Source organism: Diabrotica virgifera, chromosome 4 (genome assembly GCF_917563875.1).
Source record: "Diabrotica virgifera virgifera chromosome 4, PGI_DIABVI_V3a".
In the NCBI taxonomy this organism is placed as follows: Eukaryota; Metazoa; Arthropoda; class Insecta; order Coleoptera; family Chrysomelidae; genus Diabrotica; species Diabrotica virgifera.
The window spans coordinates 236,441,759-236,585,937 of NC_065446.1; the positions used below are offsets into that span (position 1 = coordinate 236,441,759).

At 32.9% G+C, this 144,179-nt stretch overlaps 2 protein-coding genes across 2 annotated transcripts; both read right to left on the reverse strand.

The window, feature by feature from the left end:
• Positions 1 to 8,401: 8,401 nt before the first annotated feature.
• On the reverse strand, positions 8,402 to 62,185 carry LOC114328902 (uncharacterized). The gene is made up of 3 exons (XM_050649501.1): positions 62,051 to 62,185; positions 16,803 to 16,974; positions 8,402 to 8,781 (listed from the first exon to the last, which is right to left on the reverse strand). The coding sequence occupies exons 1-3, from the start codon at positions 62,183 to 62,185 to the stop codon at positions 8,402 to 8,404; spliced, it is 687 nt and encodes a 228-aa protein (XP_050505458.1).
• Positions 62,186 to 62,883: 698 nt separating this feature from the next.
• Positions 62,884 to 103,767, reverse strand: LOC126883828 (odorant receptor 83a-like). Its single transcript, XM_050649502.1, has 7 exons — positions 103,711 to 103,767; positions 88,321 to 88,489; positions 80,552 to 80,927; positions 78,093 to 78,195; positions 77,265 to 77,372; positions 72,201 to 72,359; positions 62,884 to 62,934 (listed from the first exon to the last, which is right to left on the reverse strand). The coding sequence occupies exons 1-7, from the start codon at positions 103,765 to 103,767 to the stop codon at positions 62,884 to 62,886; spliced, it is 1,023 nt and encodes a 340-aa protein (XP_050505459.1).
• Positions 103,768 to 144,179: the final 40,412 nt, after the last annotated feature.

A 144,179-nucleotide genomic window follows, 5' to 3' on the forward strand; every position in this document is an offset into this window, starting at 1 on the left:
TTCCATAAAGTGTGGGACTCTCCATTTTTTAATTTAATTTTCCATTTCCACCATTCGTTTTTTCCGATTATAGGAAATATAGGCTATATCTATCCAAAATTGGAAAATATTTTGCGAATAAAAGTTGCTTATTTTATGTCTAGGATCCAAATCTGCAATAAAAATTGGGGGCTCCTATTTAAGATTTTAAAGTAACCCCCACCCCACCTCTGTGGGGGGTCGTGTTTGGTGCCATTCGGTAGATTTTTAAAAAATATTGAATAGGTGTATTTTGCAGTTTTACGATCTGATGTTCATTTCGCGAAATATCGCAGGGTTCGTATTTAAAATTTTTAATTTACCCCCCACCCCTCTCCGTGGGGTGTCACGAGCCCCCACGGAGGTGGGGTGGGGGATTTAATTTAAAATCTTAAATAGGAGCCCCCAATTTTTATTTCAGATTTGGATTCTTTACGTCAAAATAAGCAACTTTTATTCGACACATTTCTTCGGATTATGGATAGATAGCGCTATAATCGGAGAAAAATGATTGTTTCAAATGGAAAATAATTTAAAAAATGAAAAGTCTCTCACATTATGGAAAACTTAACCGTTTTCTGATTTTAGCACATACTCTTCACAATCCAATAGGTCCCCATGACGCTCGACTAACTGCAAATTTAGTATACTTTCCTCCCCTACTATGAGAATTTATTGATGAAAAACAGGGATAGTTGTTAACGCACATAACTTTTTTATTATCTTACATAAGTAAATGAATCAAAAAGGAAAATGTTAAGAAAGCCTAAGTCTACAATCAGGTATTAATTTTAATATTTTACATATGCTAGAATATTCCACAGGCTGTTCCAAACTTTAAGAAAAAAACACAGTATGCTTGGTACACCCGGTATAAAATGATATTCACCTGTCTAGCAACAATATTATTACAATGATATTCTTAAATAATAAGGCTATAACATAATAAAAGAATCACTCAAATCGGACCAGTGGTTTAGGAAATTCAAGACATCAAACATGTCCCATTTTTAAGGTGTTCGGCTAATTTTGCCGGTGTGTGTATTTAAGATCTTGTATTTTTAATTCCAAGTTAGTTCAATTAAATTAAACTTACCCTTACAATCCCCAGAATAACCTAATCGCTTTGTTTTGAAAAACCCTCATGAGTAATAGTACTTATGCGTTTTAAACCCTTTAGAAGTAACAATTTCTAAATATTTATAAATTTCATTTTGACACTAAATAAACTGATTGTAAAACTATAAAAGAATATAAATACTTCCTGGTAATTTCCAATTAAATACGATTAAAATGTAATATACAATTTCCGTAAAATTCTAGTCGCGTTGTTTTCGACTCCTAGCCCGGTTGACCGTGGTCCGTGACGTCAGACCAATAGAAGGACGTTCAAGCGCCTCCTGAGAAATGTGAATTTCATAGCATTTTCAAAGCCTCGTAATAACCGTATGGGTTTAAACATTGGTTTTTTTTTCAAGCAAGCGTTTTAAGATCATGTTACCTTATGTATTTTAATATTATTTTAATATTTAAAAATGTATGCAAGTTCCCTATTGTTTAAATTATCGCTCCAACTTTTTCTTGGTCTGCCAATACTTCTTCGTCCATTTGGTGACTTATCTCATGCTATTCGTACTATCCTATCCTCTGCCATTCTACTAATGTGTTCGTTCCACTCCTGTTTCCGTTTTGTCACCCATTCATTTATTTCTTCTACATTGCATGATCTTCTTATATTTTCGCTTCTCTCCCCATCCAACAGACTTTTCCCTGATATTCGTCGAAATATTATCATATCTGTTGTTTCTAGCAGTCGTCTCGTTTTATATGTGCCAGGTAGGGCTTACAATACCGGGATTCCGGGATCCCGAATACCGGAATCCCGGACGATTTTTGTCCGGTATTCGATACCGGTATTTATAATAAAAATACCGGTATTTCGGTATTAGCTTAATTTATAAAAAGTGAATTGATGCACAATAAACTTTCTTTCTAAAATATTTTTTGCTATTACAAGAAATTATTTTTGAAGATAAACAACCAATATCATTGTAAAAAATATTTATTAAACAAGTTTATTACACATACAAGTCGTTAATTTAAGTCGAAGGGTTAAATCAGTTTCTACAACCAAATTATTAAATCTCGTCTATAAAAATATGTACATAAAATGAGTTATATAAAAATTCTCAAATTTTTAAAAAGCCGTAAGATTTATCAATCAGAATTATTTTTACATTTTTAGATCTATTTTTCATTTTTTTTGTGTATTGTGGTGTATGAATTAGGCCCACTTATTTTCTGAATTATTTATAATAATTGAAAATATTACTTACTGACATATTCCTCTTCACTCCATGCAGAGCATAGGCGTCAACTGTCTGCCTCCATTCTGTCCTATCCTTTGCACTGATCTTTATTTCTGCCCAGGTTTTTCCAATAGCATTAATTTCTTTTACGACACTTCTTTTCCACGTTTCTACGGGTCTACCTGGTCTTCTCTTTCCATGTGGTGTATATTCCAGGGCCTGCCTCACTATGTCTGTGTCAGGTCTCCTTAGTGTGTGCCCCATCCAACTCCATTGCCTTTTGCATATTGTCTTAGATATAGGTTCCTGGTTAGTTCTTGTCCATAGCTCTTGGTTTGATATAAAGTTTGGCCAATAAATGTTAAGAATCTTCCTTAGGCATTTATTTATGAATACCTGCATCTGTCCGATATATTTTCTTGAAACTTTCCAAGTTTCTGATCCATACTCCATATAGTAACACAGTTGTCTGCACGTTGCTGTTGAATAGCCTTATCTTGGTTTTAATTGTCATCTGACGTGAAGACCACATTTTCCTTAGCATATTGAATGTGTTGTGAGCTATTCCTATTCTCCGTTTTACGTCCTCCTCCGTCCCTCCTTTGTTGTTCAAAATATTGCCCAAATAGTTAAATTTCTCTACCGTTTCTAGTTCTGTGCCTCCCAGTGATATTCCCATTTCTCTTGGTGTATTTATTTTTATTATTTTAGTTTTTCTGACGTTTATGTTAAGTCCGACCTTCTTCCCTGCCTTTGCTATTTTTTCAGTTTTGCGTTGCATGTGTTGTCTTTTTTCTGTTAAAAGGCATATATCATCTGCAAATTCCAAGTCCTCAAGTTGGTTAAAAACATTGTTTTTGTTCTAATGTTTTTTTTAATTGAAAATATATAGCAGTCTAAATATACAGTAAATACTCTATATTAAATATATATGTCACAGTAAGTTAATCTTTTATCAATATATTTCAAAGTTAAATTAATTTACAAATAGCAAATTGCATAAGTAAAAGTGCTATCGTATTATATGCAAAATTTATCCTAGAATCAAATATATAGTTTTTCTATTTGCACATTTTTTGTATCTATGTATTCCTACTTTCTATCTAATATTATAAAAAACATGTACTCATTTAAAAACAAAATTTAATAGGTTTCATATATTATTTAATGACAAGTCGATATAACAACTGAGGATAGTATAAATATAACGTGTATATTTTTTATTCATAATACCGGTTTTAATACCGGCATCCCGGTATTTGAAATTTTAAATACCAAATACCGGTATTGAGATTTTGGCTCGGTATTGTAAGCCCTAGTGCCAGGTTTTGTCTCCGCCGTGTATGTCAGTGTAGGTCTAATTGCTACTTTATAGATTATTGCGTTCGTGTATTGTCTAAGGTGTTTGTTCTTCCAGATTGTTTCATTAAGAGACTCCGCCGCTTTAAGCTTTGTTGTCGTACTTTCCCTTCAACATATTCGTAACTGGTTATATCTATTCCCAAATATCTAAACTTTGCTTCCTGCTTTATTATTTTCCCATCAATTTCGATTTTTCATTGTACTGGGTATTTGAATGTTGTCATACATTTGGTTTTTTCTGCTGATATTATCATATTGTATTTCTTGGCTGTTGTATTGAAGATGTGTGTTAATCTTTAGAGATCGTCTTCTGTCTCGGCGATTAATGCGGCGTCGTCTGCATAATATAATATTTGGAATTCTTTGTTTCCCATTCTGTAACCATGACCTTTGCGTACTGCTTCTACTATTCGCTTTGTACTGGTATAAACTGTGTTAGTTTTCCATTTGTCTTTGCCTGCATTCGATTATGGAAGTAGATGCTTTCGATTCAGGGCCCCCGTGACCGGGCGTGCAACGCGTGCGGCGCACGCGGGCGTAACCCCGAAGGGGCGCCAAACCGAAGGTTTGGTAAATAAGAAATACTTATTTTAAATGAAATAATCATTTTTTATATACAATTTTAATTATTTCATGAACAGCTAGAGACATCTCAAAAATCAAATATTGTGTTATTACTGAAAAAATAATTATTCTTGTTGAACTTACTCCGTCAAAAATATATTACATTTTGTTGTTCCTTCCTAATTTTTTTCTTTGAAGTATATTGAATTATGCTTGGCATACCATCCAATCGATTTTATGTGGTAAACTAAGGCGACACTCAAAATAATCAAACAAACATCACATCACACTCCTTGACGAGTAGAAACATAAATAATTAACACCCATAAAACGCAAGTTTTACCCCAAAATAAAATACAACTTGCTGGATGAAGCAGTTTTACTGGTATAAAGTGAATCTTTTACTCGAATTTATGATAATTACCCTTAAGTAAACAAATACTCTGAATTATGATTATGTATTTGACTTGAGTATCTTTTCCCTTCTTGTCTATGCGTTTATTAGGCGCAAACATTATTTACTGTTACTGGTGAACGGGTGGTTTCCTGCAGTGAAAGGTTTAAAATTTTATTTTATATTGGTGTTAATAATTGCCTACGACTATTATTACAATATCCGTTGAGTTTGTTCTGCCCTGATTTTAAACTTTTGTTTCCATGTAAAAAATATTGGACAATCTTTTTTATTTGTTGTTATTTTAAGTGGCGTGGAAATTAAATACTAATTGTGAAAAAGGCGAGTATCATAATCATTGCATAGAATAATAATAATTCATATTAAATAGTTATAAAATCGGGTTTCCTCTAATAAAATCCACAATTTACAATTTATTTTGAAAAAAAAAGAAAATAATTAAGACATTGTGTCTGCGTAACTTGGAACCATATGGAAAACTTTTTCATTATTAATTTTACGGAAAAAAATTATTCTTCATGAAATGCTTTGCATAGTCTAAAAACTAAAATTTAACCAAATATAACATTGTGTCAATCTTATGATTATCAAAAATATTAATTTCGATCAAGAGTAGGCCTACCTTATAGACCTACCTTAGATTTTACAATATCGAAAATTGTTATTACGAAAAGTTGTTTGGAATTAATTAAAAACTATGTTTTAATATGCAATTACATTGGTTTAATTGAAATTTTTTTCTCAAATTACAGATACCCAAGGCCCTTTTCATTTGTTACGAATAATGCGATAACTGTTTTATTGTTATTGATTAATTAATTAATAATAATAAAAGAGTTATCTCATTATTTGTAATAACTGAAAAGGGCTAATTATTAATAATAAAAGATCACATTATTTCTAATAAATGAAAAGGGCGTTGTTGAAAAGTACAATTAATGTACGATAAAAAGTTCTTTCTAAAAAGCTTTGCATGGTGTAAAATCTAAGATGCAACCATCAAATCCTATCAAAATTTTTCAATTTTATATGAGATATAATATGTAAAAAATATGAATTTCGATCAAAAGTAAAGTGCCTTTCTAGATCACAATATATTTCAATTAGAAGGATGTAATTGCATATAGAAACATAGTTTTTAATGCTGAACAATTTTCATAATAACTTTTCAATATTGTGAAAACTAAACGTAAGTATGTACTTTGCTCTTGACCGAAATTCATATTTTTTGACATACCTCGTATAAGATTCATAAAATTTGATATTTGATGGTTGCATTCTGAGTTCTAGACCATGCAGAATTTTTTATGAAGAATAACTTTTTCTCGTAAAATTAATAATAAAACAGTTTCCCATGGTTTCTAGTTATGTAGACAACCTGTATAAAATTCGTTTGAAAACTTTGAAATGACAAAATATTATTGTTTATTTACTTAAATGTATATTTTTAATTTAATATGCAGGGTGCTTCATTAATGTTGCAAAAAATTTAAGGCGAAATGCGCAATATGTCGCCTGTCAAAATTTTCAATGTGTTTTAAATGTATTCATTTTTTTCGAATCCTGAGAAAACTAATAAGTATTTTTTAAAAATTTAAACGCAGAATGAAAGGTAACGTTTTTGCTGAAGGCCGACAGTCCCTTAAAATAAATAAAAAGTTTCTTTTGAATTAAATATTTGCAATTATTAAAAATCACACTAAATTTTCTCTTTTATTTTCACCCCTGTAACTCATTAAAATAAACATTATAAGTTTTCAGGGACTTTCGGCCTCAGTAATAATGTAGTCTTTTATCATGAGTTTAAATTTTTCAAAAATATTTATTAGTTTTATACAGGGTGAGTGGGGAGGAATGCACCAAACTTTAAGACTGTATAAAGGCGGGTTGACATTACTAGTGAATAACGAACGTGGCTCACGCTTACCTATTTTGCCCGTGCTATTGTTAGATATTTTATTATCTATTTTCAAACTCGAGCAATACATTTGTATTTATGCAATGCATAGATACAAATGTGCTGCTCGAGTTTGAAAATAGATAATAAAATATCTAACAATAGCACGGGCAAAATACGTAAGCGTGAGCCACGTTCGTTATTCACTAGTAATGTCAACCCGCCTTTATATACGTAAAAATAATCAAAAATAACTCATATGCAGTTATTCGATTTTAATTTGTTTCCGAGATACGGGGTGTTAAAATTTTTCTTACAAACTGACGATTTATTTATTGCTCTAAAACCGGTTGAGGTGTGCAAATGAAATTTGGTGGGCTTTAAGAAATAGTTATTGCGCATGTTTCAACATACAATTAAGAATTTTATATTAACCATTGGCGCGCGTACGGCTAATAGTCTGAAATTTTTTAAAGATAAACATGGTACGCTACTGAAATATTTCAAATTAAAAATCTTTCTTGACTTCTTTGTTTAATTTGTGACAAATAATCTATTTACCCTATTTTTTTTTCATGGCGACGCTTCGTTTTTATGCAAAAAATAAAACATCTTAACGCTTACACAAAGTTTCTATATGAATGTGTATAAATTTATTTCGAATACTTTGTAAGCGTTAAGATATTTTATTTTTTGCATGAAAACGAAGCATCGTATGAACAAACATGAAGATAGATTGTTTGTCCAAAATTGAACAGGGAATTCAAAAATAATTTTTAATTTGAAATATCTCAGTGGCGTACTATTTTTTTGTTTTAAAATTTTTAGACTATTACCCGTACGCGCGCCAATGGTGAATATAAAATTCTTAGGGCCAATTTCTCATATCGAGTTCAACTCCAGTTTAACCTGAACTTCTAGTAAACGTCAGTTTAAAGTCAAAATCGTCTTTCTCAATTCCCGTTCAACCGATGGCAGTTTAAACTTGAACGATGCTTGAACGGTGAAATTCGGCCGTTCAAAGATTTCAGAACTCAGTTCAGATGATTTCATGGACTACGCATGCGTTGTATTAACACGAAACGCTGTCATAATATAAATATATCCTATTTTATTATATTAAGCCTAAAGATAAACGATAACATTATTTGTGTTTTTATAATATTTATTTATAATTATTAAAATGACTATTTGATTATAAATACTTAAATTTAACTTTATTAAAAAACAGCGTAAAAAAGGTAGTTCAAAATGGCGACAGGTTTTTACCTTTTGCCATCTATTGGCATTTCTCGAAAGCTGTAGAACGAGCACTGACATGAACGCGCAATGAGAAATGCATTCCAAACAGAACCGGAGATCACCCGTGAACCCGGTTCAACTGAACCATAGATTAACGCAGGTATGAGAAATCGACCCTTAGTTGTGTGCACCAACTATGTCTTAAAACCCACCAAATTTCATTTGCACACCTCAACCGGTTTTAGAGCAATAAATAAATCGTCAGTTTGTAAGAAAAATTTTAACACCCCGTATCTCGGAAACAAATGAAAATCGAATAACAACATATGAGTTATTTTTAATTATTTTTACGTATATTATACAGTCTTAAAGTTTGGTGCGTTCGTCCCCATTCACCCTGTATAGTAGATTTAATAAGCGCTAAAATATTTCCCGCACGCGGGCGCCAATCACCCTTGCGGGGGCCCTGGGTTTGTATAATATTGATTGGTATATTTCTTCTATCCAGTAAGTGTATATCATATATTATTTATAAACGAAAACAAAATTTTCGTTGAAAAGATTTATTTTATACAATAAAGTTATTTTATACAATTACCTTAAAATTAGCTGATGATGTCTAACAAACCTAACAAAATATTCTCTTCTTTCATCCGTATATTTATTTTCTAAACCATCATTCATAATTTCCCTTAGTCGTTTGTTAGTGGCATACATCTCAGGGGTATTAAATATTTCGATGTATTCTTGTAGGATACAGTACTGACTGCTAATATTTAACAATATGCCAAGAGCCATATAGTCTGCTGCAGGTGCAATAAATGATACAGTGATTAGATGAGAAAATGCCTGTGTAAAGTATACAATGTGATACCATGGAGTAGCTGTCCAGTCGAAGGGGTATGCAACGGGGTATGGAAGTCGATTTGTGATAAACAGTGGGGGAATAAGAAACACTGCAGCATAAAAACAAGCTGAAAAAGTAAACGGAGTCTGTTATTATTTTCGTTATCACGAAAGTTAAAGAAAATTTAAAAAAATATTAAACAAAAGATTGTTATTAAATTACGAGCAGAAGACAATTGAATTTTATTAATCTGTATTTTTTTATTGTATCGTCTTCTAAAGTCTCCAGCGAGTATTTATCATTTAGAAGTATGCACAATAGGAATTTGCCGCTTTTTGCCGCTAATTTTTTGTGGAAAAATCAATTTTGCCGCTTTTTAATTTTTTTTTATATTCTATGTTCCGCTAACTTCATATGAACTTAGCGAATCACAACAGCGAATAATGTCTCAAATTCAAATCGAGTTGGTGCAGAATTTGCCGCATTTTGGCCACTATGTAGTTGTGGAAAAATTCATTTTGTTGCTTTTTATTTTTTTTTTATATTGGAAATTTTGCTAATAGTCCACAGAAATAAGGTTTTTGTCGGGACACTTGAGCAGCCAGGTTGCAAATGGATTTTTGGGTACTATATACCTAATACATTATAAATACAAAAATGCCCGTCACAGTTCGGACGAGAAACTTAGTTATTAACAAATAAGTGTCAAAAGTGGCAGTTTTTTGGTTTAAATCGCTACAGGTAAAAATAGGGAAATTAAATATCTTATTTATAATATTGTTTTTTTGTAGATGAGCCAAGGTTTAAAATGACACTTTTTGAATTTTGGTCCGGTCCTTTTTTGTTTCGGAAAGTGCAAAATAAGACTAAAATTTCAAAAATAAAAAATGTGCTATAACTTTGGCGAAAATGGCCTTAAGACTTTCATGTAGCATCAAAAGTTGAGTCAAACATTTCATATAATGCATAAAATTTTTTAAGAGGATTCGTCAATTACTTTAAATTTTATTCAATTTGTTTATCGCAAAGAGCTTTTTTTCGCAATGTTATTGTTCAGAAAATAATAATGACATAGCAATTCTGTGGAAACCACGTGCAAGAATAATAGTTATATTTTTAAAGGATTGAAAAAATCGTTAAAAAGTCGTTTTTGTCACTCCGAAAAAAGTTTAGTAAAATAGAGTCATTTTTGACTTCTAACCAATTTGAATAACTTTGTTAATATTGACTATAGAGTAAATCTACTTTAGGATTTCAAAATCTGGTATTTTTATACAAATTTTCAGAAAAAAAACTGTTTGTCTAGGTTAATTAGGTTCAAAGTTAGCCACATTTATTATTTAATTCCCAGTTACTTCTATATACATCAAATTCTCCTGTAACAGTGTTAGTTACCATACTACTCCGAAACGGCTTGGCCGATTTTTATAAAATTTTACACGTTTATCCTGTAGGACGTTAAAGAGGTTTTAATCTATTTTTTATAACCATAAGTTATAAGGGGGGTTGCCCCCTGACATTTTTTTTTATTTTTTTGGACAAAATTATCTACCTTAATTTTATATGATGTAGAAATAAAAAACACATACAACCCTTAATTTTCACTCTTCTATCACCAACCCCTATTTGTTAATAGCCATCTATATATTTACATCTATAAAATTCTCCTGTCACATTTTTAGTTTCCATACTCCTGCGAGACCGCTTTACCGATTTTTATGAAATTATATATGTATATTTGGTAGTTCTTAGAATCGGTAGTAATCTATTTTTCATATTCCTGAGTGATAAGGGGAGTTCCTCCTAACATTTTGTAATGTTAGGTGGGGTTGTGTGTACCTAACCTACTCTATAAGACTACGAGTACATACAAATTAAAAAAATTATGATCAAAATCCATCAGCAAGTTCCAGCGATATTAATCGCAGCATATGTTTGTAGAATCAGTTTCATTTTTTGAGTGCACGTATTTTAGTAAATCCCCTCCACCGACCACGAATTCCGTTCGGACGCCATTTTTAAAGCTTTATTAACCACTCTGTTGAGGTTCAAAGTTTACTCAAACTTTTACAAATAACCTATATATCTTCAACTTCAAAATGGCTCTAGTTAGGTTGCTTAATTGGTATAAACAAAGTAGCCGTCAATTCAATAAAAAAGGTGGCTAACTTTGACCGTAATTAACCTAGGCAAAAAGTTTTTCTTTGAAAATTCGTATAAAAATACCAGTTTTTCAAATTCCATTGTAGTTTTAGACTACAGTCAATATTAACAAAGTTATTCAAATTGTTTATAAGCCAAAAATGACTCTATTTTAGTAAAATGTTTTCTGAGTGATAAAAATGACTTTTTAATGATTTTTTTAAATGGGTTGAAAACATGACTATTCTTCTTTCATGTTGTTTGTGTCTTCTTTCATGGTATATTTTTGCCTTATTTCCCTGGTGTATAACTTCATATCAACATAGCGAATCACAACAGCGAATAATGTTTCAAATTCAAATCGAGTTGGTGCTGAATTTGCAGCATTTTTGCCACTAATTAGTTGTGAAAAAATTAATTTTGTCACTTTATTATTTTTCTTAATATCAAGGGTTTCGCTAACTTCATACAGGGTGGGGAATTATTGCAAGAAAGTCCAATTACTCGTGTATCGTAAGACATACGAAAAAAAGTTATTTAGGTAAACGTTGCTGCACAGATAGGACCATAATTTAAAAGTATTTTCAAATATACAGGGCTACCCGTATTGACTGGTTGACACAAACTTATGTTTTTTTAATGGAACACCCTGTATATTATTACATTTTTGGATTCTCCTCTATGTCTTTTTTCCTAAAATATAGGGTTTTGTAATATGTAATAATACAAAGAAATTTAAAAGTTAATTACTTTTTTTGTTAATTTCGTTAGCAACATTCACACCGTGTAGAATTGTAGTAATTTGAAATAAAAATTTCTATTTATGTTCAAACAATTTTTAATGTAGTCTACTATTGTTAAACATTATTAATATAGAGAAACGTTTAGTTTTAGTATACGTTGGTCAAAACACGGAATAAGTACATATTTTCTTAAATGAAACACCCTGTATTTTACTATTGTAGTGAAATCATATTTTATAGTACTTTTTGCTTCTTAAGCATTCCCTAGAGTTAAGTACGTTAATTTGTGAGTTATTCGTGATTCTTTAAACCAAACATTATTTATTGCACCAAAAAATACGTGAAATTTTATTAGGTGGCCGTGAAAATATTCAATCAAAATAATTTTGCAAAAAAAAATATAATAATCTAGACTGATGATTAATTTATTATAATTGAAAGACATAATATCAAAATACTTAATATTGTTGATGCGTAAAATATTAACAAAAACAATAATATTGTACCTAGTTGGCCATGACATTAAATTTGCTTGAACATTTGACATGATACTAATTTTGTAGTTCCAGTTGCTTTGTAATACGAATTTTCCTAGTGAGGAACTGATTAATATAGGTCTGGATCCCGCGTATGAAAAAAAAGTTGATTAATAGCAAGCTGAAAATTTGTTAATAGCTTAAGGGTGTCTAGTCGAATAAACTTTGATATGTGTGAACACTGGAACAGGGGTAGTTTTAATTGTGGAACAGGTTAAAAATTTGGAACGGCCACAGCACGAAAACGGCACATTTATTTTGTCCGACAGAACAGACTTAAACTCTTCGAACAGAGATTAAACTCTCATGCAAAAATCAGACTGCTATTTATCACCAAATGGGCGTTTTAATGAGTGGAACATGTAGAATATGTCAAATGACAGGAATTGTGACAGGTAATAAATAGCAGTCTGATTTTTTCATGAGAGTTTAATCTCTGTTCAGAGAGTTTAAGTCTGTTCTGTCGGACAAAATAAATGTGCCGTTTTCGTGCTGTAACCGTTCCAAATTTTTAACCTGTTCCACAATTAAAACTACCCCTGTTTCAGTGTTCCCATATATCAAAGTTTATTCAACTAGACACCCTTAAGCTATTAACAAATTTTCAGCTTGCTATTAATCAACTTTTTTTTCATACGCGGGATCCAGACCTAATATGTTTTTTGTGCCAGAACTGTATACCTATAAAATGCGCTACTATAGTCCGTCCCACCTTGACTTTACAGTATAAGGAACATAGAAAATGCAGTCCTAATGCCGATTTTATCAAAAATAATTATTTGTAATTGAACATTAGAGAAATTAAATTAAAACTGTTTCAGAACGGCAATCTACAATTTTAGGATTCATATGCGTTTAGGTTTATTTGATATACTATAGTTATTACGCATATGAATCCTAAAATTGTAAATTTCCTTTCTAAATAGTATATTAAGTATGGAGAACGGTAAGGGTTTTATACCGATCAAAGACAATTGTTTCGCGCCGCTCCTCCTCCAATTATTGTCTGAGATCGGTTACCCTTAACGTTCGACATGCTTATAACGTTTTTTGCACGATTGATACCATTATAAATTATAAAATTAAACATTTTCGTCATATTGACTAGTTTCATTCATTTTATCAAGATAGATACTTTGGTTGTTAGGTAGTAACTAGGGTGCATAACAACAATGGAGAATTGAGTTTTTATTTAGTTGTTAATAATTTTAAGTACAATTTTGATTATTATAAATTAAAATATGAGCGAAAGTGAATTTGAAGGAATTGAACGGGCTTGGGAAGAAGGGTGTTCCGCAATTATTCCCGAAAAATCCAAAATCCTTTATCAAAATACCTACCAAAATTTTAAAAAATGGTGCGAAGGCAAGAATTTAAGAATCGAAGAAAAGACTCTATTGGCATATTTCGTTCAAAGACATATGCAGTTGAAAGCTCCTGGAAGCCTCTGGGCAGAATATTCAATGATTAAATCCACCGTTTTTCTTTATGATAGCATTAATATTTCCAAGTTTTCAACTTTGATCGCGTATTTGAAGAGAAAAAATTGACTATAGGCCTCAGAAAGCGAGCATTTTTGCACGGGAGCAATTTGAAAAATTTCTGATGGAAGCACCGGATGAAGAATTTCTAGTACACAAGGTAATATAAGCTAGTTTAGGTAAAAGAAATATTCTAATGAAGATTTTTTCATAATTTGTAGGTCGCAATGATATTGGGAATATCTGGTGCTTGTAGAAGAGAAGAATTATATAATATTACTATGAATGACATCCAACAAACCGATGGTTTAATGATTGTAAAAGTACCCAATACAAAAACGAATATCCAGCGTACTTTTACAGTCGTTAATAAACCAGACGATAAAATTCCATATTTAGAAATTCTGCAAAAGAATATAAAACTTCGTCCATTACAAGTAAAATCAAATCATTTGTTCTTAAGATACGCCAAAGGAAAATGTTGTGCTCAAGTAATAGGGAAAGGGACAATCGGGGGCTGGCCTTCTCAAATTGCCAAATTCTTAAATTTGCCTAATCCCGAGAACTATACTGGCCCTTCGTTCAGGAGGACATCAGCAACGCTTTTGGCTAATAAAGATGTTGATGTCCTCGGATTAAAGCGTCATGGAGGTTGGCGTTCATCGACAGTGGCAGAAAGCTATGTAGAAGATTCTCTTCAAAATAAAATAGATTTTGCCGAAAAAATATTGTGAAAATACTAGTAATACTACTAATGTATGCGATTCTGCAGGAGTTTCTGTTAGAAGTGAAACCACAGCCCAAACAAGTGGGATTTCATTAAATAATTTAACAAATTTGACCATAAGTTTCAATATTAATAAATAATTCGTTAGTTTTCTTTATTCTTTCAAAAAATAAATTAAAATTCAGAGATTGTTTAACTCGACGGTAAGTGAATTACTTACCTCGAGTTGGAGTACTTACCGTCGAGTTGGATTACTTACCGTCGAGTTGCTATTAAATGTCACCTACTGACGTAAAATCTGTCACGGTAAACAATCAAAAATGATAAATCGTGCAAAAACAGTTATAATTTAATCTCTCTAATGTTCGATTACAAATTATTTTTGATAAAATCGGGATCACCGCGCTAAAAACTCTCACTGGACTGCATTATCTATGTTCCTTAACTGTAAAGTCAAGGTGGGACGGACTATAGCAATAAAAATTGATTATCAGCAAGTCTCTGGTAAATGAAAAAAAATCAGAGCAAAGTTTACTAGAACGGTTTCAAAGGACTGGACACTTGGACATCTGATCGAACACAAACTCTTGTAAATGAATAAAATAAATTTAATGTATCTAATCCTTAGTGTCATTGAGGATCTGCGTAGTAATACGACCGTTCTTATAATCTAAGTGTTTAGTTTGTCGAAACCGTTTTAGTATACTTTCAAAAGTTTCTCTTCTTGGTTGTCCTCTATCAGAGAGTTTCTGATGATAAATTCTCATTGCTAGTAGCACATTCTTGTTATACCCTTCTAGTACAAAAACAATATTATTCAGTTCTTCATTAGAAAACTTCATATTAGTAATGGTAACAAAGCAACTGGAGTAATGTTAAATGTTTAAGCAAATTTTTCGTATCTCTTACGATAAACGAGTAATTGGACTTTCCCACCCTGAATGAAGTTAGCGAAACTTCGAATATTAAAAAAAAATAATAAAGCGGCAAAATTAATTTTTCCGTAACTAATTAGTGGCAAAAAAGCAGCAAATTCCTATTGTGCTTGCCGTATTGTTTGAGAGCTTGAGTGATTCGCTAAGGGTACAGAGTACACATGTATGTGACCCCGAATCCTTTAAAAAAAACGATTTTGTACAAAATGTCGCTTGGAACTCTATGGTTCTCAAGCCTCGATATATAGGGTGAGCCAGATAAAGGGCCTATTAGAAATATCTCGAGAACTAAAGGCAACAGACTCATCAAAATTGGCATGAAGGGGTTTTGAAGAGTGATCTATTTAATGAAAATATTTTCATCTATTTGCTACTTCCGGTTATACCGGAAGTTGCTTATAACTTCATTTTTTTAAATGGGACACCCTGTATATTTTTACATTTTTGGATTCTACTCGAAGTCTTCTTTCTTAAACTATCAGGTTTTGTATTGTTATACAGGGTAGTTTAAAAGATAATTACGTTTTTTATTGATTTCGTAGCAACTTTCACACCCTGTAGAATTATAGTACTTTGGCATCAAAAACTCTATCTACGTTCAAGTGATTTTTAATGCAGTCTACGATTGTTAAACATTATTAATATAGCTATATATTGAATTTTAGTATACAGGGTTGGTCAAGACACGGAATGAATATTTTCTGAGATATTTTATGGTACTTTTTTATTTTATAAGCATTCCCTATACCTAACTTAATTTGTGAGTTATTGGTGATTCAGGCCAAACATTAATTGCAACAAAAAATACGTGAAATTTTATTAGGTTGGCCTTGAAAATATTCAGTTACAAATAATTTTTCGGAAATAAATACATATTAATCTAGACTGATCGTTAAAATTCCCAATAATGGTTAAGCTATCAAAATACTTACGTAGTTAAGATTGTTGGTGCGATTAACAATTAGACACAAATTAAAGCAGTTAGGTATAGGGAATGCTTAATAAATAAAAAAGTACCATAAATATCATTTCATTACAATACTAAAATACAGGGTGTTCCATTTAAGAAAACTCATAAAATACTCATTCCGAGTTACGGCCAACCCTGTATACTAAAATTCAACAATTAGCTATACTAATAATTTCTGACAATATTAGACTATATTAAAAATCATTTAAACATAAATAAAGCTTTTGATGTCAAACTACTCCAATTCTACAGGGTGTGAAAGTTGCTACGAAATTAATAAAAAAACGTAATTATCTTTTAAACTACCCTGTATAACAATACAAAACCTGATATTTTAAGAAAGAAGACTTCGAGTAGAATCCAAAAATGTAAAAATATACAGGGTGTCCCATTTAAAAAATGAAGTTATAAGCAACTTCCGGTATAACCGGAAGTAGGAAATAGATGAAAATATTTTCATTAAATAGATCACTCTTCAAAACCCATTCATACCAATTTTGATGAGTCTGTTGCCTTTAGTTCTCGAGATACTTCTAATAGGCCCTTTATCTGCCTCACCCTGTATATTATCTACTTAACATTTGCCAATAACAAACTCTTTCTAAAATGCTTACTTCCCCCAATGAAAGCCCATTTTATAGTGTTCATCAAGTTGTACATCTCCTTAGTTTGTTTATTGCTTTCTCCATTCATTAAATCGTACGGCCAAAACTCTGTCAATATTATATTGAATACATCCTTAAGTTCATCTGACTTATACCATACAACAATAAGTTTATACGTGCTCTAAAAATGTTTTTTCATTAATACTTTATGGATTTAAAAAGTAAAAACTAAGTCAAAAATTACCAATTCACAAGGAAAAAATTTTTTCTGTAGCTGGCTGTACATATACCAGCCAGCGACCAGTATACCAGCCAAAAGGTATATTATTTATTAAAATTCACTTAAAGTAATGTTTGTTGCTGTTGTTTTAACTTCATAAAGTCTCATATTGTTGGCTCTTTTCACTTTGGTGGTTTAGCATGTGAACATCCTGTAAGTATAACCTAAGCTTGTTTTTTCAACTTTTAAAACATTTTGCTTTAACTTCATACGTTATATTTATTTTAGGTTCAGCACTGATGATGATCTGTATTAAGATCGAAAACGTTCTGCATATGTAAGGTAGCCCTTTAAGAGGAAACAGTGGCGATCAACAGGAAGCGAAAACGCGTTCCAAGATTGCGGCTGTAATTTTGAATATTTTTTCTAGATATTTGGCACACTTATTTGTAATATAATAAAGAATGGCGGTACAGAGCCCAATTTGAAAAATATATTAATATGTGGAAATTACTCTGTAATTAAATACAATATTAAAAAAACGAGCCTGTACCGCCATTAAGAAGAACAAAAAAATACACTTTTTTCAAATAAACTTTTTTATCCGATGCCTAGATTTTGTGTCATTTTGGAACTACTAAAATTTTTTATTTCATTAGTAGTTCCAAAATGACACAAAATCTAGGCATCGGATAAAAAAGTTTATTTGAAGAAAGTGTATTTTTTTTGTTCTTCTTAATGGCGGTACAGGCTCGTTTTTTTAATATTGTATTTAATTGCAGAGTAATTTCCACATATTAATATATTTTTCAAATTGGGCTCTGTACCGCCATTCTTTATTTTATTACAAATACGTGTGCCAAATATCTCGAAAAATTATTCAAAATTACAGCCGCAATCTTGGAACGCGTTTTCGCTACCTGTTGATCGGTACTGTTTCCTCTTAAGGGAATTTTAATAAATTATATACCCTTTATAATAGTATATTATGCAACGAGCATTTAATGATGATCAGGTACAAGGGAACAAATCCTGAACCTGAGACAACTTATTGAAAAGTCTAGAGAATTTCAAGTACCTATGATTATATTCTTCGTTGACTACCAAAAGGCATTTGATTGTGTAAGCTGGATAAATCTGTGGTCAATTTTAATAGAAATGGGCGCACCAATGCACCTGGTGACACTTATTAAAAATCTGTACCAGTCTAATATAGCGACAGTACGACTAGATCAGAAGTTCTCAAACCAATTCAAGACCGAGAGAGGTGTTAGACAAGGATGCGTGTTGTCACCTGACTTATTTAACATTTATGGTGAACATATCATGAGGATGGTTTTAGAAGGATGGGCCGGTGGAGTAACAGTAGCCGGTAGGAAAATCTCCAATTTGAGATTTGCTGATGACACTACACTTATAGCAGCAAATGAGCAAGAAATGTTTGATCTTCTGCGAAGAGTTGAGCACGAAAGCAATAAAGTTGGTCTGAAAATCAATAAAGCTAAGACAAAAATAATGGTGGTCGACAGATTCGACACTATTCAACTGACTAACATGTTACAGGAATACCAGATAGTAAACACCTTTCTCTATCTCGGGTCTAGTATAACTAACGATGGCAACTGTGAAGCAGAAGTTCGGAGACGTATTGGTATGGCAAAAAATGCGATGAGTCGCTTAACTAAAGTTTGGAAAGACAGATCTATCTCTCAAGATATCAAGATGAGACTGGTGAATGCCCTTGTATTCTCAATATTTCTATACGGAGCAGAGACTTGGACTCTTCGCGCATGCGAGCGCCAAAAAATTGATGCCTTTGAGATGTGGTGCTGGAGAAGAATGCTGCGCATACCATGGACAGCTCATAGGACAAACGTTTCCATTCTAAACCAACTCAATATTTAAAAAAGGCTGTCCACAATATGTCTGCAACGAATTCTGCAATTCTTTGGTCACGTGGTTTGCAGAGGTGACGACAGTTTGGAGAGATTAATTGTTTCTGGAAACGTTCCGGGGAGAAGATCAAGAGGACGATCACCAACTAGATGGTCTGACCAAATAAATCATTCAGCTGGAAACTCATTCTGCGAAGCTCTTAGAGCAGCTGAAGATAGAGACCAATGGGAGAAACATTGTTAGGAATATTGGAAGAAATCACGATCCTCAGTAATGGGGAAACGACAAGAGAGAGAGAGAGAGATTATGAAGCGAGTCTGAGGGTTACGAAACGAGCCGTATGCGGCGAGTTTCGTATAGAGTACGAGCTTCATAATGATAATTAAATGCAAGTTGTATACACTATTTTTTCTATGATCATTCACAACAAAAATATATTCAATTATATTAATTTTGTAACACAAATAAATTCAGTAGTTTGTCAGTTTGACGGTTTGCTTACATATTGAGAACTGTTAAAGCGTATGTATTTGACTCGCCATTGGTCACTGCGCGTGTACCACCTTTATCGCGAATGCCATATCGCGATTCTATTGGTTAAAAATCTGTAGCTTAATGAAAATCTGTACCATAATGAAGTTCATTATGATACAGGTAGTGACATCATAATTGATATATTATAGTATGAGAATAGAAAAAGGATTTTAATTAATTTTTTCAAATATTACCGATGAATACTTTTGGAGGCTAGGTAGACACCAATAAAATATAAATAAATACGCAGCCAGCTTATTATCATCATCATCATCATTACGTAGCGCTACAACCCTGGATGGGTCCTGGCTGACTGTACAACTTTCTTCCAATTTGTTCGGTCTTCCATCAACCTAGGGTCAAATGGGATGTTCATTTTTCGGAGATCTAATTGGATGTTATCCAATTATTAGATATGTACCATGACAGTGTCTTAAGACCAAGTCTTTACAATGCTATGAATGAGTTGGGAATTCCAAAAAAACTCATATCTATGATAAAAGTGACAATGGCGAAGATGCTATCAGCAGTAAAAATTCAAAACGACTCGTCAACCCCATTCGAAATACATAAGGGGTTAAGGCAGGGAGATGCGCTGGCGTGTCAGCTTTTTAATGTAGCCTTAGAAAAAGTTGTACGAGACGCTAATTTAGATAGCAGAATAACAATATTTAACAGATCAGTCCAAATTCTTGCATATGCAGATGACGTGGACATTATAACAAGAATCAGGGCGAGAACTGCGGAAATCCTAACCGATCTAGTAGCAGCAGCAGAACTAATGGGGTTATACATAAATCAAAATAAAACAAAATTCATGGCGACCAACACAAACACAAGAGCTGGAAATGTTGATGCAGATCTAATCATCAATGACCAAAACTTCGAAGCGGTCAAAGAATTCATATATCTAGGGACATCGGTTAACCCCAATAATGACACATCTGAGGAAATAAAAAGGCGAATAATAATTGCAAACAGGTGTTATCATGGTCTATCAAAGTACTTATCTAACAAACGTCTGTCTCAAAAAACTCGTATAAGGCTGTATAGAACATTGATAGTCCCCGTTCTCACATATGGTTCAGAGGCATGGACGCTAACTAAAACAGATGAATCCGCTCTATTAATTTTTGAAAGAAAGGTACTACGCAAGATATTCGGAGCGGTTTGTGAGAACGGAATATGGAGGCGTAGATATAACTTTGAACTGCAGAATATCTACAAGCAAACGTTTGGTGGTAAAGATATTATCACTATAATTAAGCGAAATCGCCTGCAGTGGGCAGGAAATATAGCCCGAGCCCCTGAATCTAACATGATAAAAAGGATTCTAACAGCTCAACCCGTGGGAATGAGAAGACGGGGTAGACCAAAGTTGAGGTGGATGGACGGGGTAACACAAGATGCCGAGAAGATCGGAGTCGGCAACTGGAAAGTGCAGGCAAGGGACAGAACAGAATGGCGTAGAACGCTTGAGAAGGTCGAGGCCCTCTAAGGGCTGTTGCATCATGATGATGATGAATTGGATGTTATCTCTCCATCGCATTCTGAGACGTCCGAGTGGTCTTTTGCCTGTAGGAATCTCCTCCCATACCAGTCTTACAAGTGTCTCGTTATGAAGTCTGTGCACGTGGCCTGCCCATCTTAGTTGCTGTGATTTAATTTCTTGGACAATATCGGTGTCATTGTAGAATTCTTTTAATTCGATGTTGGTTCTGATCCTATACTGATTTGTGTTAATGTCGTGGTGATGTCCGAAAATTTTTCTAAGTATTTTTCGTTCAAAACGTCTGAGCTTCTCTTCGTTTGATTTGGTCATGGTCCACGTTTCGCATCCATATGTTAGTACAGGTTTGACGATAGATTTATAGATTTTGATCTTGGAACTTCTTGTACGATTTTTTGATTTTATAAGCTTATCCAGTGCGAATAGACAGCGATTTGCTGATTGGATTCTGTCTTTTATTTTTTCAGTAACATCGTTGTCACCTGTGATTATGGCCCCCAGATACTTAAAACGTTGTACTCTTTCGAAATTGAAGGTGTTGACTATCACAAATTGTCCTGTCCTGTCTCTTCGTGTCGTTCTATTTATACACATATATTTCGTCCTCTCTTCATTAATCCTCAGCCCTACTTCGCTTGTTGCTCCTTCCACCTTGTTGAAAATGGCTTTTGTGGATAGGATGGAGTCTCCAACAAGATCAATGTCATCTGCGTAAGCTAGTAATAACTTGGGACCTTGAACCGATATCAGTTCCGTTTTTATTTCGGCCGACCTCATGGCTCTCTTTAATACAAGGTTAAAAAGTAGTGGAGATAACGCATCACCCTGTTTGAGTCCACTGTTGATTTCAAAGCTGTCAGACAGTTTATTATTTACACGTACTTTTGATATTCCACCCTCCATACAGACTTTAGTCATGCGAATGAGTTTCTTTGGTATTGAGAACTCCGCCATGACATTCCATACTTGGCTTCTTTCTACGCTATCATATGCCTGTCGAAAGTCTATAAAGAGATTGTGTATGGGTCTGTTATAATCCCGTCCATTTTCTAAAAACTGTCTCAGCGTGAATTGTTGATCTATTGTGGATCTGTTTGCCCTAAAAAAGTCAGCTTATCGATGAACCGGAAAAGCTTACATAAAATATGGTGCAAATGAAGGGAACAAATTCGTTATTTCATAAGCCTGCGATGTTAAGTGCGGACGCGCAAAATTTCGGACCTATGCTTTTTAAATGCATTCATTTTTGAAGTTATACTTCTTTGGGCGCGATTGGAACAAATGTTAAGAATGAATTTTTTAAAAATGACAGTATGAAGTGCTCGCACACCAACATCATGAAGTTAGTTGCTCATTTTTTTTTTAGAATAAGAGTTTAACCAAAATAACAATTTTTTAATTTTTGAAATTGTTATAATAATTTTTTGTGGAAAGTATTAAGACAAGTATTAAATTAGTTCAATATTTAAATAAAATACAAATAAACTCTTTAAATTATATTTATTTCGTTGAAATCAAATAATAGAAGTATAACTTCAAACGTGCGTAAAAAGTACACTCAGATTCATTTTTTTTTTCGAATTCTGAGAAAACACATAACTATTTTAAAAATTGAAACGCATAATAAAAGATTCCATTGTTACTGAGGGCATAAAGTTCCTGGAAACCTCTAAATTTTTATTTTAATAAGTTACTGGGGAGAAAAAAACAAAGAAAATTGAGTGTAATTTTTAATTTTAGATACTTCAATCAAAAGAAACTTTTTGTTTATTCTAAGGGACTTTACCGAGGACAACAATGTAATCTCTCAATCTACGTTTAAATTTTTCAAAAAGATTTGGTAGTTTTTTTTTCAGGATTTCACCTACACTCATATGAAACACGCCGATTTTATTTTTAAATTATGATTTTTTTTACATAATATATTATATCATACTAGTGACGTTATCAATCTCGGTATGATGACGTAATCGATGATTTTTTAATGAAAATACGGGTCATGTGCTATTTCATTTGAAAGGCTACTCAATTCTCTATTAAAAGGTGGCCAAAAAAAGTTTTTTGAAATAAATTATTAATTTATAAATGAAATAAATAATTGCTCCTCCAATTATATAGTTGCCAATCTACCTCCCAGGAAATTAAACAAAAGCAGCTTCAGAATTAAACAGATCGAAAGATCTCCAAGAAGTTAAAGAAGAAGAAGAAGAAATAATTGACTACTCTCAGAAAGTGCGTACTGTAGATTTTGTCAGGATGATGACAAAAATATTTTTCAAAATGTCCTCGAAAATATTGAAGAAGGAATAAAAATCAACGGAGAATACTTAAACATTTTAAGATACGCAGACGACACCGTTATTCTTGCGGACAGTGCTGAGGGTTTACAACGACTTTTGAATGTCATAACCAGAGAGGGAGATGGGAGCTTGGGGCTGAATATAAACAAAAATAAAACAAAAGTAATGGCAGTTACACTTGCACCAAATGCCGACATTAATATTCATATCTATAACAAACAGATTGATCCCGTACAAAGATTCCAATATCTTGGTTGCTGTATAACAAACGATCTTGACCACAAGATCGAAATACGTGCTCCTATAGAGTCCACGTGTGCAATGTGGGCGGCGCACACAGGCGCCAGCAATTAAGGGGCAGCACTAGAGCTGTTACAAAAATTTTATGCAGGTCAAAACAACACTTACCCATTTACCTATCTTGCCACCCTGTATATCTCAATTTCGGTACGAATTGATTTGTACAATCTGCATAAACAAGAAAAATCATGTAAAGACATGCAGCCACCAGTCCAGCAGAATCTATGCTTTAAAACCATTTTACAAAAAATTGATAGAAATTTATGGTTCTTTATGTGACATAACACATTCGGAAACATTTGATATTTATTTAAAATATCAAGCTAGATGTTTAGGAGATATAATATTAAAATTTACATTAATATGCTCAGTCCTCATAATATATTTACCTATGGTATGAGGTTCTCATGAAAGTTAACTTCGTTAACAAAAGTTTAAAATAAAAAACAATGAATGTTATAGGCAATTTTATGCGCAAAATTTCGTAGGCGCAAAATTTCGTGTGCGCAAAATTTCGTATGCGCAAAATTTCGCGCCAATGTGTTTTAAATTCATTAATTTCTTTCAAGTCCTGAGAAAACTAATAGGTATTTTTGAAAATTTTGAACCCAGAATGAAAGATTACATTATTACCGAGGGCCGAAAGTCCCTGAAAACTTCAATAATCTTTATTTTAATAAGTTACATTGGTGAAAAAAAAAAGAGAAAATTTAGTGTGCTTTTTAATTTTAAAATATCTCATTCAAATAAAATTTTTTGGTTATTCCAAGGAACTTTCGGCCCTCGGTAATAATGTAATCTTTCATTCTGCGATTAAATTTTTCAAAAATACTTCTTAGTTTTCTCAGGATTCCAAAAAAATGGCTGCATTTAAAAGACATTGGAGCAAAATTTTGCTCCTACGCCCTTAAAACAATTCTTGCTCTAGTTTCGGATAGATAGCAAATTTAATGGTGTTTTTACTACAACAAATGAAATTGCACAGAAACTGGATGTGGAGCAGAGGCGTAGCTACCGCCGTATCAGCCATATCAATTATACGGGGCGTGGCCCCGTGGCCACGTGGCAGCGTGGCATGTCGATATAAAATTCCATTTAAAAAATTCAACAATTATTACACTATTAACACAGTGTATATTGTTTGGTTATCGACATTTTCGTGTAATGGATTCTTTATTCATCTATAAATTATATTTATTTATTTTATGTTCTCTGCCGCTCGCCGTTATTCCATAACAACACAGCTTTTTTTGTTTTCAAGCTACCTTTCATTGCTCATTCACCTTTGGCTGTGTGTGAGACATCGTATAATGTAAAATGCCAAATTGCAATTTTTGTAATCGCTTTACATTTGAATATTTGTAATAGTGTGTATTGTTTGGGTATAGTTTCGTGTAATCTGTTCTTTATCTATAAATTGTGTTTAGGTATATATCTACTTGCCGTCCACTCGCCGTTATACCATAAGAACAGAGCTTCTGTATTTAAACTCATTTTCAATGTCCATTCATCCTTGGTTTGAAAAACTTGGACAATGAGTCTCAACAATTCAAATCTATTTTTCGTAGAGTTTATTAGGTTTATTATTATTATCTATATTTGGATGTTATATGCAGAACTTATTACATAGTTCCTAAGGTTATATTATGTATTTTGCAATTTTTTTAAATTTTGCAAATATATTGTTTTGTTTTATTTCATTATCTTTTATTTTGTAATAATATTGACGATTTGTGTAATTTCAGTAAACTGTATTTGTTATTGTTTTTTCCGACTCTTTGTAAACTTTGTCCATAAAATTGTAAAATTTTCTGTGACAATAAAGCATATTCCCATTCTATTCTATACAAGCGTTTTTGCTTCTTTTGTTGAACATTTTTTAGCACCATTCCATATCAGTCATGGAAAAGCGTCCCGCGACAAACTTTGATATGGGGCCCCTGTGGGCTAGCTACGCCACTGATGTGGAGCCCAGTTTTCAACCAGCCACACAGTTACGGCGTCGGAATAAGAGCAGACAGTTCGATTACGAACATAAAAACGAACCGATTTTGCATCCTAAAATGTCATACAAAGTTCATTTATTTTATTGTGTTCTCGACCACTCATTAATTTCAGTGAAAGATTTTCCATATTAAATCATATTGATTCTTTCAAATTTTTATATAATTTGAACGACAGTGCAGAAAACTCACAATTAAAACTGATGTGTAGAAATTTGTAAAAAAATGAGATTTTAGAAATTATACAGATTCTGCCTTTGTTAAAAGAATTAAATAATGATGTTTGTAGAATTTCAAAATTTATATTTTTAAACGAATTTGCTGCAGTTTATCCAAATTTAACAGTAACTCTTCGCATTCTGCTCGCTCTGCCCTTATCTGACGCCACTGCTGAACGTTTTTTTTTTTTCTAAACTGAAACTTACAAAAAATTATTTAAGATCGACCATTAGTCAAGAGCGGTTGACAATAATTATCTACCATCTTTATAGAGTCGTCAGTACTAAATCAAATTGATATTCACCATACCTCTTATAAAAAGATTGTTCGAACTGAAGGCGCGAAAATTAATTTTTTATAAAATTAATATTTCATGTTTATCTACCTGTTTTTAGTTTTTTATGTTTTTTAATGGTGTTACGCCAAAGATGTGTTAGATGAAGCAACGAAGCACTAAAAAGCCCAAAATCTAGGAATTTGTGCAGTAAGATGAATCGTCATGGAACTTTTTGCATTCGATTAGAGAGAGTGTCAGGCAACTTTGTGAACTAAATTCATCTAGGGCAAAAATTTTTGTGCATAAGAAAATGCATTTTAAAACTGCATCTCGAAGAGGTGAAAATGAAAAATTTAGAACTTGGGAAATATTGACGGAAATGAGTTGAATTTTTATACTCGGGGGTTTTGGGGATCGCTGAGCACGAATTTCATATCGGCGATGGTCTCCAAGGTACCTGGTGCCCACGGTGGAACTCGTCGCCTAGAGTTTTATGTTATAATCATTAAAAATCTGTCAATATCCATTAGTCGGGGGGTTTTTGCGGTCGCCGGCCACGAATTTAATGTTGGCGATGGCATCCAAGATACCTGGTACCCAGGGTGGAACTCGTCGCCTAAAGTTTTTAGTTATAATTATCCAAAATCAGCCAAAAACTATAACCCTGGGGGTTTTGGGGGTCGCTGAGTACGAATTTTATGTCGGCGATGGTCTCCAAAGTACCTGGCGCCCAGTGTGGAATTCGTCGCCAGTAGTTTTTAGTTACTTATAATTATTCAAAATTAGTCAAAAATTATTACCCTGGTGGTTTTGAGGGTCCCTGAGTACGAATTTCATGTCGGCGATGGTGCCCAAGGTACCTGGTGCCAAGGGTTGGAACTCGTTGCCTAGCGTTTTATGTTATAACCATTCAAAATCAGTCAATAACCATTACTCGGGGGGTTTTTGGAGTCACTAAACACAATTTAATGTTGGCGGTGGTCTCCAAGGTACCTGGTTCCCAGGGTGCAACTCGTTGCCTGGAGTTTTATGTCATAATTATTCAAAATCAGTGAAAAACCATTAATCTGGGGGTTTTGGGGGTCGCTTAGTACGAATTTCATGTCGGCAATGGTTTCTAAGTTACCTGGTGCCCAGGGTGAAACTCGTCGCCTGGAGTTTTATGTTGTAACCATTCAAAACCAGTCAATAACCATTACTCGGAGGTTTTTGGAGTCTTTGAGTACGAATTTCATGTCGGCGATGGTCTCCAAAGTACCTAGTGCCTAGGGTGGAACTCGTCGCCTGCAGTTTTATGTTATATTCATTTAAAATCAGTCAATATCCATTATATCACTATTTTGGCGGTCGCTAAATATATTTTTCATTAATAATTTTTCTTAAAACACTTTTATATTATATCGTAAAAAATTACCTATTTAAAAATTATTTTAAAATTTTGTCGCTTTTAAAGCAGTTGTCGTTAAATTTTGACACTAATGACATTTATGAAATTTTGAAATAATTGGCATTTCAAGGGTAATTAAGTTATATCAGCGATTTTTTGTGTTTTCTGCGGTATTATTTTAATTTTTAGATTTCTAGTCTGCTTTTATAATAAAAAAAAAACAGTGGTTTTTGGAACTCTTTAGCGACGTATTAGTATAATATAATGTTAATGGATTATCGTCGAAGGCCAATATGATCAACCAAAAAAGAAGATATATATGGTGATGTTCCTATTGACTCTCTTGGGTGTGAATCTGTCTTTTTTATTTTACTGCTCCTGGTTTAAAAACACAAGCATAGTATATATGTGAATACCTCCAAGCTACACTTTTATGTAGTTCTGTTCTTTTAAAAAATTTTTAATTAATTATAAAAAACATCTAAAATGTGATACTGTATTTAAAGCAAAGTAAGTTTTTAATGTTAATGTTTTGAAAAAGTCATATATTTTATGCTTATTAGTTTTGTTAATTACAGAAAAAATAATAGAATAAATAATATTATAATATCAAGCCGTTTCAGATTGGTTTTAAAGGAATTTTCATTATCTACGCTGTTTTATAACTTTGGTTTTCGAAATTGCGGAAGAGGTAACTTCAAGTAAGTAAATATATTTTTTTATTTTATTTTACTTTTTTATTAATTTTTTCATTATATTATACAAATAAATTGATTATGAATACGTGCACTAACATTTAATTTAACACGTATTTTTTAGATTATTGTATACCTACTTTGAAGACCATCGCCAACATGAAATTGGTGCCCAGCGACCCCTAAAACTTTCATAGTAATGGTTATTGACTGATTTTGTGTGATTATACCATAAAACTCCAGGCGATGAGTTCCACCCTGGGCACCAGGTACCTAGGAGACCATCACCGTGATGAAATTCATGTTGAGCGACCCCAAAACTTCCTGAGTAATGGTATTAAATGATTTGTAATAATTACAACATAAAACTCCGGACGACGAGTTCCACTTTGGGCACCAGGTACCTTGGAGAGCATCAAACACATGAAATTATTGTTTAGCGACCCTCAAAATCCTCAGAGTAATGGTTATTGACTGATTTTGAATGATTATAACATAAAACTCCAGGCGACGAGTTCCACACTGGGCACCAGGTACACAGGAGACCATCGCCGTCATGAAATTCGTGCTCAACGACACCCAAAAGCCCCCCCCCCGTAATGGTTTTAAATGATTTGGAATAATTATAAGATAATACTCCAGACGATGAGCTCCCCACCCTGGGCACCAGGTATCTTGGAGACCATCGACCACATGAAACTCTTGTTCAGCGACCCCCAAAACCCTCAGAGTAATAGATATTGACTGATTTTGAATGATTCTAACATAAAACTCCAGGCGACGAGTTCCATCTTGGGCACCAGGTATCTTGGAGACTATCGCCAACACTAAATTCGTGGCCGGCGACCCCAAAAACCCCCCCGACTAATGGATATTGACAGATTTTTATGATTATAACATAAAACTCTAGGCGACGAGTTCCACCGTGGGCACCAGGTACCTTGGAGACCATCGCGATATGAAATTCGTGCTCAGCGATCCCCAAAACCCCCGAGTATAAAAATTCAACTCATTTCCGTCAATATTTCCCAAGTTCTAAATTTTTCATTTTCACCTCTTCGAGATGCACTTTTAAAATGCATTTTCTTATGCACAAAAATTTTTGCCCTAGATGAATTTAGTTCACAAAGTTGCCTGACACTCTCTCTAATCAAATGCAAAAAGTTGCATGACGATTGATCTTACTGCACAAAATTCCTAGGTTTAATGCTTCGTTGCTTCCTCTATATCTTTATTTAATTATTTTGACTCAATTTATTTTCATGTTGCATGTGTAACAATGTTTTAGTTTTTTTTGTCACAATAAATAATTGTTCATTTTGGGCGCCACTAAATGTTTTGCACACAGGCACTACCACGTGCTGGCGCGGCAATGAGAGTATAGTGTATGCTAGGTCCGCTTTTCAAATAATGAGAAAATTTCTAATAAACTCTGCCTTATCCTTGGATATCCGATACTAATTTGTAAAAACATTCATTTATTCCATATTGCTATAATACGGAGTGGAAGCATGGAATCTCGGAATTACGAGTATGATCCGTATAGAAGAATTTGAGATGTGGGTTTTTCTAAGGATGTTGAAGATCTCTGGACAGAGCATTTGACTAAAAACCAGAGCCCATTTTACTTCAAATAAGGCCCGAGGCACTACACAATTTTCGGGCCCCTAAATATAATTTAATAATAATAACTTTTTTGTTTATTAATTATTTAATAAAAATAAAGTTGCACTTAGTAGAGTTGTTTATGAATAGGGAGCGGATTTTATGCTAAATGCATATTGCATGCATATTTCGCATATTTGAGAACTTTACTAAATTTTGCATATTTTTAAAAAAGCATGCATATTTTGTGCCTATTAAAAAACATTTAAGTCCAGAAAATATTTTAAATTTTTTAATTTGACACAAAATATTTCCCCGCACAGGCTGTCGTATCTATTAATTCGAGAACTACCTGAAGAGGACGGCTCATTCACTGCCTTCATTTTTTCTTAGAAAATACCCGATCTTTACACAAAGTATGTACTTATAGTGCTTATAGTAACCCGTTATAAAATGATTGTAGGATGTTAAAGTGATGAAGGATGGTACCCCCGGAAATCCGAATTTTATTTACTTTTATTATATTTAGTGGGTACCTATAATTCTGGTGATTCTTTTAAATCCTCTATTGTTAAGATAATTTACACCTTTAACCACAGTTTTACGATTTTCTAACGGAAATTAACAAGTTATTTTAAATACCGCCCCAATTACTTCTATTGATGTTGAAAGTAGTTTTTCAAGTGATAAAAATATTTTTTCTAATCAAAGAATATGTTTCCTCGTAAAGAATTTAGGAAAACTCATTGTAGTGAATTATAATCGAAGATAATAATATGTTTTTTCTACAACCGTGTTAAAAATGCTACTTTAAGGCACTAGTGCTTTAAAAAAATTTTAAGGCACTGCAGTTCATATTGACCGTATATGCAATTTTGATGTAATGTCAAAAAAATATAAAATTGGAATGTCAGTCAAGTTCAAGTAAAAGTTTTCGTAGATATTGTCCTGTAATTACGTTTGTAGAAAAATATTGTATGATATGCGTGTTAAAAAGTACATTTTTAAGGCACTCATGTGAATTGCAGAACTCGCTATCGCTCATTCTGCAAACTTTCACATGCGTGCCTTAAACGTGTACTTTTAACACTTATATCATAAATATCTATATAGTGATATTGTTGTTTTATTTTAAATAGGTAACTATTGGTAGCAGTTTTTGTAAAAACTGTGAATAAATTGCATATATTATAAAAAAAATGATTTTATTTGAAAGATAACAAATATTGCGATTGCCGCCCCCCCCTATAAAAGACCCTCTAAGAATAGAATAGAACAGGAAATTTGTGGTATCTCGAAATGCGCATTTTTTGAATTTTTGTGCATATCTTGCGCATATTTCTTAATTTTTTACCACATATATATGCGCATATTTCATCAAAATTGATCGCATATAAATCCGCTCCCTATTTATGAATATAAATCTTATTAATATAATTTATCATTTCCTGTTCGTAAAATGAAAGAATTTTGAAAATTTATTTTGTTATTACAATAAAATATTTTTTTTTTATCTTTCCGGGAATCCGGACCCCCTTAAATGGCGGGCCCAAAGCAGGTGCCTCAGGGGCCTAGTGGTAAAATAGGCCCTGCCAACAACGAGGTGCTGGGAAGAATTGGGACTGAGAGAGAACTCCTAAATGTTGTAAAAAACAAAAAAAGAATTTATCTAGAACATATTTGCAGAGGAGAAAGATTTAACTTTTTACGACTCATAATGGAAGGGAAAGTGGAAGGAAGAATAAGTCCAGGAAGAAGAAAATGCTCCTGGCTGAAGAACTTAAGATATTGGACAGGTATGGAAACACATTCAATACTAAGAACCGCTAATGGAGAAGGCATCTTAAGAAGATGATGACAAAAGGGCGGAACGTGTTCTGTTGTATTATAATATGAACCCTCTCTATAAATCATAATTTAAATAAGATTGTTAACCTTTAGGGTATTGAACAGATATAAAAACAATAGTTTATAGTTTTGTATCACATGTTTATTATGCGTGAACTTGAACTATATTTTGTTATGATTTAGATCGGTATAAAAACATGCTGAGCAATCAGTATGAGGAGATAGACAGATAATTATTAACGTAGTATGTAGAGGTCGAGGCGCTATGAATCATTAGTGTTATTATTTACATATTGGTCGTACCAGTGAATAAAATATAATGTATCGAAGATGTATTTATTCTTTTTAATTAATTAGAACCAAAAGGCATTAACATCACACTATTTATGACATGGCGCTCCTGAAAATTAATTAGGAGAATCTTCTGAAAATGGGCAATAAAAATTGGAAATACCGACGGCAAAAATGGAAGATGGACCAGGATCCAGGAACCGGACAGGAAACAAAGTGGAAAAAGACACAAGTGTTAAAATGTAAGTAAGAAATTTAGTCTATCTTTATTGAAAATGCTTCCCTCGTTTTTATATATTATTATTGAACATTGAATATTTATCTTGGCTGATTTTTGAATAATTTATGAAGTATCGATTTTTTTTTTAAGAATATATATGAATTTTGAAACACGAAGTGATTTTGAATTTAATATTTTTATCGAAGTTTATTATATATGCTATTATTGAATTTTTATTGAATTTATTTGAAAAATCTCTATCCGATTTCGATTTTTAGTACGGTTATTTTTGAATATTTTATGGAATATCGAATTTTTTTCAAAAATTTGTATCGAATTTTGAGATATGAACTGATTTTGAATATTTTTATCTAACTTTTGCATACGCTATTTTTGAATTTTGAATTGAATTTGTGTCGAATATGTATACTATTATTGAATTTTTATTAGCCATTTGTTTTATTATTGATATTTATTGAGTATATTTAGTACATTTTCATCGATTTTGTGTTAAATATTTTGTATGATATGAACCAGAATTAATAATTTTTTTTGTGTGATAAATGATATTTTTAATGAATAATGATAAGTGATGACATACGTTGATATAAGGGCTTAAGATAAACATTGCTATAAGCAAGAGATATATTTTTAACGAACCGACCTGATGAGTCGAGATAAGGAATTTGGAGAAGAACTATATAGATAAGAAGAAGAACTAACAAGGTTATAAGGTGAATATTATGAGGAAATTTGAGACAATAAAAAACCCACTGCTCTTGTCAAATTAGGAAGGTACTAAGTGATTTAGAGAAGCTTGAAAGCTTATTAGAGACCCACTCTGTGTTTTGAAGGGTACCTATTTTATTCATGATTATTCGTGAATAAACAACGGCCTCAAAGCAAGAGATTGAGGTTATGAAATATGTAGAAGAATTTGATCTATGCAACGGAAGTATATCCGCTTTTATTTAGGTAAAAACGCAGAGGTTTCGTGGCTAGTATATGGAATGATTATTATGATGATTATGAGAGAAATATGTAGAAGAATTGGAACTGTCCTCTCGAGTAAAGCCACTTTGACTAGTCGAACGTAGGCATTGAGGGATAGATAAAGGAAGTGATTATTATGATGTTATAGTATGAAATGATATATTGATGATTAAATGACAAATGATTGTTATATGAAAATGAACTATGTACACTGTAGAAGTGTTATTATATGAAGAAAAATGAAGAAATATATAGTTGTAGTACCAGACAAGAAGAAAAAGAGAAAAAAAGATAATTTTTTATTAAAATATGTGGGAAAAATGAAAGAAGAGACATAAAATTTGTCAGAAATGTCAAAATAAACAAGCAGAATTAAGAATAATATACTAATCAAATAAGTAGCTAATCATTGAATTATGTCTAAGAATTAAAGTTGTAAATTTTTTTTCTCTAAATTAACGTAAATTATAAATAACTTATTTTTAAATGTAGATAATGAATTCAGGTTAAATTTTCGCGGAAAATGGAAGTGTTTGAATTAAGGATAGACAATATCTTACAATAGTGTTAGTAGATAGTAAGCAAAGGGACACAAAAAGTGAAGTTTTTAGAGAGATTAAATCTTTATTATAGGTACAAGAGAGTTATTAGAAGTTTTTTAGAAACATATTAGAAGTTTTTAGAGAGATTACATTTTTATTATAGGTACATTATTTTAAAGTTAGTAAGGCGTATATAAATAAATCAAAAGAAGACTGAAATAGGAATTATTAATAAAGTAAAGGTTACATTTTTATTAACTGATTTGAGTAATATTAGCTTAGCTTGGGACTTATTAGTTAGATACGAGATTTTTATAATTATTTAGGTAGATTAGATTATTTCCCTCCTTATGAGATGCTTATAGGCACTAAAAGACTATGATAAAAATCCGGATAGGTTTAGTCACTGTTTTTATGTGGACACTGTTTTTTTTGTGAATGGAGAAAAGACTAAAAGGCAAGACGGAACAGGAATTAGTGATAATAATAAACAATTTTTTAGTATAAGAAAAAACCGGTTTAGAATAGGAAAAAGAATATACAGGTTTAGGGTATTAGGGTATTAGGATAGTTAGGAAATTTAATTTTTTAAAATAGTATTCGATAACCATAAACAATTTGTAAAAGGGAAAGAGGAATATATTGTCAAATATTCTTCTTGTCTTCTTAGGACTTTCTTTTTTTTTTAACGGCAGAGATGTATTATAATATGAACCCTCTGTATCAATCATAATTTAAAAAAGATTATTAACCTTTAGGGTATTGAACAGATATAAAAACAATAGTTTATAGTTTTGTATCACATGTTTATTATGCGTGAACTTGAACTATATTTTGTTATGATTTAGATCGGTATAAAAACATGCTGAGCAATCAGTATGGGGAGATAGAGAGATAATTATTAACGTAGTATGTAGAGGTCGAGGCGCTATGAATCATTAGTGTTATTATTTACATATTGGTCGTACCAGTGAATAAAATATAATGTATCGAAGATGTATTTATTCGTTTTAATTAATTAGAACCAAAAGGCATTAACATCACACTATTTATGACACTGTGCAACTGTCCAAGTTTGAACAGTTATTGCTCAATACATTTGTTACTTGTTATAACTTAAAGGCTGAACCTAAGGAAAAACTTTAACCTACGGATGAGCCACAATAGACCTCTTTGGTTTAGTAGAAGAGTGGTACTACTCATATTAAACCTAACCAAACCTAACCTTACCTAGTGCCAAAAGTTTCATGGCAGAGGACAACAATATAGTTACAAAATGGTTATTGTTGGTAATATAAAGGTATCTACTTACCATAATATAGATCATCATCATACACATAACATTAGCTGCCTCACCAAAACCAAAATTATTAGTATTATCATTCAAATGGAGAATAAGTCCAATACTCACAAAAGTTAAAATCGAGGCCTGTATAATTGTGGATATTGTCTTTACAGCAAAACTTATTGGAGGCCATAGAAGAATAACCATGAGGTATAACTTAATACCCCAAATAAAAAGTTTGGAATAGTCATTGGTTTGCATAACCGTTGTTGCTATAGCTACAATAAAAAAAAGAATTATGATATTATTATAAGTGTTAAAAGTACACGTTTAAGGCACGGATGTGAAAGTTTGCAGAATGAGCGAAAGCGAGCTCTGCAATTCACATGAGTGCCTTAAAAATGTACCTACTTATCGCGCATATCATACAATATTTTTTCTACAAACGTAATTACAGGACAATATCTACAAAAACTTTTACTTGAAATTGACTGACATTCCATTTTTATATTTTTTTGACATTACATCAGAATTGCCTATACGGTCAATACGAACTGCAGTGCCTTAAAAATTTTAAAGCACTAGTGCCTTGAAGTAGCATTTTTAACGCTCGTATGGACTGCTTAAAATTGCATTTTTAACACGGTTGTATAAAAACATATTTAATAGCTTAGGCACAAAAATTTTTATTATCCCTACTTTTTCTTTCTTGACACGGCAAATTACGTGCAGTAAAATTCTCACTGGTATGGAGATTAGTTAACAATGACATTGTCATCATTAATTTAGATATAGTTATTGGATAAGGTTCTTGGATAACCGTTACTTGTAATCGCTTATATTATTAATTCAGTTAATTAGTATGATTATTTTTCCACTAACTCTTTATTCAGTAATTACAATAATTTATATACTATACAACAAAAACTGATACTCGAGAAAAGAGAAAATTTACGATGGAATGCGTAAATAAAGTTTGAGAACATATTTAACAACACTATACTTGGTTCACAGAATATATCCTGGTGTATTATCTGCTTGAATCTTTCACAAATAATAAAAAAGAAATAACTTTTTAGGAATTGCATGACTTAAATCAATTATTTATCAAATACACTATCAATATTATTGTAGAATTGTAAATATTTTATCTTAATTTGTAAGACTCCTGTATATATTTTTCTTTAATTATTATTACAAAACACGAAACCAGTATCCGTCTACGCTCTTAGGGACATATGTGTGGGCTTATCTAATCGACGGGTAGTTTAGTGAGAAGATTGTGTTTATTTTCAATCGTCCTTAAGACATAAAGATAAACAAGTAGCCGGCTTGACTAATCTTTATAGTTTTCGTTTATTGGAAAAGGTCGGTACATACTTTGAACCAATTTTAATGGGTTGGTTCTCAGGAGAAACAGAAAAGGGAGATTAGCAGTAAGATAATTTTATTTAGCGAGGGGGTTGTATAGGCAGTCGATTTTAACATCAGGATCTAGATGGACGTGTTCTTTGGGAGAATAGAAAAAGACGCTTTAAGACGTAAAGAGATGCTTTAAGACGAATATTATGACAAGCTAGTTATAATATTGATTAGACGCAATTATTTCCCAATACATTTCCCTTTAGTGCAGTAACTGAAGGTTTTCACCTCCTATTTCGTTTAACCTTTATCGATTTTCATGAAACTTGATGAGTAGTTAGAGGACACCTCAAGGAACAAAGGTGACATAATGATAACTTGCGGTTTTACCCTGGGGGTGGATGCCGCCCCTTCCCGGAGGTGAAAATATTTTGTTAAAAATAATACCACCAAGCGATAGAGGGACAAGTTAAAAGTAAAATTTGTTATATAAAGTTATTAATATAAATCAATACTTTTTGAGGTATTGAAGATAAGAGATTTCATTTTTTTTCTTAAAAAATGCATATTTTAAAGCGGTTTTTCACGTATAACTCAAAAACTATAAGCTTTTACAAAAAAGTTATTATTGCCAAAATAGAAGATGGTAAAAATTTAATACACTCCTCACTTGAAGAACTAAGCTAATGTTAATTCAAAGTGAGTTATGGGTAATTTAATGTATATTTTTTCGACTAGTACTCAAATCTAAGTATTCAATCTTAAATAACGGGAAAACTATGCATTTTAGAAAATATACCTACTAAACACTTGTCAAAGTACTTCGGAATATCTTTGAAATCAGCTCCAGAAAAAGTTAGTAGCATTAAAATTACGCAAGTTATGATGAAAATAAGAGAACCCTTTTGATTTTATTAGAAAAAAGTGAAAAACACAATGATTTGAACAATTTTTACTGGTTTAGAATGCATATTTAAAAAAAGGTACAATTTAAAAAAAATCAGAATTTTTAAAATGATCAGAATTTTCATGTTATTTTGATAATACTTTTAAGTTCAAAAATACTCTATATACGTAAAAAATTATATACAATCAAATTTTAATTTTTTCTATAATGAATGTTTACCAGTTTTACTATTTCTGTAGGGTAAAACATAACAGAGATAGAAACGTTTAAAGTTTAAATTTAGAACCATGCGAAAACCATGTAACCGGGGCCCATTTAACCTTTTATTTTTAAGAAGTAAATGGTTTTAAAGATTAAATTCAACGCAGTTTAATAGCCTTTTGAATTAACTTTCAAATGGTTTTCAAGTGAACCTGATATCGTAAAAATTAACAGAGTTATTTAAAAAAACACAATTTCCAAACATTTTTTGGAAAACTTTTTAAAAGATAAATTTTGAACAATTTTTGGAGCATAAATTTTAATGCAATCAACTTGTTTGGGGGCTCAGTTGAGAGACATTTCTACAGTGGCGGCTCGTGGCTTTAGGGACAGGGTCAGCAAGGTTTTGTCTCCTCAGATAGGTATGCCATCTAATTAAAAGGCTTTAATTTCATAGAAGATTTTTGGTTTTTGTTTTTTTTGTTTTTTATTTTTTTTTTTTGTTTTTTTTTATTTTTCCTATAAATTTAGAACCTAAACCTGTTTATAAATTAACTCTAGTCTATGTTGTTTCGAAGTAGCAAAATGGATTATAATGTCATTGTAAAATTTATTATTGTTTTGGAGAGGTTTAAAAGTTTTTTTCTATTGACATTTGAGCCAAGTTTGAAATTCTCTCTTGTTTCATGGTGTTTCGACAATACGTTTTGACTCTTTTGAGACAAGAGAAATCCCGTTCATTTGAGGGAGAATTTGCCCACAAATTTATTAATTTCGGGAAAAATTTGTTGGGCCTGTTGTTCGAAAGCTCATCAAAAATGATCATTATCAAATATTTAATTACTGTCACCAACTGTCAATGTCAACTTTGTTTGGGTTGCTGAAAACATAATTATGGATTACAATTATGAAATTAGTTAATCAATTATGTTAATAATTGTTATGTAAATTGATTAACTAATCTCATAATTATAATCAGTTATGTTTTCAGCAACCCAATCAAAGTTGATATTGACAGTTGGTGACAATAATTAAATATTTGATAGTGATCATTGTTGATTAGCGTTCGAACAACCGGCCCCTAATGAATTGCAGTATATAAAATTAAACATATTTGTAACTTATTCCACCTTCCGAAAATATTTAGATCAGCATATAAAACTGTTAATCCATTTTCTTATTTTATTTGATTAAAGAATGATGGATAATTTTTAATGAACTTGTCTAATACATATTTTGAAAATTCTTTGGAAATAATAATTGAGTTATCCTTCTACTCAAAAAGGTCCGGAACATTATTTAAATAATCAAAATGTCAAAAAATGAAGAAAAACTTCGATTCTTTTCTTGGTTTTTTGATTTTAACTTTCAAAGTATTCACTTCTGAGAAAAGTTACACTGACATAAAAGTTGCGTAATTAAATTTCCTACAATACAGGATTGGTTAGAAATTTTAAGAAGTGTCATCCTTGTTGCAAAACAGCAATAATTGCGAAAAAAACATAAAAAATAAGTATTCGCATTTTACGTTTTTCAACCATTTATGTTACACTTATGACCTTCATATTTTAACCAGAAAACCTTTATGGTATAATAAAACAACAATGTGAATTTTATTAAGATCTATTCAATACATTTTGCAAAATAAATTTTGAAATCCAGCTTTTGCAAAAAAAGATTAATTTTTTCAAAATGTTGCAGTACTGACAATAAAGCAAGTTGAATTTTTTTTACATATAGAAGAAAGGTATAGTATGCTTCTATACGTAATAATAAATTCAACTTGCTGTCTGCTTTATTTTCAGTTCTGCAACATTTTGAAAAAATGATTTTTTTGCGAAAGCTGGATTGCAAAATTTATCTTGCAAAATGTTTTGAACCGATCTTAATGAAATTCACAGTATTGTTTTATTATATAATATAGTTTTTCTTGGTAAAATTATAAAGGTCCTAAGTGTAGCATAAACAGTTGAAAAACGCAAAATGCGAATACTCGCTTTTTATGATTTTTTCGCAATTATGGCTATTTTGCAACAAGGGTGACAATTTTTAAAACTTTTAACTAATCCTATATTGTAGAAAATTTAATTACGGAACTTTTATGTCAGTTCAACTTTTCTCTAAAATGAATACTTTTAAAGTTATAATCAAAAAATGAAGAAAAAAATCGAATTTTTCCTTAATTTTTTGACATTTTGATTATTTAAACAATGTTCCGGACCTTTTTGAGAGGGAGGATAGCTCAAATATTATTATATGAGTTATTTTCAAGCAGTTTCTGCAAAAAAATATTAGTCACCTCTCAACGTCCAAATTAATGTTACTAATATTTTTACAGATGCGCCCTGGTCTATAGGTACGTGTCTTGTTGCCGTTTGCAGATCACCGCTCGGCAGATTGTTTATCTGCCGTACTTGCCATTCAAATAAATAAGGGGTATGTATAATTGGTTGCCTTTCGGCTAATATTTCATAGCTTGTTATTACAACCAAATGGTCCATGTGTCCACAAATATGTGGGTCGGCATTGCCGACCCTGCCGACCCTGACAAGCCGCCACAGCATTTCTAAGTACTTTGACAAATTTATAATAAGTTTATGTTATAAAATGCATCATTTCCCGTTAATTAAGCTTAAATACTTAGATTTAGGTACTCGCCGAAAAAATATACTAGGCCAATCAAGTTAGGTTTTTACTTGACATAACGGAAAAGACGAGGTGTGACAGTTGAAATGTGTAGTACGAGATATTACAAAAAGTCTATCATATTGGGATCCATCAATTTTTTAGTGGAACAGTTTTTAAATAAACAATCAAAACGTCAAACTTAGTTTTTTGCTCATAACTTAAAAAATTGTTTATTTAGAGATTTGACGTCCACAGGTAACTTTTTCAGAAAAAAAGATACATCGAATGAGATACGCTAAATGAAAATCGGGTAATAAACAAAAAAGTTATTGCAAAACGGACGACAAAATCGCTGTTTTTGAATATTGTTAATAACAATTTTATTGTTTATTAAAATGTGTTTAAATATACCTAAACTTGAGGGAATTATGGTGTGTGAACGGTGTGCAAAAAGTGGTCCAGATCTCTTTAATAGTTTTTGCAAAATTGAATTTGTTTATAAAATTTTTTGAAAAACGAGCTAATTTCTGAGGCTGGTCCAGTTAATTTGGCTGAATGTATCTCAATAATCCTAATTCTTACTCATTTCCTTCGTTAAGATGTTAACTAACAGCCTTTGAAAAAAAAGTAAAAAAAAATTACATGTACGTTCACAAAATTATTTGTTAATAAATAGCTGTTTTTAAGCTTATAAACAATTACAATAATTTCGTAGAAATTAGATCAAATTAAATGGCAATAAAAAATACGGAAAGCTGGTTAAAATACACAGCTTCTAAAAAAAATTTTTAGCTCCTACGACCCTTGGGATCTGAGATGGTCACCTTTTTTGAAAAAATCACTGTTACGTTAATTAACAACACTAAGAGCTGAAATTAACCAATCTTTTATGAGAAAAGTCAGTGTTTTTAACAAAGTTTTTATGAAGAAAAAATGATAAAAATTGTTTAAACAGGAGTGTTATAAACAAAGAGTATTTTGCGTTCCGACTGACTGAATCGTGGGCACGGCTGGCGAGCGCCAACAACCCCTAAAATTACGTTATACTGACCAAAAAAATCAACTTTAAGTTGAATGACAAATTTTGGTCATTATTGGCGCTGTATTTTTGGTCGCTGTCAATATTTCCTTTTGAAAATTTTACTCTGTCATCTTTGAAGCATTTAGATAACAATGAGATTGGTCCAAAATGATTAAACACATTAAAAGAGAATTTGTTAATTTTTAAACATTTTGTCGTCGGATTTCGTTAGTTTCATGTTTACTTAAAAAATTTGAGTGACAAACTTTTTAGTTTATAACATTAACCAACACAGCAATAAAAGATGATTCATTAAGAAGTTTTCCAAAAAAAAATTAATTCAAAATATCCAATAGGAAAAATGTTATGTGACTTTATAGACGAGCGACACACTCCAAAAAAAGCTTATTTCTCGAGATACTGATCACGGTGTGGTGAATGGCTAATTTTGTTCATACTTTATATTTTTGATGGTGCTGAAAACGAAAATTAAGGTTGTTTTGAATTTTCGTGGGGGAACATTGTCAAAATCACAATTTTACCCTAAAAATAAAGTAAAAATCACGTTTTTTTACGTTTAACTCGCTACAACTCAGTTCCATTTTATTATTTTTTTCTGAAATTTTTATAATATAATATATTTCTCATCTTTCTGAAGACAATGAAACCTGCTTCAATCTTTCTGTCTTACTATAAAAAAGTTATAAAATGTTAGAAGTAAAAGGTGTAGATTCTTGAATTGCAAAGTTTAATCGCAAAAGTTAAGTGACAAAATTTGAAATTTAGGTTTTTAAAGTTTATGTTAAAATCTAGAATACAAGGAACAAAATATTTTATAGAAAAAAAAATGGTGTAACTTTTAATTTTAAGAAAAACGTGATTTATTTATTTTTTTATTTTTAGTGTAAAATTGCAATTTTGACCATGTTTCCCCATCTAAAGTTCAAAATAATTCCATTTTTGTTTTCAGCACCATCAAAAACATAAAATAAGACCAAAATTAGCCATTCACCATACCGTAGTTAGTATCTCGAGAAATGAGCGTTTTTTTGGGGGAGTGCCACTCGTCTATAACGTCGCGTAACTTTTTTCCTGTTGCATATTTTGTCTTGAAATTTTCCAGAAAACTTCTTCATGGCCCAATATAATGCTGCGTTGATTAAAATTATAAACTAAACAGTTTGTTACCCAAATTTTATAAGTAAACATGAAACTGATGAAATCTGACAAAAATTGTTTAAACAATTTTTCGACCGCGGTACTTCTTGGTACCCCTGGATTTGTTATAAGGAACTTTTTTTTAGTAAGTAGGTGCAAAAAATACGAATCGGAATAATTACCCTAACGGGGTCGACGATACAGCCTGGACTACAAACGGATTCAAAATAGAGCGCCCGGAAAAATGGCCTATACCTATCGGGTTCTACTGTACCAAGTTTACTAATTTTTTTTATCTATGGTACCACATTAAAATAATAACATTTATCTTAGTTTCATTGCAAAATTATCCAAATCAAAGCAGCTAGTGGGATGTATAAAACTTTTTTGAAGTGGCCTTTTTTTGTTATTTTTTAAATTCTTTTATTTAAAATATAATTCTACTAAATAAATGTGCAACAGAATAATATTCATAAAATTCAAGTTTCTACCAAAATGTATACATATACCTATTATTAAGCTTCAAATCCGGTATACTGTCAATGTTAAAAATGAGCTGCAACGGTCTAGCGAATGGTAGTGTGCGAATTTTTTCTCATTCGGCTACGCCCACTATTTTTTTTTACTTTAGTCGGAACGCAAAATACTCTTTGTTTATAACACTCCTGTTTAACATTTTTTCTTGCTAAAAACTTTGTTAAAAACATTAACTTTCCCTATAAAAGATTGGTTAATTTCAGCTCTTAGTGTTGTTAATTAACGTAACAGTGATTTTTTCAAAAAGGGGACCTTCTCAGACCCCAAGGGTCGTAGGACCTAAAAATTTTTTTTAGAAGTTTTGTATTTTAACCAGTTTTCCGTATTTTTATTGCCATTTAATTTGATCTAATTTCTACGAAATTATTGTAATTGTTTATAAGCTTAAAAACTGCTATTTATTTACAAATAATTTTTTGTACGTTCATGTAATTTTTTTTACTTTTTTTTTCATAGGCTGTTAGTATACATCTTAGCGAAGGAAATGAGTCCCGGATTATTGAGATACATTCAGCCGAATTAACTTGACCAGCCTCAGAATATAGCTCGTTTTTCAAAAAATGTTATAAACAAATTCAATTTTGCAAAAACTATCAAACAGATCTGGACCATTTTTTGCACACCATTCACACACCATAATTCCCTCAAGTTTAGGTATATTTAAACATATTTTAATAAACATATTAACAATATTCAAAAACAGCGATTTTGTCGTCCGTTTTGCAATAACTTTTTTGTTTATGAACCGATTTTCATGTAGCATATCTCATTCGATGTATCTTTTTTTCTGAAAAAGTTACATGTGGACGTCAAATCTCTAAATAAACAAGTTTTTAAGTTATGAGCACAAAACTAAGTTTGACGTTTTTATTGTTTATTTAAAAATTGTTCTACTAAAAAATTGATGAATCCCAAGATGGTAGTCTTTTTGTAGTATCTCATACTACACATTTCAACTGTCAAACCTCGTCTTTTCCCTTATGTCGAAAAACGGCTTATTTTTTACTTACTTGATTGATCTATACATTCAATTATCTAAAAATCACTTTTAGTTAACACTAAAAAGTTTTTCTACTAAGAATTTTTTTAAGAATAACTTTTTTGTTAAAACTTGTTATTTTTGAGTTATTTATCAAAAATCGATTAAAACATTCATTTTTCTCACGAAAAATTAAAATCTTTGATCTTTAATAACTCAAAAAGTTTTGAATTATTTGAATAACTTTATATAAAGAATGTTGCTTAGAATTTGTCCTTCTATCGAAGTATGGGTTTATTTTTAAGAAAATAATTTTCACCCCTGAGAAGGGATGGCATCTACCCTCAGGGTAAAAGCCCAAGTTGGCACCATGTCACCTTTGTTCCTTGAGGCATCCTCTAACCAGTCACCAATTTTCATGCAAATCGATGGAGGTTCAACGAAACCGGAGGTAATAGCTCATATCCACTTTCAGTGACTGCGCTACATAGAATAAACAAAAAGTTTCTTTTGAATGAGATATTTGAAATTAAAATTACAATCAATTTTCTTTCCTTTTTAAACCTGTAACTTATTAAAATAAACATTAGAGAAATTTTCAGGGTCTTTCTGCCCTCGGTAATAATGTAATCTTTCATTCTGAGTTTGAATTTTTCAAAAATACTTATTAGTTTTCTCAGGATTCGAAAAAAATGAATGCATTTAAAAAGCACTGGAGCCTAAATGTTGCACCTGTGCCCTTAAGGACAAAAGGCAGAGTAAAAGTAATAAAAAATATATAATTAAAGTAATTCAACTTACAGTGTAAGATCATTTTCGAGCCAACTAATTAAGCACTGAAACATGATCTAGGTTGCTGTGATTTATATAAATCTAGAAGGGTAGCAACACAGTCTAATACAAAAAACATAAAATTTAATATTTTATAAACATCATCTTGTACCTATACACGTGCCGTATCCATTAATTAAAAATGGATTTTAATCGGTATCTAAGTTTCCGTATGACGGGTATATAGTAGTCGAAATGTATATGTCACAGTTCAAGTTGATTCTCAGTTAGAGTTGACTCCAACTAGTTGGAGTCAACTCCAACTGAAACGAGCAGTAAAAGTTGATTTTAAAAATTTAAATCAACTGTTACTAGTTGGAGTTGACTCTTCCTGGATCGATTCAGTAAATGTTGATTATCCGAGAATCTCAAGTGCATTTTTGATGAGTGTGCGTTTCTTTGTTTTGACCGTTTCAACTACTTATTAGTATAGTCTGTAACGTCGCCTCCGTTAGGTAAATTATTCAGATTCGATTTTTTGCACAAACTTACTCAAAGAAATACATCCGTATAACAACGTGGAATGAAGTAAACACTTCTGTTGTATGTAGGCATATATGAATTTATTAAAGAATCCTTAAAATTTATCCACGAAGGAGTGGAAGTACAAAACGTTTTCGGTTAAACTGACCATCATCAGTGTAAACCTGGAAATAAGTAAACCACTAAGATTAAAAAGCAAAAGGCTGAAATTTTGACAGTTGAAAATGTTTTTAAGAAAATGTGGTTACTTACGTCCAGTGTACAAGTAATTGAAACTAGCCACCTCAATAGGTATAAAAACCTTAAAAATACATTATTGTTACATTCTATAATGAAAAGTGGTCGACATTAAGTCGGTGTCTTAAGATTTAAAGATCACCTGTGAATGTATTTCATCCTTGCTCGAAAATTGCACAAGGTACGTACCTGTGTTCAGGTGAGAGGTTACGAACCAACTGATTAGACAGTTTGGTGCCAGAAATGAATGACAAGATGTCAAAGGAAGTTAAGTGGATTTTTCATCTGTCAACCGAAAAAAATTTTTAACAAAGAGATTAATATTTAGTTTTAATTGGTATAATGAAAAATGCAGATATTAAAAATTTAATGTGAGTTCTAATTTAAAATTGAGGTAATACATTCCTTAGTACTAACTAAATTAAGAAAAAAAACAAAAATCTGCTCCGTATAACAATCCTTATAACAAATACACAGGATGTCACGCGGTACCATCTCTTTAGCACTCACCATTGACGGCCGCCTAATACGCACTTAGCGCTCATTGTTAATAATTAAAGATAAAGCTTAGTAATAAAATAGTGACAAAAATTTCTGCTGGATCTTGTAGAGGGAGCTATAAACTTTGATTTGGTCACTTTCTGACTTTGATAATAATGGATTTTAACGGAGTTATTAAGCCTTGAAAATAGCTATTTACGCATTTTTCAAATTTTAAATCGCGTATAACTCGACAACAATCAATTTTAGAGAAAAATCACAAAACACTTTTTTGTTCAGAATATCCCAAATGATCTAAAAAAAATTGTTCGAAGTGAAAAAATTATTTTTGTGAATTTGTCTAAAAAAATTCTTTAAACAATTTATCGATCAAGTTACTTTCTGGCACCCAGTAGATTTGTTATAAGGACCTCTTTTTGAGTAAGTTTGTGCAAAAAATTCGAATCGGAGTAATTTACCTAACGGGGGCGACGATACAGCCTAGACTAATTTGAACATATTCAGTAACATTTAATTTCTAGAATCGGCTGTTTGTGTGAATCAGAATCAACTTTTCTAAATGGCATTGGGAAGAGTATACTTTTCCTAGCTGGAGTCTACTTTTACTAGTAAATGTTGAATATAAATCTTCATTTTATATTTATAATCAACTTTTACTGAAACCAGCCGTTAGAGTTGACTCCAACTAGTTGGAGTCAACTCCAACTAGATAATCAACTTGAACTGTAACATATACAATATTAAACCCGTTTTATAGCGTTATACGCCAATGCGTTCCCAATCGCCACTCCTTTCTATTGTGGCAGTCTTCCTCTCTTAGATTTCTTTCCGACATCGCCTAGGAGATGCCCTTTATCCATGTAGTTGCTGGTCGTCCTCGCTTTCGTTTTTCTGTGTTAAATTTTTTTTAATTACACTATCTTTCTTCTTCTTTACGTGCCATCTCCGCAACGAAGGTTGGCAATCATCATTGCTATTCTCACTTTTGATACTACAACCTGAAGGAGTTCAGTTGAGCTGCATCCAAACCATTCTCTGAGATTTCTCAGTCAGGACATTTCGCCTACCTATGCTGCGCCTTCCTTGAATCTTTCCCTGCATAATTAATTTTAGGAGTTCATATCTGTCACCACGTGTTGTATGACCCAAGTATTGAAGTTTTCTTATTTTGATGGAATCCAGTAACTCCCTGCTGTTTTGTATTCTCTTTAGTACTTCCTCATTGATTATGCTGTTTGTCCAGGAGATTCTCAGCCTTCTTCGATACGTCCACATCTCAAATGCTTCCAATCTATTGAGGCATTGTTTATTAAGAGTCCATGTCTCCACACCATACAAAGGAACAGAAAATACATAACATTATAGTACTCGCTTTCTAAGATTTAGGCTCAGGTCTCTACTACATAATATTATTTGTTTCATATTAGTGAATGCACTTCTAGCCTTTTCTATTCTAATTCGGATTTCTTTGGTATAATCGTTTGTTTCACTAATGTTTGTCCCTAAATAGTTATAATTTTGAACTCGTTCTATCGTCTTATTATTTACGTGTAGATTGTCTCTAATATTTTTCTTTGATAAAACCATGAATTTCGTTTTCTTTATGTTTAATGACAGACCAAATTCTTCACTCGTTGCAACAACCTTACCTAAAATTCTTTGTAGATCTGTAATAGTTTCTGCTATTAGTATTGTGTCATCGGCTTATCTAATTTCACATATGGGTAGGCCATTTATTTTTATGCCCGCTACTTCATCTTCTAATGTTTTTTTGAATATTTCTTCTGAGTATGCATTAAACAGTGATGGCGACAAGACACAGCCCTGTCTAACGCCTCTTTTGATTTTTATTTTATTGGTGTTTAAATTATTTATTCTTATGACAGCTTCTTGTTCGTAATACAGATTATTTATTATTCATATATCCCGTGTGTCGATGTTCTTTGTTCTCAGTAGTTTTATTAACGGATTATGTTTCACCGTATCGAATGCCTTATGCCTTGTTATAATCTAGGAAGCAGACATAGATGTCCTGGTGTACATCTAAACATCTCTGTATTAGCACATTTACTGCAAATAATGCTTCTCTGGTTCCTTGAGCATTTCTAAATCCGAACTGAGTTTGTCCAATGTCTTGTTCTAACTTTTTGTATATTCTACGATGAATAATCTTTAGAAATACTTTGAGTATGTGGCACATTAGACTGATGGTACGGTGTTCGCAACATTGTCTGGCGTTTCTCTTTCTCGGTATAGTCAAGAATGTTGATAGAAGCCATTCTTTACGTAATATACCTGTTCTGTATATGATATTAAATAATTCGACAATTACATGTATATTGCAGTCGGCTATAAGTTGCAATATTTCTGTCGGTATTTCGTCCGGTCCTACAGCTTTCCCAGTTTTCAGTTCTTTAATGGTCTGTTTTACTTCATTTTCTGATATTTTTGGTCCAGTCTCTTCAACGAAATATTCGTCATCTATTGTGTCTCGGTTGTCGGTAAACAGCTGTTCTATATAGTTTTTCCATACCATCAATTTGTTTTCTATATCCATTACTATGTCTTCCTTTTCATCAACTAGTATATTTTGTTTGTATTCTGGTTTTCTAGTTAATTCTTTTAGTCTTTAATTCTAAAATTAACTGCCTTTCGTTAAATATTAAACTATCTTTAATAAATTTATACTAAATGCATTGTACTAAATTTATGTAGTATTTGTACAATAATTGCTCGTTGACTTCACGCTATCCTGGTATATAATCTCAACTTACTTTTGTGGTGGTCGGGGTGGTATGAAAAGTTCGTAGGCTGGCACATGGATGGCACTACTTGTATTAAATCCATATGATTTTGTCAGCCTTATCCTTCAAAAGATACTTGTATAAATTTGAGAGCTGTCGAAGTATTAGTTTATGAGATATAGCATTTTGAGTGAAGCAGCTTGTATTAGTTTAAAAAAAATGGACCAAAAGGAATTTCGTATTTTAATAAAGCACTGCTTTTTGGCCACAAAAAAAACTGTTAAAGCCAAAGTTTGGCTTGATAAGCATTACTGGAACTCTGTTCCAGGAAAATCAACCGTTGAGAAGTGGTTTGCTAAGTTTAAACGAGGCGAATTGAGCACCGAGGACGATGCACGCAGTGGACGCCCCAAAGAGGCTGTTACCGACGAAAACATAAAAAAATGTATGTATATATCGATTTTAGAACGTCTTTCGAAGTTATCTGATGCCTAACTTCCACGTCCTTCTAGCATCCCATTGGCCATCTCTAAGATCCCTTGTACTCATTGCTTTGGTTACCCCTTCTTTCCATGTTTTTTTGGGTCTTCCTTGTTTTTTGAGGTTTGGTGGTACCCACTGCATAATCTTTTTGGGAAATATTGTGTCTTCCATTCTTTGAACATGACCATACCAAATCAACTCTTTCCTCTCAATTTCTGTTATTAAGTAACCATCTATTCCAATTAGTCGTCTTACTTCCTCATTTCGAATTCTTTCCCTACGGGATATACCTAACGATCTTTTAAACACATCCATTTAGCTTCTAATGTTTTCCTGTTGTTCTCGGTTATTCTCTAAGTTTCTGCTCCGTAAAGTAGGCTGCTTTTAATAAGTGGTTCATAGATATTGTATTTTCGCTGTATTCCTATTTCGGAGCTCCAAAGTATTCCATTTAGGCAGCCAATTGTTCTTCTAGCTTGTGCTTTTCTTTATTTCCTCATCGTCTTTTCCCGTTCTATCGAAGATTACTCCCAGGTACGTGTATTCACTACAGGATGTGATTTCTTCATTATCCTCTATTTCGATATTGATTAACTCAGCTCCTATGGGTAGGTAATTAGTTTTTTTCCACATTAATTTTCAAGCCCCACTGTTCATATTCCTCCTTTAGTTTTCTTGCCATATACTGTAGATCGCCTTTATCATTAGCTCTGATGACTTGGTCATCAGCAAATTGTAAGGTATATATGTAAACAAACCTCTCCGAAGTCTATACCCCTACCGTGGCATTTACGTTTCCGCTGGTTTAGTGCTTTTGCAACATATATCTTGAACAAAGTTGGTGAAATACAGCAGCCCTAGCGCAGACCCTTGTTACCGATGAACTTTTTAGATAGTGTGTTTCCAATTTTTACTTGTGATGTAGAATTTTCATATAGATTTTTTAAGGCTTAGATTTCCACAATTCAGTCATAAAAAATCCACAAAATAATTTTGAAGGGCCTAAAGTGGAGTTGTCCGAGATAGTTGAGACCCTAAAGATATCAAAGGAACGTGTTGGATATATTGTGTATGAATATTTGGGTGTGCGAAAGCTCTGTGCAAAGTGAAAGAAGCGAGAGCTCCCAACAACAACGAATTGATGATTCTGAGAAGTATTTGAAGCTCTTCAATCGTAATAAATAAGACGTCTTGCGTCGATATATTACAATGGATGAAACATGACTCCGTCATTTCACACCGGAGTCCAATCGACTTCCAAAGCGTGGAAAGACGCAACAGTCGGCTGGCAAGGTTATGGCATCAGTATTTTGGGATGCGCATGCTACAATATTCATCGACTATCTTGAAAAGGGAAAATCTATTAACAGAGACTATTACATTATACAGGGTGAGTCATGAGGAACTGTACATACTCCTACCTCGTATGGAGGCCAGTATGGGGAATAACAAATGACCATTAAAAAGTGTCTGCTCCCATTGTTTAATAATAAGCTCGTAAGCTGTTTTTTAAAGCCGGACCTGATTTTTTTCTAGCATGAATAAATCAGTTGATTGGGCGGTAACTTATAAATTAAATATTTGTTCAAAAAAATTAATTTTTGTAAAAAAAAATATTTTTTTTTAAATCTATGGTTCTTTTCACCAAACTTTTAATTCATAGTCAAATTTGATTTTTTTATAAAAAATTAAGTAATTGTGTGCGGCAAAAAATAGATATGTCGTTTTAATTGCGTATTTGTCTAATTTGTAAAATTCTTATTAGAGTTTTCAAAAATCGTATAAAGGGTGAAATTTTTTTCTAATACCAAAACGAACTAATTTTTTAAAGCCGGACCTGATTTTTTCTAGTTTGAATAAATCAGTTTATTGGGTGGTAATAGTGTAACGATTGACCAAATTAAGAGGCATATCGATCTCACTGTTCAAAAATTATGACGAATATAATTTTCTGTAAAAATTAACAACTCGTCCTGTATATTATTAAACAATGGGAAAAGACATTGTATATATATAGCGACTGTTTTACAGCATCATAGGCCGTCTATCGCAATTCGAACGCCATTGTTTTCTGTTTTTCCATGAATCTATTTCTATATTTCTTCTGTTCATGGCAATATTGATTCCTTTTTCCCAAGACTATTTTGGTCTTCCTTTTTTCCTTCTTCTTTTTGGGATCCACCTCCAGGATTTAATCGGTAATCTCTCATCATTCATTCTTCTCATGTGTCCGTACCAGGATGGTTGTTTTCTCTCTATCGTATCCGTTAATGTTGTTTCCTCCTTCATCATTTCTTTTATTCTATCTGTTCTTACATGATCGTGTAATGTTAATCTACCTACAGCATCTTCGCCAAAAATTGTCCTCTACCGCGTTTGCTCGGTTCTACATTTCCTTATTTATTGTCCAGATTTCTGAGCCATATGTAACTGTACTTTCAATAAATGTTTAATATAGTTGTTTTTTTTTTGTACTTTCTCGTATATCTTTACTCCATAGTAATGAGTTTATCTGACTTGTGATGGCTCTTCCTCTACCTAATTTTTGTTGTATGTCTGTTTCGTCGTTTCCATCTTCTGTCAATGTAACTCCCAGGTATCTATATTCTTTGGTGTTTTTTATTATTTTTCCTTCTAAGTCTAGGTCGTCGCCTGTGCAGCCAATTGTCATATATTCTGTTTTGTTTGTATTTATTTCCAGACCCCAATATTCATACTCCTCTATCAGTTTTCGAACCATATAAGCAGCGCTGCGTCCATTGTTTCCTCCGCTAGAACCACCTGATCGTCAGCAAATAACAAAGTAGTCAGATTACCCTCTTCTATTTTTACTCTTATTTTCTTACATTTTCTCAACCGTTTATTCACAGCAGTGTTTATATAAATTTTGAAGATGGTAGGGGACAGGCAGGATCCCTGTCTTAGACCCTTGTTAACCGGAAAGTATTCTGAGTGTCTATCTCTCGTTTCTATATAACTATTGTTTCCTTGGTAAAAACTTTTCACCGCATTAATGTACTGTGGGAGTACATTGTTCTCTATTAGAGATTCCCAAAGCCTATTTACTAGACACTTTTTAATGGTCATTTGTTATTCGCCATAGAGGCCTGCATACGAGGTAGGAGTATGTACAGTTCCTCATGACACCCTGTATTATTGGAGCGTTTAAAGGACGAAATCGCGAAAAAACGGCCCCACTTAAAGAAAAAGAAAATGTTATTTCATCAAGATAACACAATTAATGAAGACGATAGCAAAGCTTCATGAATTGGGCTTCGAATTGCTTCCGTAGCCACCGTATTCACCAGATATGGCTCCCAGCAACTACCGCCTGTTCTCTGACCTCAAGAGAATGCTCGCTGGAAATAAATTTAGCACTAATGAAAAGGTATTCGCCGACATTGAGGCTTATTCTAAGGCTAAAGACAAATTGTATTATAAAAATGCTATTGAAAAGTTGTATGACCGCTACAATCGTCGTATTGGTATCGAAGGTACTTATATAGCATAATAAAATCTATTTTATAAAAAAAATCTTTCTATGTTACCCTACGAACTTTTCAGCCCAACTATTACTGTAGCTATGGTATTGGACACTCAAGATATAAATCTCTAATGAGATGTTTGTTAGCCTTCGTTCAAATTTTACGAGCTGATGTTGGATATAAAAAAAATATTTTATTATGCGTCAGAAAACGACTAAACTATTACTTAATGATCTGAAGGGGTAAAATGAAGAATAAACATGAAAAAACCGTTGTTTTTTTATTCGACATTCTAAAATTACTTAAACTAAAAGACACAGATAACTGCCCACAATTTTAAAACCAAAGATATTTAGGACAATATTTTTTACTTTAAATGCCGAAAAAATCGTTAACATGACTGGGAACTATATACTTGGAATTTCTTTGAAAAGAATTGCAATGTCCTTAAGAACAAAAAGTGTATTATTTTAAAATATGATTTATTTTAAATAATTACTTTCAAATAACATTTCAAATATTTTAAAGTCTTTTATTAGACTTTGATAAAACAAATGCTTTAGTTTACTAAAATCCCGGTATCTGGTATAATATTCACTGCCACTTCTTCTGGGCGTGTCAAGGAAAAAAGACTGTGAATTTGGATGTTAAAAAATGTACAGGAATTATTTATGAAACTACAAAACCCTTTAAATATAATATAATAATGACCTGAAATCAAAGAAAATAATTAAAAATAATAGATTTTTGATTTGAGTTTTTAAGATTGACATTATAAAGATAGTTAAAGAAAATTAATAAGGTAGCAACAATAAGAACTGAGCAAATATTTAACCAGGGACAACAGTAAAAATATTATGTAGAATTAACACTTACCTATAGTCCAGGCCGCATTTGTTTTGAGATAGACGTTGAGAGGTGACTCATATTTTTTTGCAGAAATTGCTTGGAATTAACTCATATAGTAATAATTGAGTTATCCTCCCACTCAGAAAGGTCCAGGTCATTGTTTAAATAATCAAAATATCAAAAAATGAAGGAAAAATTCGATTTTTTCTTCGTTTTTTGATTATAACGTTAAAACTATTCATTTTCGAGAAAAAATGTACTAACATAAAAGTTGCGTAATTAAATTTCCTATAACATGGAAATGGTTAAAAATTAAAAAAATAGTCAACCTTGTTGCAAAATAGCAATAAAGTATATATAATAAAGTATTCACTTTCGAGAAAACTAGCACTGATATAAAAGTTGCGTAATTAAATTTCCTACAATAAAGGATAAGTTAAAAATTTTAAAAATTGTCACCCTTTTTGCAAAATAGCAATAATTGCGAAAAAAAACATAAAAGAAACAAGTAGTCGCATTTTACTTTTTTCACCCATTTATGCTACACTTAGAACCTTCATATTTTACGCAAAAGAAGTTTATGATATAGTCAAATAATACTGTAAATTTGATTAAGATCGGTTCAAAATAATTTGCAAAATAAATTTTGCAATCCAGCTTTCGCAAAAAATATTCATTTTTTCAAAATGTTGCTGGACTGAAATAAGGATTACAAATGTACATAATCTTTAAACACGTTGACGGACAGTGCGTCAAATGTATAGCACGTTTTGTGACACTATATGTATTTTACAAAGTAGAATAGGGAAAATCTTCGAGAGAATGGAAAAAGCTTTAAAATGGCGTATTACAAAGTTTAATGCACTCATTTGTTGTTAATATAATGCGAAAAAAGTTCGAAATTTCAAAAAAATTAATTTCGCAATAACTATTCTAAAAATAAGTATAGAGCTTCAAAATTTTTGTCAAATGAGGATTCTTTGGTGCTTAATATTTGACAAAAATTTCAAAGAAATTCATTCAATTGCTTAAATTTTATTTAAATTGTTTATCCCAGAGAGCTTTATTTGCAATAACATAAGTCAGTAAAAAATAATTTGAGAACCATTCTATAGGTGTCAAATGGAAGAACATGAGCAAAACTTTCATATTGGTTTAAAAAAGTGAATAAAAAATGTATTTATTAGTAATAAATAATTACGCAAAAGTATGTTCAATTTTTCATTATAATGTTTTAATTTTTTTATATAATAAATTATATAGAGTGCTAGTCAAAAATCCGTACCCCCCTCGTATCTTTTGAACGGTTATACCTATAATAGTGAAATTTGGAGGGTGGAAATAAACGGACGTAAGCTTTTTAACTAGTCATGACAGGTGACGTAATTATGACAGATGACTTTACAACGCCACTGTGACAGATAATTTTAAATGGGACCTTATGGCAAGTGATACCCTGTTTGAAAGGTATTGAAAATACCTATTCAGTCATACTAATTTTGTTTGAGTTTAAGCTAATTTTGATGAATAAATGAAATAAATATAAAATTGTAGTTTCGCATTTAATTAATAAAAATTCAAAATTCCGCATATGATTACTTGTCAAAAAGGTTGACGTTGACGTAAAAACTACTAGAGAATTGAAAAACGTCAACTTTTTTGCCAAAAAACCATAGACAGACATTTGAATTTTTATTAATTAAATGCGAAACTACAATATTATATTTACCTATTTAAAGCAAAAAACAAAATACATAAAAAACAAAATCAGCGAAAACCCAAAAATATTAGTATGACTGAATAGGTATTTTGAAAACCTTTCAAACGAGGTGTCATTTGTCATAAGGTCCCATTTAAAATTATCGGTCACAGTGGCTCTGTAACGTCATCTGTCACTATTACGTCATCTGTCATGACTAGTTAAGAAGCTTACGTCCGTTTATTTCCTCCCTCCACATTTCACTATTATGAGTATAACCGTTCAAAAGATACGAGGGGGGTACGAACTTTTGACTAGCACTGTATATTTATTAAAAATTGTTATCAATTATCATACATATATAGTATTTTTACTACAAAAGCGATATTACGTAGGTCAAAATTTTTGACGTAAGAGAACTGTCAAAACATTAGAATGTTTTGAAAAACAATAGGCAATTTAGAAAGGCAATAATGAAAAGTCACATTCTAATGTTTTGACAGTTCTCTTACGTCAAAAATTTTGACCTATGTAATATCGCTTTTGTAGTAAAAATACTATAAATAACATTACTTGGTAGTTATGCACCTAAAAAACGGTAAAAAATAGATTTTTTGAAAAAACTTATTCAAAAGTGTAAAGGATTCAAAATAGAAAAATTGAGGATACTTTTGCGTAATTATTTATTACTAATAAGTGCATTTTTATTCACTTTTTTTAAACCAATTTGAAAGTTTAGTTCATGCTCTTTCATTTGACACATGTAGAATGGCTCTAACGTTATTTTTCCTGACTTATGATATTTAAAAAAAAGATCTCCGGGATTTGAATAAAATTTAAACAATTGAATGAATCGCTTTTAGTCCAGAGCGCATCTGTTTTGAGATGGACGCTGAGAGGTGACCCAAATTTTTTTGCAGAAATTGCTTGAAAATAAATTAAATAATAATATTTGAGTTATCCTCCCTCTCAAAAAGGTCCGGAACATTGTTTAAATAATCAAAATGTCCAAAAATGGAGGAAAAATTCGATTTTTTTCTTAGTTTTTTGATTATAACTTTAAAAGTATTCATTTTCGAGAAAAGTTGTACTGATATAAAAGTTGCGTAATTAAAATTCCTGCAATATAGAATTGGTTAAAATTTTAAAAAATAGTCACCCTAGTTGCAAAATAGCAATTAAATGCAAAAAAACATACAAAAACAAGTATTCGCATTTTACGTTTTTCAACCATTTATGCTACACTTAGGACCTTCATATTTCACCGAGAAGAACTTTATGATACATTAAAACAATACTGCAAATTTAATTAGGATCGGTTCAACAGATTTTCCAAAATAAATTTTGCAATCCAGCTTTCGCAAATAAAAATTCATTTTTTCAAAATGTTACAGGACTGAAAATAAAGCAGGTAGCAAGTTGAAATTTTTTTGCTTATAGAAGTGTACTGTACCTTTCATTTGCAATTTGCAAAATTAAAATCGATTAATTACCACGGCGTCAGGAATTTTTTTAAATAAACATTAATTTTTGGTGCTACGCGCAGGACAGCGGTGTTGGATTCACACAAGTTGATTTCCACCAAAATTTCTTCCAATCTTTATTTACTATATTATTTTCTTACTCTATATTTTGTTGTATTTTAATATTTTAATTCCACAAAAATCAAACTAATTTTATTATTGTTTATGAAATATTGACAATTGCATATGTTTAAAAATAATAAACTTTTATGCTCTAAGTTAAAATATATGAACAAAGAAAGTTTTTGCTAATAAAAGTGTTATTTTAAAGAATACAGTATGTGTTTTTATTTTGCAATAAACAAATGTATTTATTTATATCGAAAAAAAATTAAAACGTATCAATCATTATCAAAGGTCATTGGAATGCCCAATCAGAGCAAACTATCCGCTGTCCTGCGCGTAGCACCAATAATTAATATTTATTTAAAAAAATTCCTGACGCGGTGTTGTTAATCGATTTTAATTTTGCAAAATTGCAAATGAAAGGTACAAGGTACAATACAGTTCTATATGCAAAAAAAAATCTACTTGTTTTCTGCTTTATTTTCAGTCCTGTAACATTTTGAAAAAATGAATATTTTTTGCGAAAGCTGGATTGCAAAATTTATTTTGCAAAATCTATTAAACCGATCTTAATGAAATTTACAGTATTGTTTTACTGTATCATAAAGTTTTTCTGGATGAAAATATGAAGGTCCTAAGTTTAGCATAAATGGTTGAAAAACGTAAAATGCGAATACTTGTTTTTGTATGGGTTTTTCGCAATTATTGCTATTTTGCAACAAGGGTGACTATTTTTTTAATTTTTAACCATTTCTATGTTATAGGAAATTTAATTACGCAACTTTTATGTTAGCACAACTTTTCTCGAAAATGAATACTTTTAAAGTTATAATCAAAAAACGAAGAAAAAAATCAAATTTTTCCTTAATTTTTTGACATTTTGATTATTTAAACAATGTTCCGGACCTTTTTGAGAGGGAGGATAACTCAAATATTATTATTTGATTTATTTTCAAGCAATTTCTGCAAAAAAATTTGAGTCACCCCTCAACGTCCAAATGTACTAATATTTTTACAGATGGGCCCTGGTCTATTTGAAATTCTTGTCACATATTAAGCACCAAAGAACCCTCATTTGACAAAAATTTAAAAGATCTATACTTATTTTTACAATAGTCATTGCGAAATTAATATTTTTTGAAATTTCGATCTTTTTTCGCAATAATTATATTAACAATAAATGAGTGCATTAAACTTTGTAATACTCCATTTTAAAGCGTTTTCCATTCTCTCGAAGATGTATGTACAGTGGAACCTCGATAACTCGGATTAATCGGGACCGCGGCCGATCCGGGTTATCCAAAATCCGAGATAGCCGGAGAATATGGTAAAAATTAATAGAATATGGTATACTTACAGATAAACTCCGTTAGAATTGAAATAATATGAAATATATTTATAAATATGCACAGTACCTACTCATCAAAATTACTAAAAAAAACACGAAACACAAACGTAAGCAAACGGAAGCGAACAATACAAGACACACAATACAGTCACAACGATGTAATGTTATTTAAGAACAGTGAAAACTAAAGACCATTGTTTATAAAAGAATTTTTTAAATAGTATTTCCTAAACAATGCTAAGACAGTTTGAAATAAAAAGGAATAGGTACTACAGACAGGTGCCTGTTGTTTCTGCGGCGTGTGCTATGAGTCATTTTTAATATCGTATAGTTCAAATTACACACATACACATTATCTCTCAAATATTATATTACATACATTTTTATTGTTAAAAGGTTTGTCTGATAATTAACTACTTTGATGGGAAATAAGCCACAATTAAATTGAAAAATAATTTTATTAACGTTTCGCGACACCCAAATCGGGTCGTATTAGGAAATACGTATATATACGGAAGTAGGTATATAGGAAATAGTTAAAATTTGTTCTTATAGGTATTACCTGTCGAAAAAACTCTTCAGTACGCTGGCTGTTAAAGTGTCACGAACAGGGTATATATTTGTCTTATTACCCTGGCCTATAAGTATTACAAATGTAATGGCAAGGATATTATGGGCAAGGATATTATAAGAATTACAAATGTACATAATCCTTAACACGTTGACGGACAGTGCGTCAAATGTATAAGCACGTGTTGTAACACTATATGTATTTTGCAAAGTAGAATAGGGAAAATGCAACGTCTATGGACGTTCTGTCACATTACATCAATCGAAATTAGACGTCTATAGACATTCTGTCTGTCAACGTGTTAAGTATAAGGGACCGTAAGATGAAGATAATAAGTTGTTCTGAAGCTATTTTCTTGTGGCATTTTTACAATTTTAACTATTTAGAATGGGAAATAAGCCACAATATTATTTAAAAATGATTTTTTATTAACGTTTGGACGCCCAAATCGGGTGCCGTTGTCAAAATACAAAATACTATTAATATAAACAAAAATGTTGTTGCTTAGTAAAAAAATTCTTCTAATAATTTATTTAATTTGACTCATTTATATCGGCAATTCAGATACATAATATGATACATTTTAAAGTAGAAGACTTTAAAATGATATTGCCAATATTTATGAGTTGCGTTCCTGGGACGACTTTACTGAAAGATAGTTCATTCGATTACATGAAATCAACCCCAACTCAAGAATATCCGTCACAAAAAAAAAATCATAGCATGTGATCTGTCTTTAAAAAGACAACCACATGCAACGGTGACATTAAAATTCTTGCGTTAGAGATCTCATAGTAAATCACGAGGGAAAACCAGGAAAAACCTCGTGATACTATCCCGACATCGTAAGTATTTGGTCTTACATTTAATTTACTCTCAAAATTAATACCAAATTCTGACTTTACTATAATTTTGTTTAAATTATAAATAATATCAATAATACATGGGTATATAAGTAATACTAAAATATAAAATATGTACTAACTCGACTATTGACTTACTAATTGTGGTATTTTCTTTCTATTGACTTCCTCTTTCAGTATGGGTATCCACATCCTACTGCATTCCACCGAGGAATTTGCGACACAATTGGTTTCGTTTAGCATAATTAGAGCCGCTTCTTTGATTTTTCTCTTTTTACTATCTGTTTCTTTCAGGACTATACTTGAATCTCTCCACTGAACTCTATGTTCATTATCCCATGCGTGTTGACATATTTGAGATCTATCAAATTCTCTATTTTTAATATAAGATTGATGTTCACTTATTCTAACGTTTAATGGTCTTGATGTTTCACCTATATAAAACTGTTCGCATTCACAAGGTATTTTATAAATACAATTCTTTGTCCTTTCTTGTTCATTGTTAGGTTTAGTTTTAGATAGAATAGATCTCAATGTGTTGGTTGTTTTGAATGTTGTTGAAATGTTGAATTTATTTCCTATTGTTTTAAGTTTCTCGGATAGTCCTTTTATGTATGGTATTGATATTTTCCTCGTATTATTTCTTGTGAATGTTATAGGATCCCGTTCTATGTTGTTCTGTTCCATTCGATCCAATCTTGACAATTCCTTATTTATAAACGATAAAGGATAATCATTTTTTAATAAAACAGATGTTAAGAATTGTTTTTCTTCTAAAAAGGAATTTTCGTTAGAACAAGTAATTTTGGCTCTATCATATAAGGATTTTATGATTCCCTTTTTAACGTTGATGTTGTGATTTGATTTGTAATTGAGATATCTGTTGGTATGTGTTGGTTTTCTATACACTTGAGTCTCATATCCAGTATCCTACTTTAAGACTAAAACATCGAGGAAAGGCAGGGTGTTATTATATTCCTTTTCCATTGTAAATTTTATTGTCTCTTCTTGATCGTTTATAATATTCAGGAATGTATCCAACAATTCTGATCTATGAGGCCATATTGAAAACACATCATCTACATATCTCCACCATACAGTGGGTTTTAAATTTTGTTTAGAAATGATATTAGTTTCGAAATCCTCCATAAATATATTAGCCAATAATGGAGATAAAGAGGAGCCCATTGCTAGACCAAAATTTTGTTTATAAAATTCATTATTTAGTTGAAAATAAGTATTATTAGTACATAATGTCAATAACTCCATTATAGCTGATACAAAATACCTTGTGAATGCGAACAGTTTTATATAGGTGAAACATCAAGACCATTAAACGTTAGAATAAGTGAACATCAATCTTATATTAAAAATAGAGAATTTGATAGATCTCAAATATGTCAACACGCATGGGATAATGAACATAGAGTTCAGTGGAGAGATTCAAGTATAGTCCTGAAAGAAACAGATAGTAAAAAGAGAAAAATCAAAGAAGCGGCTCTAATTATGCTAAACGAAACCAATTGTGTCGCAAATTCCTCGGTGGAATGCAGTAGGATGTGGATACCCATACTGAAAGAGGAAGTCAATAGAAAGAAAATACCACAATTAGTAAGTCAATAGTCGAGTTAGAACATATTTTATATTTTAGTATTACTTATATACCCATGTATTATTGATATTATTTATAATTTAAACAAAATTATAGTAAAGTCAGAATTTGGTATTAATTTTGAGAGTAAATTAAATGTAAGACCAAATACTTACGATGTCGGGATAGTATCACGAGGTTTTTCCTGGTTTTACCTCGTGATTTACTATGAGATCTCTAACGCGAGAATTTTAATGTCACCGTTGCATGTGGTTGTCTTTTTAAAGACAGATCACATGCTATGATTTTTTTTTTTTTTTTTTGTGACGGATATTCTTGAGTTGGGGTTGATTTCATGTAATCGAATGAACTATCTTTCAGTAAAGTCGTCCCAGGAACGCAACTCATAAATATTGGCAATATCATTTTAAAGTCTTCTACTTTAAAATGTATCATATGTATCTGAATTGCCGATATAAATGAGTCAAATTAAATAAATTATTAGAAGAATTTTTTTACTAAGCAACAACATTTTTGTTTGTATTAATAGTATTTTGTATTTTGACAACGGCACCCGATTTGGGCGTCGAAACGTTAATAAAAATCATTTTTTAATAATATTGTGGCTTATTTCCCATTCTAAATAGTTAAAAAGAAGATAATAAGAATAATTGTTTATTATTTTCTAATAAAATAAAATTTATGGAGAGATATGCCAACGAAGATTTTGTAGTTATGAATAGGAATGTACATATTATAATATAATCTAGTAAAATAGCAACTCTTCTTCTTCTTCTCGTACCATATCAAAATTATCCGATGTTGGAAATCACCCTTGCGAAGGCTTCTCGATATTTTGCAATATGGAATAAGTATTTAACCAAGAAACTTGTTTTCTTCCTACACCTCTACGGCCCTCTATTTTGCCTTTAAGGATCAGTTGTAATATTTTATATCGACTTCCCCTCACTATATGTCCCATATAGGACATTTTCCGGTATTTATAGCAGTTCTCTATCTATGTTGATCCTCCTTAGTAGGTACTTCTGCATTAGTTTTTCTTACTGTCCAAGATATATTCAGCACTCGTCTATAAATCCACATTATTTCCAATTCTTCACTCCTGTTCATGATCGATACTTTTAGCGTCCACACTTCTGCATCATACAACAGTACCGGCCAAATATAGCACTTAACCATTCTTTGTCTTAGTTCTAAACTGAGATGATTATTACAAAGGAATGTCTTTATTTTTGTAAAAGTAATTTTACTCCCTCATTTGACAAAAATTTTAAAGTTCTATACTTGTTTTTACAAAAGTTATTGCGAAATTATTTTTTTGAAATTTCGACCTTATTTCGCAATTATATTAACAACAAATGAGTGTATTAAACTTTGTAATACGCCATTTTAAAGCTTTTTTCATTCTCTCGAAGATGTCTGTACTAAGAAAGTCATAAGTCTTACTGTTTTCCATTAATTTGCAAAAAAAAGGAAAAAAGACCGTTTTTTGACACTAAATTGTTTATAAATAAACATGGCCGCCAGATCCTACGCAGGAAATAGTTACAATTTGTTCTTATAGGTATTACCTGTCGAAAAATCGCTTCAGTACCCTGGCTGTTGAAGTGTCACGAACAGGGTATATTTTTGCCTTATAAAAGCTAAAGCTCAATCATAAGATATCAAATTTTATCAATTTTATGCGAGTTATGTCAAAAATGTGAATTTCGTTCAAGAGGAAAGTACTTTTATATTTCAGAATATTAAAAATTGTTATTTTCTTGCCTTTTTAATGAAATAAAACATAAGAGCATTGAAAAATATTTATTAACCACCAATTATAAATGCAACTAAAGAACCTTAAAGTGCTCATTCATTTCATATCCGGTCTTTTCTTATTTTAGCGTAGATAACATCGTATAAAATGAGAATGCCACTTTTATTACCTAAAAGTTAAAATTAGTTTGTCAACAAACTCATGAAAATATGTAAATTTAAGAAATGTTTCTAGATTGCAACTTGTTAAGAATGGGAAAATGTCGTTCGTGCATAAATACACGATGTACAAATGTAACAATTTGTATTTGTGCAATATTAGCTTTGCTTTTATAACTTTCATTCAATTTATATATGAGAGCATAATGAGAAGTAAATAAACATTATCCAGATTTAGCCATACGGCTCACACTCCCTCTAAGGGGAAAATTGACTCATCCCAGATACCTACGGTATCAAAAGGATTGAGCTCTGGTGGGACTCTTTCGGTGTTATCGAGCCCTAGGTGACTTGGTATGCAGGTGTATCTCCCAAAAACTTTCGTACACATCTGGCCGTTGCGAGTAGTACAGCTTTCTGCATGGTCTTGTAAAGATGTTCATTTAGACCCAGCCTTTTTATGCTTTCGAGGAGGTTCTTCGGAATTACTCCAGTAGTAGACATAACAATAGGTATCGTCTGGGTACTTTGCATTCTCCAATGCCTTCGTATTTGAATTTCTAGATCTCTGTACTTGGCGATCTTTTCAGTAAATTTACTACGTAGATTATTGTTGTTAGGTATCGCTACATCAATTAGTGTTGTTTGTCTTGTTAATTTATTAACTAGTACGAGATCTGGTCTATTATGTGCCACTGTTTGGTCTGTGAGCACAGTGCGGTCCCAGTATAGCTTGTAGTTGCCATCCTCAAGCATACTCTCAGGGACGTATTGATAGTACGGGAGATGGTCCGTTTGGAGAAGTCCCAGCTTGATAGCTATCTCTTGATGAAGGATTTTTCCCACTGCGTCATGTCGTTCCTTGTATTCAGTTGCAGCGAATGCCTGGCAGCCCCCTGTAAGATGTTGGATGGTTTCTTGGGCTTGACATCCATATCGGCATCTGTCGTTTTGAACCTGAGGGTCTTTGATGATATATTTCAGGTAGTTTCTGGTTGCTATAACCTGATCCTGAATGGCCAGTAATGAACCCTCCGTTTCAGGGAACATCTTTCCTGATGTCAACCAGTAGTTCGACGCTATATTGTCGACATAATCTTGGCTGACCTCATTGGGATGTCGCCCATGCAAAGGTTTACCCATCCAGGCGCGCACTTTTTCGTCCTTAGTAAGGTGGTTTATGCGCAGTTCTGCTTCCCTCAGTTTGATCGGTGTTGTGTCATCTACTTCGCAGATAGCGCGATGTAGAGTAGATGTCTCAGCCTGCATCTGAAAATAAGTTCTTAAATTAGCAATTTGTTTATCTAATTGCTCACCTATATCCATAAGTCCTCTTCCTCCTAAATACCGGGGTAATGTCGTTCGTTCTACTGCACTTTTAGGGTGGTGTTTTTGTGCCTTTGTGAGGTGTGTTCGTACTTTTCGCTGAAGATTTTCTATATCCGTTTTTGTCCACTTAACAATACCAAATGAATAGCTAAGCGCGGAACAAGCGTAGGTGTTTAGTGCCTTAAACAAATTTTTACTGTTAAGCTGTGAACGAAGCAGCTGTTTTACCCTTCTTATAAACTCAGTAGTTATCTCAGTTTTCATTTGCTTATGGTCAATTTTCCGCGCCTGCTTTACTCCAAGATATTTGTACATATCGTTGTCGCCCATGGCCACGATGTTCTGGCCATTTTGCATATCGAATCCACCGGGCTGTACCTTTCCTCTGACTATATTCAAAACACGGCACTTGTCTAGACCGAACTGCATACTAATATCATTAGAAAATGTTTCTACAGTTTTTAGCATCTCTTCTAGGTGTTCTCGAGTGGAAGCCATTAATTTCAAATCATCCATATACAACAGATGATTGAGCTTCGCTACCACAGTATTATTGCTTTTAATGCTAAAACCTGAGTCAGTGGAGTTTAATAGCTGAGAAAGGGGGTTCAAAGCTAAACAGAACCACAATGGACTCAACGAGTCTCCTTGAAATAATCCCCGGTTGATTGCGATATTTTCGGTTTCGATATTGTTTTCACCAGGTATTTGGAGGTGAATTTTAGTCTTCCAATCTCTCATTATATGCCTTAAAAAGGTCACTATGTTATCATCTACTTTGTATATTTTCAATACATCTATTAGCCATTCATGCGGTACTGAATCAAAGGCCTTTTTATAGTCAATAAAAGCAGTAAAAAGGTTCCTTTTTTTAGTGAATACCTGGTTAGAAATGACTGAGTCGATGATAAGCTGTTCTTTGCAACCCATGGAACCCTTAGCGCATCCTTTCTGTTGAGGCTCTATGATATTGTTTAGAGCACAGTGTTGGTAGATACGCCGGGTTACACAGGATGTGACCAATTTATACAAAGTTGGAAGACAAGTAATTGGGCGGTACTTGGATGGATCTTGGGTGTTATTTTGATCCTTGGGTATTAAATAAGTAGTTCCCTGAGTTAGAAATGATGGTAATTCCTGCGGATTAGAAATAACATGATTGATTAATGTTGATAAGCACTCATGAATACTCCAAAACTTTTTAAGCCAGAAGTTCTGAACTCCGTCTGGTCCAGGAGATTTCCAGTTATGAAGCTCTTTGATGACATTTGAGACTTCTTCAGTCGTGAATGGTTCGTAGTTAGCAGTGACGTAGTGGTGACAGTTGTGCGTCGTATCTTCTATCCAGCCAGCATTGTTGTTAAAAGCAGCTGGTGTGGAAAGTTGATTTCCCCAAAACTCATGAATTTCTTCTTGGCTTGGGTAAGACTTGTCGACACTTTCTACGGTGGAATTGAGTTTTCGGTAGAACGCCTTCTCAGAGTTCTCAAAAAGTGCATTGTCACATTTTCGGTTGTTACTAACTTTAAACCTTCTTAATCGTCCTGAATAGACGGAGAGTTATTATCCGTCCTGAATAGACGGAGATTTAGACGGAGATTTATATATGAGAGCATAATGAGAAGTAAATAAACATTATTATTATTATTATTATTATTATTCACCTATATAAATAGGTGAGGACAGATTTGTCCAATAACGTTGGTTTGGAAGAACACTGTCACAAGTCGAAAAGTTCTAATTTTCAGGAGCGACGTTTTAAAATTTTAATGTGCTAGTTTTCATTATCATTTTGTTGAGATAAAAATAAGAGGTAAAATCTTTTACAATATTAAAGAGCCCATTATTATCATTTAAATATAAACATAAAGACCTTTTTTGTTCTCACCTTTCTACCTGTAATTAGCATTTGGAACAGTTTTCCCAAAATGTGTTCGAAATGTTACTGTATTGCTTATAATAATTCTATATAAACGCACATATCGTATAAGGAATACGACGACTAAGATGAAATGTAACTGTCTTGCATTAAATATTAAACACAAAATTCAAAATACGTTCCTTTTTTAAATTGTAACACTGTTCTCCAAAAAACACGTGGTAACTTCCACAACAACTGAAACACAACTATATTGCGCCGCTCTTCCATAAAATGTAGTGCATGGGTTTGACAACGTCAAACTGTCATAAGTCGCCATCTAGCGGAAATTATATGAATGCAACTTCTGACAATTTTTCCCATAATAAAGTTTAACATTTAGAGTTGATTAGAGGGTAAACCTCAAAAATGGCAATTTTTGAGTTGTGACATTCTTCTTCCAAACCAACGATAACATATTTTTAAGCAGGATGATCGGAAATGGCTCATAAGTGGAAACAGAGTTTTAATATCAATTGCTAATATAATAATTATAGTTGCTGATTCTTCTTCTTTAGGTGCTGTGTCCATATGCCGTCATCATGTTTACCAGTTCCTGAAACCTCTCTCTACTCTCTCTACCTCTTTTATTGTGGAACCAGAGCCACACTATTGTGTAATATTACGCAATCGCAACCATGATAGCTTCTTTCGACCGATTCTCTCTTTCCATCCACTTTTCCTTGTATTATAGGCAAAGTAGATCGTATTTAGGGTCTCTAACTATATGGCCGAAGTATTATGTTTTCCTCATCTGTATGATGTTTATACGCAGCCGTTCTGAATTCGTGATTTGGAGAATATCTTCATTGGAAGTGTGCGAAGCCCACGATATCTTTAGCATTCGTCGATAGCACCACAATTCGAATGCTTCTAATTTGTTCAGGATTGGGTTTTTTAACGTCCATGTCTCACAACCGTACAATAAGATAGACCACATATATCATTTCAGGACCTTCTTGCAAATATTCATCGACAGGATTCTGTTACATAAATTTGGTTTCCAGTTCAAAAAGCCCTTACGTGATATTTCGATCCCGGTTATTATCTCTTCACTCGCCAGAATCGCAATTTACATTTAACCAACTGCTAAGGTATTTAAAATGGATTACCCGTTCTATCTCCTCCCCATCAAGAGAAATCACACCTTAAGCTACATTAATCTTTCCAACTGCGATCCATAAAAAACTTCAATATGGCGTTCGCTGAATATGTCTATCCTTATTTGTTGCTTAGAAAATTGCAAAATAAATCATAAATTTTGAGTTTTTATAAATATTCATAACTTATGTAAAAATTAAAATAGAACCTTCTTATTACCCGGAATGCTGAAACTTTTGATGCTTAAATCATACTCTAAATTTCAAAGCAATTGGTCAAATAGTTTAAAAGTTATTTAATTTGTTTATGCCAAATTAACTTTTTTGCAACACTGTATGTCAGAAAATGATGAAGTTACAGTAATACTTTGGATAGTTTATGAAAGAAGAAGATTTACACTAATAATTTAATTAAAAAAAATGACAAAAAATAATTCTAGATCTGGCAAAATTATTTTGCAAAAACATGTGAATTAAAAAAACGGGGGGGCTAACTTCGTCCCTAATTGTCCTAGGACAATTGTTTTTCTTTGTAAACGTGTATAAAAATTCACTCTTTCTAAATATTAAAAAATAATTTTTCTACGGGTAACGGTTAAAAAGTTATTCTAATTGTTTATAAGTAAGCAAAAAATCGACATGTTTTTGCAAAATAATTTTACACTGTTTAAAATTACTTTTTGTCATTTTTTTAAATTAAGTTAAGAGTATGAATGTTCTTCATTCATTAACTGTCCGAAGTATTACTGTAACCTCATAATTTTCTGACTTATAGGGTTGCAAAAAAAAATGAATTTGGGATAAACAAATTATATAACTTTTAAATTATTTGACCGATTCCTTTAAAATTTAATATATGATTTAAGCACAAGAAGTCTCAGCATTTCATGTAATAAGAAGGTTCTAACTTAATTTTTACATAAGTTATGAATATTTATAAAAACTCAAAATTTATTATTAGCCCAGTCGGGATACCATTTGACCTTGCATTAGGAGCTGCCCCAAATTTTATGAAGTTCTTTATATGAGTTATGAGTTTCTTATTTTCATATTTGTTTAAAATGCCTAATTTTTTGGTAATAAACCAAAAAAGGAAAATTTACCGTTTTTTGATCTTCATTTGTTTATAACTATGTATATCATCAAAATCGGCTGCACTTAACATATAGGTTACTATTATAGATGTCCATATTACTCAAAAAATTTGGTTTCGGCCTGGAGGGGGTTGTGTCACTAACAGGATATTTTTTTTTCCTTATTTCTCTGAACTAACGCTGCAGCGCTACGCTGTGGATCCACAAAGTAGTCCCCGAAGATTAGCCGTAAATTCCCATGCCAATCAAACGTACCATCCCAGACGAACGACACTGGCCAGCCACACTCCGCATAAGAACCCACGGCCAACCTTACGAAATCATTGTGGCTACAAAATCGCCTGGTCCAGCCACTTTGTGTATCCACAGAGTAGCGCAGCAGAGTGGTTCGTCTGTTTTGAACCTTACGAAATCATTGTGGCTACAAAATCGCCTGGTCCAGCCACTTTGTGTATCCACAGAGTAGCGCAGCAGAGTGGTTCGTCTGTTTTAAACCTTAGACCTCTCCAATAACTTGCTTCACTATTTAGATTTACTAATGTGTAGAGATCTTGCAAATTTTCTAAATTTTCTGCAAGAATGAGTGTATCGTCAGCGTATCTGATACTGTTGATTACTTCTCCATCCAGTCGTACTCCCTTTTGTCTGTCGCCCAAAGCCTCCCTTAAGAGTTATTCAGAGTATAGATTAAAAAGGCTGGGTGACAAAACATATAGATGAATAAATGCAAAGAAATTCAGGGAAACATCAGAAAGAAAATTCGAGAGGCAGATGAGAGGTGGCTCTCCGACAGATGCGAAGAAATAGAAGACCTGGATAAAAGTATGACAGCTTTAATTTAAACAAAAAAATCAGAGAAATGGCAGGTTCTAGAAAAAACAAAAGAACGAATACCCTTAAAAATGATAAAGGGGATATTATTACTGACGTGAAGGAGAGATGGTGTCACTGGACCAATTACATCCAACAACTCTTTAATGATGAAAGAGCAAAACTGTCATTAGAAATCACAGAGGATACCGGACCACCAATATTAAGAGAAGAGGTCATCTATGCCATTAAAAACACGAAAGAGGGTAAAGCTACTGGACCAGATGATGTGCCCATCGAATTATTAAAACATATTGATGAAGATGGGATTGATGTAATGGTTGAACTCTTTAATCTAATACATCAGACTGCCACAATCCCCAGACAATGGCTGCAACCGACCTTTGTAGCAATTCCCAAAAAGTCAAGTGCAACAACCTGCTCGGATCACAAAACAATATCTTTAATGGGTCACACACTTAAAACATTTTTGAAAATAATATACAGCAGAATTGTTAAAACTCTCGAATATGAAATCAGTGACACACAATTTGGCTTTAGAAATGGTATGAGCACGCGATATGCTTTGTTCGACTTGAATGTGCTGGCCCAGATATGCATGGATGTGAATCAGGATATGTACTTATGTTTTGTAGACTTTGAAAAGGCATTTGATAAAGTTCAACATAAAAAGCTTGTAGATATATTAAAAAGCAAAAATATTGACAGTCGTGACATGAAAATTATATCTAATATAAGTATATTGGAATAAAACTGCCAAAGTAAGAGTTGACAACCAGGACACCCAAGATATCAAAATACAGAGAGGAGTCCGTCAGGGTTGCGTGCTGTCTCCACTACTTTTCAATGTCTACAGTGAAGCGGTATTTCAAGAAGCGCTCTCAGATTCAATAGAAGGTATATCTATCAATGGAGAAGTTTTGAACAACTTACGTCTTGCAGACGATGCAGTAATAATAACGGATAACAACAATGATTTACAGAACATAATTCAACGTCTTAATGAACGCTGTCATGAGTACGGACTGAAGATGAATTTAAAGAAAACTAAATGCATGATAATAACTAAATCAGCACACGCAAACATCTAATTCACTATTTAAGATACTGTGATTGAGAGTGTGGATAACTACAAATACTTAGGAACATGGATAAAATCAAATGTAGACCAAACCAAAGAAATTAAGACACGTATTGAAATAGCACATGCATCATTCATTAAACTTAAAAAGTTTCTTTGTTGTCGGGATATAAGGTTAGAACTACGCCTAAGGATGCTTCGATGTTACGTGTTCTCTACTCTTCTTTATGGCTTGGAAGCGTGGACGTTGAAACAAGTCCATTTGAATAAGTTGGCCGCCTTTGAATTTTGGTGTTACAGAAGAATCCTGGATTCATGCATGAATATCATGGATTCAAAGAATGTCAAACGTGGAAGTAACTAGAAGGATAGGACATCAACCGGAAATAATACTAACTATCAAAAGATGAAAACTTGAGTACTGGGGACATGTGATGAAAGGACAAAAATACTCATTATTACAACTTATTATGCAAGGCAAAATCCGAGGAAAGCGAAATGTGGGAAGACGAAGAACATCCTGGCTTAAGAACTTACGGGAATAGTTCGAATGCAGTAGTGCAGAGCTATTTAGAGCGGCAGTCAACAGGGTCCGCATTGCCATGATGATTTTCAACCTTCGATAGAAGATGGAACTTAAAGAAGAAGAAGTGACAAAACACAACCCTGCCGTACTCCACGTTTGATGATTTTCTGATTACCAACCGATAATATAAATCAAGGGACACCAAAAATAGTGTTTTTCTAAGTCCTTGAGTTTACATCGATCAGTCACAGAAATAATATTATAAGATTCAAAGGAAAATTTATTTAATCTGGGTATAAAAAAAATAAGAAGGACCAATTTTATGAACAATTTTAATATGGTGATGACATCCTTATGCCAAGATTTCTTAGAGAATTAGGCTGTGTGAAAGTCTTTCCCCCAAACAGTTTGGTTTCGTAAATGCTGGTGGTACAAGAGAGGCTTTGTTTTCATTACACGTCTTCTTCTAGAGATGCAGAGATATCAATTGTGACGTGTAGACATACCTGGTTCATTACGAGAGCGTCTGATGGACTGCATCACGCCAAGTTGATGCAAGTAGGTACTAAAAGAAACAGAGGTTAACCACGATCTGAAAAAAATAGTAGCTTTTACTGGAATCTGACCGCGAATCTCAGAATTGAAGGTGAACATACCCAATAAGTGACAATAATTGCATTCAGTGGGACAAGGCTGTATTTTGTCCCCTCTAACCATTAATCTCTATTCTGAAAGCATATCAAGTGAAGCTTGGCACGGAATTGAAAAAGGCATTCTCCTTAACGAGTTGCTTATAGAATCTACAAGTTCGTATGAACAAAATAAATACAAATTAAAGTCAACAGTCTTCGTGTGGTGTTGTCTCCTTTAGTCGAGATTAGCGACTACACTGGCAAATCTGTCTCTGTCCAATGCAGCTCTAAACAAAGATGTTGAATAAAGGCAGGTTGAGTTTCTGTTATTTATAAGCCATGAAATCTGGCGCCTACCAAGCCTCGTTTTCCTTCAATGTTCCCCTTGATGATCAGTTGCGCGAGGCGGTACTTTTCATTTCTCCTTATGTGTCCTGTTAAGTTAAGTCAATAATAATTAAACGAAATAAATGAAACCAAAGATTTAGTTACAATAAAAATTAGATACCTACGGTAGTGAAGACGTACTTTTTTGGAGAAATACGAGGAAAATAGACTACCAAGTAGATCAAGGTTGAGATGGACGGATGCTGTGGATAAGGATGCCAGAAATATCAGTGTGGTAATCAGTAAATGGAGAATTGGAAATGGGAAATAAGCTGAGGTAACTTAATGTTCAACTAGGTCCATAGTATCACAGCCAGTAAAAGTGATTCACTTTGCTTTAGGATAACAAAGTTTTATTAGTTTTAACTAGCCTACTCACCTTAATAAATGACACCATATGCATATCATAGAGATTATAAGCATTAATCTGTGGTATTCTTTGAGAATTTTGTAACAAGAATACAAAATCTTTTCTTAATTCTTCATCATCCAAAGTCCTCCAGTTGCTATGAAATATAGCATCTGGCAAGAGGCTTGCCTAACAAAAAAAGTTATTTTATTAAAATGATTTGCAAGAGCTTCTCAATTTAGTTACGATACGTGGACAGCCATAAAAGCATAAACATAATTTCAAAGGAAAATTGGGAATGTATTAAATTAATAAAAAACGTTCAAATAAGTAAGGTGATGATTATGCATAATAATTTGGCGAGAATTGTAATACTCAGAACATGGGACATACTCAGCCTGAGGATATAGTTTTTTATTCTGGCTTGAACACCTGAGTATACCCTGCCATATTACTGGCCTTGCCATATGACTGACGACGGCATTTTGTGATATCCATGTGACGACACGCTTCAATTACTATTTTGCTAATTTTAATTTTTAATTATTAATAATTTTTCAAAATGAAATAATACGTCCCATTTAAAATTCACATTTAATATACAAACCATATGCATAAAAGGGCCTGTTAAGTTTTAAGAAACGAAATATATCGCTATTCAGGTAAAATGCCTTTCAGTTTTTAAAACACCAGATCTAATAAATTGTCGCCTGTCTGGCTATATGGTAGAACTACCTAATGACAGATTAGTGTTTGTGGTCTGGTTCAGTAGGTCACAGCGGGCACCCCGTGCGGTCACTCCCTCGCTAAAATAACAAACCCTCTTTCGAGAGAGGATATTTTCACGTTCTTTTTCACGTTCTTTTTGCCGATTGTAATAAATATATTATTAACATACAGTTTATTGTTTTTACATTTATTTTAATTTATTTTAATTTCATTTAATTTTTTCCGTGGACAATAAGCTTATTACACGCAACTCAATCACCACGGAAAATCCAAATCGAGTTTATTAAAAACATCGATAATAACGCTGTACATAGGCTATTGATTATATTCAAAATAAGATAGCTAAAAGGAACTACAACGTTAACGGGGTTTTATTATTTCATATGGTCAATGGACATCTATATATGAAAAAACCGTGGAGTGCTACCATTTAAAGGGGTGCGTTTTTGAGAAATGGGTGAATTAGTCCCTGGGCACAGGTTACATTAGGGTGAGTTCTATGCACTTTTGGTACAGACATATCTACGTAAAAATTGTTCCTGGTTAAATTTCCTATCTAAATATCACTTTTTAAAGTCAATGGTACTTTTTTTACAAAAATATATTCAAAAGAAAAAGCACAAAGAAACCCAAAAGAAAGAAATTTTGTTTTTTGTCCCATAACTTTTGTCCACGAGGATATAGGTATAGACATTGCTTTACAGAAAAAAAAACCTACATATTTCTTCTTTAAAATGTTTTTTAGTAGAGGTAATTAGGATTTATAGTTTTCGAAATATGATTTTTCAAATTTCGCCACTCACAGCAATTTTGGGCAGTTTTCCTTGTTATTTCGCAAATATTGTTCTGTAACTTCTTTCTACGTAACTTTAGGTATACGCAATGGTACACGTAATAGGAATAGAAATCAGTTACCTTTAAAATGGTCTACTGTATAACGTTGTACGACTTTTTTTAAAGAGATTATGGTTTTTCAAAATTTTATACTTTTAACGATTTTTTATAATATAATATAAAATTAAAATAATATTATTATATAATATATTATATATTATATAATATTATCTTATATATAGTATATTAATACCTAATATAAAAAAATATTATTTTTTATATTTTTTACGATTATTTTTGAAATTTCTCATTATAACTTTTTTTCTTGTACATGAATATACTATGTATTGCTCAATAAAGAGGGCTTACTTTCTGTTTTTTAAAATGCTGTATCATCTATATTTAAATATGTAATGGAAACCGAGTGATTCTTTGATATTTTTTTACCTGTATTATTTAAAATTATTTCTTTTACAAAAATTACATAAACATTAGTCTTAAAACACATCACTTTAGTTAAAATTATTTAAACGTTGACATTTAAAAAAATTTCAAAATCAAAGCCCATCTCTTTGTTAGCATTAGCTTCAATATCTTCCTCTGACACCTCAGTTATCTTAGAGTTCCCACAATTAGTACCCATGCACATGCACCCTTTGCAGAATATTGAACAACTTATTTCTATCTTCCTACAACCGCAGTTTTTTGTACATCCTTTGGTACATTTACATGCTATTTTTTCAAGCAAAGCTTGTGGTGTAGGAGCCGAGCTTTGACAGTAAATATTGGAATTAATCCATATTTTGAAGTTTGCCCGGCCGAGTCAAGTGGATCCAAAGTATTACCTATAAAAAATAAGATTCAATCATAACACACAATCACATAACAAAAGTTATAATGAGGAAATTAAAAAATAATCCTAAAATCAAAAATCGTTGCAAGTATGTACTTATTACATTTTGAAAAAGTATATCTTATTCAAAAATAATCCTAGAATTTTTTATAATACACCATTTTAAAGTAAACAGGATAAGCTTTCTTTTTTATTATAATATATACCTAAATTTAGAAAAAAAAGTTATAATGGGAAATTTAAAATATAATCGTAAAAAATATAAAAACTCGTTAAAAGTATAAAGTCTTTAAAAAGATAACCTCTTTAAAAGAAGTCGTACAACATTATACAGTAGAACATTTTAAAGGTAATTGATTTCTATTCCTCTTACATGTACCATTGCATATGCCTAAAGTTACGTAGAAAAAAGTTACAGAACAATATTTGCAAAATAACAAGGAAAATTGCCCAAAATTGCTGTGAGTGGTGAATTTTGAAAAATCATATTTCGAAAACTTTAAATCCTAATGACCTCTACCAAACATCATTTTAAAGACAAAATATGTAAGTTTTTTTTCTGTGAAGCAATGTCTATACCTATATCCCTGTGGACAGAAGTTATGGGACAAAAAACAAAATTTCTTTCTTTTGGGTTTCTTTGTGCTTTTTCTTTTGAATATATTTTTGTAAAAAAAAGTATCTTTGACTTTAAAAAGCTATACTTAGATAGGAAATTTAACCAGGAACAATTTTTATGTAGACGTGTTTGTAACAAAAGTGCATAGAACTCACCCTAATGTAACCTGTGCCCAGGGACTAATTCACCCATTTCTCAAAAACGCACCCTTTTAAATGGTAGCACTCCGCGGTTTTTTCATATATAGAGATTCATTGACCATATGAAATAATAAAACCCCGTTAACGTTGTAGTTCCTTTCTATAGTACATAATCAATAGCCTAACAGGTACAACGTAAAGAAAGTAACAGAATTAGTAAATAATATATTCTCACGGTTATGTTTAAAATTGGTATGTTAAATCATCGCTCTTATATTTTTTAAACTTTTAATGTGTGGTAAACTGTGCCAGCGTGTACTCGCTCTATTTGTAGCTTTAGGCTAGTGCCTTGTCGGCCTAGTGGTAAATCCGGCCCTGCTCAGAACTTTCAGTTCCATAAAGGGTTCTCCAGCTTGTTAAGATGCGTGTAAATGGCTGTAGATCTAGAGTACGGATAGGGAACAAACTCTCAGAATGGTTTGAAAAAGTTTGAAATAAGTGGTCTGAAACAAGATGCACTGTCACCTCTCCTTCTTAATATAATCTTGGAGAAAGTAGTAAGAACAGCACATATTAGAACGAAACTACTGACAAGAAATGGACCAAAATACTACTAGTATACGCGCATGATATTGACATTGTGGGAAACATGGTCACCAATGTGAGGGAGACCTTTAATAAATTGGAAGTAGAGGCTAAAAAACTAGCTTAAGGGTAAATGAAATTAAAACCAGATATATCTGCATTAACAGGCAAAAGAGACGCGATAGAATAGACTAAAACATAAAATAGACCAATATAACTTTGAAGGGTGAAGTGTTTTAAATAACTCGAAGACTCCAATGGGCAGGACACCTCAGAAGACATGCTGACGAAAGAAGAGTAAGGCTAGTATGAAAAGAGGTTCCAACTAGAAGAAGACCACGTAGACGCCCTCAACTCCAGTGGTATGATAATATTATATCAGAAGAACTAAAAGCAATGGCCGTGGAGATCTGGATGGAGATTGCTCAACACAAAGAAAAGTGGAGGCATGTTGTCGAGTCAGCTAAACCCCACGAAGGGTTGTAACGCCACGGAGTAAGTAAGTAAATAAGACAATGACTGCAGATAAGGATATCACGTAAGAGATAAAGGAAAGAATTCAGGCAGCAAACATACATCACGAACATCAGAAATCAGAATATACAAAACAATGATTAGAGTGGTACTAATGTATAGGAGTAAGACGTTGACAAAGATAATTAAAAAAAACAGATGTTTTGAAACAAAAAACCTAAGAAGAATCTGTGCGCCTTATCACGATATGAATAGTAATAATAATAATAATATCGTATGGCATTTTTGCCGGGGAGATCCTTTCGGATAGTTCCAGCACCAATTACATCTTTAACCCTGTTTCAAGTAACTAGTGTCGATGTACACTAGCCCAGGGGGACCGACGGCTTAACGTACTCTCCGAGGCACGGTGAGACGGCTCGTGTCATTATTGGAAATGAAAATGGTTTGTCTGGCGTATGAGGCTAGCGATTATGCCGTTACTCCACGGCCGCTCATATGAATAGTAACAAATACCGAATAAGAACAAATGCCGAGGTCAAACAGATGTATCGAGCTAGCGACGTAGTCCAAGAGATTAAATCCCAATGTCTAAAATGGGCCTCGTCCATAGACTCCCTAATAAACTCCTTGCCACCTTAATCTGGGAGGAAGTCCCGACAGAAAGAAGGTCTTTAGGACGAATTCGATAGAGAGATAATATGATCAGATTTGAGAACAATAGGGCTACCTACTGACCCAATTATTATTGACGACCGTTATAGATGGAAGAGAGAGTTGGGCAGTCATACAAGACCCACACCAGGTTGTAGTGCTACGAGGAGAAGAAAAATACAATATTTTGGTTTCTATCCACTTACTTGGTGGTAAAGAAATGTTCCAAAGAAACAGTCAATAAATAGCTGCATTGTATATCCAATTAAATATAAATAGCTTCCTGCTTGTTCTACATTGCTACCTAAAGACTCCTGAAATCAAAAGTTTATCAAAAAAATGATTTTAAATTATTTTTAAACAATTTAAATATGCGTAATAAAATGTTCATTTAGAGTTAAAATTGTCGAATTGAGTACTTTGTTTTTGTTAAATATACCGTTATGTCTTGTATGTACATATAAATGTTATTTTTGTTTCTTCCTCTTCATGCAAACGGTTCCAAAAAAGTTTTCAATCATTTATTTTCAAGCTCTTCAAAATATGCTTTGAGCCCATTTTTTTTTATAAATTAGAAGATAACAAAAACCTTCTAAGAAACATTAAATTGTTTAAAACTCTTTTTTTAACAGTTAAAAACTATGCAAAAAAAATGAAAAATTAATATTTTGCCAATAAAATGTTAATTGATCATATTATCTTTATAACTTGAGCAGTGAATTATAATTATTCTGGTTATTAGTGCGACCGTAAATTTTTCATTAACAGTGTAATTGTTGCTAAACTATTTGTTAGATTTTCACGGTCTTCTCAAAATATAATTCTACTACAAAAAAAATTTTTATGTTGCCAAGCTATTTAATCATTGATAAATAATTACTTCTTCTTTTGAATTTTCCTTGTTTTTTTTCCTAATTTGCCCAGAGTAAATGTACATGACATAGTTTTCAAAATATGTGAGAGCTTTTGGAGGTTATTTATTTTGTCTTTTATTTGTTATTTGTAGAAATAGATAGGTATAAAAATATACTAACTGCATTTGCAATCCGAAGAGAGCCAAGGCATAACGCAAAAATACTTAGAGCTAACTCAAATAACTCCAGAGGATTGAGTTCATCGTTCAGCTCTTTGGTGAATCTAAAATAGAGTTGGTTTATTAATATTATTATTTTAAACCATGCAAATGCCATTTTCTGCAAATTTTGAACACAGATCTCAACATTCTGAAGTTTGCTATAAATGTTTTACTTAAATAAATGTAAAGCTACGAACCCAAACAACCCAGCCTAATACGCTTACTAGAATAGACTTCTTACTCCATTAATTAATTAATCTACTCTCTCCATTAGAACCGAACCTTGAAGCACATAGAGCCTAGGGTGACTGCTATGCACGTCATCTTCTGGAATTTCGAGGATTTTCGACACTACATTGATGTAATCAAAGTACTATGGTGTACTTTGTTTACTCCCCTCCCCAAGAATTGTATAATTTTAAAAGACTAAGTTTTCAATCTAATAGCATATAAAACAACACCAAAAAATGTTACTCTACATCCTACCAGATTGAAAACAATGGGAACCTTCTCTGGTAACACCTCCGAGGCTTCTAAAATTTGCAAGCCATAACGAATGCTGAGACTAAGGAAGATGAGGGAATTTTACAATTTATAATTCACGTCCCATCTGCTCAGCGCGGTAAAGTTCCAACGAGAATGGTTCCCGTCGTACTCCAATCAAAGTAAACATGTAAATCAAAAATGAATAACCATTTTCAGTTTCGTTGCAACACGAAACTACAGCCGCATCATTATTCCAGTTCAATCAGAGAGTGCAGCAAGCACCTCTACCGGTTTCGAAACTTATTAGTCTCTCATCAGGAGGTACATATGCTGCCCTCTCTGACCCAACTAGGACAAACCCCGGCGTGCAGTCATGAATTCCAACAAACGAAATGGCAGGGATGCCCTAGCGGCAACTGCTAGCAAAAGATTAAGTTTTCAATCTAATAGCACATAAAACAAAAAAAACCAAAAAAAGAAGGTTCGCATTGTTTTCAATCTGGTTGGATATAGATTAACATTTCTTGGTGTTGTTTTATCTGCTATTAGATTGAAAATTTAGTCTTTTGCTAGCAGTTGCCGCTAGGGCATCCCTGCCATTTCGTTCGTTGCAATCCGTGACTGCACGCCGGGGTTTGTCCTAGTTGCGTCAGAGAGAGCAGCATATGTGCCTCCTGATGAGAGACTAATAAGTTTCGAAGCCGGTAGAGGTGCTTGCTGTACTCTCTGATTGAACTGGAATAATGATGCGGCTGTAGTTTTGTGTTGCAACGAAATTGAAAATGGTTATTCATTTTTAATGTATAATTTTACTTCTTGTTCTTAAAGTGCCTCAATGGAGGTTGGCTACTACAATTGCAAACTCTTGTCTGTCTTCAGCTCTTCTTACTAGCTGTTCAAGATTTAGCCCTGTCGATTGTCGGATGTTTCTTAGCCACAATCATATTTTCCTTCCTAGTACTATCTTTCCATCGATCTTCCCTTTCACTAATAGTTTAGCATGTTGGTATCTATTGTTTCTCGGTATGTGGCCTAGATATGATGTTCTTCTAACTTTCACTGTGTTTCTCGTTTTTTGCCTATTCTGTCAGCACTTCTTCGTTTGAGGTATGCGATGTCCATGAAATTTTGAGTATTCTCCTGTAGATTCACATTTCAGAATACTCTAATTTATCTATGGTTGATGTTTTAAGGGTCCACATTTCAACTGCATAAAGAATAGTCGACCAGACATTTGGTAAACGTAGTTGAATTGCGAGTATTATTCGAGAATCGCTTAGCAGTCTTTTGATTTGTTTCGAAAGATTTTCTGGCCTGTTCTATTCTCGATTTTATTTCGAGATCCGGATTTAGGCTGCTATCGATCTAGTATCACAGGTACTTAAATTTATTGACCTGTTCTAAAATGTACCCCTTTATTTTGCACAGTTGAGATTCTGATTTTTTCGGATTGATATCACTTTGGTTTTCTTAATGTTTATTTTCATGTCGAATTGCTCACAGACCAAAATTGGTCCTATTGATGAGTAAACCCAAGTCGGAATTCGTAATCAACACCGTATCATTGGCGATTGTGATGCTATTGATGTTTACATTATTTACCTTGACTCCATGGTTGGAATTCTCCAGTACTTCTTTAGAAACTCGGAATAAATATAAAAGCAAGGGTGACAAGACCCATCCTTATCTAACTCCCTTCCTAATTTCTACGTATGTGGACGTGGAAACTTCGATTATTATTCTGGCGTTTTGGTTCTAGTTTAAGGTTTTTAGTAGTTTGATGTCTCTCCCATCTAAAACAATTTCTTGCAATCGTTCTAATAGTATGTCGTGTCTTACTTTATTAAATGCTTTTTCGAAGTCTATGACTGTGATAAATCAATCTTCATATACATACTATAGGTATAATAAAGAGAAAAAATTAGCAGTTACCTTAAAAGTAGTTGGTGATGTTTAACACATCTAACAAAATATTCCCTCCTCTCATCAGTATATTTATTCTTCAAACCATCATTCAGAATGTCTCTCAATTTCTTGTTAACAGAGTACATCTCAGGGGTATTGAATATCTCGAAGCATTCTTCAAGAATACAGTACTGACTGCTAATACTTAATAATATACCAATAACCATATAGATTGCTCCAATACCAATTGTTGTCATAGTTATTCCATGAGTAAATGTCTGCATGCAGTAGATAATTTCATACCAAGGGCTTACTGTCCAGTCAAAGGGATACCTAACGTCATATGGGAGTTGTTTATTGGAAAACAATGGCGAGCTTAAACTTAATAAAGCAAACATAACACCTACAAAAAATATTATAAAAGTAATTTTTGAGTAAAAACTAATAGTCGAGGAAATTAAGCTGGAAAAATGGCAAAACCTCGCAATTTTTCGTCCAGCATCGATCTGTACAAAAATTTGGGATTAGGCTCATTTCACCCTCCAGTTAATTTTCTATATTGAGCCGTTGTACGCTTTTGGTTTTTTAAGGGTGAAAACTACCCCTAATTGTAAAAAATTATAAAATAACATTTTAAACTTTAATATTGTCAACATTTGCTTCTTATTATTTACATAATGATTGTTTTGTGCTTTAAGATGTTATAATATCACAATATCTCAACCCTTAAAACCACCTTTGTTGGAGCTATATATGAAAAGTTTACTTATCCTAAAAGAATAATTTCGGCTTGCATCAATTTACATAAAAATTTGGGCTTAGGATCATCTTACCCTGTAATTCATATTCTATATCATGCTCAAGGGCGTTGATTATTTTTAGGGGTGTAAACTACCCTTATTGTCAAAAATTATATAAAAACATTGTAAACTTTAATATAGGTAAAATTTGGTTTTGACTGGTCAAATAATGATTGTTTTATGCTTTAGGATATAATATTATAATATTTCAACCCTTAAAAACCACCCTTAATAACATGGCAATTTTTATAAGTAGACAATTTAATATATCTATACAGAAAAAAAGTAGAATTAAAGAATTACAAAAATATTTATTTACACAAAAATACGAATTTACAAATATATAAAAAATACACATACAAATAGTTTTTTAGTCATCCAGTATACGAACCGGCTCTGTGGTGTTATATAGGTACATTGAAAATGCTCTATAAGGGGACTATTCGAATTTTTCGAAAAAAAAAAAGAGTTTTATAAACATAGCTCCCTCATTTTTGGCGATAAAAAGTTTTTTCAATAACAGTTTGGTAGGATTTTTAAAGATTAATAAGACTGTGTAAATTAAATTCCGTAAGATTCCTTAATTTTTAGTTGAGGTGGGTTTAAAGGCTCGAATAAGGGGATGTCTGCTCGTAAATAGATGATTTAAACAGCTATATCTCGCTAACTGTTCAATTTATTGAAAATATATGCATAAGAAAATTTTAGCTATTAAAAAAGCTACAATTTAGTAGTCCACCATTTTTTTCGTACTTCCAGTATTTTCGAAGATATTTTAAAGAAAATGATAAAAAATGCAAAATTGCAAAAAATCAATTTTTTTTTAAACTTAAATTTTTCCAAAATTAGGCCTTTTAAATAGGTCAAACTTCTTGGGTGTATTTATAATATTAATATAAAAGGAATTACAGAAAGGCGAAGACCAATTTTTAGTTACAAGGGTAGGTAGGGGGTTGTCTTCACTGTTTTTTTTTTTTTTTTTCGTAGAGAAAAATAGGTACCGACTTTTTTTTATCATAAGTTGCTTAATTTTTATGCTAGAAACTATTTATTATTTTTTTTTTGAAAGACCTTATTATATGCTTGAAAAAACATTATGTAAGTTTTCCTGGAAAATGCAAAGCTTTCCCGTTATTTGTCTTTGATTATGTCAAATTATGCATTTGACGAAAAAAGCTAACCTTTAACATGCCGTATCTCGTTTTGTATTGGTCGTAAAAATATTATAGAAAAACAGTTTCGTTTGTATTACTAAAAGATACAATTTTGATATCTACAGTTTTTTTTTGATTAAATGAATATTTTTCGAATTATTCTCAAAAACCCTCTAAAAAAGTCGATTTTTCCGTCGAAAAACTGTTACTTTCAACTAGGGATGGGAAAAACCTACCGGTTTAAACCTAAAACCGCTTTTTTTACTTCGAAATAACCGGTTTTACCGGTTGTTTTTTGTCCCGGTTATAACCGGTTTTTTGTTTTTAAAGTAAAAACCGGTTATTAGGTCTTTACGGTGATTAGGATTAGGTTAGGTATTTTTTCGGATCCCAATCATAATTATTATTCTCAAGTAATTATTCCAAACAAAACCATAATTCAAATTTTATTTTATTTTATAAAATACAGAAGCAAACTGAAAGTGCAATCTCACATCAGCCAGAAACAATTATTAAGTTTTATTATATTATTTCCTTGAAAAGTTATTTGTAATCATAATATTTACATAAGAAGTGATCTGGTGGAATTAGACGCAAACATCATCTATTTTTCACACTTAACTCTTGACATTGAAAGTAGGTGAAGGACTTTTTCTGATTACCAAAAATAATGCTCTGACTATGAATATCGAATTACTGATTACGAATACGAATCTCCAAGAATTTCGCTACGTTTTCAAAACGATACACTCATACAGGAAGTATTAAATGAGTTAAAATGTACCTATTCTACAAATATACAAACGTGTTAAAAGTAATACATGTTCTTTCGATAGTAATACTAATTTTGATCATATTGATATCGAGTCGAATGGAGTATCGCTAAAGTGTATTGTAAATGTAACTTTGTAACCTATTGGATTAAAAAACCGAAAACCGGTTTTTTTGGCCGGTTATAACCGCCAGGTTAAACCGTAAGCAAAAAAAAACGGTATAACCGAAAACCGGTGTTTTGTCAAAAACCGCCATCCCTACTTTCAACCACGAATAACTCGAAAAATATTAGTTTTACGAAGTAAATGTAAAAAACATTTTTTTTGTTAAAATTACTTTTTACATCGATTTACATGGTTAAAATGTAATAAAAAATTCTCACCACCGAGATGGGGTGGAAACTACCCCCAAGGTTTTAGCGTACAGCAGCATGATATATAAAATGATCCTTGGACTATTCCCTACCTTCTGTGAAAATTTCAAGTAAATCCATGCTGGACGAAAAAATTGCGAGCCAAAATGCTTCATTTCCTCGACTATAAATACACGAGGTTTATTCAATTGAAACATTTTTTGGTACAGAAAAAAAGTATTGGTGAATATATCTACAAATAATTGCCACTACAATGAAGGCACATTACCCATTGTTACATCAACAACTAATGTATACCCCCCTTCAAGAATTTTTGTGGCTGTTGTTCGAGTAATCCTTTAACAGCATTTTCTACTTCTTCGTCCAACTGAAAACTCTTATACGAAGGTCATTCGTAAAATAAGGTTTCCTACTTCGCTGAGAAAGAATGCGACGGGCTGGGAGAAATCTGACAACACTGCCTTACAGATCAATTCTCCTCCCTTATTCCACCAGTTTCGCCTCGCTGCATTGCTCAGTGTCGATCAAGTAGCCTTCGAAGATGGAGATCCTTGTCGCTGTTTCCGCCAATGTAAAATTCATATTTTGATCTAGCTATCTATCTTCTTCTTCTTTACGTGCCATCTCCGCGACGAAGGTTGGCAATCATCATTGCTATTCTCACTTTTGACGCTACAGCCAGAAAGAGTTCAGTTGAGCTGCATCCAAACCATTCTTTGAGATTTCTTAGCCAGGACATGTTTCTCCTACCTATGCTGCGCCTTCCTTGAATCTTTCCCTGCATAATTATTATTGAAGTTTTCTTATTTTTATGGAATACAGTATCTTCCTGTTGTTCTGTATTCTCCTTAGTACTTTCTCATTGTTATTATGTCTGTCCAGGAGATTCTCAGCATTATTCGATACGTCCACATATCAAATCCTTCCAGTCTATTGAGGCATTGTTTATTGAGAGTTCATGTCTCCACACCCTACAAAATAACAGCAAATACATAACATTTTAGTACTCGCTTTCTAAGATTTAGGCTGAGGTTTCTACTACATAATATTTGTTTCATATTAGTGAATGCACTTCTAGCCTTTTCTATTCTAATTCGGATTTCTTTGGTATAATCTAACAATAAAACACTGAAAACGTTTGTTTTCTATACTTCCACAAAATTTATTATATCTAAGTGACTACAGCTGTTTCGGCGGAGTGCCTTTCTCAAGTAATATAGTTTACAATGTGTTTGCCTTTTTAATCTTCAACTGAAGAGGTTGAGGAGTGGGGAGCTGTTTGTCTCGAGTTGGTCATTCAGAATTACATCTGTATTTTTCAGTTTATTAATTTCCATAGATTCTAAAAAAGATAGCTTAAGGCCTTTATTTTGAATATGTAGAATTTGAAACTCTTCATTGAAAGAATGATTATGATCTAGAAGGTGAAGTGCGTATGTAGAAGTGTCTGTTTTTCTATTGTTGAATGCCCTTTTGTGTTCTGCTATCCGTTTGTCAAAAGTTCTGCCAGTTTGACCGATGTACGTTTTCGGACAGTCACCACAAGTTAGTTTGTACACACCACTCTGTAGTTGCTTTCTCTTTCGGCTTTTATTGTTCTTAATATATTTGCTTAAGTTGTTGTTAGTTCTGAAAGCTGGTGTTATTCCTTTCTTTTTTATGTATCTGGCTATTGTTGTTGTTATCTTGCCAGTATATGTGAGAGAGCAGAAGGTACTGGGTTCTTTCTGTGGTGGTGGATACACTAATTTCAGGGCTTTCTTATGGAGTTTTTGGTTCTTCTACATACGCACTTCACCTTCTAGATCATAATCATTCTTTCAATGAAGAGTTTCAAATTCTACATATTCAAAATAAAGGCCTTAAGCTATCTTTTTTAGAATCTATGGAAATTAATAAACTGAAAAATACAGATGTAATTCTGAATGACCAACTCGAGACAAACAGCTCCCCACTCCTCAACCTCTTCAGTTGAAGATTAAAAAGGCAAACACATTGTAAACTATATTACTTGAGAAAGGCACTCCGCCGAAACAGCTGTAGTCACTTAGATATAATAAATTTTGTGGAAGTATAGAAAACAAACGTTTTCAGTGTTTTATTGTTAGATAAAATGAACTTCCATCAAGTAACGGTCGAATCCATCAATTATTTGGTATAATCGTTTGTTTCACTAATGTTTGTCCCTAAATAGTTATAATTCTGACCTCGTTCTGTCGTCCTATTATTTACGTGTAGATTGATGTTTCTAATATTTTTCTTTGATATAACCATGATTTTCGTTTTCTTTATGTTTAGTGACAGACCAAATTCTTCACTCGTTGCAACAACCTTATCTAAAATTCTTTGTAGATCTGTAATAGTTTCTGCTATTAGTATTGTGTCATCGGCGTATCTAGTTTCACCTATGGGTAGGTCATTTATTTTTATGCCTGCTACTTCATCTTCTAATGCTTTTTCGACTATATCTTCTGAGTATGCATTAAACAGTGATGGCGACAAGACACAGCCCTGTATAACGCCTCTTTTGATTTTAATTTTATTGGTATTTAAATTATTTATTCTTATGACAGCTTCTTGTTCATAATACAGATTATTTATTATTCTTATATCCCGTGTGTCGATGTTCTTTGTTCTTAGTAGTTTTATTAACCGATTATATTTCACCGTATCGAATGCCTTGTTATAATCTAGGAAGCAGCCATAGATGTTCTGGTTTACATCTATCTATCTAATCAGCCCTAAACATCCATCCTTGGATATAGGCCTCCTCTTCCTTCTTCGATGCCTCTCTATCTTGGACAATTTGCATCCATTTTGACCCAGTGTGCTTCTTCAGGTCATCTGATCATCGCATTTGTAGCCTTCCCCTTTTTCGTTTGTGGTTGCACGGTCTCCAATGTATAATCGTCTTAGTCCATCTTTCATCCTTCTGCCGTAGGGTGTGTCCGACGAACTTCCATTTAAGCTTTGCTACTTGGGTTGAGACATCTTTCACTTTTGTTTTGTTACAGATCCATTCGTTTCTTTTCCTGTCTGATAGTTTAATGTTCAGCATTTGTCTTTCCGTGGATCTTTCTGTCTGCTATTTTTTCCATATTTTCTTTTGTAAACGTCCATGTCTGAGAGCCATATATTAGAACAGGGAGTATACATTGATTGAAGACGCTTGTTTTTAGATATTGCGGCTATTTTCTGTTATTTAGAATATAAGACACTTTTACGAATGATGCCCAGGCCAATCTTATTCTTCTCTTTATTTCTTCGGTCTGATTTTCTTTATTTAATCTAGTGATTTGTCCTAGATATATATACTCTTTTACTTGTTCTATTCTTGTTTGTGCCACTGTAATTATTAGTTCTTCTTGTTGATTAGTCATGGTTTTTGTTTTACTGTAATTCATCTTCAGTCCTATCTTTGTCGATTCTCTATCTAGTTCTTCCATCATTCTTTGTAGTTCTTCACTTCTTTCTGTTATTAATACAATATCATCAGCATATCGTAAGTGATTTAGATATTGCCCGCTTATGTTTATACCCAAGCCATCCCAGTGTAGTTGTTTGAACACATCTTCTAGCGCTTGGTTGAATAGCTTGGGCGATATGGTATCTTCTTGTCTTACTCCTCGGTTTATTTTAATACGTTTTATTTTGATACGTTTTTTAAATTCAAAAAGGATTTTACATATAGATTCACCGTCAGCTAATCGAAGTTTATGGGTGCATATACATATGTTCGACATGTTCTCAAATGGTGTAGAGAATTCAGTGAATTCAGAGCGGAATAAATTCAGATTCATATAAATTTCCCTTCGGACCTCGCTGAACTGCTCAAAACAACTTAAAAATTAGTTAAACTTATTGATATTTTCGTCTGAATGTTTCACGGTGTTCTATGAAAGTACAGATGATTCAGTGAAACGGTACGATTTGAAAACGCTACTGATGATAAAATAGAGGAGCCGCGGGCTTGCCACGTAAACGTTTTGAATCTAGAGAGTGGCAAGTTTAGTTATCATGGAGACGTGGTCGGGTGAACAACGCGCATTTGCTGTGAAAGCTTATTAAAAAAGTGGTGAAAGGTTTGTGCGTGTACAACAAACGTTCCATTTACACTACCATTTGCGGTCACGCGCTGCAGTTCCGTCTAACATGGCTATTAAGACTTGAGATAGGAACTTTGAAAGTAGTGGTTTAACATTACGGAAAGAGGTGGCAATGTTAGAACTGCTCGCACACCACGGAATATTGAAGCAGTGCGCAATTTATTACACGTGAGTCATCGGATGGATCTTTGAGGACTTGCGTGCAATGAATTTTGCACCGCTACAATATTCCGTGGTGTGCGAGCAGTTCTAACATTGCCACCTCTTTCCGTAATGTTAAACCACTACTTTCAAAGTTCCTATCTCAAGTCTTAATAGCCATATTAGACGGAACTGCAGCGCGTGGCGGTAAATGGTAGTGTAAACGAAACGTTCGCTGTACATGCACAAAACTTTCACCACTTTTTTAATAAGCTTTCACAGCAAATTCCCGTTGTTCACCCGACCACGTCTCCATGATAACTAAACTTCCCACTCTCTAGATTCACAACATTTACGTCGCAAGCCCGTGACACCTCTATTTTATCGTCAACAGCGTTGACAAATCGTACCGTTTCTCTGAATCACCCGTTATTTCAAAAATTCTTACCTGCCAACATAAACCATACTACAAATATATTCATTAAGTTAAACATATCTTTAACCCTTCTTTTGCTTTCATTAATTAAATCATATGGCCAAAAGTCGTTTAGTATAATGTTGAATAAAGACTTAAGTTTTTCTGTTTTGAACCATAAAAATACAATTTTAAATACACCCTAAAAATAAATTGGACAATAAAGGATAAGATGTCTTACACAGTATTAAACAGTATAAACTCATTATGAATATAAAACATAAATACAACATTGTCATGACTTCTGACTTTTTGATATCACTCAGAAGTCAAAACAACGAATTTTTTTGCAGAAAAGGGTGAAAATTGTTTGAATTTTTATTATTGTTAAATAAAATATAAGCATAAAACAAAAATTATCTCTACAGCGTTACCTCACGAGATATCTAAAGAAAATATATGCAAAACTTTAGGTAGATCGGTACCGTAGTTTTTAGTTACAATGCCTTTGAAAAAAGCAGTTTTGGGAAAAATGCATTATTAGAGTATTGGCAACTTTTATTTTCAATTACTCAATTTATTTTTTGTCTGTCAAATCGTAAAGTGATGCCCACCGGAATATGTTTTTAAATCAGGGAGTAATTTACAAAATAGAATGGGAACAGCTGTTAACCGTTGCTCAATACGCTCAAGCGCGCTGCGCGCTGGCGCGAACCTACTGCAAAGCGAGTCGAAGGTAGGGATATTCAGCATACTGTATGTCCGGTAATTTTGCTCCAATAAATCTGAAAATTTCAGGGAGTATTTTGAAGTTATGTGCTTTCATTAAGAATAATAAATAATAACAAAAACCGAAAATTTCAAAATTTGTTTACCAATAAAATTTTATTGAAACTATACATTTAAAACATAATATAAAATAGGTATATGAGGTATTGCCTATATGTTAACGTCCATGGCTACCGGGCAAGCAGTGTAAACAGGTATAGGCCAGGGTAATAAGACAAAAATATACCCTATTCGTGACACTCGAGCAGCCAGGGTACTGAAGCGTTTTTTCGACAAGTAATACCTATAGGAACAAATTGTAACTATTTCCTGCGTAGGATCTGGCGGCCATTTTTATTTATATACAATTAACTGTCAAAAAATGGCATTTTCCCCTTTTTTTTCAAATCAATGGAAAACAGTGAAACTTATGATTTGTTTAGTACAAATATCTTTGAGATTATGGAAAAATCTTTAAAATGACATATTACAAAGTTTGATATACTCATTTATTGTTAATATAATTGCGAAAAAAGTCGAAATTGTAAAAAAAATATTTTCGCAATAACTGCTGTAAAAATTAGTGTACAGGTTTGAATTTTTTGTCAAATGAGGGTTCTTTGGTGCTTAATATGTGATAAAAATTTCAAAGCGATTCATTCAATTGTTTAAATTTTATTCGAATTGTTTATCTCGGTGAGCATTTTTTTGCACTAACATAAGTCAGAAAAAAATGACGTTAGAACCATTCCACAGGTGCCAAATGGAAGAGCATGAACTATACTTTCAATTTGGTTTAAAAAAAAGCGAATAAAAAATGCATTTATTAGTAATAAATAATTGTGCAAAAGTATCGTAAATCTTTCCTTATAAACTTTTTGAATAACTTTTTCCAAAAAATTAACTTTTTTACCCTGTTTTAAGTGCACAACTACCAAGTAATGTTATTTATATCATAATTGATAAAAAATTGTAATAAATATGTATAGTTTCTTATATAAAAAAATAAAAAGTTTATAAGGAAAGATTTACGATACTTTTGCATAATTATTTGTTACTAATAAATGCATTTTTTATTCGCTTTTTTAAACCAAGTTGAAAATATAGCTCATGCTCTTTCATTTGACACCTGTGGAATGGTTCTAACGTCATTTTTTTTTTGACTTATGTTATTGTAAAAAAAATGCTCTCTGGGATAAACAATTTGAATAAAATTTAAACAATTGAATGAATCGCTTTGAAATTTTTGTCACATATTAAGCACCAATGAACCCTTATATACCAAAAATTTCAAAGCTGTATACTAATTTTTACAATAGATATTGCGAAATTAATTTTTTTTGCAATTCCGACTTTTTTTGCAATTATATTAACAATAAATGAGTATATCAAACTTTGTAATACGTCATTTTAAAGCTTTTTACATAATCTCAAAGATATTTGTACTAAAAAAACAATAGTTTCACTGTTTTCTATTGTTTGAAAAAAAAAGGGAAAAATGCCATTTTTTGACACTTAACTGTTTATAAATAAAAATGGCCGCCAGATCCTACGCAGGAAATAGTTACAATTTGCTCTTATAGGTATTACCTGTCGAAAAAACGCTTCAGTACCCTGGCTGCTCGAGTGTCATGGAAAAAACCTTATTACCCTGGACTAGTAAGCAAATGTAGGTTACTGCACTGGTCTGTTTACCAATCAAAATATATATCAAAATAAAGATTATTATTATTATGTCCCGCAAAATCTATTGGTTTTTAAGGTTTCTTTAAAATTTTGCCACCGTTGGCGTATTTTTCAATATTTTTTTTCGAATATTATTGAATATTCTATGAATTATACTGAATACGCTTATTTAATTCAAAAACAAAATATTTCCAATATCCCTTCAAAAGAATTTACAAAAATGTGTTTGAAATGTTGATTTGAAACCCTATGACATATTAGAACGGCTCGAAAGCCATATGAGTCACGGAGAAACAAAAAAGTTCTATCATCAAATAAATATTATTAGAAAAGAATTCAAACCGAGAATCAACTATTGTAATTATAAGGAAGGTAACTTATTTACCAACAAGGAGAATATCCTGTTACGATGGGTAGAGCACTTTCGAGAGTTGCTGAAAGGGGAACCTGCTAACAATATAGAGCTGGAATACCGAAATTAGAAACTCGTGGAACCCCCTTCGATAGAAGAAGTGAAAATATCTATAGAAAAACTAATAAACCACAAATCCCCAGGCAGCGACGGCATCCCAGCAGAGTTATTTAAGCACGGTGGAGAGAAGCTCACCAAGGTGATGCGAGAAATTGTTTGTAAAATTTGGTATGAGGAACAAATGCCTGAAAAAGGCTTAATATGCCCGTTGCACAAAAAGGGAAACCAACTGGAATGCAATAATTACCGCGATATAACTCTCCTAGCATATAAGATATTGTCAAACATTTTGCACGAAAGATTGAAGCCTTATACCGAAACGTTTCTAGGAGAATATCAGACAGGATTCAGGCGTGGACGTTCAACCATTAACCAGATCTTTACACTACGACAGATCCTGGAAAAAGCGCAAGAGTTTAACATAGATATGTATCATATTTTTGTCGATTTTAAAGCTGAATATGACAGTGTCTTAAGACCAAGTCTCTACAACGCTATGAATGAGTTAGGAATTCCAAAAAAAAACTCATATGTATGATAAAAGTGACAATGAACAAGATGATATCAGCAGTAAAAATTCAAAACTACTCGTCAACCCCATTTGAAATACATAGGGGTTAAGGTAGGGAAATGCGCTGGCCTGTTAACTTTTTAATGTAGCATTAGAAAAAGTCGTACGAGACGCTGATTTAGATAGCAGGGGAACAATATTCAATAGATCTGTCCAAATTCTAGCATATGCAGACGACGTGGCCATTATAACAAGAACCAGAGCGAGAACTGCATAAATTCCAACCGAGCTAGTAGCAGAGCGAATGGGGTTACATATAAATCGAAATAAAACCAAATTCATGGCGACTAACTCAAACACAAGAGCTGGAAATGTTGACGCAGATCTAATCATCAATGACCAAAACTTCGAAGCAGTCAAAGAGTTCATATATCTAGGGACATCAGTTAACCCCAGTAATAACACATCAGGGGAAATAAAAAGACGAATAATAATTGAAAGCAGGTGTTATCATAGTCTATCCAAGTATTTATCTAACAAACTTCTGTCTGAAAAAACTCGTATAAGGCTGTATAGAACATTGATAGTCCCTGTTCTCACATATGGATCACAGGCATGAGGCATGGACGCTAACTAAAACAGATGAATCCGCTTTATCGATTTTTGAAAGACAGGTGCTACGCAAGATATTGGGAGCGGTCTGTGAGAACGGAATATGAAGGCGTAGATACAACTTTGAACTGCAGAATATCTACAAGCATACGTTTGATGTAAAAGATATTATCACTATAATTAAGCGAAACCGCCTGCAGTGGGCAGGACATGTAGCCCGGGCCCCTGAATCGAACATGATAAAAAAGATTCCAACAGCGCAACCCGTGGGAATGAGAAGACGGGGTAGACCAAAGCTTAGGTGGATGGACGAGGTAATCTAAGTTGCCGAGAAGATCGGAGTCGGCAACTGGAAAATGCAAGCAAGGGACAGAACAGAATGGCGTAGAAAGCTTGAGAGGGTCGAGGCCCTCTAAGGGCTGTAGCACCAAGATGATGATGGTGATTATGACAGGGTTTTAAAGCTATATTTTGAATCAAATTGTGTACGAAATGAAGTAAAAATTTAGCAACACAGAACTGTCATATCAGTAGCGTACGATTGTCTGATATATTTAAATAAAATTATTATTTTCTGGAGTATTTAGCTTAAAGGACTGTTTCATAAAATTTATATCTATTATTAATAATAAAAAATATTTTTGGTTATTTAATTAATATAATTCTAAAATTCTCAATGTAATCGCGATTACGTTTTTCTTATTATAAAACCATGTTGACACTTTTGCAAGATCGGTCAGTTCCGTGTGGGTGTCGTATACGCTGTGAGCTCGTACGCAGAGGGGATATTTAAAAATTCGCGAGCGCCAGTAGTGACAAGTCTGTAACCGTTTACTGGAAATTTGGCCTAAATGTCAAAGTGATTAATTTAAAATTAAAAATAAAAACATTAATTATAAAAAATATTAGTTGGTCAAAGCTGTGGTATATATTTTTACCTTATATACTTACGTTTTAAATACTGAATTTAAGTTTTTTTAATCTTCCGTAATATGTATGTAATTATAAATTAATCTATTAACCTTAGCGCCATCTACACGATAATTGTGAAAGTATCCGAAGTAAGAAATTAATATTTCATCAATAAAACGTCAAAATGATTAGCAAAATCTTAAAAAAATCGATTACAATGTAATTACTTTTTTGCGTTGTAAATATTAAGCGATAACAATTAAATAATACATTTAAAAATTACCGGTGAAAGTTGCATTACTTATCCGCTAGGAGCGACACCAGCGGAGCTCAGAGCGTATAGCTGTACTAGAGAATTGTCAATTTTAAAGTTGATGTTTATTTACGTTAATTAAGATTACAATACAATCTATTTCGGCGTATTATTAATATATTTCGACAAGAAATGAAAACCGATTGACATCATTTAGAATAAAGAATTAGAGATATTATTTGTACTTACAGTAAACAGAAACAAAAAAAATATCTGAAAAGTAATGACATTAACGTAGCCATGATAAAAAGTCACATTCTAATGATTTGGCAGTGTTCTCACGTCAGAAATTTTGACCTACGTAATCTTGCTTTTGTAGTAAAAAGACTATACAATATGCGGCAAAATAAACAGTACTGAAATATATATTGAAATGTTTATAATTATTTATATATCTAGTATACATGATATAGCCTTGCAAACATTATTCACGACGACGCACGTTCCCGATCAAACAGATGTGAAAGATGCCCTCTGGCCAGTGGCGGATCTACGGAGAGGGAAAATGAGGAAATTCCTCCCCCCCTAACAAGGTCCAACATTAAATAAAAAAATTGTTCAAACATACAAATATATTAGGTCACATGAAACGAAACCCGTTTATATTCAGGCCAACATATGCGCAAGTTGCCAGTGACAATAATATATTATCCATTCTTCAAAATACAATTACAAACCAACAACAAATAATGAACCAAATGGCAGCAGAAATAAAATCACTTAGAGAACAACTCACACAACTAACAAATCTCTTAATTAGAAATGGCCCAACTGCATAAAATTGACCTTTGGAATGCAAACGGCCTTGCCAAACACAAACAAGAAGTAGAAGTATTTCTTGCGCACAACGACATTGACATTCTTCTGGTGTCGGAATCCCACTTTAACAGTAGTTCTTACTTTAATATTAAAAATTATTCAATGTACCACACAACACATCCAGAAGCTGACAGGATAGCCAGAGGAGGAACGGCAGTGCTCATTAGACACCAAATTAAACACTATGAGTTACCTAAATTCAGTAAAAACTTTCTACAGGCAACCAGTATCGTAATTGAAGATTGGCTAGGTCCATTAACAGTATCAGCGGCATACTTCCCACCAAATAAACAAGAGATGGAAGAATACTTCTTGTCTTTAGGTCACAGGTTCCTAGCAGGAGGTGATTACAATGCGAAAGACATAGCGTGGGGCTCAAGACTAACAGCGCCAGGTAGAGGTAGAGTACTGTATAGCATCGTCCAGGAACTGCAATTGAGTTACCTATCCACAAACACTCCAACGTACTGGCCTAAGGATCCAGCTAAAATACCAGACCTACTTGATTTCTTCATAGTTAAAGGCATAGGAGCTGGTTACCTAAATGTAGAATCAAATCTAGATCTTTATTCTGATCACACACCAATAATAGCACAAGTTAGTACCACAAATATAGAAAAAGAACTTCCTGTAATGCTGTTTAACAAGAATACCAATTGGGAACAATATAGAAACCAAATTAATGCAGAGATTGACTTAAAAATATCATTAAAAACAAAAACAGAAATTGAAACTGCAGTAAATCAATTAACAAACATCATTCACACTGCTGCGAAAAATGCAACACCAGAAATATCAAATCACAAAAAAAAACAACACTGCCCAGTAATAATAAAAAAGAAGATAGCTGAAAAAAGAAAACTCCGAAGGACTTGGAAGCGTAATAGATACCAGACAAACAGGATAAATTATGACAAAGCTTCTAGAGAATTGAAAGAGCTTATTAACAATATAAAGAATGGGTAATTTAACGAATACTTAGAAAATCTGACAAGTACAGAAGATATAGACCATTCGTTATGGAAAGCGGTTAAGAACTTAAAAGGACAAAATGAACAAATTCCTCCGATTCGTAAAAGAGACCGAACATGGGGACGCACTGACGAGGAAAAAGCAAATACCTTCCGAGAATATCTGGAGGAAGTCTTTCAACCTCTTCCATCGCAAAATACGCTTGAAATAGATGCTAAAATCAAAGAAACTTTTGAAGATCCATATCAAATGTCCCAAATTCCAAAACTCTTCAAAGTCAAAGAGGTACATGAGACAATCAGAAGAAACTTAAATCCAGATAAGGCTCCAGGGTTTGATCTGATCAAAGGCCGTCTTATTAGAGAACTCCCAAGAAAAGGGATTGTGCTAGTAACAACAATATTCAACGCGGTGCTACAATTAGGACACTTCCCTGCCCAATGGAAAGTTGCCGAGCTTATACTTATTCCAAAACCTGGAAAACCAATAAATGAAGTAACATCATACAGACCAATCAGCCTGCTGCCAGTCCTTGGTAAACTCCTAGAAAAGCTACTCATAACCCGACTGACTCCCATAATAGAAGAAACCCACCTGATTCCTGAACACCAATTCGGATTCAGAAAGGATCATAGCACAATTGAACAGATGCACAGATTAGTGGATGAAATAAATGAAGCATTTGAGCAAAAAAGTTACTGCACGACTACTTTCTTAGATGTGAGTCTTTAGTATCAAGCTTTTGATAAGGTTTGGCATGATGGACTACTATTTAAATTAAAAAAATCACTCCCCCACACACTGTACATTATTATGGAATCCTACCTAAAAGAAAGATATTTTACTGTAAGGTACGGACAGACAACATCAGAAATCACATTGATAAAGGCAGGGGTACCACAGGGCAGTGTTCTTGGTCCACTTCTCTATCTTATGTACACAGCTGATCTTCCAGTAAGCAACCATACAATCACAGCTTCCTTTGCAGATGATAAAGCGATAATGGTCAAACACAAAGACCCAGTCATAGCCGCAAGAATTCTTTAACAACATCTAGTGAAAATTCAGGACTGGACAAGAAACTGGAGAATCAAAATCAATGAAGTAAAATCAGTGCAGATTACATTTACCAAACGCAGAGGTATAGTGCCACCTGTTACACTAAATGGACAAGATTTGCCTCAATCTGACAGCGTTAAATATTTAGGGATGCACTTGGATAAAGGACTGACCTGGAGAAAGCACATTTTTAACAAACGAAAACAACTTGGCTTAAAACTCAGCAAATACTACTGGCTATTGGGAAGACAGTCAAAGCTTAGTTTAAAAAACAAATTATTGGTGTATAAAGTAGCCTTAAAACCAATATGGACATATAGTGTACAACTATGGGGTACGGATGCAAACTCAAACATAGAGATATTGGAACGCTTCCAGTCGAAGGTACTACGGACCATAACAAATGCACCTTGGTTTATACCTAACAAAGAAATCAGAGACGATCTTCAAGTAGCCACAGTAAAGGAGAGAGTGAGTGAATACAGCAGGCACTATTTGGTAAAATTAGAAAACCACCCTAATAATCTTGCACTAAACCTGCTGGATAATAGTGAGCAGACTCGGAGACTGAGGATGCACAAACCACTGGAGCTACCACATAGGTTCTAAGCAGCAGTGAAGTGAAGTGTCGTGCAGTGCAGTGCAGTGAACTACTTACCCTTTCAAGGCACAGTTCAATAATTTAAGAGGCTAGTGGAGCCTTTGTTATCATTGGATAACAAATCCAAATTTATACTTACACACCCCTTTGAACAAGCAACTAACATGCTTATAGTTTTTTTGTTTATTGATTGCATGTAGTGAATAACCTATAATAAACAAAAATGAAACGAAAACCACAGAAAGACAAATTCAACCCAATAAAGACGCTAGTTAGGAAAAGTAAGGGAATTCATTGCCTATAAGTCATTATTTATGTAAATTGAGTTTATCTTTTTTCTGTCTTTTGGCTGGTTTTTCATTTGAAGTTCCCCGCTAAGGCAAATTTCCCTTCCCAAGGCCAATTTCTAGAGCTGCCACTGCTTCTGGCACGAAAAAATCTTTAATTCTAGTCCGCAATTCCGAAATGGCAGACGGTGGAGCTGTCTAGCTCCTTCAGAATTCCCCATATGTAGACATCTGGTGAGTGGTAACTCCCAAAATGATTGCGCAGTATTTAAAGAGACTCCCTGGCAGTGTTACAGGTTGTCCCGTCCTGCTGAAACCATTGTTAATTCTAAGCTTAGACCGTTTTTGGGACCTTTTCTGTATGACCAAAGATAGTACTCCACATTAAAAAAATTTTCTGCAAAACTGTGAACCATCTTGAAGTACTTAACATTATCACGATATTCGCATACGTTATAAGGACGTACGGAAACCACTCAGTACGTTTCGGCGCCTGACACATATAGTACTTTCGTTAACAGTAAAATATTGCAAGACCTCTAAATTCTAAAGAACCGCTCCGATTTAGAAGAAATTTTGCAAATAAGCTCATCTTATCCTTCTCTTCAAAAGTGATATGACTACAATGTGTGCTTTTTATTTTTAAGGGGTGAAAACTACCCTTTTTTACCAAAAACTAAAAACAGCCGATATAAGCTTTATCTAAATCTAAATTATGTGTAGGTAGGTACGTTATAGTATATTAAGTATGGAGAACGGTAAGGGTTTTATACCGATCGAAGACAATTGTTTGGAGGAGGAGCGGAGCGACGACTCCAATTATTGTCTGAGATCGGTTACCCTTAACGTTCGACATGCTTATAACGTTTTTTGCACGATTGATGCCATTATAAACTATAAAATTAAACATTTTCGTCATATTGACTAGTTTCATTCATTTTATCAAGATAGATACTTTGGTTGTTAGGTAGTAACTAGGGTGCATAACAACAATGGAGAATTGAGTTTTTATTTAGTTGTCAATAATTTTAAGTACACTTCGCGTCAAAAAAAACTGGTACAAGTCTTATAACCGAAAATCGTGTTTTTCTAGTTGTGTAAATTGGTCTTGTCACATATGTCATTCTTATTTCTAGGCAACGTTGCCAGTTCAACTAAAATATTATATCAAACCAGCTAAAAGCAGGGCTGTGCGGCAGATCGCAAGTTTTTAGTTTACTAAAAATTAAAACAACATCGAGCATTCTCGATTAGTCAGTCACATTTATTTAAACATGCATCCTAAAAAATTCTCTTATTAATTTTGTAATGTTCCATCATCTCATTAAGTACCCATAAATTAATTCGTGTTCTATTATAATTTATGACAGATATGACATGAATGACAGATAATAACTCTAGACATGATTTAATAGAGACCTAGTTTAATATAAAATCGAGAAGTGTGAAGGGTTTCTCGTAAAGTGTTGCACAAAACTCTTTTAGAGTTGTGGGATACTAATAAATAAAACACACTGGAAAAATTAAAATTTGAAATTAATACAAAATGAATAACTTTAACAGTGAACAAGTGTGGAACTTAAATATCATGTATTACAATAAAATTCGAAACTGCTGAAATATTAAAAACAGGTGGAAAATGTCGCCTGTCAAAATGTGCAATGTGTTTTATTAAATGTATTCATTTTTTTTCGAATCATGAGAAATATAATTTATATTTTTGAAAAATTTAAACGCAGAATGAAAGATTACATTATTACTGAGGGCCGAAAGTTCCTGAAAACTTCTATGTTCATTTTAATAAGTTACAGGGGGAAAATAAAGAGAACATTTAATGATGTTTAATTGCAAATATTTCATTCAAAACTCAACTCATTTAACTCAACCGTCTCTCTGGATATTAAATTTATTAGATACGGTTTTTTGTTGTTAATGGTAAAAATAATACCTGTCTAAAATTTTTATACCGAATGGTGAATTGGAAAACGGGCCATATTCACTGTAAAATTTTAAACTGTAGAATTTTTGCTTTCCTAATTATTTTATATCAAAACACATAAACAACTATTTCTAAAGGATTGAAATCTGTATTGAAAACAACTGTTAAAATTGTTCTACGAATTAAACATATTCCAAAATTTTTTAAAAATATAATAATTTTTCACAGAAATACGCCAAAGTTAGGCCACACACATTACCACAATGTTTATCGGTTGCGTTCGGTCACAGTGAAGTTATTATAAATATTGACAATTTGAACTGTCAAAATTTTTATTTTATCATTTCTTGTTTAAAAAATAACAAAATTGATAAGATAGCCTCAATTGAGGAGAAAGTAATAATAATAAAGATGTTTTATTCAGTCAATAGTGTGCGAACAATCAGGTAAATAATAACGTGGGCCTAACTTTTACACACATATCTACCTACTGTGGCAAATGTAGGTATTTTTCAAAATGTTGGAATGTGTTTAAATCCTAGAACAATTTTAGCTTTTGTTTTTAATACAGATTTTAATCCTCTACAAATAGCTTCTCATGACTTTTGTTATGAAATAATTAGGGAAGCAGGAATTTAACAGTTTAGAATTTTACATTGAGTTACTTAGGCCCGTTTTACGATTCACCACCATGATTTTTGAACGTTATTATTTGTATTTAGATTTAGTGCAATTCCATTATCTGTGCTGGCAACAACGCCGTGATTCACGAGCCAATGTGTCCAGTCTGAACACAGGTTTACATTGGGAAAAAAAAGTGTACCAGTTTTTTTTGACGCGAAGTGTACAATTTTGATTATTATAAATTAAAATATGAGCGAAAGTGAATTTGAAGAAATTGAACGGGCTTGGGAAGAAGGGTGTTCCGCAATTATTCCCGAAAAATACAAAATCCGTTATCAAAATACCTACCAAAGTTTTAAAAAATGGTGCGAAGGCAAGAATTTAAGAATCAAAGAAAAGACTCTATTGGCATATTTCGTTCACAGACATATGCAGTTGAAAGCTCCTGGAAGCCTCTGGGCAGAATATTCAATGATTAAATCCACCGTTTTTCTTTATGATGGCATTGATATTTCCAAGTTTTCAACTTTGATCGCGTATTTGAAGAGAAAAAATGTTGTATATAGGCCTAAGAAAGCGAGCATTTTTACACGGGAGCAATTTGAAAAATTTCTGATGGAAGCACCGGATGAAGAATTTCTAGTTCACAAGGTAATATAAGCTAGTTTAGGTAAAAGAAATACTCTAATGAAGATTTTTTCATAATTTGTAGGTCGCAATGATATTGGGAATATCTGGGCCTGTAGAAGAGAAGAATTATATAATATTACTATGAATGACATCCAACAAGCCGATGGTTTAATGATTGTAAAAGTACCCAATACAAAAACGAACATCCAGCGTACTTTTACAGTCGTTAATAAACCAGACGATAAAATTCCATATTTAGAAAATCTGCAAAAGTATATAAAACTTCGTCCATTACAAGTAAAATCAAATCATTTATTCTTAAGATACGCCAAAGGAAAATGTTGTGCTCAAGTAATAGGGAAAGGGACAATCGGGGGCTGGCCTTCTCAAATTGCCAAATTCTTAAATTTGCCTAATCCCGAGAACTATACTGGCCATTCGTTCAGGAGGACATCAGCAACGCTTTTGGCTAATAAAGGTGTTGATATCCTCGGATTAAAGCGTCATGGAGGTTGGCGTTCATCGACAGTGGCAGAAAGCTATGTAGAAGATTTTTTTTAAATAAAATAGATTTTGCCGAAAAAATATTGTGCAATATAAGTAATACTACTAATGTATGTGATTCTGCAGGAGTTTCTGTTAGAAGTGAAACCACAGCCCAAACAGGTGGGATTTCATTAAATAATTTAACAAATTGTACCATAAGTTTCAATATTAATAAATAATTCGTTAGTTTTCTTTATTCTTTCAAAAAATAAATTAAAATTAAGAGATTTTTTAACTCGACGGTAAGTTAATTACTTACCGTCGAGTTGGAGTACTTACCGTCGAGTTGGATTACTTACCGTCGAGTTGCTAGTAAATGTCACCTACTGACGTAAAATCTGTCACGGTAAACAGTCAAAAATGATCAATAGTGCAAAAAATAGTATGTTAAATATAGGAATTGGATTGTTTCCCATATTGAAATGTATTTTATAGTTTATAACTATTTTTAAACCCTTAAAAACTACCCTCCAAATAAGAATTTGTATAAAAAATATTTTGTAACTATAAATTAGGTAATGATGTATTTTGTAGTGATCTAAACTTTATTTTATGTTTGCAATTTAGTTTATAAAGTATTTAATATTTTCAACCATTATAAATTACCCCTACAAATAGATTTATTAGATCATTCACTCACGGTAAAATATTGCAATACCTGTGAATTTTAAACAACCGCTTGGGTTGACATGAAATTTGGCATTCACATAGCTAATAAGTTAAGGAAAAAAGTGATATAGTACCGATGTGTACTTTTGCCCTGGGGTGAGCTTCACCCCTTCTCGGGGGTGAAAAAATATAAGTCCAAAATAAGTCCGGAAATGGATAAACTGACTAATTCTAAGCAAATTTTGTTCTATAAAGTTTTTTCGCTAAGTCAATACATTTCGCCTTATTTGCGAGTGAATATGTTCATTTTTCAACAAAAGAACCACGTTGTTAGACGGTTTTTCGCAAATAACTCAGAAAGTAAGTATTTTATCGAAAAAATAATCCGAGCAGAAATATAGATTATGAAAAACTGAAAAAATCTGTGTATGTATGAAGTTTGGAGACCTAGTAGAACCAGAGTCGTAGCTAATAAAGTTCCAAGATACGGGGTGTTGAGATTTCTCTTACAAAGTGAAGATTTATTGATTGCTCTAAAACCGGTTGAGATATGCAAATGAAATTTAGTGGCTTTTAAGAGGTAGTTATTACGCATTTATTGGCAGACTTACTATTAGGAATTTTATATTCACCATTGGCGCGCATACGGGTACTAGTCTGAATTAAAAAAATAGTACGCCACTGAGGTATTTCAAATTAAAAAGCATTTTTGAGTTACTTATTTAATTTATGACAGAAAATATATCTTCCCTTTTTTTCATACGATGCGCCTTTTTCATGAAAAAAAATAAGATACTTATATCAACGCTTAAAAAGTATTCGACATAAGTTTCAATATGGTTTTTTAACGAAAACTTCTGTAATTTTGTTCTTGTAACAAGATATTTCATTGTTCCAAAGCTTATTTTGTGGGGAATTGTAAGTGCTAAAAGTATTCAGAAGCTGGACTTTCTGGAGGTCTTTGATTTTTAAAGCATGCGATTCAAAGAGCGTAGAAAACTGCTTCTCACACTTACGTGCAAACTTAAAATATAAATATCTCACTCAGTGTTTACCATAGAGACATTGAAAAAATTGATTAAGTTTTAGTATAAAAAATACTACATTTTAGTATTGATATATATTTTTAAGATTTCTTTTAGTTTTCAAGTAATTTTGGAAAAATGGAGAACATTTATAAAATATCAAAAAATAATTTAATACTAAATTGCAATTTTTTTTCAAACCTAAGCACTTTAAACTGGTTAAAATCTCGGAACGCGTAGTCAGGCTATAAATAAACCTATTTGTGCATGGAATAATGTTAATTTTAATTTTTGTGGAAAATTCACCAATTTAAGTAATTATTCTTTTGATTTTTCAACGACATAATCTTTTTGTTTTTGTAATAACTCAGCCATTTTTTATCCAAATCACTTTTATCGTAGCACCTTTTAAAGGTATCAGTAAAATATTTAAAAGATTTCTCCGTAATTTTTTTCCAAAATCTCTATTTCTTGCGTTATTTAATGATAAAATGTTTGATTCAAGGTTAATTCGAAAAAAAACCCGGATTTTAAATAGGCTGTAACTTAGGTTATGTTATTGCTATAATAATTTAAAGAGCTTCACTCCATTCACTAACTTATAGGTTTCTTTTTGATTATAATGACTTTTTCGTAAAAATGCATAATTTTAGAAATTTTTGAAAATCCACTCAAAAACATGCATTTTTCATGTAGGAAATTATCAATTTCGATCGTGAATAACTTGCTAAATATCAATTTACCGAAAAAGTCGTACATAAGATTTTTTACTCAGAATTGAAATATCTATCAATTTACGAGGTTATTTTTAGGTTAAATATTTCCACCCCCGAGAAGGGCACCCCACCTCCAGAGCAAAAGCACACATCGGCACAATATCACTTTTTTCTTTAACATATTATCTATATGTATGCCAAATTTCAAGTCAATCGAAGCGGTTCTTTAAAATTTAACGCAAAAACCGTCAAAGAATGGACTAATACAAATTTGAGGCATGCGATTTTCAGTACTGTTTATTTTGCCGCATACCGTACTTACCATAATATCCAACATAATCATACACATAGCATTAGTTGCCTTGCTAAAATCTGTCATGTGGTCATTCAGATAAAGAATAAGACCAACCAGCATAAAAGCTGAGGCCAAAAATTGTATGATGAAAGAACTGGTCTTTACAGCAAAACTTTGTGTAGGCCATAAAAACGCAGTCATAAGATATACCTTAATCCCATAAAGAAAAAGTTTGCAATAGTCATTGGTTTTCATAACCATTGTTGATATAGCTAAAATGAACAAAATAACAATTAGGTTGTATCTACAGTAATATTAAATATGCTTTCTTTAGTGATTTTTGTTGAATGCCCATCGAATTTCGATCTGTAGACTAACAAAAATCTAAAGAGATTCCAATAAGAAGAGGAGTGCGACAAGAATGTGTCATCATCATCATCATCATAAGTGGCTGGACAATCCGTTGGGATCTTAGCCTGCTCGCAAAGAGGTCGCCAATCCTGTCGACTCCTGGCAACTTCCCTCCATCTTCTGTTCCTTAGAATCAATCTTTAGGTCTTCTTCTACATCGGTGTACTACACACAAAGGATTTACAGGTTTTAAATAATAATAAAATATGCTATAAACATTGTTTTTGTAGTACCGACATTTGAAACCACGAAAACCGAAAGGACCGAAGAACCTCCGAACCTGGTTTAACACAACATCTGTGCATCTTTTCCACGCTGCTGCGGATAAGATAAAGATTGCCATGATGATCGCCAACATCCGTCAGGCCTAGATAGACCAAGAGAAATAATGTATTCTGTAGTATAAAATAAAGCAGACATCTGAAGAAATTCCCATTGTCAGAGAAGTTAGACAAGGTTGCGTGCTCTCTCCGCTTCTGTTTAGTTTGTTAGAATCAGTAGAAGACAGAACAGAAGGTATAATTGCCAATGGAATAGTCATCAACAATCTGAGAACACTGATGACACAGTTCTACTATCAACGGATAGGGATGATTTGCAGGCACTCTTACAGTCAGTGACGGACCATAGCCAACAAATGGGTCTGAAAATAAACATGAAGAAAACTCAATGGATGGTCATCAGCAAAAACAAAAATATAGCTGATAACTTAGCAGATATTAAAATAAATGAAGACATGGTGCAGAGAGTACAAGCATACAAGTATCTAGACTGCTGGGTGAATGAAAAATGAGACTTATCACAGGAAATCAAATGCAGAATATAGCAATCCAGAACATTATTTAGGAAAATGCAAAAGGTACTAACAAAGAGAGAGCTAAAAATTACGCAAAGAATACTCTTATTACTATGCTATGTGTTCAGCTTTTTGTTCTAAGAAACCAAGAATGGACCCTCACGGAAACAATGTGCAAAAGGATTGAAGCTTTTAAGATGTGGGCTTACCGCAGCATATTGAGGATATCGTGAATGAACAGAGTAACAAATCAAGCGGTAATGAATACCATAAAAAGAAGAAAACTAGAGTACTTTGCCCATTTGATGAGAAATCCGAAATATGAAATGCAACATTTAATTATGCAAGGAAAGATAGAGGGAAAGCGCGGCCCCCGGCGCAGAAAAACATCCTGTCTTAGGAACCTCCGCCAGTGGTATGGAGTGAGCACCGTGACACTGTTAGCGCAAAAAGAGACGAACCACTGTACACCGCTGCTCTACGGATCCACAACGTGGCTTAACACTAGAAGCACCAGAGCGGTCATTTTGACTGCTTTCTATTTTTGACACTCTGTTTTACTCATTCATAGTTATTTTAGAGACTTGATAATTTATGTCTTTTCCTAGACCTATTTGAAGATTATAATTTCTCTTTTACAGCTACTTAGCGGAATTACTTTTTAAGATATGCTAATGTCTACCTAGAAGCACTAGAGCAATCATTTTGACTGCTTTCTGTTTTTGACCCTCTGTATTACTCATTCATATTTATTTTACAAAAATTTTAATTTGGGACTTTCATATTTATTTGAGGATTATAATTTCTCTTTTAAAGGTACTTTTACAGTATAATTACATTTTGAATATAGTTAATGTCTACCTAGAAAAATTAGATAGTAATGACAAGGTATTCTACATTTTGTTCTATTTTTCTGGGAAGTTTTTACTTATTTTATGTATAAAATGCATCGAAAACATTTGTTATTAGGTAATTTGAGTATAGTCTTTGCAAGTGCGTGCTCAATATGTATTTTGATTTTTCATTGTGATCTTTCTCTTTTCTGCTGTTATCACGTCTCGTCGATATTTGACTGAGCAATAACTATTGGAGTGGTTACAGAATTTGTCAGATAATGAATATGAAGTAGAGTTATATGATGAAAATATATCCAATAATGAAGAAGACGAGTATGTGCCTGATAAAGTTGATCAAGGACATTCATCGGGTAGCGATTCTGAAGATGAAGTTGAGATTGAGGATATGCTCAGTACTTCTGCTTCAACTTCGAATGCTGTCTTCAATACCTCTTTAGGAATTATTACCAATCAGGTAAGAGGAATTCGCGGAAGCAGTTTAGAGAATTCCTCCATCCACACTATAGGATGGGAGTTACTTTGCAATAGCGCTAGTACACCAGGTTAGCAACGATATTATATTAGAAGCTTCACTAGCTTATATTTATGTATTCACTTAGGCATATAATATTTTTGAGCATATTATTTTTTTTATGTGCCTATCCGTGATGAATGTTGACGACCATCATGGGAATTTTTACCTTATCCGCAGGATGTTCTTCCTGGGACCCGTTTTCCAAATATTTTTCCTTGCAGGATGGCTTCTAGAAGGGTATATCTGGATTCATTTCGCATAATGTGTCCAAAGTATTCGAACTTTCGAGATTTGATGGTGGTACCTCTCGGTTCTTCTACATTCTTCTGAGGACCTCCTCATTTGTGACTCTCTGATTTTTTGTGGCTATTCTCCGATATAGCCACATTTGGAATGCTTCCAATTTTCTACACATATTCTTTGTTCAAGGTCCACGATTCAACACCACAAAAAACAACAGAGAAATCGCAGCAGGTGAAAGTGAAAAACATGTGAAATTTGTCATATACATAAATGTAAATAAAATTTGTGTGGGTCTTGTACAAGCAAAATTGAAAAATTTTGCTACCGCATAAATCGTGCTTAAATAATTAAATAGTTCATTTAAATTAATTAAATATGTCTTTTATTATTAGTTATTAACTCAATATAGGTTTTTATCAAGTAAAAAAGAATTCAAAAACGGCTGGCAATAGAAATTCTAATACCCGTCATTTTGACCGCTGCAGTGCTTCTAGGTATGCAGAAATGTTGGTGCTTCTAGTGTTATGGCTCCAGTACACGTTGGGCCAACTAGTTGGCCAATGAGTTGGGCCAAGTAAGAACAGTGAATACATGGTGATTACACGTTGGTGGAGTTATCAGTCTGCATTAACCTTTCTTAGTGGATAAACAAAAAACAAACTCTGATTATGGATATGGATGTAGAGACTGTAGCAGCTGCCGCAATTAATTTGTACAAGGCGTTCAATGCTTATAGAAAAGTGTACCAAACAAGAGTGATTAAAAAACAATGGCGCAAACGACGGTGCTTTTACACCGAAAAAAGTATTCATATTAAAACACAACCTTAAAATTAATACTTATAAACAGTATCAGTATTGTGAGAAGAGAAAACAAATATTTTAAACTCAACGACAACAACGTGTTCAGTGTTCATAACCAAACAGCTGTTTGGCAGATCGCGCAAGTCCCAAAAATCCTTTGATTTGTGCACCAAATACCGACAAGATTCGGTTTGTAGACCAACGCTGACCGCCAATCGCAAACTCATGCCAAGTGGTCCTGTACACGTTGGCCCAACTCCTTGGCCCAACTGATTGGCCCAACGTGTACTAGCCCCATTAAATAGGCTATTTTGCAGCCCCAATGCACAGTGGCGAGGATCGGCGACAGTAGCCAGCCACTTTTAGTCCAGAGAAATAAGGTTTTTGCCGGGACACTTGAGCCGCCAGGTTGCAAATAGGTTTTTTGGGTACTATATACCTAATACATTTTAAATACAAAAATTCCCGTCACAGTTCGGACGAGAAACTTAGTTATTGACAAATAAGGGTCAAAAATGGCAGTTTTTTCGTTTAAATCGCTACAGGTAAAAATAGGGTAATTAAATATCTTATTTATAATTATCTTCTTTTAGTAGAAGAGCGAAGGTTTAAAATGGAACTTTTTAATTTTGGTCCGATTATTTCTTGCTTCGGAAATTGCAAAATAAGACTAAAATTTCGAAAATAAAAAATGTCCTATAACTTTTGCGAAAATGGCCTTAAGATTTTCATATTGAATGAAAAGTTGAGTCAAGCAGTCCTTATAATGCACAAAAAATTTTAAGACGAGTCGTCAATTCGTTTAAATTTTATTAAATTTGTTTATCGCAAAAAGCTTTTTTTTTTCGCAATATTATTGTTCAGAAAATAATAACGATATAGCAGTTCTGTGAAAACCACATGAAACAAGAAAAGTCATATTTTCAAAGTGTTGGAAAAAATCATTAAAAAGTCGTTTTTATCACTCCGAAAACAGTTTACTAAAATAGAGTCATTTTTGGCTTATAAACAATTTGAATAGCTTTGTTAATATTGACTGTAAAGTAACTTTACTTTGGGATTTCAAAAGCTGGTATTTTTACACGAATTTTCAAAAAAAAATTCCTTGGTTAATTAGGGTCAAAGTTAGCCACTTTTATTATTTAATTCACAGTTACTTCTATATACATAAAATTCTCCTCTAACAGTGTTAGTTACCATACTCCTCCGAAAGGGCTTGACTGATTTTTATGAAATTTTACACGTATATCCTGTAGGACTGAAAATAGTTTTTAATCTATTTTTCATACCAATATAAGGGTGGTTGCCCCCCTGATATTTTTTGTAATTTTTTTGGACAAAATGATTTACCTTAATTTTATAAGATGTAGAATTAAAAAATACATACAACCCTTAATTTTCACTCTTCTATCAACAACCTCTATTTGTTAATTGCCATCTATATATTTACATCTATAAAATTCTCCTGTCACAGTGTTAGTTGCCATATTGCTCCGAGACCGCTTGACCGATTTTTATGAAATTATATATGTACCTATATTCGGTAGGTCTTAGAATCGGTCGTAATCTATTTTTCATATCCCTGAGTAATAAGGATGTGTATACATAACGTACTCTATAAGACTACGAGTATACAGTGCTAGTCAAAAGTCCGTACCCCCCTCGTATCTTTTGAACGGTTATACCTATAATAATGAAATTTGGAGGTAGGAAATAAACGGACGTAAGTTTCTTAACTAGTCATGACAGGTGACGTAATAGTGACAGATGACGTTACAGAGCCACTGTGACCGATAATTTTAAAGAAGACTTTATGGCAAGTGATACCTCGTTTGAAAGGTATTTAAAATACCTATTCAGTCATACTAATTTTTTTGGGTTTAGGTTGATTTTGATTTTGGTGAATAAATTAAATAAATATAGTATTGTAGTTTCGAATTTAATTAATAAAAATTCAAATGTCCGCCTATGGATTTTTTGTCAAAAAAATTGACGTTTTTTAATTAGGCATTCCAAATCACGTGATATAATATGGCTGCTGGATGGCGAAACTGTCATCCATAGGCGTATCCAATGTTTAAACCACTTCATATTTAATTTGCTATCACAATTTCACAAATTTCGCTACACAATTAACAAAAAAACAAAACCAAACAGGATATTCTTTACAAATTTGTCAATATTTAAGGTAAACATTAGATACGCCATGACCACCCCCCTTAACTATGTCTATGGCCATGTCAGTTTAGCCATCCACCGGCCACCACTGACAGTTCAATGGAATCCCTAATTCTCTAGTAGTTTTTACGTCAACGTCAACCTGTTTGACAAGTAATCATAGGCGGAATTTTGAATTTTTATTAATTAAATGCGAAACTACAATTTTATATTTATTTCATTTGTTCATCAAAATTAGCTTAAACTCAAACAAAATTAGTATGGCTGAATAGGTATTTTCAATACCTTTCAAACGAGGTATCACTTGCCATAAGGTCCCATTTAAAATCATCGGTCACATTGGCTCTGTAACGTCATCTGTCACTATTACGTCACCTGTCATGACTAGTTAAGAAGCTTAGGCCCGTTTATTCCCTCCCTCCAAATTTCACTATTATAGGTATAACCGTTCAAAATATACGAGGGGGGTACGGACTTTTGACTAGCACTGTATACAATTTACAAATTATGATCAAAATCCATTTAGTCCAGAAAGCCACTGCGCATCCTCTAGGGAAAATATTCTAATTCGTATTTTTTGCACAATCTTACTCAAAAAGGACTCCTTTTAACAAATTTGCATGTTGCCAGGACCAAAAGGTGGTCAAAAATTTTTTAAACGTTTTTTTTTTGTTTTTTTCCTAAAATTATTTTTTTTGCATGGAAAAAAGTTTTTTTAGGTTTTTTTGGATCATTCCAAACAGAAAAGGTATTTAGTGACTTTTCTCTAAAAATGATAGTTTTTGACATATAAGCGAATAAAAATTGAAAAATTGCGAAATCGGCCATTTTTAGTCCTCAAAAACTATGTGAAAAACTGAAAATTTGAATGTTGCCAAGGTAAGTAGATATTCTTTAAACATCGATTGATGAAATCCCTAAGAGTTTTTTGCAATACAATATTCAAAACTTCTTTGTTTTTTATTGCTAATCAAGCGTGCGCGACACTATTTTCCACCGAGAGTATGGTGCAAATGAAAGGAATAAATTCGTTATTTCGTAAACCGGCTACTTTAAGGAAAAATCCCGAAATAGGTCGATTTTTATTTTTAAGTTATGATATTGTGGCATATATGATATACTAGTGACGTCATCCATCTGGACGTGATGACGTAATCGATAATTTTTTTAAATGAGAATAGGGGTCGTGTGCTAGCTCATTTGAAAGGTTCTTCAATTCTCTATTCAGTAATATAAACATTTACATAATTATTTATACAGGGTGTCCAAAAAAATTTTATTAAATTAAATTATTTGAGTAAAAATGAAATTTTTTGAGACAAAAAAAGAAGTAGAAGGACACCCTGTATAAATAATTATGTAAATGTTTACATTACTGAATAGAGAATTGAAGAACCTTTCAAATGAGCTACCACGCGATCCCTATTCTCATTTAAAAAAATCATCGATTACGTCATCACGCCCAGACGGATGACGTCACTAGTATACCATATATGCCACAATATCATAACTTAAAAATAAAAATCGACCTGTTTCGGGATTTTTCCTTAAAGTCGCCGGTTTACGAAATAACGAATTTATCCCTTTCATTTGCACCATACTGTCGGTGGAAAATAGTGTCGAGCACGCTTGATTAGCAATTAAAAAAAGTAGGAGTTTTGAATATTGTATTGCAAAAAACTCTTCGGGATTTCATCAACCGATGTTTAAAGAATATCTACCTACCTTGGCAACATTCAAATTTTCAGCTTTTCACATACTTTTTGAGGGTTAAAAATGGCCGATTTCGCAATTTTTCAATTTTTAATCGCTTATATGCTTCTCCATACTTCAAGTGATCATTCTAAAAATAAATACCTAATTCTGTTTTTTTCAAAAGTACTGTTCTTATCACTTTATTGCTCAAATCAAGAGTGGATTTGAGAAATGACTTGCATATTTTTATTTTGGATTCATTATACTCAAAGTAAAATGCATTGTTGAAAGCTCTAAAGTTTTGTGTACGAGTAACGATATTTAGTACTGTGTACTATAAATTATCCTTGATTTTCAAGATCGCCGAGTGCCCAATATCCGTCAAAGACCTGTTGTCTTCACATTTCGTCCACTTTATCTTTGCATTTTAGGCGATATTTGTCTCCGCAGGGTGGTCCAACCTTTGTTGCTAGCGTTAGTTTCTTAGATTTTGACCGGGAATGGTAGGGTTTGCCAGAATTTCTTAATTCTTTTAAAGATTTTCGACCTCCACGTTGCTGGTTTGCGTACTCTCTTTTTTCAATCTCAGTACCAGTTTCAGGAACCATAACATCTTCCGGGCCTACTTGCTCACTATCATCTTCGGTATCCGATGAACTGGAGCTGCTGTTATGCTGGTGCTAGATGAAGTTACCGATGATGATGAAGGTAAGACGTTAGGTGGATGCAAAGTCACTAAAGACCTTTTCTGTTTGGAATGATCCAAAAAACCTAAAAAAACTTTTTTGCATGCAAAAAAAATAATTTTAGGAAAAAAACAAAAAAAAACGTTTAAAAAATGTTTGACCACCTTTTGGTCCTGGCAACATGCAAATTTGTTAAAAGGAGTCCTTTTTGAGTAAGATTGTGCAAAAAATCTGAATTAGAATATTTTTCCTAGCGGATGCGCAGTGGCTTTCTGGACTAATTAACACGCTCCGGCGATATTAATCGCAGTATATGTTTAAAAAAACAATTTCATTTTTTGAGTGCACTAATTTTAATAATTCTCCTCCACCGACCACGAATCTTTTTCGTTATGACGTCTTTTTTAAAGCTTTATTAACCACTTTGTTGAGGTTCAAAATTTACTCAAACTTTTACACATAAACTTTATACCTTCAACTTCAAAATGGCTCTAGTTCGGTTGCTTAATATTGTTATAAACAAAGTAGCCGTCAATTAAATATAAAAGTGGCTAACTTTGACCGTAATTAACCTAGGCGAAAAGCTTTTTTTGAAAATTAATGTGTGTAAATTGGTGTAAAAATACAGTTTTTTAAATCCCATTGTAGTTTTAGCCTACAGTCAATATTAACATTTATTAAGTTATTCAAATTGTTTATAAGCCAAAAATGACTCTATTTTATTAAAATGTTTTCGGAGTGATAAAAATAACTTTTTAATGATTTTTTTTAAATGCTTTTAAAATACGACTATTCTTCTTTCATGTAGTTTCCACAGAATTGCTATGTCATTAATATTTTCTGAACAATATCATTGCGAAAGAAGCTCTTTGAGATAAACAAATTGAATAAAATTTAAACTAATTGATGAATGGTCTTAAAAATGTTTGTGCACTATATGGACTGTTTTATAACTTAACTTTTCTTGCAATATGAAACTCTTAAGTTCATTTTTGCAAAAGTTATAGTAAATTTTTTATTTTAGAAATTTTAGAGTTAATTTGTAATTTTCGAAGCAACAAATGATCGAAATAAAATTCAAAAGCTATTTTTTATAACCTTGACTCATCTACTAAAAGAAGAGTGCTATAGATCCGAAGCGATCATCAACTCCTGGTATTGAACGTTCGACTTCGTTTTAAAGTCCCCAAAAGAAGACCCCAGAGAAAAGTCATGTTTCTAAGTACATTAAAAATCAATGACTTCCAATAAAACCTAGAAGATGCTCTTTCTTTAGACCAAGTAGATGGTGACCCTGAGAGCACTTGGATCTATCTCAAAGATAAGGTAATCGAGGCTGCAAAAGACTGTGAGGCAGCGGTTTCCACTGGCCGTAAGCCATGGATATCCGATAATACGTGGACTGCGATTCAACGCAGAAAAGAACATAAAACTAGATACGGAACAAACGATGAATACAGAGCGTTATCGAGAGAAATCAGAAAACAGTGCCGCAAAGATAAAGCTGATTACATCTCTCAAATATGCAGAGAGATAGAGGAACATGGCTGTCGAAATGAACCGATGGACTTATTCCAGAAGATCAAACTCCTTACCAGAGAATTTAAACTTCAAACGTGGTCTGTAATAGATAAGGAAGGTAATTTAAAGACCGATACTGATGAAATATTGGAAACATGGCGAAACTACTGTGGCGAGCTATATAAAAATAACGAGGTATCAGCAGAAAATCAGTGGCCTTCTGACTACCCTAGAGAACCTACTGTCTTACTCGCTGAAGTCAAAGATGCAATTAAATCACTAAAGAGAAATAAATCCCCAAGCATTGATTCAATACCATGTGAAATACTACAGTTACTAGGTGACAAAGGATTACATATCATCCATTCTATCTGTGTCGCTATTTGGAATTCAGGAAAATGGCCATCTGATTGGTGTACCTCAATTTATATCCCACTGCACAAAAAAGGAACTACTACCAGATGTGAAAACTACCGCACACTGTCACTAATAACACATGCTAGTAAAATATTGTTGCATATCATCAAAAACAGATTAAAAACCTATCTACATTACCAAATACCTCAGGAACAAGCGGGGTTTGTAAAGGGTAAAGGTACAAGGGAACAAATCCTGAACCTGAGACAACTCATTGAAAAGTCTAGAGAATTTCAAGTACCTATGATTATATGCTTCGTTGACTACCAAAAGCATTTGATTGTGTAAGCTGGAAAAATCTGTGGTCAATTTTAATAGAAATGGGCGCAAAAATGCACCTGGTGACACTAATTAAAAATCTGCACCAGTCTAATATAGCGACAGTACGACTAGATCAGAAGTTCTCAAACCAATTCAAGACCGAGAGAGGTGTTAGACAAGGATGCTTGTTGTCACCTGACTTATTTAACATTTATGGTGAACATGTCATGAGGATGGTTTAGGAAGGATGGGCCGGTGGAGTAACAGTAGCTGGTAAGAAAATCTCCAATTTAAGATTTGCTGATGACACTACACTTATAGCAGCAAATGAGCAAGAAATGTTTGATCTTCTGCGAATAGTTGAGTACGAAAGCAATAGAGTTGGCCTGAAAATCAATAAAGCTAAGACAAAAATAATGGTGGTCGACAGATTTGACACTATTCAACTGACTAACGTATTAAAGGAATACCAGATAGTAAACACCTTTGTCTATCTCGGGTCTAGTATAACTAACGATGGTAACTGTGAAGCAGAAGTTCGGAGACGTATTGGTATGGCAAAAAATGCGATGAGTCGCCTAACTAAAGTTTGGAAAGACAGATCTATCTCTCAAAATATCAAGACGAGACTGGTGAATGCCCTTGTATTCTCAATATTTTTATACAGAGCAGAGACTTGGACTCTTCGCGCATGCGAGCGCCAAAAAATTGTTGCCTTTGAGATGTGGTGCTGGAGAAGAATGCTGCGCATACCTTGGACAGCTCCTAGGACAAACGTTTCCATTCTAAACCAACTCAATATTAAAAAAAGGCTGTCCACAATATGTCTGCAACGAATTCTGTAATTCTTTGGTCACGTGGTTCGCAGAGGTGACGACAGTTTGGAGAGATTAATTGTTTCTGGAAACGTTCCGGGGAGAAGATCAAGAGGACGATCACCAACTAGATGGTCTGACCAAATAAAGCATTCAGCTGGAAACTCATTCTGCGAAGCTCTTAGAGCAGCTGAAGATAGAGACCAATGGAGAAACATTGTTAGGAATATTGGAAGAAATCACGATCCTCAGTAATGGGGAAACGACAGGAGAGAGAGAGATAGATCCGATATTTAATTACCCTATTTTTACCTGTAGCGATTTAAACGAAAAAACTGGCATTTTTGACCCTTATTTGTTAATAACTAAGTTTCTCGTCCGAACTGTGACGGGCATTTTTGTATTTATAATGTATTAGGTATAGTATTGTATAGTACCCAGAACACCCATTTGCAACCTGGCTGCTTAAGTGTCCCGAACACGGTATATTCTTGCCTTATTTTCCTGGCATATGTCGCCGATCCTCGCCACTGTGGCCTCCATTACAAAATCATTGGCCTGGCTAATTGGTCTTTACCAAAGCCTTCTTCTTCTTATACTTGTAGATCTGTCGAGCTGTTAATTCCGACGTTGAAGTATTTCTTGAGAGGTAGACTGCCAGCTATCTCTCCATCTTTTTGCTGGTCTGCCCGGTGGACGCTTGCCTGCTGGTTTTCCTTCTAGAGCAATTCTTGGTAGTCTGTGCTCCTCCATTCTTTTTACATGACTGAACCATTCTCTTCGTCTTTGTCTGCCCCATCTGACTACATCTTGCACGCCACATTGTTCCCTGATGATGTTGTTTCGTATTCAATCTCTTCTTGTGTCTTCCCTGCTATTGCTCTTAGTGTCTTCATTTCGGCTGTTCGTAGCGTGCTTTTGGTTTTATTGGTGTAGTGGTGTAATAAGTATAAAAGCTAATAAGAAATATGTAATTAAAATAATTAAGCTTACTGTGTAAGACCATTGTTGAGGCAGCTAATTACCCACTGAAAAAAGATTTAGGTTACTTTGATTTATATAAATTATATAGAAGGACATGTTGTAGGAGGATGAAACAATATCAAAAATAAAATTTAATATTTTATAAAGCTATTCATGTACCGAGAGGCTTATTTTTCCATTAATTAAAAATATATTTTATTCCGTATAAGCTTCCGTATGACGGATATAAATAGTTGTATAGCGATACGCTTTAATTACTATTTCGCTAATTTTAATTCTAATATTTTTTTTCAAAATCGAAACAACTTAGTCATTCGAAATTCACATTAAATTAAACACAAAAACGCTAAGAGTGAAATGGCTTTACTCTGTCAACATCTGTTTCCTCACCCACATAAATCAGTTATCATATCAGACCATTATGTCAACAAAGAATGCATCGAAATTGTTTTCTTAAAACTGCGAAAGTGTACGCCGGACCTAGTGATTTATTGACAGCTGGTCAAAGTAAAAGAAACACAAACATATTTATCGTTTGTGGTTTTTTTCTTTAGTCACTACACAGCATTCGAACGATTCACACACACACCGACTCGACCCTCTCCGAGAGACCTAAACGAAAACACATTTTCGTTACAACAATAAAATTACCGTTTGTTTTATTATATTCATTTTTAATTAAATTCCAGCAACTCACCCATCAAAATAGTTGTGTAAAAATGTTCCTTTTTATATCCATTTAGTAGAATTTAAAAAGTTTCATTTAATCATTTTGTGTCTTGTGATAACAAATACGGTATTCGCCAAAATAAACAGTACCGAAATTAACAGGGCTCTGAAATTGCGCACGTAAGTTGCATTTATCACATTTGGCTAACTTGTAATTAGTTGTCTGAGGTTTTTCCTGGTTTTCCTCGTGATTTACTATGGAATCACTAACACGAGAATTTTACTATCACCTTTGCATGTGGTTGTCTTTTAAGACAGATGACATGCTATAATTTTTTTGTGGCGGAAATTCTTGAGTTAAAGTTGATTTCAAGTAATCGAATAAAGTATATTTCAATAAAGTCGTCCCAGGAACGCAACTGATAAATATTGGCAATATTATTTTAAAGTCTTCTACTTTAAATGAATAATATATATCTGAATTGCCGAAATGAATGAGTCAGATTGAATTAAATTATTAGAAAATTTTTGAAGTTATACTTCTTTAGGCGCGATTGAGAGTAAAATTTCATAATTCTGCGCACATGCGCACACAGACAGTATGGCGTTTAGTTGCTAAATCTTTTAAGTTATGTACAGTCCGTCTAATTTACTTACCGTTGCACGGTAAATATTTGTAGAATATTTTTTATTTACTGTTGTTTGTAATTTATATATATGTATATATATGAACCTGTGATGTAGCCATACGCTAAATAAATAAATAACCGTTGCACGTCATTATCTACGCCAGAGATCTAAGTTGACATAGTTGCTAAAGTATAAAAAAATCCTGAATCCATTTTAAATTAAATAGATCACATAATTATTGTAAACGTGGATTATTCTAAACAACAAAACAAATTAATATTCAATGTAAATAAATAGAATTTAAGAAATAGAGAACAAGAATTCAGCTATAATCATTTAAGATTTGCTGTGCAAGCGTTTTTGCACTGCAATGTTAATAATTATTAAAAAACGGCTCCGAACTCTTGGGAGAAGCCGATAGGTTTCTTTGTATATGTCTACAATAACAACTAAAAAAGTTGTCAGATACCTCTATTATTCCAAGTCGTGATAAGATTAGGTGAAATTTATATTTTTATAGTAGAGGATCTTTTTATAGTAAAGTAAATAATAAAAACAGTAAATATAATAGACCAGATACTTATAGTAAAGAATATAAACAAATATGAAGTGTCATCACCGCAACTGTCAAATAAATGTTACCAACTTATTCTAAAATTCCACCTTCGTTCGATTACAGTTACAGTGTGTTCCGAACAAATGTGCTTTATAAAAACGCTTTATAATTCATTTATACAAATTAAATGAAACATATTGTTGTGTATTTCTTTAGGTTAACATTAATAGGAATCTTCAAATATTATTTCTACGCGTATATAATAAAATATATCTAGTGGCTGTACTTTCAGTGTACTCGGCAAAATGATTCTAAAAAAGAATACACCTACCGCCAAATATTTCGTGTTTTTATCATACGACGTCACAGGCTATGACGCGGATGACGTGCAACGGTTAGTAAATTAGACGAAGTATATAAATATATCAGTGCAAGAAAAGGTGTGAAAAGAATATATTAGTGTTTTTAGTAAATATATTTATTATAATTTTTGTGTCTTTGGATTTGTCTTCCTCAGGAGTAAGATTAGTACTATTAAAACATTTTATTGTATATTTATTATACTTCACCTTTTCTGTTTGTTACCGTAAATTGTCATTAGGTACGTCATAGCCGATATAGACAGAATCCTCGTAGCATATTTGGTATAGCATTCGGCCAGAGATCGAGAGATCTTGAGTTCGAATCCGGAGCAATCCTATAATTTTTTTTTTTTTTTTTGAAAGCGGTAAGCACAAAATTAGTTTGGTGTTTAAAAAAATAAAACAAACTGTTTAAAGTATATTTATTTTTAAGAAATCATATAATAGAAGTATAACTTACGTGCGTACAAAATACACACACATTCGTTTTTTCTAAGCAACAACATTTTTGTTTAATTTATTAATATTTTGGAAGTCGGAAGTGGAAGTCGAAACGTCAATAAAATCATTTTTCAAGTTAATTTGTGGCTTATTTCGCAATTAGAACAGTAGATTCCATAAATAACACAAAGAAATAGTTTCAGAACAATATTAAGAGCTAATAATGTAATAGTCGGAGAGATAGAAGCGGATTTTGTGCGTAGTAATATGAAAAGTAATATGAAAAAACTATACGGGGATATGTTGAATTAGTTGTGTACATGACCTTCACCAACGGCCGGAAACCAGAGTGGGGGCCGAGGGTAGTTATAAGGGGTCAAAGCCGCGATTTTTATTATTTTTTTGTCATTCTCATGATCGAGATAGTGCACCAAAATTTGGGAATAAGTAGGTCATGACGTAACTAAGTGAAATCTCCAGGGGTGGCACACTGCGTGACTGACAAAGGGATGGGGAGGGGTGGATACAAAAAATATAAGGGGTTTTTTGCGACGTTCGTGATTGAGAGAGTGCACCAAAATTTGGGAATAAGTAGACCATGACATAACTAAGTAAAATCCTCAGATCCGGAAACCTGAGTTGGGCGACGAGGGTAGTTATAAGGGGTCAAAGTCACTGTTTTTATTATTTTTTTTTGTGACGCTCATGATCGAGATAGTGCACCAAAATTTGGGAATAAGTATGTCATGAGGTAACTAAGTATAATCTTTAGGGGTGGAACGCTGAGTGGCCGATAAAGGGGTGGGGGTAGGTGTGAATATAAAAAATATAAGGGGTTTTTTGCGACGTTCTAGATTGAGATAGTGCACCAAAATTTGGGAATAAGTAGACCATGACTTAGCTAAGTAAAATCCCCAGAGCCGGAAACCAAAGTTGGGGATGAGAGTAGTTTTAAGGGGTCAAAGTCGCAGTGTGTATTATTTTTTTGTGGCCTGGCACAACATTTGTTCCCCACGCAGCGTTCCGTCCCTTGGAGATTTTACTTAGTAATGTCATGATCTACTTATTCCCAAATTTTGGTGCACTATCTCGATCACTAACGGCAAAAAAACCCCCATATATTTTTATACTCACCCCTGACTACCACCTCTTTGTGCCCCAAGCAACGTTCCGCCCCTAGAGATTTTACTTAGTTACGTCATGGCCTACTTACTCCCAAATTTTGGTGCACTATCTCCATCATGAGCGCCACAAAAAAAATAATAAAAACCGCGAATTTTACCCCTTATAACTGCCCTCATCCGCCACTCTGGTTTCCGCCTCTGGGGATATTACTTAGTTATGTCATGGTCTACTTATTCCCAAATTTTGGCGCACTATCTCAATCACGAACGTCGCAAAAAACCCCTTAGATTTTTTTATATTCACCCCTGCCCCACCTCTTTGTCGGCCACGCAGCGTTTCACTCCTGAAGATTTTACTTAGTTACGCCATGACCTACTTATTCCCAAATTTTGGTGCACTATCTCAATCATGAGCGTCACAAAAAAAATAATAATAAACGGGATTTTGACCCCTTATAACTACCTTCCTCCCCCACTCTGGTTTCCGGCTCTGGGGATTTTACTCACTTATGTCATGACCTACTTATTCCCAAATTTTGGTGCACTATCTCGATCATGAGCGTCATAAAAAAAATAATAAAAGCCGCGAATTTGACCCCCTTTAACTACCCTCAGCCCCCACTCTGGTTTCCGGCCGTTGGTGAAAGTTATGTACACAACAAATTCAACATATCCACGTATAGTTTTTCCATATTACTTATCACGCAAAAAATCCGCTCCCAGCTCTTAGACTATAAAACGGTTGAATTTGTAATGTAAATCATTATCCCTGTCCTTATCCATAATCCTTGTTATGGAAATGGAAAAAACAAAAATTAATTTGCAATCTGGCACATAAGATGAATCGTTACTGGTTGTATTATTGCTTTAAAATGAGTTATAACATTGATTACTTAAATAGTAAAGCAGAATCGCAGTTAATACCGCAAAAATCGGAAGACCCTTATAAAAAAGAATACGACAAGTTAATGGATGGAAGAGCAAAAGGTATCAGATACAGATGAACGAGTTGTTCTTGATAACCTTCAGAAAATGTCGGAACAGTACAATCCGTAGACTATGTGGGCTTCTCCTTCTTCACGTGCCATATCAGGATTATCCGACGTTGGCGATTACCATTGCGAAGGCTTCTCGATCTTCTGCAATATGGAATAATTGTCCTGCATTTGGTATCTGAGTCCATTCTCGAATGATTTTTAACCAAGAAACTTGTTTTCTTCCTACACCTCTACGGCCCTCTATTTTGCCTTTAAGGATCAGTTGTAATATTTTATATCGACTTCCCCTCACTATATGTCCCAGATAAGACATTTTTCGATATTTAACGGTCTTTAGCAGTTCTCTATCTTTGTTGACCCTCCTTAGTACTTCTTCATTAATTTTCCTTGCTGTCCAAGGTATCTTCAGCATCCGTCTATGAATCCACATGTCCAATGCTTCAATTCTGTTCATGATCGATACTTTAAGCGTCCACACTTCTGCACTATACAAAAGTGCGGACCAAACATAGCACTTGACCATTCTTTGTCTTAGTTATAAACTGAGATGATTGTTGCAAAGAAATGACTTCATTTTCATAAAAGTAGTTTTAGTCATTGCTATTCTACGTTTTATTTCTATGTCTGGATCTAGTTGGTCCGTTATCACAGTTCCCAAATGTCATTTTGTGAACTTTCTCAACTTGGACTCCATTTAATTCAAGTTTTGCATCGGGATGTAAGTCGCGACTAAACACTAAAAATTTGGTTTTGTTTGAGTTTATTTTAATGCCCATTTCCTCTCCTACCTCGTGAATACAATCAAGCAGAATTTGGAGACCTTCAATATTATCTGACAGAATTACTGTATCGTCTGCATATCTAATCACATTAAGTAGTTCCCCGTTGATTTTTATTCCATATGGCTGTGTCTCAAGTGCCTTTTTAAATAACTGGTCCGAGTAAACATTGAACAATGTTGGCGAAAAAATGCACCCTTGTCTGACTCCTCGTTGTATGGAGATTTCATCGGTGTAGTTATCACCAATTTTTACGATAGCAGTTTGATTCCAGTACAAATTTTTAATGACACGAATATTCTTGTCATCTATTCTGATATTTTTCAGTATTTGCATTAATTTTACATGCTGTACTTTATCGAATGCCTTTTCGAAGTCCACGAAACATGCAAATACATCTTTTCTTTGGTCACGGCATTTTCGTAATAGGATGTTAAGCGCAAAAACTACCTCCCTTGTTCCCATAGCATTTCTAAAACCAAATTGGTTATCTTCGAGATCTTCTTCGCATTTGCGTCTAATTCTTTTGTGAAGTATTTTTAAGAAAATTTTAAGAGTGTGGCTCATTAGGCTAATTAATCTCGCATTGTGTTTTTTTAGGTATTGCGAGAAAGATGGATTTGAGCCAATCTGTGGGAATTACTTCGGTGTTATATATTAAGTTAAAAAGTCTTACTACTACTTTTATGTTATCATCCTCTATTAGTTTCAGCAACTCATTTGGTGTATCATCTGGACCACAAGCTTTTCTAATTTTAGCTATGTGGGCTATCCATTCGAAATTGCAAAGTATGTTGAAGATAAACAAAGGGGTCGATTTAAAATCATTTGTGAAAGCGCCTGCATTCATGAAGGCAAATAAGACCAGTTGCGTAAGTTTTTCACTGGCGTCAATGTTACGTTTAAAAGAGTATTACCAATAAGAAGAACGTTTCAAACATTATTGGAAGTGCTGCCACTAATGAAATTGCAACCTCATTGGCTTCCGAGGATATCGGTAGTATTAATTTGAACAGCATTTCCTCTGATTTAAAAAACGATTGTATGAATATTTCAAACAATACCAACTATACTTATTAGATTCATTTAAAATATTAGGATTTTCAAATACCTATTTGAATGAAGCTTGTGAAACATTTGTTAGTAATATTGTGTTCATATTTTAATTATTTGACTTTACTAGGTCTGTAGGGGAGACCGGGGCAAAACGAGGCTCGGGGCGGAACGGGAAATGCATCGGTGTGCATAACTTATAGTCGTCATAATATCGGCAGTAACGCTATTCGAACGAACGTGGGTTAACTCACTTCAGTCATTAGAAAGAAACTTCTAGTCACGTAGTGTGTTAATGTTGTTCTGAAGCTATTTTTTGTGGCATTTTTACAATTTTAACTACTTATAATGGGAAATAAGCCACAATATTATTAAAAAATGATTTTTATTAACGTTTCGACGCCCAAATCGGGTGCCGTTGTCAAAATACAAAATACTACTAACATAAACAAAAATGTTGTTGCTTAGTAAAAAAATTCTTCTAATAATTTATTTAAATTGACTCATTTATATCGGCAATTCAGATACATATGATACATTTTAAAGTAGAAGACTTTAAAATGATATTGCCAATATTTATGAGTTGCGTTCCTGGGACGACTTTACTTAAAGATAGTTTATTCGATTACATGAAATCAACCCCAACTCAAGAATATCCGTCACAAAAAAATCATAGCATGTGATCTGTCTCTAAAAAGACAACCACATGCAACGGTGACATTAAAATATCACGAGGTTTTTCCTGGCTTTCCCTCGTGATTTACTATGAGATCTCTAACGCGAGAATTTTAATGTCACCGTTGCATGTAGTTGTCCTTTAAAAGACAAATCACATGCTATGATTTTTTTGTGACGGATATTCTTGAGTTGGGGTTGATTTCATGTAATCGAATGAACTATCTTTAAGTAAAGTCGTCCCAGGAACGCAACTCATTAATATTGGCAATATCATTTTAAAGTCTTCTACTTTAAAATGTATCATATGTATCTGAATTGCCGATATAAATGAGTCAAATTAAATAAATTATTAGAAGAATTTTTTTACTAAGCAACAACATTTTTGTTTATGTTAGTAGTATTTTGTATTTTGAAAACGGCACACGATTTGGGCGTCGAAACGTTAATAAAAATCATTTTTTAATAATATTGTGGCTTATTTCCCATTATAAATAGTTAAAAACGTAGTGTGTTCTTTACAGATATTAAATCTGTTTTCTTTTGTATTGTTAAAAAGTTTGGTGATTTTTATAGAGGTGCTATAAGGTGAGTAAGCAAGTTTTATCACGTTTTTCATTCAAATACGATAGATATATTACTGAATTTTAATATTGCGTGCTGAGAACCGTTTTATATCTTTTACGTTAGAAATTACCAATTTTATTTGAAATTATGTCTGTTGGGTCAAAGCGGTCGGGGCAAGACGGGATAGTATCCCATCTTGCCCCGTTCTCCTATATTGCCACTAATTTATAGCATTTAAACTTTGTAAGAAGAATCTGACTAAAACTGAAACTAATAAAAAAATCAAAGAGAAATGTAAAGAAGAAAACGAGATGGACACTGACTCATCAGAATATGATAAAGAGTGTGGTTGAATCTACTGTGAATACTTATATTTGCAGTCAACTAAAGGATGGGTAATGGGCAGTGTCTGCCATGAATGGACTCACAATTCCTGTGCAGGTGTTGAGAATGAAGACGAAAGTGCTCATATTTGTGAACTCTGCCAGCCTGACTGAAATACATTCCCATTTTGTCCCGTAACGGGGCAAAATGGGAATTTCGGACTGATAAGTTAAGTTCTTTATAACAAAATAACTAAGCAATTTGGATCATAAATAAAGTAAGTTATATGAAGTTTAGTATTGTTCGTCCGCTATAACTCTTCCCATTCGTCACGATTCATTTTCAAACAAATTAAGTCAAAACATAAAGTGAAACGAACGTCGGTGTGTATAGTAGGAAAAATGAAAGATTACCCATGAGCGATCACATTAAACACATATTTTCTATGTTCCAGAAAATATTGAACTAGTACCAGTTCTATAAGAACACCTTATATAAGTATTACATGTACAAGCGTTGGCCAATTTTTTTGTGACAGAGTGACAGAAACATACAGCGTGTTTTATATGTTTGTTCATGGGTAATCTTAAATTTTTCCTACTGTATATACATTTTGTATACTGTATACTGTATACTGTACCTATACTACACACATCGGCGTACGTTTCACTTTATGTTTTGACTTAATTTGTTTGAAAATGAATCGTGACGCATGGAAAAGTTAGAGCAGATGAACAATAGCAAGTGATCATGTCTCACTTTGTTATTTGTTAATAGATAGTTTAGTTTTCTTTCTATGATGTTTTCTTTCTTAAGTATCCCGTTCTGCCCCGGTCTCCCTTATTCCTGTCAGGTCAGATCAATATTTAAAATTGTTGATGTTGCCATGTTAACTTTAAAACACGCGCGTTTTTTGAAAAGTGGGTGTACTTTAAATAGGTAAAATGGGGTACCAATAAAAAAAATAAAATGACCATTCTGTTTTATCAAATTACACGCAATAATACTTAAAACGCGCTATTCTCAAAATCACATTTTTCACTTAGACAAATCGAGTACATATTTTACTTTACTAAAAGCACGACTTCTGGTATAATATTCACTGCCAGTCCGTCCAATTTGAGCTTTGTTTGGGCGTGTCAAGAAAAAAAGACAGGCAGACAAAAAATTTATATATAAAAGAGTATACAGAAATTATTTATGAAAGCACAAAACGCTTTAAATAAAATATACTGACCTAATTTTAAAAAAATCCAACATCTTCCTCTGCCCTTATTTATCTTATAATAGTGATAAAAATATACTTGTAGATATATAAAACCCCTGGACGGAAAGGTCGCCCGAGAACTTTATGGTACCGATCTATTATCGTTATGGTACTAAATACTGGCATTCTAAAGAATAACAAAGTTATTCGTTATTTTGATATTTTAGAAACACCCTCTGTACTTGAAAGTATTTTATGGTTCTACGCATCATTAATTCCTGCAGTTGAGAAAATGTTCGATGCCATATTTCGGGGACACACTATAGATGTATAGATTATAGCATAAATCAATAGAATATTATAGTCATACTTTCATTTCAAATTAGTTCATTTTTCTGAGAAATTAATAGTTTACAATATTTGCATTTCATTCTATTTCGATTACGCCAGTCAATGCGCGAGATTAAGAACAAGATATTATCTCCCAATTCTATCCTACTGCATGGATTTTAATGAAATTTTGGGAGTAGCCCAATCTCCCAATTCAAAGTCTATCCTATATACTATGGCACTTTTATCATGGGGGCGGTTCCCACCACTTCTCAGGGGTGAAATATTTTTATTTTCGAATTACATGGAGAAAAAGGAAGATTTTTAAGAAAATTTAAAAATTCATTTTATAATTTGATCACATTTTTTACAAAAACCATTCATTTTAAACTCGTTCAACTTTTTAAAAGTAGAAATAACACTATATTAAAAGGTATTGCAAAAGAAAAACGATGCATTTAAATTATGGTGGATGGGGAGTTAAATGTATGTACTTTTCATTTTTCCTTAAAGTACATTAGACATATATTTTTTTGGCACCATATCTCGCTTAATTTCTATGTAACCGACATTTAACGGTGCTCGTTTTAAAGGCATTTTCAAACACTACAAAAGGTGTGTTGGTAGTATTATACACCTAAAACCTACCGTTCCTCTGTTGTTTCAAGTTGAATACTTGAATTTGAAGTTGAATTTGAGCATGCACCAAAAAACAAACTATTTTCACTTACCATATGTCTTTTTGTATTATAAATAGAACATTTGCGAAGGAACGAATCTCTTTATTATTTATTATCTAAAAAATGTTTTATATAGTGTTTTTAGTTCGATGCATAGTTTTTAAGATATTCACAAAAAATCCGTCCGAGAAGGTGTCATTTTTCAATGAAAATGGCCAATTTTCAACTACGCATAACTCAAAAAGTATTGAGTTCTCAAAAAAAAAGTATAGACCAGTTTTTGCTTAGAAATAGGTTCTTTAGCCACTTCCGTGCTTATTTTGACCAACAAATTTTCCACCCCCTTGAAGAAGTGGGAACCGCCCCAAGATAAAAGCGCCATAGTATATAGGGTAGATTTTGTTTCTTGAGCTATTCTCTACTTACTGTGAAAATATCAAGTACATCAATGTAGTAGGATGGAATTCGGAGCCAAATACCCTCATTGACTGCCCTACAATGATGCTCTGCTATCATCGCGTGAGAGAGGACACACATATAAGATTATAGCAAGATTTCTATTTACCGTAACTTTTCAAGTTTTTGAGCTACAGCAATGAATTTTATGTCATTAAAAAGGTAATCTTGCATTATTTCAAAATATGTAAAAATATACAGGACGTTTTTAAGAAAATTAAGATTTTTATTTATTTCCGGTTCAACCGGAAGCCATATTTTTGGTAAAATTTATTGTGATAATAGATAATAAAGTACCATATCTCTCTGCAAAATTTCAAATTTTAGTTTCTATTAAGAAGGAAGTTACGGACACTCGAATATTTTTTTATTAAAAGTTCTTAACTCCCCTCCTATGGGGAGTTAAGAAATCTGACTAATGTCATTCAATTTACCGACAGGATATCAATAATATATCAAAAAATAAAAAATTCCTTGGAGCCATTTTCGAGAAAATCTAGTTCAAATTTATGTCAAATTTTGACCCCTTAAATATAGGCAACCCGTAACTTTTTCTGAAAAACGATAACATCCTTCTTATAGCTCCATTTTTAGGCTATATAACGACTTTTTCAAATTAAACTTATCTTAAACAAGTTTTTAGATAGGTAGGGAAATGTGACGGGTAGGGCGTCAGCCATGTTGGCCGCCATTTTGAATTTGGAAATGTCAAATTCCGCATTTTTATTTAACTATCGGTGAACTTACTTTGAGTTGAATTTCATTCATTTCGGTCAAAATTTCGGTATAAATAACCCCCCTATTTCGGCCCCCCTTTGAGAGGTTTTTTTTAAAGCTTAGTTTCTCGACAAAATTTTCTTAAACTTACTCATACCGAATTTCATCAAAATCGGTCCGGTAGTTTTGCTGGACGCTGGATACATACGTACGTACGTACGTACATACTGATGTGATCTTGATTATTGATATGAGATAATATTCCTATATGTCATTTAATTTAATCAATGCATTAATAATAATCTAATTAATTTACCAGATCACATATCAATATGTTTTCAATCTCAGGGCTTTTTATAAAATTAATTACTTACTTACGTGGCTTCTAAGTATTTCTCAATGGTTCCTAATCGGGATAGGAAAGAAAAGAGTAAAATAATACACACATATGGGTTACAATTATAATCAAAATATTGTTTATTTTATTTAAATGGCAATCACTGCTTAATATTTGCTATATCTTATTATTCTTAAACATAACATTTACACATGGGAATCTTATTTCCTTTTGGTTTCCAATTGAAAGTTTTTATTAACATTTAACTATTATGATTTATTAGCAACAATTCTATTTAAGTTTGATGAAGCTTTTCTGATATTATTGATTATGTTCTTCAATTTTAAATGTGGTATTTAATACGAAAAACCCATACATTCATGTCCAAACAAATGAGACTGACCTTTTTCTGGTGAACTGAGAATGTCTTCACACAAGACCCGTTTCCTGCTATCCTTGGCTGCGATCAAAACCTCGTCCTGGCTTCCAGTAATGTTCTCCTTTGAAACTAACTCGTATAGCTCTCGTTTCTGCTTCTGTCGTGATGCTGTGTTCTACCTTTTTCGAAACTGCAATCAGCTACCGGGAACTCTTGGCTCAAGGAGGTTCTTTACTCTCAACCTGGCCTACCTCTCGTTCCACGATAGATACTCCACACTCACGGAACTACACCGGCTTTCTCACTCTCCGTACACTACCGTCTACTACTGGACATCACTTCACGACAGCTCAAAACATTCTGATCTATATTTGTCATTCATTCCCCTACTTTCTAAATATCCCTTTCAGATTCACAAATCAACCTTCCACCACCAACTCTCATTCGCAGTATTCCTCAAAACCAATTTTTAATCTTTCTAAATATGCTTAATGGATTTCAAAAAAAAATAGTTAATTCCCATTCTAAAATTACTTTCTACTATTTACAAAATTCAATGACCTATTATCTACTTCAACTGAGTCTTATTTAGCATAGGCTAATGATCGAACCTTCCGCGAACAACGATAATGAACTATTATCTATTTCAACTGATTCTTATTTAGCATAGGCTAATGATCGAACCTTCCGCGAACAACGATAATGGTACGCGCCATTCACTTTGTTTATTCTAAGCGCATTGTCCCGAGTTTCGTATGCTTCTTCTAATCACTTCTTAAAATTAAATATAACAATTTGTTGTATACAGGTTGTTCTAAATTTATATGCCCGTGGTTGAGAAAATTGAAAATATTTTATATTAAATTGAATTCTGCTTATAATTATCAAAATTTAATTTTCATATCAAATAGAAATATAACAATACATACTTTCGACATGTTTTTTTTTATTTGCTTTTTAGATTCAGGGGGACTCAAAACGTCGAAAAAAAGTGAAACCTAAAAAAATTTTTTTTGCACGATCCTATAACTTTATCTATTATACTATACTACGTATATAGTACGATAAAGTAAAAAAAGGTCAATTATTCAACATTTTGATCACATGATAATAATAATAAATTAACGGGTCCTTGATTTTGACAGATTTGGTTTGTCATTTGCATTCTAATATATTAAACATATTAGGCCTGGATCGCGCGTACCAAAAAAAGTTTATTAATAGCAAGATGAAAATTTGATAATAGCTTAACGGTGTCTAGTAGGGCAGACTTTGATGTATGGGAACACTGGATCGTCACACCCTTAACTCTCCTTAGATATTTCATCTCGACTGCTTGAATTCTGTTTTTTTTGTCTTTCATCCAACACCCACGTTTTAAATCCATATGTTACTATAGGTCTGAATATCATCTTGAACACGATAATTTTTGTTATTTGTGTTATTTCGGTTTTTTGTTGATAAATTTCTGGTTCATTGCATAATAAAGCTTCATTGTTTTGTCTATTCTATTATTAATTTCTAACTCAGTTCTTCCTGTTGCATCTATTCCCACCACCATATTGAAACGATCTGACTTGCTCTATCTATGTTAACATCGTGAATTATTATAATATTTAATATCTCTGCGTTTTCATCATTGACCATTACTTTTGTTTTTTGTTTGTTTATTGTCATGTCATATTCTTCTAGAACTCCGTTCTAGAGAGTTAGATTGTACTGTAAGTTGTTTCTACTGTCCGCTATTATTACTACATCATCAGCAAAGGCTTTTTCAGATATTTCTATTTTTTGTAAATTTTTATGTCATACATATAATTTTTTAATCTTTCCTCTATACCTCTTTATGATCTCGTCTAAGTATATGTTAAATAATAACGGACTCAGTCCTCTCCTTGGGTTAGTTCTTTACTCGTTGTAAATGGTTCTGATTTCATGTTATTTCTTATTATGTAGTTCTAGTTTTTGTTCTTGAAACATGATAATACTATACGTAAATGCCACCATTTCGGATTTATTATAAACGGGGAGATATTAACAGAAGTTCAACCACGATTTTCTGAGTCCTGCCCTTTACAATACTGGAAGGTTAGAAAAGGTACTTACAATTTATGGAAAAATCCACGGGTTTCCTGTGACATTTTCCTGTGAAAATTAGATTTTCCATGAGGAAAAAATGGGGAGATGCGATGAATTTCTGAGTCAGCCCATATTCATAGAATGACAGGATACTATCAATTTTATGAAAAATTTTTGGGCAGGAGGGTTGCAAAAGGACTAAGGGAGTATATAGTTATACAAACATGTAATGAAAATAAAGAAATTTTCATAATTTTCTGAGTCCTGCCAATTTAATAAATTAAACATAATTATTTGAAAATGATCGAACAGTCATAAAATAAATTTTATTATAAAATAAATAATTTAAGTAGAAATTATTCAAAATGGCAGGATGTTTAGTTACACCTTTTTTACTATATATAGTTAAAAAATGTGTAAGAAAATTCGTGGAAAGTTACACGATTTTCTGAGTAATGCCATTTTGCACATATCTCAAGAATGTTAATATAAAGCTATTTACAAAGATGCATCGGCAGGATGGTTGTGTAGTTATTTCGTATATAAAAATAAAATTTTAAGTCTGTAAAATCACTGCAGGTTGTTATACAAACATATTCATATCACCACAATTTTCTGAGTCATGGCATGTCAAGTATGCTTAAAAACACTAATCTAAAACCGTGTACAACGTGGCAGGATAACCGCAAAGATATTTAATACATAAAAATTAATTTTTATGTCGTTAAAACAATCGTTAAATATCATTTTCCTGTATATTAGAAAATATTTTTAAATTATGATCCTATCTTTGCCCCACGTTTTACCTAAATAACTTTTTTTCGTATCTCTTACGACAAACGAGTAATTGGACTTTGTTACACTAATGCCCCACCCTGTATACGAAATAACTATAAAACCATCCTGCCTCTTTGTAAATAGACTTATATTAAGATTCTTAAAACATATGCAAAATGGCATGACTCAGAACATCCTGGATTTTGCACGAATTTTCTTACAAATCTGGGACTCCTGCCGTCTTACAAAAACCGTTTAACCTTCCTGCCGAGTATCGAAAAAGCATTGATTGCATTTGAGTATTATAACATTTTAAAGGCAAAACTCAGAAAATCACGGAATCAGGGTGAAAATTTTCCGTAGAATTTTCCAAGGGAAAAGTATACTTAAAGAGTAGGAGACGTCATGCCAACATTTTTTTGATCCCTTTGAAATAAACATGATTAATTTATTTAGTTGGCAGGACCCAGAAAATCATGAACATTTCATTATTTTCCTTACATGTTTGTATACATTTATACTTCGTTACCCCGTTTGCAAACCTCCTGCCCAAAAAATTTTCTTCATAAAATCCATAGTACCCTGTCATTCTACGGATATGGCAGGACTGCGAAATTCATCGCAAAACCTATTTTTACTTTTTGTGAAAATCTAATTTTTACAGGAAAATGCCACAGGAAATTTGTGGATATTTCCACAAATTGTAAGTACCTCGTCTACCCTTTCACTATTGCAAAAGGCAGGACTCAAAAAATTGTGGCTGAACTTCTGTATAATATCTCCCAGTCTATTACTACTACATTTACATTATTTTTTAACTTCGGCGAAGATAATATGTCAATAAAACAGACTTTAAGTCTGAATTTTACTTTTACAACCTATACATATAAAAACTAAATGTTTTTGTTTCAAGAACTAATTAATTCTGACACTTTAAGTGCGGTCTTAGACACTTTCCTAAGACACCTTATAATTTTTTACCCCAAAAAAAGTTCAAGCTGTTAACCATAAAATTCACTAATTACATTACCTTATGTCAATTCACTTGCATAAGGAATGAAAAACCTTTACCTAAAAGCGCTATTATAAGAAGTTTGAAAATCTGATTTTCCAGATCGGAGGAGATAAGACATGTTCTACGAAAACTAAATTTTCTCTTCGACGTGGCTTTAACTATTTTAAATATTCTAATTTAACACGTCAGCACATCGAGTCATTAATTTTGGAAGTTTTCAGACAGCTTTATCGTACCTTAATAATTATACAACTAAATATTGAAGAAGGTGGCGAATAGCTTTAGTATTGTATAATTAGACTTAAACCTTGTAACGTTACAAACGTCACATCTTTGATATTTTATCTTTAAATAATTATTTTACTTTATTTTATTTGATATTTCATTAACAATAATTTTCTTGTATTTTTGTTTTACCTGTTTTCTTCGTTAAATACTTGTTTGGCGTCCCCTTTTATTATCCTCTATTTCCTATCTCTCTTTTCATCTAAAATCTAAATCATCATACGGAACGTATTTCATATATTCTTACTCTGTAGATATCTGTCTTTTAATACGGAACATGCCTGCCACCTCCTACGTCCTACTGTCATGATAGTGACACTTCGTCTCTCAATTCTCAAAATGGTGGTGGTAAACTCATAAAAGCCAAGGGAGCTTGGAAATACATCATTTTTATTTAATAGACGACCTTTCTCTTGGGGTAAGAATACTAAAAATTCTAATTAATACAATCATTATATTCCTCATTATATTCCTACATATAAACGCTGCTTTGGAAAGAAATACAACTTCAGATGAAAGTATAAATAACTTAAATGAAAACATAATTAGAGCCATTGAAGAAAGTCAACGAAAAAACTGCCCAAAAAGAAGAGAGATGCAAAAATAAGCCCAGAAACTAGAGAACTAATCAAAACGCGAAGTAAAATGAGAGGAAGCGAAAATATTGAAAAAAGTGCGTTAAGAGACATCAACAAGAAAGTGTCAAAGGAAATCAGAAAAGATCTAAGGAAGTATAAAACTCAAAGCATCCAGAAAACCATAGAAGAAAATAAAAGTTTGAAAGTTTTACGAAGGAAATTGACCAACGGAAAATGCGAAATACATAAATTAAAAAATAAAAACAGCGAAATAACATCAAACAGAGAAGATTTACTAAATATCGTAGAAGAATTTTATTTGGAACTATATAGGAGCCAAAGGCTGAATCAAAATAATCTGAGGGAAGCGGTTTCAAAGAAAATAATAAACCAAGGCTCCGAAATACTACCAGAGATAACCACTAGCGAAATCCATCAAGCACTGAGAAAAATGAAAAATGGAAAAGCACCAGGTGAAGATGGAGTCGTAATAGAGGCCATTAAAAACGGAGGCCACATTCTTATAGGTAAAATAAAAAATCTCTTCAACTTATGCCTTCATCAAAAGTCGATACCTGAAAAATGGAAAAACGCAGTAACAATACTTTTGCATAAGAAGGGAGATAAGACAGACTTAGAACATTATAGACCCATTAGCCTGCTAAACCACTTATACAAACTCTTTACAAAAGTAGTGACATCAAGAGTAGAAAAGAAGCTAGATTTTTACCAGCCAAAAGAACAAGCTGGATTTCGATCAAACTTTGGGATAAACGACCATCTGCAGGCAGTCAAGTTACTAATTGAGAAGTCAATAGAATATAATAAACCCCTTGTCCTAGCATTCGTGGATTTTCATAAAGCCTTTGACACGATAGAGCTGGATAGCATTTTAGAAGCTCTAAATGAATGCCGCATTGACTACCGTTACAGTACACTTATCTATAATATTTATAAAGAGGCAACAATGAGTGTTAAGTTACATGATAAAACCAAACAAATCAGCATAGAACGCGGCGTAAGACAAGGCGACACACTCTCGCCAAAACTATTCATAACTGTTCTGGAATATGCCTTTAAGATGCTCAACTGGGACAATAAAGGGATCAAAATAGATGGAGAAAAGTTAAATCATCTTCGTTTTGCAGATGACATAGTCCTTATAACTGATGACCTAGGAGAAGTAAAGAAAATGCTAAATGAGTTAGACGCTATCTGCTGGAAAATAGGCCTGAAAATTAACTTTTCCAAAACTAAATTTATGACTAATCTGATTCCTAGCGGACAGCTGATTATACGCGAACAAGAAGTAGAACTAGTGGAAAAGTACATTTACTTGGGTCATGAAATTAGAATTGGCAGAGATAACCAAACATGCGAAATAAAAAGAAGATTAACTCTTGCTTGGGCAGCCTACGGAGCTCTGAGAGACATATTTAGGAGCAGTATACCGATCGGTTTAAAAAGACAAGTGTTTGACCAATGTGTGCTACCGGTAATGACATATGGAGCAGAGACACTGACTCTAACCAAGGCAACAGCGTCGAAAATGCGGGTTGCTCAAAGGCGCATGGAAAGATCCATGCTGGGCGTAACTCTACGGGATAAAATAAGAAATGAAGATCTCAGACAAACAACCGGTATCGCAGATGTTGTAGAACGTATCACCAGGCTCAAATGGAACTGGGCAGGACACGTTGCCAGGCTGAAAGATTCAAGATGGGCACGAAGGCTGATGGAGTGGAGACCAAGAGAAGATAAACGAAGTAGAGGAAGGCCGCCTACACGATGGACAGATGATATCAGGCGGATTAGTAAAAACTGGCAAAAATCAGCACAAAACCGTGAAGTGTGGAAACAATTGGGGGAGACCTATGTCCAGCAGTGGACGTAAATTGGTTGGATGATGATGATGATGATGATTCCTACATGCATACCTAGCTTTTTTTAATCATTTTTACGTATCTAACCTAACCTCCTATCTAAAAGCCTGTGTTCTGATATTTTAGTTTTAAATATATCTTTTTAACTTACATATATGCATGTGAGTAATCAAATTATTTGACTAGTCCCATCAGTATTTATTATTTTATTTTATTTCTTTGCCAATAACAACTTTTGACGATTGTTTGGCAAAGTATCGTTTTTGTTTTTTGTTCTTGATGTTTGATATGTGTTTTACTCTAATAGTTTTTGGAATAAATCAACCTTTCTCCCTTCGGGAGCCTCAAGTCGTCAACATCACCGGTGATGCTACTTATAAGGCGAAGACAACATGACATCTAGACTGCAACGACTACCATCTACAGCTGCAGGGCCTAGGGCCGAACATGTCTACTGCCCAGGTCTACAAGAAGTCTACAGCAGTACCATTTGACATCAAGAAGTTACCAGCGAACGAGACACCAAAAGCCATAAATAAAATCCAAGAATTGTTTTTGGCAAGAATTTGAATATATTTGTTAATGCATATAATAAGTCATATTTTTATTATACCTTTTTGAACAATAAACATTGGTTAAAAATACTGTTTTGTTGGCTTTCATTCTAAATTTTCAGAGTTCATATCTAAGATTAGAACAAGACGAACACACACCCTGAGTGACTGAGCTAAGCTAGGGTGGACGATGACTATCTTAGTTAGTTGAGATATCATTTTCGAATGGTATTTCAATTAGCTGGGGTAGTCTATTATCGTTTTTCGTTTCAACCCTGATATCCAAAGAGAAAGTTACCATCCAACACCAAATTGTTCTATATGGTCCACATATTGTTCATTAATAATTTACAACATTTTGAGCGTGTAGTTCCTTTTTTCGTTTTTCGCAAATATTTCGAAAACTATGCGGTTTAGCGTGAAGCAGGTTTTATACAAAAATGTTATCCGTCATATTTAAGAATGATTGTATGCATACTTTTTCTAAGATCAACGGTTGCCGAGTTACGGAGGGTGTCAAAGTGAAGATTTTCCATATTTTTTATATATTTTTCGGGCAAAATATTATATTACTAATGAGGAAGCTAATTTTTTTACAGAATTATGTCTTGTAACTGTAATTTGCTATTTAAGTTGCAGTTGGTGTTAGTGATAAACCCTTGAAGTAACGCCAACCTCACCACCTTGTCAAGTGGAGCTACTTTTTAAGGGAAAAGAGGCTTCTAAAAGCCTTCTTTTTCTTCTTCTTTTTGTATAGACATGACTCAGTCTGTTTTTTCAATGTGCCTCTAGTAAGTTGTCGTTCCATCGTTTTCGTGGTCTTCCCACTGATCGTCTTCCTGTTGGGGAACTGTCTCTCGCTGTCCTGACTACCCCTATTTGTTGTCATTCGGCTTATGTAGTCATTCCATTCTATTCTTCTGTTTCTTACCCAGTTATTAATGTTATACACCTTGCATCTCCGTCGTATATCTGTACTTCTAGCTCTGTCCCATAGAGTCTTATACCATCGATTTTTCAAAGGGTTTTCATCTCCGCTGTTTCGAGCAATCTTTTTGTCCTCTCTGTGTCGGATCGTGTTTCTACCGCGTATGTCATTATTGGTCTGATGACTGTTTTGTAAATGCTGCCTTTCATTTCTTTTCCGATATTTTTATTTCTCCATATTGTGTCATTCAGGCAATCTGCGGCTCTGTTTGCTCTATTCACTTGATCTTCCACTTCTGCTTCGAGCCTCCCGTAGCTAGATAGTGTGATGCTTAGGTCTTTTGGGAGGAAATTAACATGTTAAATTTTCTGGCGATTATGTTGAATTGGTGCAGCAGACGTTGTAAATCATCTTCACATTGAGAGATTAGTATTGCATCGTTCGCATAGCAGATTATTTTAAGTTGTTTTTCTCCCATTTGGTATCCTTTTTTAGTTCTTACTTTTTTTATTATTTCATCCATGATCAGGTTGAACAATAAAGGACTCAAGGAATCCCCCTGTCTTATCCCATTGCCGGCTTCCACTTTTACTTTTATTGTGTTGTTCTGGTAGATGTTTTCAATCGTTTTAATTATTCCTAGAGGTACCTCTCTCGAGTATAACAAATGGATAACGTCCTTTAATGTGACCCTGTCAAATGCTTTCTTAAGGTCCACGAAACATAAATATACCGGTTTGTTGTATTCCAACGGTTTCTCTTGAACTTGCCTCATTATAAATGTAGCGTCAGTGCATGACCTTCCCGACCTAAAACCTTGTTGTTCTGCTAATGTTATAATTCCATTCAATTTGTTTGTTATCACTTTGGTTGTTAATTTTAATGTTGTGTTTAATAAGTTAATTCCTCTGGAATTCTCCGGGTCCGATTTGTCTCCTTTTTTGAAGAAAGGTATTAGTATGCTTGATCTCCATTCTTGTGGTATTCTGTTTAGTTATATAATTTTTTGTATTACTTTTAATATTTGTATAGTTAGATCTTGTCCTCCGTACTTTAGGAGTTAGTTCGATATTCTGTCCTCTCCTGGAGATTCTCTATTTTTTAATTTTCTTAAGAGGAAAGGAACATTTTGACGCCTGTCAAAGTTTTCAATGTATTTTAAATGTAATCATTTTTTTCGAATCCTGAGAAAACTAATAAATATTTTTGAAAAATTTAAACGCAGAATGAAAGATTACTTTATTACCGAGGGCGGAAAGTCTCTTATAATGAATAAAAAGTTTCCTTTGAATGAGATATTTGAAATTAAAAATCACACTACATTTTCTCTTAGTTTTTCGCCCCTGTAACTTGTTAAAATAAACATTATAGAAGTTTTCAGGGACTTTCGGCCCTCGGTAAGAACGTAATCTATCATTTAGCGTTTAAATTTTTCAAAAATACTTATTAGCTTTCTCAGGATTCGAAAAAAATAAATCCTCATTTAAATACCATTGCAGCCGAAAATACGTACCCATCCCCTTAATGCTTCCTTGACCTCTCCCTCCTCGATGTTTATATCTTCGTTTGTTGTAACTTCAGGTGTTGGTGGTTCATTATTGTCGCCTTTAGCAAATAGAGATCGGAAGTAGTCTGCCCATGTTTCCTTCTGAATGTGTTTCGCTTTTATTAATTCGTTCATCTCCTTTATTTGCCCTCTGATCATTCTCCACACTTCTTGTGTTCCGTAGAAGTCGTGTTCCATCTGTTTTGAGAAAATCTGCCAGTGCTCCCTTTTTATTTGCCTCACTAAAGTAGTAAGCCTAGGCCTTATAAATCTGTGAACTTTCTATGGACCATGTCGTATGAATATCTTTCCAACATTAAATTCAAATAAAATAATTTTAAATACCCAACTTATTACGGATAAACTTACAGAACAGTTGATACTAATGCATTCGTCTTTGCAAGTATACACTATGAGGGCAATTAATTCTTCGGGGGCTTTTAGGCAGAAGTGCAGCTAACTTGAGCAAAAGATATATAGGCTGCTTTACAATAGCCTTCAACTACGACTGGTAGCGAAAACAGGTGCAAACAATGTAGACCTGCCATGTTTCTGGCACCAAACATCGTCTAGAAAGAAATGCTTTCCGGCGTTCGCTACTGCCTGGGGTCAGCTTTTGTGCTATTGAAGACTAGAATTTACTACGAAGAAAGTCGTTGGCTTGCACTGTTCTATACGTTGTAGGTGTAATCTTCCCCTTCTTGTAGATAGCTGATACCGTGTCACATCCTGTAAAGGCTTATGTTGCAAAGAGTGCATCCTTTATATTCTCAATGCCTCGCTGATTGTCAGAAATAGTGTAGACTTTTTCCTGCCTTACTTTAGTACCACCATTTTCAATTTCTTCTCTGATGTTGTATGGACAGTCAACAAAACTAGTTGGTCCATGTCATCACCAATAAGACAAGATTCAACGTATTTCTTAGCTTCATCAATAGCTGTTAAAACTATTAATGTGTCAGCGTCAGCTTGATAAACTGTACAACCACATTTTTGCAAGTGCACTATAAGAAGTGAAATAAGGCCTGTTATATTATTAGCATTAACTAAAAATTCAATTTAGTTATTTACATTATTGAGTCTTTAACTTTTACTTTAATTCTAGAACGTGCTTTGCGTAGGTGATCTTCATTTTTTGTAATTTCTCACTGGCATCCATGAAATACAACAACAGTCCTTTACGGTAATGAGTAATTACGTGGTCTTCGTATTGCACGCAAATCTGTTTGAAGTTAGCTGGACAACACGATAAAGGATGTGACCTAAATTAATAATGCATGATCCGGTGGTCGGTTCTAATGACGTATTCGTGTTCAGCGACCCCAAAAACCCCCGAGTAACGAAATCAGGTCCTTAATACACTTATTTTGGCCTGTTTATGCACTTTAAATTGCAATGGTGCATACCATACCACTAGCGATACCAGGTGTCCCGATTTGCGCGGGACGTCCCGATTTTCAGGTATCTGGGGACGCGTACCGATTTGTACCTGATCGGGACACTAAATGTCCCGATTTTCACCCACGAAAACCAATTTCAGGAGAACTTGCAGTGAATTTTATAACTATTTTATCAGCGGCAAAATCGAATGAGAAATATAATTTTAATAAAAAATAAATAATTTACTTAATCTACGATTTTTTTGTAATTTCGTCTGATTATTATTATTATTGTATATAGGATTAAATACAGATTATAGAAACAACTTGTAGTCCAGTAAATGAACGGAAAATACGGCGATACCGTGTAATTTTCAGGATCAACTCCGAATTGCATGAAAATTTGGACGGCTTGTGCCGTTGGTTGCTTTTACTCGGGGTGTGATAGTCACCCCTAGTTGAAGGTGAAAAATCGCGAGTTTAAAATAAGTCCGGAGATGGATAAATTGACTAATTCTAAGTAATTTTAGTTCTATAGAATTTTAACTTGCTTAATACTTTTCGAGTTATTTACGAATGAAAATGTTTATTTTTCGACAAAAAAATTACCATTTCAGGTGAAATACGTTTTTATTTGTAAAATTGCAAATCAAATATTTCAACCTGAAATGACCGAGAAATGAAGCACTTTTCGGGAAACACCAATTAAAACTTTTTTAATAAAGCTTTATTTTTATATTTTAAAAAAATTTCTAGCATCAAAATAAGCGAGTTATGCTCAAAATTAAGTTGACGCCTTTTTAACAGAAAAACAAAATGAATTTATCATATTTATAAAAGCAAAACCTACCTACTTTTTACCCCTTGAGATTTTTAGTTCCCTAATACTTTTTAAGTTATTTTGAAAAAAGGGCATTTTCCAATATTTTAGAAATTTTTTTTAATATAAAACCAATTTTTTTCAAAACTAAGCACTCCTAACCGATAATCCTTACAGATCGTATAAACAATACACATATAAAATAAATGGTAAAGCGGTAACGATTAATTTTATTTAGGGTGCTAAGTAGGGGGGGATTTTCACGATTTTTTTAACAAAAAAAGGAGTCAACTTTATTTTGAGCGTAACTCGCTTAGTTTTAATGCTAGAGACTTTTATTTACTACTGGGCTATTGTTGTTTATTTGACCCGATCTACAACCCTAAATCCCGATTTGTTTGTGCTTATGTACCGATTAAAAACAAATTGGACCTGGTAACGCTAATTACCACCCTTCTTTCTATAGTAGACTTTTTTCCGGATATCATCCTGAACACAATGCAAAAATTGTAAGTCTCTAGGTGCTATATTTAAAAATCGATTTGTTAGGGTGCTTTTAGTGCTAAATGGCCTGGTCTATAACAGACGCTCCATATTGAGTAAATTGACTCTTTCATCTATTTCACGTGTCGTGACGATTTTTCATTTTAGTCAAGGGCGGATCTGTTTTGAGATGGGCGTTGAGAGGTGACTCCAATTTTTTACAGAAATTGCTTGGAATTAACCCATATAATAATAATTGGGTTCAAATCGAACTCAAAAAGGTCCGAAACATTGTTTAAATAATCAAAATGTAAGAAAATGAAGGAAAAATTCGATTTTTTTCTTCGTTTTTGAATTACACCTTTGAAAGTATTCACTTTCAAGAAAAGTTGTACTAAAGTAAAAGTTGCCTAATTAAATTTCTTTCAATATAATATTAGTTAAAATTTTTTAAAATTGTTACCCTTGTTGCAAAATAGCAATAATTGCGCAAAAAAAAACATTAAAAAAAAGTGTTCGCATTTTACGTTTTTCTACCATTTCTGCTACACTTAGGACCTTCATATTTCACCCAGAAAAACATAATAACATAATTCTGTAAATTTAGTTAAGATCGGTTCAATAGATATTGCAAAATAAATTTTGCAATCCAACTTTCGCAAAATAAATTAATTTCTTCAAATTGTTTCAGGACTGCAAATACGGCAGATAGCAAGTTAATTTTTTTACAAATAGAAGAATACTGTACCTTTCATTTGCAATTTTCAAAATTAAAATCGGTTAACTATCACGGCGTCAGGAATTTTTTTAAATATATATTAATTTTTGGTGCTACGCGCAGGACAGCGGTGTTCGATTCACACAAGTTGATTTCCACCAAAATTTCTTCCAATCTTTATCTAATTATATATTATTTTCTTATACTATATTTTGTTGTATATTCATATTTTAATTCCACATAAATCAAACTAATTTGATTCTTGTTTGTGAAAAATTGTTTAAACAATTGAATATGTTTAAAAATAATACATTTGTTTTGTAAGTTAAAATATATGAACAAAGAAAGTTTTTGCTAAAAAAAGTGTTATTTCAAAGGACAGAGTATGTGTTTTTATTTTGCAATAAACAAATTTATTTATTTATTTCGAAATGTACTAGAACTTAAAATTTATCAATCATTATCAAAGGTCATTGGAATGTCCAATCAGAGCGAACGTATCCGCTGTCCTGCGCGTAGCACCAAAAATTAATGTTTATTTAAAAAAATCCTGACGCCGTGTAGTCCAGAAAGCCACTGCGCATCCGCTAGGAAAAATATTCTAATTCGGATTTTTTGCACAATCTTACTCAAAAAGGACTCCTTTTAACAAATTTGCATGTTGCCAGGACCAAAAGGTGGTCAAAAATTTTTTAAACGTTTTTTTTTTTTTGTTTTTTTCCTAAAATTATTTTTTTTGCATGGAAAAAAGTTTTTTTAGGTTTTTTGAATCATTCCAAACAGAAAAGGTCTTTAGTGACTTTTCTCTAAAAATGATAGTTTTTGACATATAAGCGATTAAAAATTGAAAAATTGCGAAATCGTCCATTTTTAACCCTCAAAAACTATGTGAAAAACTGAAAATTTGAATGTTGTCAAGGTAGGTAGATGTTCTTTAAACATCGATTGATGAAATCCCGAAGAGTTTTTTGCAATACAATATTCAAAAGTCCTTTGTTTTTAATTGCTAATCAAGCGTGCGCGACACTATTTTCCACCGACAGTATGGTGCAAATGAAAGGACTAAATTCGTTATTTCGTAAACCGGCGACTTTAAGGAAAAATCCCGAAACAGGTCAATTTTTATTTTTAAGTTGTGATATTGTGGCATATATGGTATACTAGTGACGTTATCCATCTAGACGTGATGACGTAATCAATGATTTTTTTAAATGAGAATAGGGGTCGTGTGCTAGCTCATTTGAAAGGTTCTTCAATTTTCTATTCAGTAATGTAAACATTTACATAATTATTTATACAGGGTGTCCTTCTACTCCTTTTTTTGTCAAATAATTTAATTTAATAAAAATTTTTCGGACACCCTGTATAAATAATTATGTAAATGTTTATATTACTGAATAGAGAATTGAAGAACCTTTCAAATGACCTAGCACGCGACCCCTATTCTCATTTAAAAAAATCATCGATTACGTCATCACGTCCAGATGGATGACGTCACTAGTATACCATATATTCCACAATATCATAACTTAAAAATAAAAATCGACCTGTTTCGGGATTTTTTCTTAAAGTCGCCTGTTTACGAAATAACGAATTTATTCCCTTCATTTGCACCATACTGTCAGTGGAAAATAGTGTCGCGCACGCTTGATTAGCAATTAAAAAACAAAGGACTTGTGAATATTGTATTGCAAAGAACTCTTCGGGATTTCATCAATCGATGTTTAAAGAATATCTACCTACCTTGGCAACATTCAAATTTTCAGTTTTCACATAGTTTTTGAGGGTTAAAAATGGCCGATTTCGCAATTTTTCAATTTTTAATCGCTTATATGTCAAAAACTATCATTTTTAGAGAAAAGTCACTAAAGACCTTTTCTGTTTGGAACGATCCAAAAAACCTAAAAAAACTTTCTTCCATGCAAAAAAAAATAATTTTAGGAAAAAAACAAAAAAAAACGTTTAAAAAATTTTTGACCACCTTTTGGTCCTGGCAACATGCAAATTTGTTAAAAGGAGTCCTTTTTGAGTAAGATTGGGCAAAAAATCCGAATTAGAATATTTTTCCTAGCGGATGCGCAGTGGCTTTCTGGACTAGTGGTAATTAACCGATTTTAATTTTGCAAATTGCAAATGAAAGGTACAGTATTCTTTTATATGTAAAAAAAATTCAACTAGCTGTCTGCTTTATTTTCAGTTTTGCAACAATTTGAAAAAATGAATTTTTTGGCGAAAGCTGGATTGCAAAATTTATTTTGCAAAATCTCTTAAACCGATCTTAATAATATTTATATGTAGTATTGTTTTATCATATCATAAAGTTTTTCTGGGTGAAATATGAAGGTCGTAAGTTTAGCATAAATAACTGAAAAACGTAAAATGCGAATATGTACTTGTTTTTTTATGGTTTTTTTTTCGAAATTATTGCTATTTTGCAACAAGGGTGACAATTTTTAAAATTTTCAGTTAATCTTATATTATAGGAAATTTAATTACGCAACGTTTATGTTGGTACAAATTTTCTCTAAAATGAATACTTTTAATGTTATAATCAAAAAACCAAGAAAAATATCGAATTTTTCCTTTATTTTTTGACATTTTGATTATTTAAACCATGTTCCGGACCTTTTTAAGTGGGAGGATAACTCAGATATTATTATATGAGTTATTTTCAAGCAAGTTCTGCAAAAAAATATGAGTCACCTCTAACATCCAAATGTACTAATATGTTTACAGATGTGCCCTGGTCTATTTTGCTTTAGAGAAAAATTGAATCGTTCATTTCAGAAAGGGGTCAAGTGACAAATCTTGACAAAATGAATGCAAAAAATTAATTTTTTTTTCTTAAACAAATTAACAAGATAAATTTTTAAAAAATACAACACTTTTTGACAAATACTCCAGGTTGTTAGGTAGAATCTTTTATTTAATATAAAGTGATTGTTTGTTGAATGTAAACAGTTTGTAAACTTGATTTTCTCAAAAG

What these genes read in the sequence shown, in the direction of transcription:
- LOC126883828 (XM_050649502.1), bottom strand. Translation starts at nt 103,767, where the DNA reads ATGACAGATTTTAGCAAGGCAACTAATGCTATGTGTATGATTATGTTG. An exon ending in CATCACCAACTACTTTTAAG is followed by an intron (nt 78,196 to 80,551) that starts GTAACTGCTAAT and finishes ACTCTATTTTAG; the next exon opens with ATTCACCAAAGAGCTGAACG. An exon ending in GAACATTTCTTTACCACCAA is followed by an intron (nt 72,360 to 77,264) that starts GTAAGTGGATAG and finishes TTTTTTTGTTAG; the next exon opens with GCAAGCCTCTTGCCAGATGC.
- LOC114328902 (XM_050649501.1), bottom strand. Translation starts at nt 62,185, where the DNA reads ATGGTTAAGTGCTATATTTGGCCGGTACTGTTGTATGATGCAGAAGTG. An exon ending in TGCTGAATATATCTTGGACA is followed by an intron (nt 16,975 to 62,050) that starts GTAAGAAAAACT and finishes AAACATTTTTAG; the next exon opens with AGCACGTATAAACTTATTGT. An exon ending in ATGGGCTTTCATTGGGGGAA is followed by an intron (nt 8,782 to 16,802) that starts GTAAGCATTTTA and finishes TTACTTTTTCAG; the next exon opens with CTTGTTTTTATGCTGCAGTG.